Here is a 144,179-nt window from a genome sequence, read left to right on the forward strand (position 1 = left end):
TAATGATGACTTGCAGGATGATCTGTACAGTCATATGCCAGTGTGTGCAGTGGGTGCACTTGCAGGAGTACACTGGCCCCTCTGGGCACCTGAGAGTGTCCATCAGTCAGCGCGGCGATAACGTGGCGCTGTTTGTGTGTTGCTGTGACAGGAAATCGATAGTGGCCCCTTCAGAGTGACTGTTTAGCAGTCAGGACAGCGCGTGGTGCAAAGTGTGGGTCTGTTTCAGTCAATGACCCAACACAGAGGCACCCACCTCCCAACACGACCGCATATGGAAGAAGTAAGAGAGAGGACGTGCAAGCTAGACATCCATAGCAAATACCGGCCTCCCCCTGTACGCTTTCCTGGCTATGCTCACAAACAGGCCATGCAAGATTATGCTCATATGCACACAAAAAATGTGCCAGAGGGTTCAAAGGGCACTTTTGGTGTCTTGAAGAGCCTTCAGTTGAGTCTGCATGATAAATGGAACTGGATGAATAATTGATAAAGGGTGATAAACACTAGGGATGGGTAAAATAATCAATTCTGAGATCTATCAGTATCCTCTTGCGAATGATCCTGATTTAATTCATAAAACATCACAATCTGAGTTTTATGTACTTCACCCTTCGGCACCCCTGGTCAAAATGATGAATAGTTAAGTGAGTCGAAAATGAACTGATTTACAGATTAAACATTCTTTTCAACAATTTAAGCACATTTTACAGTGATAAAATGTGGAATGGTGCACCATGCAAAGTTTGGGCTCTCAAGGCAACTCTCAACAAGACCAGTGTCCTAAACGGTGCCCTATTCACTAATCCAGATCACTATATAGAGCACTGTCATGGGGAACAGAATTCAACAACAACCTGAGCGTCGGCCTTCCCCAGAGAAGCTTCAAACCAAACAACGTGATGAATTATGGAGAATCTGTGTCCGTTCTTTTACAGGCCCTACACCTGTCTATTCATACTCCTAAACCCTTTCTTCATTTTCTCCTTTCTTCTCTCTCCCCTTGTGCTGAGTTGCCCCCTGGTGTCTACTGATGCAAGTCCATTTGTGGTGGGGTGTTGGTGCCTACCCTTCGGATCAGCTTTGCCAATTTTGCTGCGCTCCTCTGAATCCCTTTGTTTTCCCCTCCTTTCTGTTTTCTCTCCCTCTCTTTCCCAATGTGTTGTGATGCCCAGTTCCGACTGTTCAGTCCCGGTACGGCCTGACCTGCCTCTCCACTACCCTCCTGCCCACTGTGATGCTGTCCTGCTCCTCACATTGATTCATCCTCACCTCAATGCATATAGGTTTACTTGCATGGACTTACTCGCATTTCACTCACATTTTCATCATTTATGGCTTGATGTCCCAATTTTTGTTCTTGTTGTTCTGTTATTTGTTGTGCTATCTGGTGTCAACCTAAGGTGGAAGGGTCCCCCTTTTGATTCTTAAATGGGTGCAACTTACAGTAGATTAGTATGTATCAGTATTAGAAGGGGTGTCCACAAACATTCGTACGTATAGTGTATGTGTGGAGAAAAAAGGGTGCAGAATATGAATCTTTTAGAAACCTGAGTTTTCCATTTGCATTTAGGGACAAGAGCATTAGTGAGGTCAGGGTGTTGGGTAATCACCACCCTACCTTATTCCTAACTCGCCAACTCATCCCAGAAGTATTGGATGGAGCACCAACCATCATTCCAGAGAACACAGTTGCACTGCTCCACAGCTCAATTGGGAATGGTGCCAGTAGGTTACAAGTAAGTTGGCAGTACTTCTCTACTGGGATTTGTACATCTGTGTCAGTATTGGGTGCAACGTAAAGTAGCTGAATGCATTCATTAGAATGGGTGTCCACATACATTTGGACATATAGTGTATGTTTGGAGACAAAATGCTGCAGAATATGAATTGGCCATTAGTGCTCTTATGTTTAGAAAAGCTATTAGTTCCCAGTATCACAAGAAAGCATCATAAGCCTCGGGCTAGGCAATCTTCAGATGGAATGATGGTAGCTAACTAGCTAATATGGCTGTCCAGAAGTCCCACCTACCCATAAAATGAAATAGCCCTGGGGCTGTGTAATAATGTTAGCTAACTAGCTTGTTCTCCAAACCAGCATGGTCCCTCTATAACACTTGCATGTTTCTTCTCTGGCATTGTTTCAAAGAACCCTTCCTAGCATCTATTTGCAAGACTAAAATCAGCAAAGGAGGCAAGCAGGAAGCAAGCCTAATTTATTATCTGCTGTCTGACCAGATAATTCCACAGAGAGGATCATATGGACGTTAAACCTCTAATGTTGGCAGTATTGCTGACGACAGGGCCTGACGCTACGCTCCATTTTCATGCGTCGCAAAATACCAAGCACATACTGCCTCCTCCTTACGCACCCCACACCGCCCTCCAATCCTTCCATTCCACACCTCCACGCTCTCCATCACACCATTCATCTTCTTAAAGATAACAACATCTGAGGAAGATCGCGCCGTCTCCCCGTTTTGAAAAACGACACAGGGATATCTGCGATAGCAGCTTGGGTTTTATGGAGCTATAAACAGAAGTGAACGGGTCCTCATATCGTCAGCACGCCAAATGCTGTTGCTGTGACCCCCCGCGCTCTTTCTGCGTGCTTGATTTAGTATTTAGAATAAGTGCTTCAGTGCTTGCCTCCACAGTTAAAGAGTAGAGTCGCTCAAGTGGGCCGGTGTTCAAACACTGCCTCCATTCCTGTACCTGCTGTTGGTGTCCATAAGTGCTTTGACTCTGACGGGTTTCATGGAAGATGGAGTACCTGACCTCGTGTTATATAAGGTCCTATTTGTGTGTCTGAACCCAGTGTCAAACTCATTACTGCAGAGGATACTGGGTTCATTTGAAGCCTGAAGCCAGAGGAACCATTCAGGCCGTGCTCAGTTGGCCGAGCTCGCTGGTCTGGAATCAGTCCCGGCACACGAGCGTTATTACCTGCAGGGCCGTAATGAACGGGGTTAACCACAGGGGGATCTGGAATCAGGCTTTGTGTGCACTCTCTTAACACCCCATGCAGGTACCAAGCACGCAGTTAATCACAGCTGATGACTTGCAGACGAGCTGAAGACTGAAAAGGAAGAGGAGAAGAATTCTCAAGGATGTTTTGATGTTGTTTGTGTGCAACTTTTTTAATTTATTTATTTTTTTCGAGTTATCATTCACCTGGAACTGTGCGCCTGCGTCACTGTATATAAATGATGAATGTATTCATGCTGTTCTAATGTCCTCCATGCCCTCCTCTGCGAGGTGCTTGCAATGCTAACGACAGCATCAAGCGCCCTGAGAGAGAGAGAGTGTGAGAGAAAGCGAGCAATTGATCAGGGATCATTATAACATACGGCTGCACCCTGACAGCCCAGCATAGCAACTTACCAACTATCTTCCACAGTTCTAAACTCTCCGAGCTATCCCGACGTCATTGTGCTTCAGACCACTGGTGCAAAATGCTTGGACCTTTGTACCATCCTGAAAGTTCGATAATCCACACAAAAGCCTGAGAAAGGCTCCTTTCATGACTCTGTGCTTTATGTTTGGCCCTCTTTCTGCTGTCAAATAAAGATGCTGACCTGGTTTAGTGGATTAGAAACCATGAAAGAAACACAAATGTCTGGTTGTTAATAACACTAGACCCCACTAGATATTTAAGTTATACATTTAAGAGCCGTTATGAGGGGGGTATTGTCACATCGCTTTTGAAATGCTGTAGAAGTTGGATTGCAGCAGAATAGCTGTTTTTATTTTTGTAAAGACTTTTCATTAACAATTAGATTTCTTTTCTTCATTTCTCTAGGTTATTTGCAGGACTGCTGGAACCCTGATAGCATGACCTGCCGTGTTTGTCTGCGTTAGCACACGGGGTAATGGCTAGGGCTGAATGTGAGATCAATTGTATGGATTGGTCTTCATACTTTTGGATGGATGAACAGCGCACAATTCGCTGTCAAGACTGAGCATTATGTTCAGATTTCCCTCACAGCCCTTCTCCATTTTCTCAGGAGTAAAGTAACCTTTATTCGCCACAGATATGTTGCATGTGCTCCCAATATTACTACGTACGTAGATCTTAGGGATGTAACAATCCAGTGTAAGACAAACGTTTGATTCAGTGCACTTTGGCAATAAACTGTATGTTTAACAGACTAGTATGTTCAACAGCCTGGCCTAGAGTAGTAGTTCTAGATTGTTAGCCCAAGACTAGCCTTAAGATCTCAATAATTTGTTTTACATATACAACTTAAATGTCCTCCAAGAACTTTTGCACAAAGATATTTTGTACATATATTACAATTCACAATGAGCTCCCGTCCACTAATGGCGCTGTTTTGACTAATGCACATAACCCAGCCTGCCATGTACTTGAAGCCAAATTAAGAAAACAGCATTAGAGCTGGTTTATGAAGAGTCTGGTCACTTCCTGTTCCCCCCAATTTATCAAAAAAATGGCTGCAGAACATTTACAAGGCTGCAAGTGAGTCCTTATTGAATGCATATGGATGTTAAACAGTTAAACCATATTTAGTGCACATTGTATGATCCTTGAAATGGTCTTTTAGTTGCATATGTATGAATTTCTGTTGAGACCATGCTGCCTAGTTAGCCCATTAGTTCACAATTACCATGTTTGTTGACGATCAGTGTGTTAGTTCCTGTTTACCACATTAGCACACAGTTACCAAATTAATTTATGGTGAGCTGAAAGCTAAATGTTAGCGGAAGCTTTCAAAATGGCCCAAACGTGATGCAGGCCCCAGATTTAGTAAGTACAGAAATTCTGTACAAACTAGTGGGGCTATTCTTTGGTAATATAGAAGTTTGGAATAACACTTTCGGACTGCCAGCTTTTCATAGGCTCTTTAAGGGATTAAACATAGGAATATGAAGGCAACTAGCTGGCTACAAAACATGGTTACAAGCTCAAATATCTGGCAAGGGGGGTGCTCCTGAGGATGTCCAAACTCTGACACATGCAACAGCTTCTTTCTTCTACTTTTGTAAGTATATTTATATCACACAAGACACAAGGAAATGTATAATAGTTTGCAGTAGAGATTTTCTTTTTTATTATTTGGCCAAGGGTGCCCAAATGTGGGTTAAAGACAAAACAAAACAAAAACACCTCCACAGACTATTTCAGCCACCCAGCTCAACTACTTCTCCTGAGCGCGCATTGAGTAGAAATGTACAAGCGCTCAATAATAATAAAGGCTTACAGCTCATGACAAGATAGGTGGAACAGACTCTGATTCACTGACCAGCAAGTTACTGCCGGCCCAGATGCAAGATAGACGGAGAGCGGCTGAAAAGCAAATCTGAAGAAGATGAAAAGAACCACAAATGCTGCCTGCTGACAGCTACAAAAATCAAACCCTGTCTATTGATTTTTTCCCCCAGCAATGATGCAGCAAGGCTGTTTCTCCACCAAACACATCGCGCTCACAGTTGGAAAGCCTATTTTTTTTCCCACCAAAAAGTCACAAAGGGCCTGTTTACACCTAGCATTAACAAGCGGTTTGATTCCGGAGAGTATCTGGATCTACTTTAAATGGATTCTGTTTACACTTGTTATTAAAAAACATCCCCAGCGTGACCAGCAGAGATCTGGTTTCACTTTCCCGCGTGAAAAGTTCTCCAGCACATACAGCAATTATGTTTAACTTCACGTAAACAGTGGTTTCTAATCAGAGCAATCCTTCTCTGGGAGACTGTGAGCAGTTTCAGTCTTGGGTACGCTACAGATCTTTTAAAGCCATAGCAGATTATTACTAGACTGGGTATCTCACACTTCCCCATTGAATTTGGTAAAATGTCTGTAACACACTAACTGACTAGGGATACTACACAACTGTTGCTAGCCCAAACCGAACATGCCCAAAATGTGTGCACCTTGTGTTATCTAGGAGGTGCAGATTTGCGCCATAATTTGCCCTGACCCAAAACAAAAAAGGGTAAAAAACATGATCATGGGTGGGAAGACAAAGTCAGCATGGTTTATTCAGACTGCAGACAGAGTTGGAGGTAAGTACACACATATATAGAATCTAGAATATATTATGATAATAATAATATATTATTATTATATTATAATATTCATATTACTATCATAGCTTCCCCAAAAATCGTTTGTTTTAAAGTGAAGGGGTGAATTCTTATCTTGAGAAACTTTAGGGCTGAATTTAAGTGCGTTTGGGGCATAGATTTCTCCAGTTTTGGCTTGTTGTTATTTGCATTTCATGGGCCTCTAAAACTAGCCACCAACTCTGTTTTCACTTTATCTATTGAAATGTGAGCAAGGGAACTACACTTTTGCTTTTTACTCCACTGTAATGAAAACGCCGCTCTCGGTGTTCTCTTTCTACAGAATTGCTCTAATGTAGCTGTGCTTTGACTGATAGGCTGGAGTCCTGTATAATGATCCATTTAGATAGCCTGCTTTTAGTTTTTACTCCAAATGCCCCACAGCCTGGTCTGAACTTTCCAAAATTTAAAACTAACAGACACAAACAGACATAGTGGACGTGCCCAACACCACAAGGCCGAATAACTGCTTATTTACCTCATTCACCACCCACAGTCATACAGAATGTAAGCATTTAGGCAAATCTTAATGTAACAGCTACAGGTGGATGAGGAAATTTGGATAAGAAGCCAGGCATAACTTAAAAGGCCTAAAACCATCACAATGTCCAGGTTGGTGAACAACAGGGTCAACACTTGATACCTTTAATTTTGTTGGTTGTCTTCTTGTGGAAGTTCAACTCCATCTTGTACAATTTCCGGTGGTGATCTTGGAGTGATCTTAACAGGACACCCACTCTTAGGGAGAGAAGCAGCAATCTGGGTTTTTCCCCAATTTGTAGATAGTTTGTCTAGCCTTTCCCAGCTTCATACATCGTTGTCTAAAAGTTGTCTCCATAGAAGCTTGGTTTGTGCAAACTTTCTTTCTGGAGAAGAACAGATTTGCCAGTAACCAACCTTTGTTTGACTTTATCCAATGAGCAAAGTAACAGTGCAACCATTCCCATTCAGATTCACTTACTTTTTCTAGCCTGCACTATGGGTGTTTACTCAATGTGCTCAATACAAGACATGAAAAGTACAACAAAGTTCTGTGTGTTGTTAGTTTCATTAGATTGTGTCTGTCTATAAATGTAACCTAGACAACCTGTCTTTACATTTCGTCAGTTATAAACATGCAATTGGTCTGTGCATGCTTTCACAAATGCCACACTCTGCAGCCCACTTTTGCTGAAGTATAGCAAAGGCCAGCCCACTGCAGACAGCTATAATGGCAAGGCAATTTGGTCCTCCACTCTGTCTAAAGTAAAGCATCATCTCCCTGGCTCTACAGCACACAGCTCAGTTTGATAGACGGAATGTGCCAGACCAAGCCCACCTACCCAGCATGAAGCGAAAGTGCCTCATCTAGCAGGGAACACTAGGGAACATGTCCAGTCTTTCTCTGGACACGCTCGTACAAATCAAAAACAAGCTCTGGTTCTCGTCTCCTCCACTGTAACCTTGCCTCGGGAACAGATGATGTGTGCTTGGATTGGCAGGGGTATGCAAAGGTGGAAACGGTCTCGCTCAGGGGTAGGCAGAATGAAACATTCTACCCATCTGGATGAGTGTAAGTTAGCAATCTAAAATACATGAGCCATACTGTTGTGTCTGTCCTGTGAGACCAGTGCTATCACAGCAAATGGTTGTACTAAGGAATGTGAGTGAACTGGGAAATACAAGATGTTTGGCTGATTTTAAAAGGACTGTATCTTGGAGAACCTAATTTTCACAAGAAATGAAAAAGTTTGATACAGTTGTTAGAAAGCTTATAACTGACACTTTCGGCCCACAGTAAATGTAGTGCATGCTAAGCCTTTGAGTTAGATGTCTTTGTTTTGGTGATGATTTAAACTGAGATGCTGGAGCTGTTGTCCTGCCACTAGCACGTGAACACTCAGGTTTGTGGATGGGGGAGTGCATGGATGTCAGTGTTTCAGGGTGCTTCCATGTCTGTGTTACCTTCTGGCTCTTTCTTTTAATTAGGCTGTTATAGTCAGACCTTCCAGAGTCATCTACCACACAGAACTAATTCTATCTCTTCACATTTTCCAAGTTAATGACTGCCAAGTTAAGATGATTTATTTGCGTTAATAAAAGGTTAACGTGTTAAAGTTTGCAATTAACTCCACTTCTAATTTAACTTTGAAAATGCTCAAAAATGGGAGGGGCACTACAGCCATGTACAGGTTTATGAGTCAGGGTGAGAAGCCAAGTGGGCTGGGCTGCTGTAGCTTATAACTAAAATTTGCTACCATATAAAAATGGTAAATATGGAGAGTGACACAGAATCAACTGGCACTTTTGCAACTGAGCAATCTTGTGAAGTTGAATATTTTTCTCCACCATCATCCCCATCTTCCAAAGGGAAGAGGTTTCTGATCAGGCAGGGTTTCCTATGCGTGAAATTACCTTACCAGATATGTCAGAGGCTCCGCAGGGAAAGATACAGTGTCAGGATTCAGGCGAAGATGACGTTAAGACGGATAACCCATTTTCACCTCCATAAACTTGCCAAAGCTCCACCCATCAAAGTGTGCATTGCAAACATCTATGCTGGCGGCTTTGGTACTGACATGCAAAACAATCCTGCATAACCACTGTCTGGCCAGTGCTGGATCAGTTTTTGGCTAGCTAAGTAACTTTAGCTATTGTAACCTAGCTAAGACTAAAAGGCTTAAACTAAGTAACTTAAGTCTTAAAACTACAGTAACTATAAATAACTAACTATACAAACACAATAAGAACTAAGAACGAACAATAATAACTAGAACAATGCAATGAGACGAGATTGGTCTGATCTAGGTTTGTCGTCTTCTCATATTTATGAGTGGGCATCATCAGGTATTGTGGGCATCATTATTGGTATATTGGAGTATCGTAATAGCTGGTAAATTTTATTATTACAGAGCGATACATTTCAGCTATCAATGTTTAAAAAATGTTTTAATTGTGTAAATACTCCTGAAAAGCATTTGATCCTGATGTTAGGATGTCATGGCTGTTGTAGGATCGGGGCAATGTGTATGTGAGGGTGGAAATACCTCTCAAACAATGCAACTACAGAATGTTAATGTACATGCATATTTACTCATTTTGCAAAAGCAAGAAATACCCTATATGTCAAAATAATCTTTCAGTTCAATATACACCTTAGGCCTACTTCAAACCCCCCAGCAAAAACATCCTGTTTCCTGTGTCCCCTGTGTCCACTCTTCAAAAAACAAATATATGGTATATTTGTATCATATGTTTTTAAGAAGTTGATCAGCACACATTTAACCAAACTTTTAACTGGTACTGTATGTATTAATTGAGCAATACATCTTTGTTGAAGATGTAAAACATCCTAGTACAAAATTAATTGATTCCATCATCAATAAAGGCAAGCAGTCAAAGCAGCCCCAAACCATGATACCGCCACCAGCATGCTCAACAGTTGGGATGAGCTTCTTATGCTGGAATGCAGCGTTTTCATTTGGTTTTTGCCAAACACAACACTTTTCATTTAAACCACAGGTTCTACACTATATGGACAAAAGTATTTGGACACCTACTCATTCATTGTTTCTTCTGAAGTCAAGAGTAACAAAAGTGTATCTTGCCTATGTTGGAGTAACTGTCTCTACTGTCCATGGAAGATGTTTTACTAGATTTTGCTGTGAGAATTTGATGCATTCAGCAACAGGAGCGTTAGTGAGGTGAGTATGTTGGATGATCACCATCCCAACTTCAACAAATACTGTATGGAGCACCATCATTCCAGAGAACACAGGAATGTTGGAATGGGGTTCTTATGTTGGAATGCAGCATTTTTGGATTTTCATCTCAATAACACTTTACAAAAAGCAAAAAGTTCACAGAGTGGAGTGGATCTTTTAGACCAGACTGAGCCAAGCATGTTAACAGCTGATGCTGAGTCCACTAAAAGTAACAAGAGAGTCATTAGGTTTCTTGTGACAGTTTGAATTCAGGTTCTATGGTATGTCATGTCTGTTTGTTAGTTGTTTGAGTGTATTATTTAGGGCCCTGCCTAGCGGTCTTGAAAGTGGATACATTCTGATTACAATGTTTTCCACCATTTCCTCATTATAGAGTGAAGAAAGGACAAAGGCTTGTTTAATTGCAACTCACTGATATTATAAATTGCTGTTGCTATCACTTGCCAAGCCCCGAAAATTTGCTTGATTTCGGCAGAAAAGGGAATGGCAGCATAAAAATGTCTCAATTTAAAGCATCAAACGGCACCATCATATTTCAGACAGAGTTTCCAGTCTTTGAGGGGCAGAGCATGCACACATCCTCACATGAAAAGACGAACAGCGTGCCTGCGGCTAAATTGGACCGCATGGTGAATGTTGATTTCCAAGTTAATATATTCATATGTTTCCCCCCCCCACCCCTCCCTTTTTATTATTTTTTCCCTCATTGCGAGCGTCAACAATGGCATTCACCATCTCATTAAAGACCTGGGTGCCTGAGGCGGGCCGATAAACAGAGGCCATTTGCATAAATATGAAACACCTCTATTTTGGAGAGGCACCGGGCTAACAAACCTCATCCACCTAGCCCAAGAAGAAAAGCGGCTTCATTGGTGTTTGATCCCGCTGTAGACAGATAGACTGCTTCCGCCAGGCAGCCTGATGTGTTAAAGGGGAGCACGTAGGATGTCTGTCAAGAAAGAACACTTGTTGATTTCCACTGATTACCTTTCTTAGATGTTTCCTCACACCGCTCAGTTAATTGGAACGCCTCTTTAAACTCGCGGACACGTAAACAAGTAAGTAACTTGCAAACTCATAAACGGTGCTTTCCTGTTTGCTGAGAGGTCTTACTGACCACCCCCCTCCAAAACCAGCTTGCAGCTTGCTACAACTTTGCTACAACATTGTTCATGTCAAAACATTCCCACTAAAAAACTCGATCTGAGATCGAGAGCTTTAGATCTGAGAACATCCACAGGTGTTTATGATCCCTTCGTCCACTGGGAGAAGATGACTCAGCACTGTGGATCTGAAAGGATATGGAGCTGGTCAAGAAGCTCTTACTGAGAAAAGCAAAGAGACAAAAAAGAACATCTATAAATCGAACTGATTGACCACCCAGAGTCCAGACCTCAACATCACTGAATGTGTTTGTGATGACTTGGACAGTGAGAATATTCCTCCTTCGAAGAGTTGTAGAAAGGTGTAGTGTAGAAAAATCTCTCTGGAAAGAAGACAAGCCAGTAGAGCAGTGGGAAGATAACTTGGAAGAAGACATACCAATGAAGTGAGTGCGATGCTCTGGGAAGTGTCCTTCTGGGGAAACTTATGAGTCCAGGCATTTATGTGGGAGTTAGTTTGACCCATGCAACCTACCTAAACATCATTGCAGACCAGGTTCACCCCTTTATGGCAGTGGCCTCTTTCAGCAGTCTGAGGAACTTGACAATGAGTTCAAGGTATTGCTCTGGTCCCAAATCTTATTGCAATCCAGCATCTGTGGAAGAGGCTGAAAGAAGACGTCTGGAATATAGGTATCAGACTGGATAATCTTTTGGGATTGGGTATTAAAGGATAAATCTGATCTTATCTTGTAACAAATTTAATCTGAAGTTGCACACCCTCATTGTTGGAAGTGTGTTTCATTGTGTGGGGACATAGAATGTTGTTATTTGAGAACGATGACCTTCTTTTAGATGCTTATTTTGAGTGAAGAGCTTCAATTAAAAATGAATACAAATATCTCATTTTAAAGCATAGTAGATTTTGAAGTAAGTCCATCAGTATCATATCAATATCAATATCAGTATTGGAAAGGAAAAAGCATCGTATCATCTCTAGATGCCAGTAATTAGCCTAGGTAGAGTTTTTCCTGCCATCAGCAGTCAGAGCCAGAGAGAGCACAATGGCCCTTGCTCTGTCTCTCTGTTTGGGTAGCTGGCTCTTTCTCTCACTTTAGTGTGGGCATCTGCTATCCGGTGCGTCAATGCTGGGTACCTGGCTCTTTCTTCTGAACATGTTGGTTGCTCGGTAATGTTGCATCAGCAGGTTGAAAAGAAGCGATGGCTGGTTGTGCATATGTTAGAGGAGGCATGTGTCAGTCCGCACCCTCCCAGTGTCTGGAACATTACAAACGATAGAGGGAGAGTACTAACGAGTTGGTTGGGTAATACATTGATTTCACTTTTGCATCAGACTATGAGAAGAGACAGGTCATATATTCTAAACATTAGCCTCTATATCGGTCTGGAACTGTGTGTGTGTGTGTGAACTTGTATTTAGCTCTATGTGAGGCTCAAATTTTCCCTGGATGAAAGGGATTATGCATTTTTGATGTTGTGACTAGTTCCCATGAGGGGAAAGTACTTCTGCTTCTTGGGGTTATGGTTAAGGTTGGGGTCGGATTAGGTTTAGCATTTAGCTACAGTAGGAAAAAAACAGTGGTTGCAACCAGTTCACATGTTTATGTGTGCATTTGTGCATGTGTGTATCCGTGTCTGACATTTCACCAGGTGGCACCACACACGTGATCCGTTTTCTCACAGCAGGAGATACCAGTCTGCTCTCTGTTTTCGTCACCCACTCTCACGCCCCATGTCTTCTGACTCTTCATCTCGGCCTCATCTTTCCGTGTGGAATGATGAAAGCTCTTTCAGAACTGAAGTCACCAGAGCCCAATTCAGTCACATTCAGTCCTGCTAACTGTACCAGAGAAGTGATCCAAAAACAACATGAATGTCACGGCAACAGGGGAAGCTGGTTTATAAGGCTTGCTGACTTTAGCAGCATGTACAAACTCACACCACCACAACCTCACAGTATGAAGAAAATAAGATGTAACTGAGGGATGTCAAATTTAGCACGGATACACGGTACACAGAAATTATGGCTTGGGTTCACATCGTGGACACGAATCAGCTTGAGCGAAGCTTGTCATGGCATGTTGCTAACCTCCTAATAGCTTACAGGTTAAGGGCAGGGGTTCTCAAATATAATAAAATACTATAAAATATAAGATAACTGTTAATAAACGGACTATTCACGAGTACATGTGCAAAGTTATACAGTGAATACACGGCAGAGATGTTCACAACTGGCAAAATACCAGTCCATGTCAAGTCTCAAGTCTTTAGGCTAGAGTCAAGTCTCAAGACAATGTAACACAAAGCATATATACAAAAGTATTTGGACACCTGCTCATTCATTTCTTCTTCCAAAATTCAGGGTACAAAAAAAAGAGTGTTTCCTGCTTTTTTTTGGAGTAACTGTCTCTACTGTGCAGGTAAGGCTTTCTACTAGATTTTGGAGCATTGCTATGAGGATTTGATTACATTCAGCAACAAGACTGTTAGTGAGGTCAAGATGTTGGATGATCACAACCTTATCCCAAAAGTATTGAATCTAGCACCAACCATCATTCCAGAAAACACAGTTCCACTACTCCACAGCTCAATGCTGGGGAGCTTTACACCCCTCTAGGCCACGCCTGGCATTGGGCATGATGCCAAGAGGATCATATTTATCTGCTCCAGAGAGTCCTGTCTCTACTGGCAATACTTCTCTACAAGGACTAGACAAGCTGGAATGACAATGGATTGGAGGTGTTTTGTGTGATGCTTGATTCAGTATGAACACCTCAACACAGCTATAAGGTGGAGATTCTCTCTTAGCACAAGTTAACGATTGTCAATAAATGGTAGAGCTAGTATCACATGAAACACTCTCTCTATGCTGCAAAGCTGTTCATCAGTCTTCGCACATACCTATAAAGTTAGTCTACGATGTATTTTATATTCGGTGAACCGTGGTATCAGTTAGGTACAGATACACATAAATGTAGCCATGTCACTTCACTGCTGCATTCTCTTCACTGGCTTCCTGTAGCTGCTGCCCGCATCAGATTCAAAACCCTGACGCTGGCCTACAAAGCCAAGAACGGACCAGCCCCTCCGTACTTGATGGCAATGGTCAAAAGCCGATCAGCAACAAGAGCTTCAAGTATGATTTGGCTCGACCCGACATCCCTTAAGATCCACAGAAGACAAGCGTCCAGGCTTTTTTCTGTCCTGGCACCAAAGTGGTGGAACGAGCTTACCCTGGGTGTCCGAACGGCAGAGTCACTCGCTGTCTTCAAACCCAGACTGAAGACCCACCTCTTCAGAGAGTACTTGGGTGAATAGCAGAGTGGTCACCTTACTGACTTGTGTTTAGTAGTGTCTAAGCTTAGAGGTATCTTTGAATTATTAGCCTATTTAAACTAGCTGAGGTTTTTCTTGGGTAAATAGCAAAGCACTTTTGTAAGTCGCTCTGGAAAAGAGTGTCTGCTAAATGCCCTAAATGTAAATGTAAACGTTACTTCACCAGTAGTTAAACCAGTTCAAATAACATGTCTTTGGTCATCCTTTCAGGTTCCCATTGCTATCTTATCAGTTTTTAAATTGCTAAGTTGTGAGAGGGGTTAAATTAAGATTTGAGTTGTGGAAGGAGACCTGTGACCTGTGGGAGTGTCTACAATGTGAGAATAATATTTTAATCGTGTTGATCTCTGTAAGCTTTTAGCCAACATCCTGTCACAGCCTCAGCAGTTGCTTACTGTCCTTCTCTCAGCTCCTGAGGCAGTGCTGGGTCCCTTCTGGCTGGTCTCCCTTTGCGCACCATCAGGCCCCTGCAACTAATCCAGAATGCAGTGGCACGGGTTGTTTTCAGTGTTTCTAAGTTCTACCATGTATCGCCTCTGCTGCTTTCTCTTCACTGGCTTCCTGTAGCTGCTGCCTGCGTCAGATTCAAAACTCTGATGCTGGCCTACAAAACCAAGGCTGGACCAGCTCCTCTGTACTTGATGGCAATGGTCAAAAGCCGATCTGCACCAAGAGACCTTAGAGCTGTAAGTATGGCTTGGCCTGACCTGCCAGGCATCCAGACTTTTTTATTTCCTGGCATCAAAGTGGTGAACAAACGCAGACTGAAGACCCACCTCTTCCGAGAGTATGGTCTCAATATTGACTTGTGTTTAGTGGTGTCTAAACTTAGAGGTATATTTGAACTCTAGTCTATTCAAACTAGCTTAAGCTTATTATTGAGTAAACAGTGAAGCACTTTTGTAAGTCGCTCTGGATAAGAGCATTTGCTAAATGCCAAAAATGTAAATGTAAATGAATAAAATAGCAGCTTTCCCATGTCCTAGCGCCCTGCTATCTCCTCAAGATGTCAATTATTTATGAAGTCTAAAGAACACTGGCGAGAAGGTATGCATGGTTTGGGTGGCATATAGTGCACAGGAAGCAAGTAGCTGCACGCTCTTGTTTGAAGGCCTCAGCAAAGTAGCAAAATGGATCGCCCAACCAGCAAATCCGAACGACACGCTCAATGTAGCATGGAATCAGTGCGAAGCGGCACACAGCAAACAGTGACATTGTCGGCACAGAGCAGTTTTGATGCTTATCATCTAATCTCCATTGAAAAAAACGTTAAGTTCTAATGCTCTGTGTACTTGATACCCTTTAAGTTTCAGTGGTGTGTGTTCCTGCTAATTATGGCGGGTGTGCTTCAGAACAGGTGTTGCGGATAAGTGGCTGCGGCTAGGCCGGTGTGTGTGTGTGTGTGTGTGAGATTGTGAGGGTTTTATGGCTCCTCGGTAAAGTGCAGCCCAATTAGCCTGTCACTCAGAGCCACGCAGTGGAATGGAGGCGTGGAAGCACCATGAGTGAAACAGCATCGGGGCAGCTCTGAGGAGAAGTCACACAGCACTTACTTTCATCTCAAATCTTTCTCAAGCTCTCTCTCTCTCTCACACACTCTCTCTCCCTCCCTCCCTCCCTCACTCCCTCCCTCTCTCTCTCTCTCTCTCTCTCTGTGAGTGTGTGGCTGGCAGTGTCATTACCTGAGGGGGGTTTAATAATTCATGAGTGAGTCGGTGAGACTTGAAGATTCCCTCGGCGTTGTCAGGGACTTTTGTTGCATGCTAACATGCTCCTCTTCGCTGTGGTACACCAGACAGTAAAGACACATGACAGACTGCTCCTTCTTCTTCTTGGATGTCTTTATAAATATTAAAAGTGTCTTCAGTGACTGAGAGGATCTCAACATTTTTGAGTGACCTATGGTGGCTGAGAGGCAGTTACAGGGGAAGCGTAGACTGCTCAACTATTCCTGAGGAAAGCTCTGGTAATTTTTTTTTTTTTAAGATGTGAACTTTTAATCTTGCTCAACTCAGAAGTGCAAGTGGAAGAGAGCACCCCTTTTAGTGTAGCAATGTCTGATCTGACGGTAAAGATAATTAGTCACAATAAGTCACAATGCATTGATTTACAGTGACCCTTCCCTTGTAACATACAAGTAGACCCAAATCATGCCAGCACAATTCCCCCCATTTAAAGAAACCACCTCAGTGTAGATATCGAGCATTCAGACCTGTACTGTGTACTCTGTACATGCACTCACCCACTGGTGGAGAACCCGGGTCAAACAAAGGATGACTCCTATCTGATCAGATAAGGTTTTCCACAGCTCTGTAGACGAGTGCTTGCAGTTCTCAAATGTGCATGCATCTTTGTAATGAAGGGTTTGTGCACTGCAGCCCATTATAATACCCTTAATCCTATTGAAACACTGGTTAGTTGAGCAGTCGTTGTGACTGAAACTCCTGCTAACCCATGTCCCAATAACGAACCATCTTTTATTTAATTTTTGAAAATAATGTATTTCTAATTTTACCCTATTTTCTACCAAATTTAAATGCCAATTACCCAATCCCTGTTCCCGTAAACATAAAAGCCAGTCACCGCCTCTTTTCAAACTAATGCTGAGGCAGTATTGCTAGGCAGCCAGCAGCCAACACCTAACAGCCTCCTGTGCTGACAAACATCACACATGGAGTGATGTGGGGAGGAAGTGCCATCAACCCACTCCTGAGAAAGCAAGGCCGATTGTGCTCTCTCAGACTCCGGCTGCTGATGGTCACTAAGACCTTCTTCTCTGGCTATCTTGACAGCAAAGGTCAGCTGGGCCTAATCAATATTTTATACATGACACAGAGCATGCAGGGATAAAACGTGACACTCATTTCTTTATCCCAGTTCCGCCAGGGCAAAAGCCTTGTACAAAAATTAATAAAGCCTAAATCAGTGGATCTCGAACTAGTCTTCAGGGACCCCTAGACTCCAGCCCAATTTGCAACAGCAAAATCTGTCTAGAGGTCTTTAAGGGCCAGTTTGAGAACCACTGGCCTGAATAGATTCTTTGTTGTTTAATCTATTTGTAGGCAGAACATTTCACTTATTATTACAAGGGCATTTTTGAGAGTTTGTGGCCCAATTTGTTTTTTTTACAAAAAACTATAAAGCAGGATGTTGTTGTTTGCTTTGCTTCATAGATCTGTTGGCAGAAAATATCTATAATATGCAGCAGGCTTTATTCTAAGGATGTAACTAAATAGAAATGATCAATAGGATCATTTAAATACTTAAGTTTTAAACCCACTCCAAACCAGGCAAGATCTCCAGAGTCACTCTGTGTTCTTTTTAAACTCCTGCACCTGTGCACCTGCGTCTGCAGCCTGTCTGCCTTCTCTGATTCTGCCTGACCTGTATCCCCTGGCCTCAGTAAATATGCTGGCAGAACCGAATAGCATATGAATTCACAAGGCTACCAGATCCAGCAAAATGTAGGAAGGGATATTTCAGTACGTTTTTGGACATAGACAGCCTTCAGTGGCTTGTGTCCAGTAGCCTGACCTAAGCATTGTATTTCTGAGCTTCAAAATAACATCATACACAAGTATTCAATACACAAATACACTCAGGAAATGTGCTTTCATTTAATTTGATTGAACATTTCCTAGCCAAGCTGCAGCTCGACAAACAAACAAATTACACTTATAAACACAGTAAGTGTTTATTTCCTCAATAAAACACTAATATTACACATACAAAAGGTTCTTTGAGCGATGACATAGAAGAACCACTTTTGATTCCATAAAGAACAATTTTTGCAATAGAGATATGATCTTTACTTCAAGAGACCTTTACTCATGCATCTCTAACATCCCTATGACAAACATATACATAATATAAAAATACAACATGGTCCTGTAATCTCTGTTCCACACAGTAAGAAATCTGGATCACTGTACAGAGCACTTTATTAAGGAACTGATTTACTGAGCCTTGTTCATTGCTGTTCAGCTGAAACACCCTAAAGAACCCCAATTTCATGGCATCAGTCTTGAGTGATGTGCAGTCTGACAAGATGTCTGGCACAATGCTAACAACTCTATTGATAAACCCCCTAAACTTCTATTTTAGAAAAGGCTTTAAAGGGGGAATATATTTCTTCAATAAACCCCCTACTTACATTTACAACAGTCCTCAAGGTGCAAGTAGTTCTGTGGAGACGTTGCCATTGTTGACCGGCAGTCGTGAATCTTCTAAACGAACACGGCAGTGCATTGTGAGCATGGTAGAGTGCATTAGATGTCCTGCAGCATTTTTAGACACTACTACTAACTGTTGGGACCATAAAATAGTGCCATATATTGTAAATATGGCACAGTTTCTGACACAATTACAGAAATTTTGAGTGCTAAACAAATACAGCAACAGATAATGGCATTGGCAATGTTACACCCCTACATTATTCCATATTATTAGAATGGAACCTGATCTAGACCAGTGTTTCCCAACCCTGGTTCTGGAATACCCCCTGCCTTGTATATGTTAGTTGTCTAACTGCTCTATCACACTGCCTTCAACTAAGGAAGGTCTTGTTAATTAGCCGATTAGCTGGATCAGGCGTGTTGGGAGCAGGGTGAACCCTTAAATGTGCCAGGCAGTGGGTCCTCCAGGACCAGGGTTGGGAACCTCTGATCCAGGGTTCTCAAACCATCCCTCAGGGGGCCCAAGACAGTCAACATTTTTGTATCCGGAGATTAGCCTGCAGCCTAAAAATGCTTAAATGCCAAGGTAAATACAGACAAATCAGTTAGAGACCCAAGTAGACCAAATAGTTTCCAGTCAGTGATCAAATCTTTGTTACACACAGGATATTTCACTAGCAGGTGACTATTTAGGTATTTTTTAGATTGCATAAAAATCTGCCAAGTAACCCATTTGTTCGAAGCTCCCTCTAGCACTAGCAATGCTCCCGACACTAGGCGGGTAAGGACTTCCAATACATGTGAAGTCAGCCACTGCCTCTTTTCAAGCTGCCATCAATGCAGCATCGCTGGCACCCCACACGCTCAGAGGAAAGTGCTGGGTCCCCATCTCCTCCACACCAGCAAATAGCTGCCTGTGCTGGCCAGCATTGCTGTAAGAGTGATGAGGGAAGAGATCACCATCTACCCACTGGAGAGAGCCTGGCCAATTGTGCTTTCATGGATTATAGCTGCTGATGGCAATGCTGATGGCTCAGGTTTAAAACAAGCTGCAGCGTAATACACTGCTGAGCCACTAGGAGCCTACAGATTTTAGGGGTGGGGTCAACTTGTAAATAAAGGGAGTGCTGGCACTTTTCTTTCCACTTCAAGCACTGCTGAAAAACGATGCCTTGAGAATTTCAATTTCACTACATCACTTGCACTAGTTGCCGTGGAATAACTGTGTATTATACACCCCGCTGAATGTAAAGACCATGAGGACTGTAGAGAGTTTCCAGGTAAGCATCCTTTAGTACACTGCAAAGGTAAAGTGTTCCATTGTAAGTAAAGCAAAGCGCCAGTCATGTGTCAAGTTCTTGTCTTTTGCCCCCTGGGAGGTTAATTCTGAGTTGTACAAAAAGCACTTAGGAGCTGTGAGTAACACAGGAAGTTCTGTTCCAAGCTGGAAAAAATAACACAGCGTCAGATCTCTCGCTTCTTACCTCTTGACACAGAGACCAGTCCAACTGCTTATTCAGCTCCCTAAAATATACGTGACGGGTGACACGAAGGACAACCACACATTTATCCAAGAAAGAAACCTAATGGATCACAATGCATCTTTTTTTCTGTATGGCGGGCCTTCACAGACATCTATCATTTATGATGAATGGGAGGCGTAAATGTGCTCGTGATGGGACCCACACAGCAGAGAATAAACACATCCCGCCGCTGACTGTTCCTCTGATCGGCGCGTGTGTGTATGTGTGTTTTACAGACGGAGCAGCAGGGTCACGGTCCTCAATCACTTCCTTCACGCACCAGTCTGATCAATAGACTGTCAGTCTCTGCCTGAGAGGGAGATTGATCATCAGGAGTCACCCAGTGCTCGTTACACTTCTCTCAGTCTTCATTACCTACACCATTAGTCTCTCTGTGCCACGCTCTCTGTCTCTCTCGTGGACACACACACGCACACACACTTCCAAAGTACATATACATATTCAGGTATTTATGCATTAAGGCGGCACAGTCTCCTTCAGTCGTTACCGTGACATCAGCGTTTGCAATACTGATATTGCAGAAGGGTGCAATACGTAAATGAGCCACTATGCAACCACTGCATGTTGTGTGGTGTGTTGTGAGCATCCTGACCAAACACACGAATCAAGCTGACCAACATAAATCATTTTGGCCAAAAATGGAGCCGGGCACTTTTTAACCATGTCACCTGAAGGATTACCTAACGTGTTTTCAATATATTGAATGTAGACGTGCCAATATTCAGTAAAAGGTACACTGTGAGAAACTACTGTACAGTTTTACAGTATCCCTATTACACATGTAAAACTGCAATTGCTCCTTTAAACCTAGCAACTGTTTGTCATCTTTAACAGCAACAACTGTAACTAAACACTTCCTATAAATAAGGATTTTTCACAAAAACCCACACAAACATGCACACAAAACAACTACAACAACAACAAAAAAAACATCCACCTTTTGAGCCATTTATAGGTGGACTTGATCTTGTGCTTTGGATCACTGTCTTGCTGCATAACCGAATTGTGCTTGATCTTCAGAGAGGACCGGATTTCCTGCTTCAGTATTTTAAGGTAGACAGCTGAATTTATGGGTTCCTTAAATTATGGCAAGTCATTCATGCCCCAAAACTGAAAAAAGCATCCTCATGTAATCACACTACCACCACCATGTTTGACTGCTGGTATGAGGTTCTTATTGTAGAATGCTATATTAGCTTTTAGCCCAAATAAAACAGGACCTCTGTCCTCAAAACATTTTTACTAAATTAACCCACCCAATTAACCCCTTACTAGGACTCCCCACATCAGTTGCAATGCTCCCGAAGCTAGGGGTTGTAGACTATAGACATGCAAAGCAGAGTTGTAAACTAAACAAAGGGTTTTTTTTCATGCTTTAGGAACAACTAAAAAGCACTTATAGGAGGTAGTCTGGTGTGAGGCATTTTTTTTAATTGCTTAGAGTTTCATTTAATTTGTGACACATTTTTTTAGCAATATTTAATTTCACTAACCTTGGACTTCTAAAAGTTATTCTTTATTGCTTTGACCTATCCAAAAAAGATGTCATCCAGGCATACGTTTTTGTTCTGACCAAAAAAATAATAATCTTGGGAGCACATTTTCAGAGCAAAACTTTTTCCTAGCACAGTTCAGCCCTACTATTCCAGCACACCCTCCACAAAACCTTGTTTTTCTCCATTCATACACACATACACCTGCCTACTTTACTCCAGGCACCCAGTCAGGGTTGCCATAATGACATACAGAGATATAGAGATAGAGAAATGAAGAGAGACAGAGAGAAATAGAGAAGGAGAAGTACACAAAAAAGCAAGTGTGCACATGTGTGAAGAAGGGAGCGAGAGACCTCTAAGAGCATGTAATAACCCGCCGCTGCTTGGCAAATAAAAGCCTCATTGGAGGTGGGTGAGGTCTTCTCCACTGAGGGGGAAATAATCCCAGCTTGCTCCCCTCATGTAATATTAAATGACTCTCCTTCTTTCCTCCCTTCCCTTCCCTTCGCTCCTCCTCAGCCCTCTCTCCTCCCTCCTCTCCTCTGTATCTGGTCCTTCAGAGGAGTTCTCCACCGCGTACCAGTCTGCTGTGCTTAGAGAGCGCAGCTAGTAATCACATGGTCTGTCTGTCTCTCTCTCTCTCTCTCTCTCTCTCTCTCTCTCTCCTTCTTAACTCTGTGTGTAATCTCCTTCTTGCATTCCCTCTCTCTCTCTCTCTCTCTCTCTCTCTCTCTCTCTCTCTCTCTCTTTCTTTGTTGCCTTCTCTCTCTGCTCTCTCTCAGTGAATGTGAGTGTGAGAGGACTTTGGGCAGTGGATACGTCAGAGGCAGAGAGCAGCAGAAGAGAGATGTGGAGCTGAGTTGACAAGCAAAGCAGCCGCTCACTTCTTGCACACTCTCTCTCTCTCTCTCTCTCTCTCTCTCTCTCTCTCTCTCTGTCTCCAGCTCGCGCTTACACTCTAACTCCGGAGCCTGCAGCATCCTCGCAGCTGGTCAGGCACTGGACCAGGCGCCTCTTCACTTTCTACGAGCCTTTTCCAAGCTTCGTTCCTTCAGTTGAGTACCTTCAGCTCTTCACTGGAGTTCTGAAACTAGAGTTGCGAACGGAGCAAGGAAGAAGAACCTAAACACAAAGCAGGAGCAGAGAAAGAGCACATGAGGTGAGGGTGTTGAGAGAGAGAGAGAGAGAGAGAGAGAGAGAGAGAGAGAGAGAAGCTTACTGTTAATGAGAGAGGCGAAAGAAGCTGAGAGGTCAGAGTTAGGCAAAAGGGAGGAAAGAGAAGGAGTCCGAAGTGTGCCGGCGAAGAGAAAGTGCTGGGGTGACGACTGTAACGGGTGTCATTCAGCAAAGAGTGAGATTGCAGGACGTAGACCGGTAACACTGACAAATATTCCGAGTGATTTCGGAGCTGTGCCGAAAGTGCAGGAGGTGAAGAGGACAGAGCAGCAGGAGAGTCCAGAGCCTTCAATTGAAGGCTCTGCAAGCGTAGACCTGGCGAACCACATGCCTATTGAGTTTGTCTGCAAGATTAAGTTCGCCGAAGGTGATGAGGCCAAGGCGGCCACGTCCAAACGAAGTGGTGCTGGAACACTGGACGAACACCTTAGTCGACCCAGAGGAGGAGGTGTGGCAGACCTGGCTGCCTTTGCCAGCTCCTCGTCCCTGCACGGCCTGGCCCAGGCACTGGGGTCGTCCAGGTCGGGGCGGGTAGGAATGAGGCAGACCCTGTGGGCGCTTGCCCTGCTGGCATCCCTGGCAGTCTTCCTGTACCAGGCATCCCGGAGCACTGCCGCCTACCTGGAGCATCCGCACCTGTCTGCCCTGGGTGAAGAGAGCCGGCGTGAGCTCACCTTCCCTGCGGTCACCCTCTGCAACGTCAACCGCTTCCGTTTCTCAGCGCTTACAGACGCAGACATCTATCATCTAGCCAACCTCACGGGACTGCCACCCAAGAGCCGTGGTGGGCACCGGCCGGGAGAGCTTCAGTACCCACCCCCGGACATGCTGGACATCTTCCGGCGCACAGGCCACCAGCTGGAGGACATGCTGAAGAGCTGCAACTTCAGTGGGCAGAATTGCTCGGTACATGACTTCAGTGTGGTGAGTATTGCACATTCCACAGATTTGCTGTGGGGGTGTGTTGTTTCTCACTGAATGGCTGGAAGGTTCTTGTTAAGTGTTGTTGGTGGACAGGTGTTTTTGTAGGTGACCACATTTACATTCGAACTTATGGCATTTAGCCGCCACTCTTATCCAGAGTCACTTACATGGTTACTAGTGTTACATAGGTGGACGAATGTAGTGTCAGGAGTCTTATTGGTGTAGCTGCATAGTCACCCAGACTGGGAATCAAATCCCAGTGTCCCACATGGAGTGCTAGCTCATGAAAAGGTAGTGCTGTTATCTGTAGCACCACACCAACCACATTATTCTTGCAGCGTGAACACCAGTGCACACTGCGTCCCTGACTGCAAAGCACTGCCTGCATCAACCATGTTACTGCCCTAGATGGAAATTGCATAAATCCCCTCCCGGTCATTAATAAGTTGGGCCACGCAATCTGAGTAATCTCAAACAGCCTGTACTGGAACATAAGCAAGGACTCACTAGCCATTTCAGTGTCAAAACAACAGCAGTGGGACTGACTGTGTTAATGTGCGCCATGCCTGAGACGCATGTTAAATACCAGGTATGAATGAGGCCTCATTATGACTAATTCCAAGAAATGTCAGATGTCATAACACTATTGGGGTGAAATGACAAAGACGATTAAAAGAAGCCTTTGTAAACGCTAATGTTGTTTTAAAGACCTAAATAAATTACATGTAGCCATAAGGGATGTAGAAAAATATCGATATATTGAAGTATCGTGATATGTTTTGCAATACTGTATTGAATTTTAATGAATAGTTTACATGTTACACATGATTAGTGGGAGACAGTGGTTCATTTTGGGTTATTTTTAAACCCCAACCACCAGATAGAAGTGTTGTACACTCTTCAGATCCCACTGTTCTGACTACAAAACAATAGACGTTCCCTTTGCTCAGATATGCATATGCATAGAACAGTGTGTTTTTATACCGTCAGTTTTCCTCAAATTTGATTAATAATAATTGCAGTATATCGGGGTATACAGAATCATAACCCCTGTATCGTGATACGTGCCATTTTGGCTGGTTCTTGTCAATACACAACCCTAGTAGCCAGACGAATGCAGCCTATTCAAAGGCACCTTCACAGATTCTGTTGATGTCAAGGAACTTTCCTGCCTGATACTGTAAAACCCTAAAAATGTATTAATTGAGTATTTTGGCTCAATTACAGTTACAGGCTCAGTGTAATGTTCTTTTTTAATGTGGCCCGCAGTCCCTGGCAGTCCCTGTTGACAAGACTGAGTATTAAGTTGGTGGGATGTTTTTGTTTTTTGTTTTTTTACTAGTGCCTCTAGGTCTCCAAGTCCCAGTTTCATCCTCTCTTTCAGAATGGTTGCAGGAACCATGACACCGTCATGAACCCACTTGCTAAATGTAGAAGTGCAAGCTACGAGAATACAGAAGCCATTAGGCACCTGCACATTTCTGCTGTCTCACTTCTGTGGCTTGAACTCTCTCGTTTCTTTCTCTTTCGGTTATATCACAGTCTGTCTCTCGTGACGGCGAATGTTATTTTGGCCACAGAACCGATGAAATATGCAGGAGATGGACAGGGGACACGATTCCTGCATTAACCAAAACAGCTAGGAAGAGAAACGCACCTCAGGCTGTCTTCGTCAAGTTATCTGCACAGCCTTGGAAACTGAAGTGCGTGATACATTTGGTGCAAATGAAGTCTCGCCTTCCATTCGGTTTAGGGGGGTTACCTTTTTGAGACCTCTAAGCAACCTACAGTGGTATCCAAGCAGACTTTTGGGACCTCCTGCAGATGGAATGAGGAGTTGATTGGTGTGCTCTTCTTCGTTTCTCAGCTGTAGGGCTTTCTAGGTAGGAGGGTCACCAGGGAAGCAAAGTAGGAGATGTAAGCTTGTTTGTGAGTTAGTGACACCTGAGTGAAGATGAGGGGATTGAAATTCCAGTATTTATAGCACAAGTGTGATGAAATTGATGCTTCAGTGAAAACACTATGATTATCTCTTAATAAACATTTGTGGGTACGTCTCTTTGTGCATGTGCACTTTCGTCTTGATGTCTTATAGCCTTGTCCAGCATCTGTTATTTTTCACACTCTTCATCCGCTCGCAGGATTATAGTGGTATGAGATTTTGTCATTCATTGTTTAGATCTGTTTGGCTGTACTGTTCAATTCAGCAGCACTCCATGAAATCTCGTCTGTGACACATTCTCCCTGTATTGTCTTATTATTCCTAAATCCCCGGCAAGACACCTGTCAGGATTAGATTTACTTGAACATGATCGGAATGGAAAGGCATTCAGCGGTTAGGTTACGGACAGCTGTTCTCTCCAGTGCACACTTCCGGGCTCTTAAAATATGAATCCTTGTGAATCTGTTTTTTTTTTTTCCTAGATACATTTGTTAGCCTTTCGTGCATTGCCTGTGGATATGTATGGTGGGCCCACAGGCTATCAGAGGCAGCAGTTTTTGTTGGAGCACTCTAGAAACAACTCAAGCTAAAGTGGCTTGCTCAAGGGCACACCAGCAGTGGGCAGAGAGAGAGAGGGACACAGCAGGGACATCAGTCACTCCCAGAGCCAAATACCTTCTGGTTTCCGGTGGAGTCCTGGCCCCGCTGAGCCATGCTGATCTAATGAATGATGAAGTGAATACATTGGGACAAGAGTGAGTCAAGACTTTTTAAAGCACATTCAGGCCTAATGCTCGGGTTGCTTATCTACACTCACCATCCACTTTATTAAAACAGCTCGCTCTTCTGTAGGTAGCAGTGGATAATATGGCTGAAAATCTATATGATGGTATGCTGCATACATGGTTTTTGTGAATCTTGTAGATCCTAAGAGGTTTTAGTGGCTATAAAAATGGGGGTCCACTGCTTTCTGAGGAGAATCCATGTTCTCCTAAAAAACAGCACAGCAGCAGTTTATGGTCAGTATTCAGGCTCACCACATACGCAGTTCACCACAGAACATGTTTTGTGAGCTGTGATGTTGGCTTTATTTCTTCAATAGCTTTCCTTAGCTTTCAAATCTTCAAAACATACAAAAGCGTACACACTGTGACCTTCAAAAAGGCTTGTATGTCTAAATGGTTATTGTTAGCAACCAAGATGTTCACCTTCCATTCAGTTTTCATCTGAAACTGATGTAGAACATATTGTAGTTGCTATGCAAGCTCAGGTGTAGTACACACACTGCACCACTACACTGCAAGTGGCAATCTTTTGTGTTCCTAGAGGTTTTGATAGGATACTTTTAACAAATATGTAAAATAACTTAAAACACACTTCACTGCTTGACATGTATTTGCATAGTTGTGAAACTACACATCAATTAACCCTATATTTCATTAGCATATTGTCACTTTCTAATGAAAAACACATGTCTCCAAAATGGTGACTTTAAGGTAGAAGGCAAAACTGTCCTGAACTCTCAATGAAAGTTAATGTAAAATAAGAGTTTATCCCAAGTCATTTAGAGCATTTCTACTGGTCCATTCATCCAGTATTATTGACACAGAGTGCAGAAGCAGCTGTAGGGTTCAAACCATGGAGAAAACTAAAAACAGACAAAAATGGAGATGCATGTTTTTTATCGGACAGCAGTGATATATCCACTCACAGGTGAAGTGAATAACATTGATCAGCTTCTTCTACACTGGCATCTGTCAAGGGGTGGATATATTAGACAGCAAGTGTTCGGTTCTTGAAGGCTATGGGTTCAAGGCAAGAAGCTTCTGAGTCATTTTAAAGGGCCATATTGTGATGGCTAGATGACTGATGGCTGATGATGACTGGGTCAGTGCATCTCCAAAACATCAGGCAGGTCTTGTGGGGATTTTCTTGGATGCAGTGGTCTGTACCTACCAAAAGGGCTCCAAGAATAGACAGCCGGTCATGGGCACCTGAGGCTCATTGATGTGATCCATAGAGGTTGAATCTCCCAACTTACAGGATCTGCAGCTGACTATTTACAACAGGACACAACAGGACACCTTCAGAGGTCTTGTGGAGTCCATGCCTCGAATGGTCAGGTCTGTTGTAGCAGCACAAGGGGGACTTTGATGTTAGAAGTATTCCTCAGTTTGTAATGTATTTAGGTGTGATGTAATATGAATGGAAGGCAAAATTCAGAAAATCTAAACAAACTTGATTCATTTTGGAAACTTCCTGTGGATGGCTGCACTGAGCAGAGGTATGTTTTGAAGGGAAAAGGGAGCGGAATTTCATGAAAAGAACACTTCTCCAACTGTTAAACATTGGGGTGGGTGATTCATCATGCTTTGGGTTTGTGTTGCAGTCAGTGATATGAGCAACATTTCATTGTTAGAGGATGAATGAACGAAATTCTGGAAGCAAACATCCCAACATCTATAAAAAAAGATAAAAAGAGGACGGACTACATCAGGAGACACAAGCTGAAGGTTTTGCCATGGCTGATTCTTTGCTTTTATAAGCTGGGCCAAAATGAAAAAAAGGATGATTGCTTTTACTGAGAAATGTTAACAAAAAATCAGGAACACATTAGGTTTACTACTAATTCAAGTAGTTTGGTGCTACATTGCCTTTTGTAACATTATATGCTGTATTTTTTATATATCATTTAGTGTGCGTGTGCAGCCCACTGAACTTCATTAGGGCTCAGTTTCGGCGGGTCACCTAATTTCACCAGTCTGCGCACATTTTAGTTCAGTTTACATCAATAAAATAAAGAAAAATAAAGGCATAAAGAGAATATGACTGTTCTGCACTGCTGCAGTTGAATAAAAAACACAACTGTCATTTTAAAACACCTTAAATTACCTGTAAAATCTGTTATCTGGCAAATCTGGTAACCCTGTGGGGACCGAACCAGTGAGTGAAACACAGTCATGATGAAAAAGCTGTTTCTGGTAGCTGTAGCGACTTAGAATTCCTGTTATATTCTAACTCTTTCATACTACCATGACTAATTCTAGCATAGCTACTATGACTGTTATAGCAGTTTGGCAATCATGGCTTTTTTAATGCTTGCCACAAGGACTGCAGAGGAATTGCAGAGCCCTTCTTTAGTTTTGGGGAGGCCAATGACCCAATTTCCCCCTGTAGTTAGTGCCTATGGATATCTCTCGTGCAGTCTGTGTGCCTCGGGAGTGTCGGTGGTCAAACTGCAGTAAGTAAATAGCACAGCTACTCATTTGCACAACTAAATATCGTTTAATAAAGGCTAAATGTTGGAAAGGCCAAACGAGTTTGCTTTTGCGTGGGCTCCAGTGGAATGGTTTATTTCAAGGGAAATCTAGTTCAGGGAACATGGGAGGGCTTGCCGATACCAGGGAGTAGAGTGATATGATACTGCTATTGATATTGCAGAGGGAGTTTTAAAAATCATTTAAGATTCGTGGAAAAGCCCTCAGTATTCAAGCCCTTATTCAGATGCAAGCCAGGTGTGCGTGTGTGTGTGTGTGTTTGTGTGTGTGTTGTTTTTGTGTGCATGTGTGCTTGCGGTAATCTGTTCGGTAAATAATGACCACGCACAACAACCTTGGAGGCAAACAAAGCAACAAGCTAACACCCCTGGAGGTCGTCAGAAACTCGAAACACGGATCGACCCCCTGCTCCCGCCGCTGTCCTTTGGCGCCATAATGATTTTTGCGTGTTTGATTTTCCACAGTGGAGCTGCATAAATTAGAGAAAGTCATGTAAAACATTAATCAAAGCTCTCCCAAGCCGGGCCAGTAATGGATGGCTCTGTCCTGTCGCTCATATCATCTGGATTAGTACTCAAACAAGTACATGTCCACTTTATGCTATAGATCTGACGTAGCAACTTCCAACAGCTGTGAGATAGCCCTAGAAATTCTCTCAAGCATTGCATTAATGATGAGCTTCTACCAGTGGCGAGCTGTGACTCTGTGACAGCTTTGGGCTGATGTCTATGCACACTTATCATGGACACGAACGTGATGACAAAATTGGGCGTTCAATGATTTCCTTGAACTGTTGTTTTTCATTCATTTCATATTTCATTCAATTGCACAAAGTGGATGGAGTAATGATAAAGGCGGACTACCTCTGAATTCTTCAGCATAACCTTAAGCCATCAGCTAGACAGTTGAACAGAACAATGGGACTTATTCCCCAAGCATTCTTAAGAATTTGAGTTCTTCAGTTTACGAGGACAGTGATTATCATTGACAATCATTACAAGAGCAGAGCTGTGGAAGATTCTGTGGTTCGAAAACACATCACTGATCGGACGTAGATGTTTTTGTTAGGACTTTTCTCAAGAACAAATTTCTTAGAAATGTTTTAGGATGATATTAGTGAATGAGGCCCAGTGACCCCAAACATACATCAAATGTGGTTGTGGGATGGATAAAGCTGGCTAACGTAAAGCTTTTGAAATGACCTCTTGACCTCAACCCTATCGAAAAAAGATGTAGTAGAGATTAAACGTCAGGTCCATGCCAGGAGCTCTACCAATGCTGCCAAGAAGAGTGGTCCAATATCCAGCCAGAAGGAACATTTAACCAAATATTAGGCGTGCTGTATGTATTACTTTAAATAGTCATTGCAAATGAGATTGAGGTAGTGTCCGAGTAATGTTCTTGTGAAGCTTGAAGGTCTGAATGTTTAGCAAATGTTCCTGAACCTTTCAAGATGGTTCAGTTATTATCATAAATGAGGATAAGGTAGTGTTCTGACTAAAGAAAACATTAAAAACAAACCAGCCATTTTTAACAGCTTAGAAGCATCCAACTCAAACCAAACCCCAACCAAAATGGAAGTTTTTTAGTATGTAATTTTGATAACTGCTTAGTGACACTGACATTATTACTAACATTACTTTGCATTGTGGGAACCTTCCCTGTGTTCGAAAGGTGTATGCATATTAGCTGATGTTGAGTTTTATCTGCACTGCCAGCACTCTATGTCACTCCCACACTCTTTCTGCCTCAGTACTGTTGCTCAAATCAGTGAGCAACCGTGACCTTTGACTGTAGTGCTGCCGTAAGTTTAGTCTGTGGTTCGCTCTACAATAGAACCATCTGCGAACCCCAGGCAACAAATCAATTAAACCACACGGTACATACACCAGCTCCAGCTAAATACAGAAGAATAGTGACTGCAGCATTGTCACAGTAGCCCGCACCATTGTTATTTACTCAGTTTTGTCTTTTCAGTCAAATTGTATAAGGCCCTCTGCGACAAGAAGGCTTTCGCTCGCAGCTTGCTGGTTAAAACAATTGGAAGGGAGCGAAGCTTCCAGGCTTTTAACTTTAACAGCAGTGAAATCTCCTTTCACCGGACGCGTTAGTCTCAGACAGCTGATGACTAATGCTGGAGTGCTACATGATGTTGGCAAACCACTCAGCCCTCTCGGAACATTCTCAACTAAATTAGCTTAGCCCTGACAAAGGCTGGATTTTATATTTATTTTTCCATTCTCTTGCAGAATCAGATGCTCTTCGCTGTTCAAGCCTAATTGGACACTTACAGTCTGATTTGCAGGCAATATTTGTGTGGATTTCGCTGTGCAAGTCGATGACGTGCGGTCTCTGTTTGTCTTTCCGGACCAGAATTTAGTTTTTTTGTTCGTTCAGATTCACATCCTTTGCGATGCTATTGATAAGAACGTTCTCAGAGTGAGTTGCCAAACTCAGAAAATCCTCATGAGTCACAGGAGATGTGCTTTTCATATAGAATGTGTTTAAATCGTACAATAATGATGAATTCACGTCTATTATCTGGGGGAAAACGGCACATCTATCTTTTCTAAACAGATTTTTCAGTGTTATTTACGAATGCTTGCACTGCACAGACAGTATAAACAGAGTATGATGTTGCAAAGCATAGTAAATATGAAGCCTAATAGCCATATATAGGTAGATAGATATAGTAGGCCTACTGTGAAAATGTAGGAGCCCACCCTTAAGGTAATTTCCATCTAAAATGGCCATTATTACAATTCTAGCAATTCCTTTGTAATTCCCATTGTACTGTCTAAGTGGCTGGATGTATAGGTTTGACCCTGTATGTATAATGTATGTGGTGATTTTAAAAAAAACCTTCCAAACTTGTGCACCAAATTCCTGTTTTTCCATGATGGGTGTATGTGGGGCAGCCTTGGCCTGAAGGTTAAAGATGCAGCCTTGTCACCAGAAGATGACCGGTTTGATCTCTGAAACCAACAGGACACGACTGAAGCGCCCTTGAGCAAAGTACCTAGTCCCCAACAGCTCCATGGATGCCGTAGCAAAAACTGCCCATCGCTCTGGACATATTTGATAAACAGACAAATAAATAGACAGGTAATTATAGAGACAGACAGACAGACACATGTAGATCTACAGATAGTAGTGAAGTAGGTCTGCAGGTAGGTTGTCAGAACGACAGATGGACTGGCAAGCAGACAGATAAATTGACATACACTATATTGCCTGCCTTTGCAAGCACATTTTTAATCCATAGGGTTTAGTATGATGTCGGGCCACCCTTTGCAGCTGTGTTTATGGGATTTATTAACAATTCTTCCAGAAGCGCATTTGTGAGGTCAGACACTGATGTTGGACGAGAAGGCCTGTCTCGCAGTCTCTGCTCTAATTCATCCCAAAGGTGTTCTATTGGGTTGAGGTCAGGACTCTGTGCTGGCCAGTGAAGTTCTTCTACAGCAAACTCGCTCATCCATGTCTTTATGGACCTTGTTTTGTGCCCTGGTGCACAGTCATGTTGGAACAGGAAGGGATCATCCCCAAACTGTTCTTGCAAAGTTGGGAGCATGAAATTGACCAAAATCTCTTGGTATTCTGAAGCATTAAGAGTTCCTTTCACTGAAACTAAGGGCTGAACCCAACTCCTGAAAAACAACCCCACACCATAATCCTCTCTCCACCAAACTTTACACAATCCAGTCAGAGAAGTACCGTTCTCCTGGCAACCGTGGCGGCGTGCTTCACACCAAGCTTGGACGCAGTTGCTCGGCCATGGAAACCCATTCCATGAAGCTCTCTACGCACAGTTCTTGAGCTAATCTGAAGGCCACATGAAGTTTGGAGGTCTGTGATTGACTCTGCAGAAAGTTGGCAACCTTTGCTGTCCCGGCAATTTACGTGGCCTACCACTTTGTGGCTGAGTTGCTGTTGTTTCCAATCGGTTGACTGTGGAATATTTAGTAGCAAGAAACTTTCACGACTGGACTTGTTGCACAGGTGGCATTCTATCACAGTACCATGCTGGAATTCACTGAGCTCCTGAGAGCGACCCATTCTTTCACAAATGTTTGTAGAAGCAGTATGCATGCCTAGGTACTTGGTTTTATACACCTGTGGCCATGGAATTGATTGGAACACCTGAATTCATTAATTTGGATGGGTGAGTGAATGAATTTTGGCAATATAGTGTATATAAAAAGACAGGTGTTTATACATACAGATAAACAGATTATCAGCCAGTCAGCTAAATAGCTGCATAACTAGATAGATGGAAGGTGGTTATACATATAGATAAATAGATAATTAGCGAGCCAGATAGATAGATAGATAGATAGATAGATGGACAGATAGATAGATAAATAGACAGACAGACAGAAAGAAAGATTGCTAGATGGACTAATTAACTGAGCTATATAGTCAGGTAGGCAGGGTGTTGATCTTGTATGAAACAAAACTTATTGACCTTGGCTTCAGTCTTTACTCTGGCTGTGTTCAATAAGAAAAATGAGTCTTCAGCAATCTGAAAAAATGTTACGTGCCCAAGACTGGTTAGAAATTAGAGCAGATTGCACCTCATAATGACAGCTGCGGGCTGAAAACAGCATCTTTTCTCTCTTGGATAGCCCTACATGGTGAAACACACACACACAGCCTTGGAATGCAGAGTGTGTTTGCACAGTGTAGAATGTTCACATGTAGCTTTTTGCAATGTCATTGCGTCTTCCATTATAAAAATTACATATGCAACTTGAGCAGATTAGGCTCTTTGGCTGGGAGACAATGGTCTAAGGCTGTTCGGCGCGCTGCGTTATATTCAATGTGTGTGTGTGTGTGTGTGTGTGTGTGTGTGTGTGTAATGTATGCTAAAGAGGAGGCAAAATTCACTGTTGCTATCGGTACAATATAAAACACCGCTCTGCGTCTTTAATGCCCAGAGCCGCTCAATAAGCCATTCAAGTGTAATGGCAGTCAACTTAAGCAAAGTCAGAAGCCCCGGGAAGTGTTTCACGCACTGTTTCTTTTCTGAGCAATGCAACACGCCTCAGCACCAGTGACCATGACTGCCGGACATGCACAGGACCGCAGGGTAGTGAGGTGTGTGGTGCATTGGAGACGAAAAAACTGATTATAATTAATTATTAAAAATTAATGTCTGATGATGTACATGCCACAACACAAATTGGTGGCATTATACTGTTGTTCTCTCTCTCCTGTCTTCCGACTGAAGATCAGCATATCTAATTAACTTAAATATAGCTTTAGATAGAGTGGGACGTCAGTTTCCCTTCACGGTTTTAAACTGAAGAACCTACAGAAGATCCTAAAGCATCTTATTATTTTCACAGCATGGAGCAAATATACATGAACCTATTTTTCTAATGCCAGGCGTGGGCTAGAGGGGTATAAAGCCCCTCTAGCAATGAGCCAATATTTCCCCAACTCACCCCAAACATACACTTACACAGTTAGAAAGAGGCAGCCCACCACCTCAAACTTAACCCCAGCATGACAGAGCTGCTGTACATCCCAGGAACAATCTTGCCATCTCCTTTGAGAGCTCACTGGTCACTCCATCTACAAAATCTCGAGGGAGTGTCATGGTGTGGTCATGGATGATCAGTTATCTTTCTCAAGTCATGTTGCAAGCGTAACTCAGTCATGCAGATTCCTTCTGTACAGCATCCGGAGAATTCAACCCTTCCTCTTTAGAGAGGCCGCCCAGGTGCTCGTTCAGTCTCTCGTCACTTCCAGACTTGACTACTGCAGCTCCCTTCTGGCTGGTCTCCCTCTGCGCACCATCAGGCCCCTGCAACTAATCCAGAATGCAGCGGCACGGGTCGTCTTCAACGTTCCTAAATCCAGCCAGGTCACTCCACTGCTGTGTTCTCTTCACTGGCTTCCTGTAGCTGCTGCCTGCATCACATTCAAAACCCTGATACTGGCCTACAAAGCCAAGAACGGACCAGCCCCTCCGTGCCTGATGGCAATGGTCAAAAGCCGATCCGCACCAAGAGCTCTTCAAGCTTCAAGTGCGGCTCGGCTCGACCCGCCATCCCTCAAAATCCACGGAAGACAAGCGTCCAGGCTTTTTTCACTTGCTGTCTTCAAACACAGACTGAAGATCCATGTCTTCCCAGAATTCTTGGGCGAATAGTAAAGTGGTGAACTTATTGACTTGTGTTTAGTAGTGTCTAAACTTAGAGGTATTTTTGAATTTTTAGCCTATTTAAACTAGCTGAGCTTATTCTTGGGTAAAGAGCAAAGCACTTTTGTAAGTCGCTCTGGATAAGAGCGTCTGCTAAATGCCTTAAATGTAAATGTAAATCCCAGTATTGGCTGGAGCATCAGCTTTCCAGAAAAAACTGTTCAACTGGGTGAGGAAGGTGATCACCCAACACCCTGACCTCACTAGTACTCTTGTGGCTGAATGCAATCAAAAGTGATACAGTGGTCAAAGAAAGGACAACCAGTGAACCGGTGACAGGGTCATGGGCACCTCATTGATGCAATCCACAGAAGCCCTTATCTCACAGCTTACAGGGCATAAAAGATCTGCTCCTGTAACGTCATGGTGCCAGATACTACAGGAGGCCTTCGGAGGTTCTGCTGTGGTGACAAAAGGAGGACCTACCAAATATTAGGCAAAATATTGTCCAACGAACGTTGGACAGTATTTCAGGTGGGAAACACAGGGCTGTTTTTATTGCAGAATGTTTGTAAGCCCTCCCATGCTACCCCATTTCCACCTAAAATGAGGTACCCATGGTGTAGATGCACTGCACTGTAAAACTAAACAAAGTGTTCTCATCTCAAAAATTCTCTCTCTCCAAGTTTTTGTCTACTTTCTCTCTCTCTCAGCACTAAGATTCATTACTAAGCTCCAGTATCACCCCTTTTACATCAGTGTGACTTCATATTTCTGTGAGTTATATATTGCTTTCCAATTTTAGTTGTTTGTGTGCGCTTTGTGTGTGTGTGTGTGTGTATGTGTGTGAGTGCTGGCTTTTATGCACCTGTTTGTGCGCGATGTGCCTGTCATTTTCAGAATGCTAATAGGAGTTTTGTTTGCTTTTGGATCGAAGGCCTGAAGTGTAAATGCCACATTTAAAAATCCTTTGACTGCTGTGTTCCCATCTATACACAAATTAGAAATGCATCGCTGGAGTCCCTGCCTAATGTGACAAGTTTCCTTTCTTGTGCTTCCCATTCCTCTCTCCGCTTCCTCTGAATATCCAACCATTGTGGGAAAGAAAAAAATGATGTATTATGTAAAACTTTCGTCTGCCCTCAACCGTTCTTACATTTCTGTCACAAAGCATTTCTCTGACTAGAACACTTTCTCTTGCACACACATGATCTGCTGGCTGATGAGTTCCGCAGTTCTGCAGCAGACAGTTTTCAAAGGGTGAATAGGGTGAAACAATGTCTGTGTTAAGACCCAATCTCTGGAGAAGAATCAGGATTCTTAAATTTCGAAGATGTTAACTGTTCTTTAAATCTCAGCTGAATGGTAACTTTTACACTGTATGAAACTTTAAAGGTTCCATAGAAGGCGTCTATTCCGTATTTTAAATTGTTCTCTAAGCATGTGACTTTATATCTCTTTGTTTCAGTGTCAGAATAAAACACACCGATTTTGATGAATTTACCTGCCGGCTTGGCAAGGTTAATTTAAAAGTGGCTGAGAAATCCAGCCTTTATTTCTGGGAAATGTAAGAATTTAAAAACTACATTATGTAGCATTTTTATCTCACAGTAGCAGCTTCAAAATCATCATGATGCTCCACTGTCTTGTCTCCACTTGTCTCTATTGATGCTACTCTGGGCCCGGCACACACAGCAGCTGCCCTATGTAACTCTGGTGAAGCACACAGGACAGCGCTCACCAGAACTGCATAATGCTGTGTAACATGCGCTGTTCAGTTGTATTTGTGTAAAATAATGTAATTTTACTCTATGGCATCCGTCCACACGCTTCTTTTACTTCCGATGCCAGTTTCATGTCTTTCAGAAGTCCAGAAATGTCCAGAAAAGTGTGTCCTTCTTGAGTGTGAATTCCGATACTGTCTCATATCTTGACTTGATTTTGTTTTTCTCTCAATTTTTTTGACAAAAGGAGAATCATTTTCTTGCATCTTTTATCATATACACTGATCACCAATCAGCTTAAGCAAGCTTAAGAATCTGAGCCACTTTGACAATGCCAAACCTCTCCAGAAAAATGTGTCCTTCTTGAGGGGTGGCTCAAAGTGGGAATTCCACTTCCTACTTTTAGGGGAGCTCAGGAGTAAGAAATCCCAATTCTCACATGATGCTGTTCTAAATTGTGTGTTCTTCTGGACCATAACAACACTTATTTTACAAGCTCGTCAATGCCCTGTTTACTAGCTAGCATAAATTATCCCCATGTTGATGTAATTGATGCCTTTACTAGTTTAATAAATCTGTGATTTTCTATGTATTTTTGGTAGGTTATATGGTTAGAAGTGGCTATAAACAAAACATATAACTATGAGCTGTCACTACCTTGTTTGCATGGCTGACTTTCGTTTAAATATTCCCTGTTCCCAACATACTAAAACATAGAAAAATACATAGAAATACGTAGAATCTGTCAGTGGCATCAACAAATCCCCTTTTGATCTACAACATTTCTTGAGAAACAGGCAGGCCAAGTCAAATGTCCTCACAGGCCTGCTTTAGGCCTTCTTGACTTTAGGCCTTAAGATTTTTCAGTCAATTTTAGCAAAACAGTGGCAGCAGCTTGGATCCAAGGCTACATACTGTGAAACACAAACAAGGTAAAATATATACTAAAATTATTATTAAAATGTATTTCTCAATGTCAAATGTCTTTGAAATTATGTCTTTATTGTAACAGTGTGCTTTACAGTGTTCACGCTATGTTCACGTCAATGAGTTCCATCATTTATAGTCCAAACTGAAGACTTAGCTCTAATGTAAATGTAGCATTAGCGTGGCGGATGGACGCTGGCAAACCTGGGAATATTAATATTTTCCAGCGGAAGAACGATGGAAAAATCAACCCTGTCTGGCACATGTAATGCAAAGTACACATTTTTGCCTCAGTATTACTGTTGCAGACAAATTGTTGGGGTCTATGACATATCTCCCACAGATCCGTGACTAATTTTCCTCTTCAAACATGCCTATTTTAACTCAAGCAGGTCTTGTTCATTGGTTAATTATATAATCAAATGTTCATAATGAAGAGTAGGAAAAAATGCAGGACGTCTACTCCTGAACCACACTCACAAAGGTGTTACAAAGGTTTCTTTGAGTTATGCTATAGAAGAACCCTTTTTGGTTGCATAAAGAACATTTCTGTAACAGACAGAGTGTGAAGGATCTCTGAATTGGAACCTTTAGAACCTTTAAAGAACCTTTACCTTAAGTAATTGCAAAGACCATAAGAGACCATAAAAGGTTCTTATAAAAAAGGCTCTTTATGGAACCAGATATGGTTCTTCTTCTATGGCCTTACTCAAAGAACCCTTGATAGCGCCTTTATTTCTAAGAGTGCGTGGCTGGGAACTACTGGTTTAGCTTCATGTGGGTGGGAATCAGTGAAGGTACCCTGATCTGGCCTTAGGTTACATCCCAGTTTTGGCTTGCCTGGAGGCTCAGTAATGATAGCACAGCTGCCTCCTCTACTTGTGTACCCACACTGAAAGCATCCCGTTGTAGCATGGAACGGGTGCCAACATAATTTCCTGCATGTGTATGTTTCTGTGGGTGGCTGAACATATCTGTACTGTGACACATCCTTAGATCGTAATTACACGAAACCTCAAATAAGTGAGCTTTCTGAAATTATAAGGATCTCACTTTTTAATTAGAAATGGCTCTCCAAAAATCAAACAGAAAACTTCTTTCAGGATAAAAAAATAAACCGGAACTCGTAGGATGTCCAACCAAATAGAACCTCAAACTTCCAGCCCAAGATAGTTGATGGAAACGCTTGAGCATAATTTCCTCTCATTTGAAAAGAATATCTGTAATTGAGGCACAGAAGTGGAGAAAGGAGCAGATTATGGAAAGAGAAGAGTCTCTCGGGGAGATGGGAAATGGTTTTGTACACATGGCCAAACACCCACTGGCTCTCTCCCACCAGCTATTCATGCGGCGAGGCTACTGTAATATCTTTGAGACATCTGTGAAAGTGCGATTCATATGAAATCTGATTCGGAGTGAGGGGGAAAGATGCGGAAGAACGCTCTAAAGGAAGACAAGGTCCATCCATCACAGATCCATCAGTGAAGTTGCATTCAGCGAAACTTCTAGGATGCTAGGCGGCAATTCGCTTCCACCAGTTAAAGATCAATTCATTAGGTGCCTGTATATTAATCAGTTAAAATACCCTCCACTTTTTTTTTCATAGCAACCATTAACAGTGATGAAAATTGAAAGTGTGGATTTTGTTATTGGGTATGTAAGTGAACTGATCAGATGCATTGATTTGGTTCTTTATTGTTGTTTTACTACCTGCCTTGTTCTAATTATTCTAAAAATGCATCAGGGTCTTGGCACCTAAGGCTCATTAATGCAATCTATGGAGGCTCCACCTCACAACCTACAGGACTTTAAAGGATCTGCAGCTAACCTCTTGGTGCCAGATACCATAGGCCGCATTCATGATGCCTGTCTGGAGAGTCCATGCATTGGTGGGTCAGATCATTTGTGGCACCACAATGGGGACCAACTCAATATTAGGCAGGTAGTATTAATGTTAATGGCTGATCTCCAAGCAATTCATTATGAACAATATGCTAATCCTCAAAACAGCCTCAATTTTTTGTTGCATGGATTCCACTAGATGTTAGATTCTGGTCCACGCTGACATGATTGAGTTATGCAATTCCTGAAGATTTTTTTAGGAACACTTTTAGGAATTTTCAGATATGGTGATGAGAAAGGCCACCGAAAAATGCAGAACTCATTGTCTGTGATGATTAAAATTATGATTCAAGCGATGATTGATTGGTACTGACAGGCCAGAAGTGTGCCAACAAATATATTCCCCACACCAGAAAGCAGGTTGGTGCCAAATGTTGAGCTTACCATCTGTGAGCTGAACAAAAATAGAGATTCATCAGACCTGCCTACGGTTTTCCAGTCTTCAGCTGTCTAGTGTTAGTGAGCTTGTGCCTACTGCAGCCTCGGCTTTCTGTACTTGACTGATAGAAGTGAAACCTGATGTGGTCTTCTGCTGTTATAGACCACCAGGCTGTGTTGCATTCTGACACCTGTCACAGTTGTATGCTGTATGTTTTTCTTTATTACACTATTCTAAGTAAACTGTGGAGACTGTTCTTCTGCAAATCTCAGGAGATTAGCAGTTCTAATAACACTGATGTGAACGTGACTGAACCTGAAGCTGCTGGCCTATATTTTCATGGTTTTATGCAGGATGATTAGATTCAGGATCACAGAATTACCTTTTAATCACAGAATTTGTGGGTTGTTCTCAGTCCCGTTGCCACAAGTGTATAAAACCAAGCACTTTGCCATGCAGTCTGCCTTTACACACATTAGTGAAAGAATGGGTGGTTCTGAAGAGCTCACTGAATTTCTTTGTGGTACTATAATAGGATGTCACCACTGCAACAAGCCAGTTGGTAAAATTTCTTGCCTCCTAGATTAACTATGAGTGGTATTATTGAACAGTGGCAGCGTTTAGGAACCACAGCAACTCAGCAATAAAGTGGAAGACCACGTAAAGCTACAGAGTGGGGTCACAGAGTGCTGAGGTACATAGTGCATAAAAGTCAGGACTGCAACCTTTACTGTGAGCTGTAAAGGTGCGCAACCCAAAAACATCAAGTGAAGCTGAAGCTGATGGGATCACAGTGCAGTAGGAGCTTGTGAAACCAGAGCTGCTAAACATAGCTAACAAAATCTCAGGTGAAACTGTAAGATACATAGTTACCTCGTTACTGAGTATCAGCATCTACAACACACATTTTAACCCCTTAACCCCTAACACTCCAAGGCTTATTACACACTAAGGTGTATTATTTAGCAACTACAGGAACTTCAGCACAAACTGGTGGGGCTGTTCTTTCGTAATAGAAGTTTGTAATAACACTTTCAGCCCTCTGGTGTGCCATAGGCTTTTTAGGGTGCTTAACTATGCAACTCTCAGTGTTGAACAGTGACTACACCCACAGTCCAATTTCAAACTGAATTTGGGTTTTGAATGTTGATTTGATTTTCATCAGTGAATTCACTTTAGTCTGCGTACCATCCCAACAGCTCATTAATATCATGTAGAAGTTAGGATTATATGGAATTACTTGGACAAATAGACAAAGGAATCTTCTTTAGGACTCTCTTCGAGTCATTTCCACCAAAATGAAGCAAACCTCAGTGTCAGACGTGTCCGAGGTGATTCTCCAAACACCCCCCCAACCCCCAACCCCCCGTCCTTCATTTCTGCTGTGGTTAAAGGAGGCGTAATGATGACAGCTGCCGGTTTGCGTTTGCTGCGACTTCAAAGCCAGAGCTGGGTATAGTAACAGGATTTAAAGATTATGTTTCTGGACCGGCGGTAAAATCGACAGGGATTTTTTTTTTTGAAGTTGCCTTGGCATGAATTCAACATCCCCCCCTTACTCAGCAACATGTAAATAGCAGGGGCATGCAGAGGCTGGAGGACGGAGAGATCAGGGGCCGAACCCTTCGCTCTGCCTCAGCATGGGCTGCCTAACGCATCACTGGCCCACATCAAAGCCAAGCTGCCTTCACTCAGCATTTTAAAAAGTCATCTAATTACTGCATTTACGGAGCTGTGTGTATGTGTGTGTGTGTGTGTGTGTGTGTGTGTGTATGTGTGTGTGTGTGTGTGTATGTGTGTTGATGATTACTCATGAAGTAGTTAAAGCTTGTTGAGAAACTAAAAATAGCTGTAAAACTAGCTCTTAAAGCAGAATTACAACCATTTCAATTATGCAATTGTGCATAGTTTAATTGTTGAGATGTAAACCAAGCCATTCAGAGAGGTTTGATGGGAAATGGTGTATTGTATACGCACAGAACTCAATGTGCACAAATGTGGATTTTTCATATATTTAATATAAGAACAGATTTTTTATCTAATATATAGCATATATAGCATGCTGAGTCATACGAATTACCCAGATGTGTGGTTCTCTTGACCCATTACTGTTGTTTTGGTGCTTTTATGCACTGTACACTTATTATTAAAAAAATGAACTATTGCTTGCAGAATGCATAACATGCACATAAGAGATGCTCAAGAATTTCTACTGATATTTAGGCTTCTTCTCAGCTGGCAGATATTCTGTCAACATGTGAAAATAAGATAAACATTATAAAACACATTTACAGACATAACAACATTTGTTTTATGTTTATGTTAATTTTAAGCTTCTAGATTCTAGTTTTTATAGATTCAAGGCTTTTGTTTGAGGGCCAGGTGATATACCCTCAGTAATGTGGATAGCACACTAAGTATGAATTACAGTACTGCAACCTTTACCATGAGCTGTAAGGGTGCTCAACCCAACAACACCTTAAAACAGCTGTACGAACATCAAAAGAAGCTGAAACTGAAACTCACAGTGTGGTGGGGGGAAATTACCCTTTAGCTCGTTATTGAGTATCAGCATCTACAACACACAACACCATAGTCCATAACCTATGCAACTCTCAGCTGCTCAATAGTGACACTCTTTTGTTTTTCAAATAGAATCAAATCTCTACTAATATTTAGGTTTCTTCTCAGCTGGTAGATATTCTGGCAACATGTGAAAATAAGGTGAACAACATTTTACAGACAAATGTACAGACACAACAACATTTAGCAAAATGCATTTTCAGAAAGTCTAGCTAGCGCAATCAAGTTTGTTTGGTTAGTTGGGTTAGCTACGTAACTCATGAGTAGCCAACTACAATAAAATTGAAACAGAAAACTTGAATACCTAATAAAAAATAAAGGTTGAGCGAATTAGCAAGCTAATGTTACCTAATCATCAATAGCTAAAGCTCAGTATAACTTTTTATGTGTAAAAAAACACTTTCATTTAATAGTAATGCAACTGCATTCACACATATCTATTATATGTGTCTATATTTGGTCTCCAGTCCACATTAAAACACTGTTTTTAACCACTGACAATGGAGCTTTTCCAAATCCCCTCTACAAGGTGGAGACTATTGGAGCTGGGTTTGTTTTGGCTGGGGGAGTGGTCTTATTTGAGAGATTATCAATGAGATCTGTTTTCTGTGATTATAATCTAGATTATTTACTTAGCAGAGTAAATAAAACATAATTATATAGGAGATTCCTATATAATTATTAGTTGTTTACTCTGCTAAGTAAAAATGCTAATTACTTGAGCACATTACCTTCTATGATTTCCCCCGACAGCCTCTTTTTGTTGCCAATTGATGACAATTCTAACTGCGAAAATGGAGCTGGAAATAGTCCCTTTACTGTGTAATTTAGTGACCTTTCTTGTTATTATTTTTGTACAATACAACAATTTCTTCACATGTCCCAGTTTGTAAAAACACCCATGGAGTTGCTCAAGGGCCCAACAATGGCAGCTAAGCAAATGTGGGTATCAAACCCACAACCTTGAGACCAGTAACCTAGCGCTCTGAGCACCAAGCCACCACTGTCCTGCCTATATAATTAGAAAGACAAGGTAAATTAGATAAATTAGATTGTATCTTTTGCAAGGAAATGCAATTTCTGTCTTGTTGGGCAGCATATGGTAAGTGAAATAAGCTCCCTTTAGGCTAATGCTTATCTGCCATGAACTGGAAGTGAGTTTGTGTTTGTTTGGATCTGGGCTATATGGGTTCATTTGGGGAAAATCCACAGACCCTTTATCCCATATGAATCAGCCAGTCAAATCCCTTACAAATTACATTACCAGAACACATCTGGTTCAACTAATCCGGCTTGGATGGGGCTTATTGGCAGGTAGAAAGTGCTTGGATCTTTATTAAGGTGGGAGTGCACAGTGATACAGAATATTCAGATGGGACTAAAATCATAGAGATAACTTGGTAATAATGATATAAGGCCATTTTCGCATGCAATACTAATGAAGTCTGGTTCCTATCACATTCCCTGTGAGAAATTCTGAAATTCTTTTTTTTAAACAGAGCATTTCACACCAAACCTCTCTGAATCACTTTGTTAACGTAGTAACCATTTAATTGTACAGAAAATTTGTGAAATTTCCCTTTAATGAGCTGCTTTTGATGGAACCCGTAGATGCTGAGTTGCGTATTATATGAAGTGATGCTGTGTAAATACTCTGGATATGAGTAGACTCTCAGCTTCTGCGCAACAGCACATTTTCCCAGTTTGACTCTTGATGACTTGTTTGCTGAAGCTTGTTCAAGCATTCGCACGTCTAAATGGAACGGACTCGTTAATCAACAGCGCCAGTTCAAGCAGATTAGATGATGACAATATTGTTGTCATTGACAATATTGTTGTCATTGACAATATTAAATTTGAGGGTTTTTTTCTACAAGTGTGTAAATGTCGTGTTGGATTTGTTTATTATACTCACCACCAAAGGCGGAAAAAATACAGGGGCCCATACCCTGTATTTTTCTTGTGTTTTATGTATTCACCTGAAGTGTTTATGGCCTTTTTGTGGATTTATTTATCAAACAAACAATAATTCATTTGTACATGATGGTTTTCCACAACTGCCTTTGTTTTTGTTACAGGGAATCTGAGGAAAATCTTTTTTAAAAATATTTTTGTTTTCTGAGGTGCTGCTAATTAATGCTGAAAACTGACCCACTGGCTGGGTTGTTACTGTGATACAGTTACTAAGCCAGAGTCTCGGCTACACAAAACTCAAATTGCTTTACAAATAGAAACCAGGAGTCAAAACTCCTTACTTGACAACAGACATTCTGACAAATTACACAGGATATGTTGGAATATTTGCTGACATATCAATTAACATGGCATTAATTTAACCTGCAGTCAATACAACAGTTTGTTTTCCGCCCTATTAGAGCTGGATTGGTTGCAGCACCTTAGGTTGTAATTCCACCATTGCTTTGAACTTAAAGTCTGTCTCTAAATATTACTGGAAGAGTCTGTTAGCCCGTTAGCTAATGTAACTGTTGACCAGGTCATTCCACACTAGAGTCATATTCTGTTCACATAGCGGCTGATGCTACACATTAACATATAAGCTTGTTAATGCAACCAGTTAGTTAAGCTTTGCCTGCACTTCACTACTTAGCACTTGTAAGAAATAACCATTAGTTTGATAACCAGCATGAATAAGCAAGAAAATCAAATGCAGTCACTTGTAGCCACAACATTAAGCGGGAGCTACATATAAAGATTGGTTAAGCTTAAAAAACGACTTAAGCCATGCTTTGAGTGAATTCACTCAAAATGCAAAGTGTTTCCTTGATCTCATTGTAGATATTGTTAGTCCTGTGATGCTAACTTGCCTTGCCCAGTTTCAGCGATTTCCCCTCTGACCACTAAGTAAATAACCCATTAGGCAGTCTGGCAGTCTTAAGTTGCGCATGACACATGTTGGCGTCCTCTGGAGTAGAATTTACACCCACTTAAAGTGCTCAGAAGTGTCATTGTCATAATCCCAATGAAATGGCCCTTCGCCATTCAGACACATTACGCCAAGCACAGGACAGTCCAGCCTGTAGCTTCCTTCAGGACCAAACGTCTGAAATGATCACCTTATTCTAACTTATTTTAACAATGTATTTTCACCAAAATAGAAACATTTCAAAAGGAAGCATGTGCTAAACCCCTTAACACTTCAAGGCTTTATTACACACTGAGGTGTATTATTCAGCAACGCAGACCCGTTTTTTTAAGTGGTTAAGAACATGTTGACCTAAGGGGACGAGTCACATTCTCGAATAATGATAGCCATGATTACAGACCTCTAAACATATCGCTGCTGTCTAATGAACATGTATCTCCATTTTTGTCCATTTTCAGTTTGCTCCATGTTTTGAAGCCTGTAGCTGCTCCGCTATACATTGTGAATTGACCAGTAGAAATGCTCTGAATGACTATTTTACATTGACTTACATTCATAGTTAATGACATTTTTGCCTTCTTCTGTAAAGTCGTCATTTTGGAGACAGGTTTTCCATTCGACAGCAGCAATATACTCTACTAATTTTATACTCCACTAAAATTGACAACCAAACCATTCAATTAGTTGGAAATCATGCAATTACCAAATAACAGTATCAGCATTAACTCTGTCAGCTTTGTTTTGTTTGTTTTAGGCAAAACATTGAGCACGGCCACACGTCTGCAGCACCATTACTCTTGTGTGTGAGTGGAGAGCAGAGTATATCTGTGTGAGGTTTTCTTTACGGAACCAAACAGGGTTCTTCTATGGCATTGCTCAATGGAGCCTTTGCAGCACCTTTATTTTCAAGAGATCCACCATTGCTTTAAACTTAAAGTCTGTCTCTAAACATTACCAGAGGAGTCTGTTAGCCTGTTAGCTAATGTTAGCTAACTGTTGACCAGGTCATCTTTTATCCTAGTGTCATATATCTAAAATATATTGATTTTTTTTTCCTTTTTTTTTATTGCTGCTACTTTACACACCCTTGGTTTAAAATTTTGACAGATAAAAGATATTGGACTTTTATTGATGTTTAACCCATTAACACAGAAAGGCTATATTTTATATTTTATATTAGATTATTTTATATTATATTATATATTTTATTTTATTATTTAGTAACTAAAGGGACTTCTGTACAAACTGGAAGGTAAAAAAAAAGAACAAATTGGCCCGCCGGTGGTCTGGCTTTGGTTTATTTGGCTAATATTAACAGGAAAGTTAATTAAAGCAGTGAATTTCTGAATGTATTATTCATCTTCATTGTTAGTTAGCAAATGCACAAAACAACCTCAAGCTAAATTTAAAAGCTGATAAGTGTTATTTGGTAATTGAGGGATTCAATTATAATCGATTATTTATTTGAATAGTTTTCAATAGAGTTTTTTAAATCCTAAAACTTGCCATGCCAGGATGCAGCACCATTAATTATCCAAACAGGACCCTCCCTCTTTCAGTTACCATGTTAAAGAGAGTTGAGGTTTTGTTATGATACTGAGGGTATGGGGATGTGAGGATTTTCTCTCTCTCCCTCCCCTCTTTCTATTTCTCTCTCTCTCTCTTTCTAAACCCCTTCATGTTTGCCCCACCCACGGCTTGGACAGAATCGCTGACATCTCTCATGACCTATGACCTCTGTGATGTCACAAGTGTCAGAGCAGTCTCATGACTGGCTGATCCCCACAGACTGTGAGGTTCCACTGTGTGTGTGCACATGTGTGTGGTTGTTGCTAAACAGCCACATTTATGCACTTTTCTCTTGGAACGAAGGCGAAGCGAACTCTGTAGTGTGATGCAGTGTTGTAGGGATGAGTCCGAACATTTTGTTGTGTTGATGCGTGCTGGAGTCAATGGATATGGTTATATGCTAATGTGCCGAGTGTACACATGCATGTGCAAGCTGGGTAGCAAAGAAGCACGAAGAGAGAAAATACAATGACAAACTGAGGGTGGTGGCACTGTAAGGTCAAGGAGAAGGAGAGAGAGAGAGAGAGAGAGAGAGAGAGAGAGAGAGAGAGAGAATTGCTCCCTCTCTCTTATGGCACAGCTTGAGATAATGTGATGTATTTGATTATTTTGCCCTCTCAAGCACTCAGAGCATATCCTGATGACAAATTTAGGCACAACTGTGTTCTAACACAGGCCCTAATTTCTTACCAGCCTCGTGTAAGATATTGCCAGTTGATCCGAGACAGCCAGTGAATCTGTTTTCAAAGGATAAACCAAATGAATTGAAAATTTCAGTGTGTTTCAGGAGGTTTTACATTCTGACAAATGTTCATTTGGCCTTTCAATGCTCCGCCCACAAATACATTCTTTAGTAACAACTGCTGCAACATTGGGCAACTTTTACCAAACACTCAGTACAGTTCATGCATGCCATATATGTTACTAAATATTTCTCTTAAACTGTAATGTGATTACTGCAAAAGGAATCTCACTACTCATAACATTACTTCTACATTAATGTATAAAAACCTGCAAAATACCAGGAATTAATGAATAGTTATTTATAAAAGATAGCCAATCATAGTGAACACCCCTTTGGGAAGTGCAGGCAATGCTTACTGTAGTCTGAGGTTTCAGCTGATGAGACTTGAAGCTAGACCCTTCGCTTGCCAAGCAATGATCAAGTGTGAGTTGGAAGAGAGCTCAGGTGGACATGGTATGTGAATTTTAATCACAGGATGGTAAAAGAAGAGGAGCATTTGTATAGGGTGTTTAATAATGGAGAGGAGGAGTTTGGGAGAAGGACTATTTCTTTTCTTTTCTTTTTACATTCATCTATCACATTTGTCTTTACCCTTCCTTTAAAAAAAGTATTTTTAAGACTGATATATACATAGTCATTTTGGAACATTTCAATGGGTCCATTTAGCATTAAATTCTGATACAATGTAAAGAACTTGAATTTAAAAATTAAGATTTTAGATATTTATCAAGAAAGGTATTACACCACAGGGTATTTTCTATTTTGACTTTAGATTAAAACAGTATTTTTAATGCTGATTTGACATCATACTGCTATGGCATCACAGAAATAAAGAAAAAAAATATATATATATAGCATAGAGAGTAATGCTATCACTCAGAATATCTAAAATGGCAGCTTTACAAAACCTTTTAATGGAAGTCATTGTGAAAAGATTTTAGTCCTTTATAGCCTCATGGGTGCAGTCATGTTTGTTTAGTTTACTTTCTTAACTTTCAATAGAATAGAATTTTGGAACATTTCTATTGGTCCATTCATCATGGAATTCTGATACGATGTGAATAACAACTGACAGATTCACAATATGTCAAATAGTCAAACAACATAAAATGGAGAAATAAGGTTTAGTCTGACATCAAGAGTGGAGAAACATGTATGCTTCAACATTGACTTCTATTGAAAGTTAAGAAGGTAAACTAAACAAACACTCTGAACTGCACTCATGGGGCTAGAGTTGGCTCATTTGCCAGTTTCTTTAACTGAACCTTACATGATGCAGACATTATAGTGTAAATGCAGTAACCACTTCATGTTATTTGTGTCTTTAAAGTGTTATTTTACACGTCATATCAGTAAAGACAGTCAGTTTCAGTAAACACAACATGATCAAATCTGTAGGTATGACCTAATGACCAATGGTCAAACTGCAGCTACGTATGTGCTAATAGATTTAGGCTGACATATATATATATATATATATATATATATATATATATATATATATATATATATATAGACTTCAGCTATGTATGTGCTAAAACACACACAAAATAAAAGTAAAAAAAAAAAAAGAATGTAAGAATGTAATACAATTACAGGAAGATGTGCCACTGACTGTTAATTCCAAACCATTTTTATTTTTAATTGCACCCTTCCTTACAGCTACAACACTCATTCATGAGTCATTCTCTATTTATACAGCTGAAGATCTTTTTGTGACTTATCTGTTTCGTTGGGATCAGCCTCTTTATGTCTCGCTCCACTGCTGTCACCTATGTAGCACTGATGTCAGCTTGAGGCAAAAGCTTCATGCCTTTTCCTTTTTTTTCTCTAATGTCAATATATTTGGCAACCAGGGGTGCAAATTTCGTGTGACAAGTGTTGTGGTAGTGGTGGTGGTGGGTGGGGGGGGGGGGGGGTCAACATCAGGAGGCAACAGCAGTTGACATCAGACAGTTTGTGTGCTTCTGTTGACAGAGTGTCTGAGGCTGAAACATACTGAAATACAATAAAAGCTCTTCTGCAGTGTACACTCCCACCTCAGACACACTCCCACCTCAAACCACAGCATATGCCACTATTAGCCGACAACTAGCACAGTACTACCAAAATACATTTCACTGATATCTGTAACATCACTCTGGTAATGATGACTAGTCCTTTGTAGTTGACTATGTTTAGTAAAGAAAAATAAATGATGTAATCCCTAGCTCACAGATCTTTAACAATGTAGAAATTAGATATTTATGATATAAAATACATAACAATAAGCAGAAAGACATTCACAAAGAATGAAGGAGGGAACTCTCTTTAAAATTTAAATGGAAAGATTTTAAAAATGTCTAGTTTTATTTAATAGAATGAAGCTTGTTTTCAGACTCTGCAAGTAAAAAAAAACAGCATTTATAGTATTCTGTTATTATGGATTTATGGTCAACAAAAGGGTTACATTTATAAACCACCAAACAAATATCGATATAGATGATATCTAAGTAAATATGTTTGCTCCTATTCGTTACACTCTAAAAAATAAAGGTGCTACAAAAGGTTCCATAATAAAATGACAATAGAGATGTGACTATTACATTGACAAAGAACCTTTGCATCAAGAGAAGGTTTATTGGGTCGTTTAAAGTTTCTTCACACTCACAAATCTTGATGACGAACATGCTTCTGTATGGAAAGAGATTCTTCTATGGCATCACTCAAAGATCCATTTATTGCACACTGAGTGTAGGACTTCACAAGCAGAACTGATGGCCTATACAGTTAATAAGAAAAGGTGGAATCTAGTAGTACATGACAACACCTCAGTATATAGAGGCTATATGCATGATGTAGAAACATCTCTCTGTGTGTTTGTAAAACTGCTAAATAGTAAAAAGTAAAAAATATGAAAATGTCATATGGTAATGTTAATGCTACACATAAACATAGTACTGGGAGGGGGGGGGGGCGTTTCTAAGCAATATTTAGTTTTCTTCATTATTTTGAGTTTCATATTTAAGCCTAAACTGAAGGTCTAGGTCTAATAGTCATGGTTCACCACTACTCATGAAGAGGAATTGAAGGGTCTGCTTCTTAAAATAGTGAAATGATTTTTTTATTTCTGGGAAGTTACACATGAGTGCTTTTTTAGCATAGACAGAAGACTGTACAATCACATAATGATGATACAGATAAAATGCAATGAAAGTAATTTAACATAAACTGCACTAAATGGGATTTCTGCTCATGCTCTGTAATGCTTGAGCATGGACAGATCAATTTTCCTCCAACCTAAAGTAAGTAAAGGAGCATCTGAGTCAGTGCGCAAGCCCGTTTCAGGAGAATAAGCAAACAAATTGTGTCAAATCGAGGATTCAGGTCTTGGCCTGTGTTCTGTCAGATGCTAATTGGTAGTAGAGCTTCCAGTCCTTTTAGAAAAGGAAATGCGAGCAGATGAGGGGCCCTACAGCTCTTTCACAGCATCTGCCTCAGAGTCCATGCGTTCTCTCTGATTCTGCCCAAGGCTACTCAGTAGTACATACTCAAAACATCCTGCTCAAGGACAGGAAAACACACACATAGACACACATACAAACAAACAGGGGGAGGGTTTTGAGCATATTAAAAATAACTGACGCATTTTCTATGCTGCTGCTGTGTGTGTGTGTGTGTGTGTGTGTGTGTGTGTGTGTGTGTGTGTGCATGTGCCGTCTGGGAATCAATGATTGTCCTTTGAGACATAAAAACCGTTTAGAGCAGATGACTGTGTGTGCATGTTTGTAGACATGTCTCCATAAAGGAGCTCAAATCATAAACTCAGTAATAGCCCATTCATATTTTTAGGTGACAGCTATGGACAGATTGGTAGCTGAATTATCATGGTCTTCGAGGCAGCTCAATTGATTTGCTGTAAACGAGCAGCTTTGAGACTTTGCTGAATGAGAGGTTACACATAGGGCTTCACAGCATCGTAATATGCTAGAAACTGAAACACCTCTGTGCTTGTTGACTGCAGTTTCACCTCAGAGTTGGGCTCAGTGTACCAAAGGCTTCAGCAGTTTATGTCCATTTATGAGGAGTGGCTGTTAGAAAAAATGCCGTGGTCACAAAAGCTTCTACAGTATATGCAGTTGTGGGCGGAAGTTTACATACAGTCATCATGAAGGTCATGGCAATATTGGGCATTTTAGCAATTTCTTAGAACTGTTCCTTTCCTGGGGCAGAATGAGTGACAACAATCTTTAATAGAAAAATCTGGTGCACAATTTTGAATTAATTAATTTATTTTTAATCAATACTGGGTCAAAATATACATTTAGCATTGCTTAAATATTCCGTAGCAAGTTCAACCTTGACCAGACAGTTTGGGTAGCCATCAACAAGCTTCTGTCAGAATTTTGGTTGGACATTGGACCACTCTTCTTGGCAGAATTGTACTTCTTGAATTTTCATTCATTTGTTTATGCACAGTTAGTAGGTAGTCTTCCTCCATTCTGTATATTCCATCCACCTGTAGCAGTTCCACTGGCAGCAAAACTGCATATAAACCCATACAGAATATTTTTGTATAATAGAAACATATGAGGAACTTTTCACACCTAGTTTTTAGAACTAGTAAAATCAGACTCTGGTTTGTTTTCATCTTTGGTCTGATTCATCTTGGCGGGTTTGAATACAGTAGGGTATACAGTGGTCTACACTAAGTTCCTTGAGAGTAGCGTGTCTGAGTCTCCTCCCAAACAAACTCTGGGGTGGTTCATTTGTTCTTTATGGTTCTTCTATGGCACTGCTTAAAGAACCCTTTGAAGCACTTTCATTTTTCAGTCTATGTTAGATGCTGGTATACACTTTATGAACAAAACTACTGAGACACCTGCTCATTTATTGTTTCTTCCAAAACCAAGGGTATTTAAAAAGAGTCTATCCTGCTTTTGTTGGAGCATTTGTTTCTACTGTCCATTGAAGGCTGTCTACTAGATTTTGGAGCATGGCTGTGAGGATTTGATTGCCATAAGTGACCATAACATTTGTGAGGTCAGGATGTTGTATTATCACCATCCCACTGTATCCCAAACTCCCCAACTCATCCCAAAAGTATTGGATGGAGCACCATCCATTATTCCAGAGAACACTGTTGCACTGCTCCACAGCTCAATGGGAGGGGCTTTATACCCCTCAAGCCCACACCTGGCATTAAGCATGGTGCCAATAGGTTTGTGTTTGTCTGCTCCAGAGATTCCTATTCTATTGGCTATACTTCTCCACAGGGACTAGACCAGCTTTGTGTGTGTGCGTGTGTACATTTGTACATCTATCTGAGCAATGGATGCAACTTAAAGTAGACAAATGCATTCCTTAGAAGGAGTGTCCACATACATTTGGACAAAAATGGAATTCTGCAACCCTGTGCCTGATATTTAAAAAATCATGCGAGAGGAAACGTGTGATGCTGATGCATTTCAGTCAACACGCTTTGCTGTAGTGACACATTTTCGCTATCAAGATTTAATATGCCACCTTATGCATTTCAAACACTGTGGAAATGCATAATAATGAATAGACTGGAAGAATGCGCTGCAGAGCTGAGAGAGACAGGACAGCGGGGGAGTCTGATGAAAGCAGGGTGGTCCACGTGAGTCAGGATGCCGACGAGACATGGAGGTCAGGAACTCAACGGGAGATCAATCAGGCTGATTATTAAAGTATGATGTGGTGCATTGATTGTCCCCAGCATGTGCTAGGAGGAGTGGGAGGGGAGAGCAAAGCTGAGCATATACCACACCGTCACCAGCTTTGAACGCACTTGAGCGGAAAGCGAAACAGGTGAATGTGAGCCTATGGGAACTTAAACAAACACACAAACACACACGGCCATGCATATACTCACACACAGGCTTCTCTGTGAGATTGACAGGCCTGATTGGCAGCTGACCAGATGCAGTAGAAGTAGGTAGAGTCCTGATTGAGCTAAACAGACTGACTGACTGCAGTGTTTAAGTACTGACTTTCAATGCTGAAAGGAATTTGTAAAATCTCTTAATTGTCTAAAACAGGGGTGTTTGTACCAGATGGATGGGGGTTGTGCAAATGCCAAAGACTGAGTTACAAAATGCATGCCTTTTTTAAAGTTTAATACTGTGAAAAAAAGAGAAAATTACAGCTTTTAACTCAGCCAAGTTTGGTGCGCGAGAACTTGACTGGCCTGATCCCAAACTCACTTGTCCATTTCTCCTTGTCTCCAAAGTTCCGCCGAAGACGGAGCATCTTCATGTGCCAAAGAATCCATTTATTCAATATTTTAAGATGTTGTTTGTTGTAGAGATATTAGGTTTGTGACTTTGGTGAAAAATGCCTATTTACCACCCTGTTATTTAACCTCAGAACAAAACACACTGATCCTTTTATGAGAGGCTGATGAAAAAAATGTTCTGTTTTTATTGGCTGGGTTGCATCACCACAACCCACAGCAACTAAACCTAGCTTAACATAGCATATTCTTTGAGACTGTAACTTTTTATAACTGTTTCCTACTCTTACTGGATCCTAGTAATGTTGCTGTGCTCTCGCAGTCCTTTCAGTGTCCAGTCAGTGAAGTGTGCAGTTAGCTAGCTAAAGAGACTGTAGTAGGTTCTGGTAGCGTTTACTTTTAGCCCAACACCCAGCTAGAACCCAGGTGGTGTCATTATCTTCCCCACAATGACATATTGCTTTCCTGTAGCCAACTGGTGCACATATACCTTAGCGGTGCTTCTCCCAGTTATCATTATCAATTTTAGTCTTTCTAGCCTTGCTTCCATATTAATAGGTGTAGCAGGGTGTATGCCAGTGGGCTGGGTGTATGTTAATTTTGGGGGTGCAAATCAAACGAGTCAAGACAGCTTTGAAAGAGAACACAGCAGTGTTTATGGTTCACAGTTCAAAGTACCAACGTATGCCAAGACAAACTACGGCTCCTTTAAAGGCCAGAATACATTGACTAAATGAACATGAACGAACACAAACAAACACGAATGTTCGGGCGGAGTGCCACAGCTGTGTTTCATTTGGTTGAATTCGACATGTTGAATCCATGCATGTTTGTGTTCGATGATGTTCGGGCAGTTGGCCATGACTTTACACAAGGAAATTCAACTCACGCTTTCCTCGTTTTAGACTGGGAGGACTTAGTTATTGACAAAAAACAAAAAAAGTACACTTCAGACCTTCCCTGGGGAGATGCAGTCCTATTATTGGTGTTTCACCATCTTATTTGAGATGAAGCTAACCTATTTAAAAGCTGGTGTTGCTGCTGTTGCTGGTACAAAAGGTGTAAAGAGGATAAACCAGCTTTGTCTTCATTTTCTAGTTTTTCTTCAGTGAATCGGAAAGTTTTAAATATCTATCAAATAAGCTCTGATACATGCACCTAGGAACGGGAATAGACTCACGAGGAGCCTCTGTGAAAACGAGAATTAGCCCAGGACCCCATGTGAATTTAATCCTGTCTGAATAGGGCTTAGAATGTCCAAGTCCTTATCATTCCTAATAATGAAGATCTGCTGTTTTTTGGGTAATGTTTGCCGGTGTCTGCCACCTGCATGTTGGGCTTTGTCCTAAAATGTTTGGTCGGTGTGGTCTGACCTTTAGGGCCCCAGCATTGAATCGTCTTCTTATAGTGGAAGGATGAAGAGAACCTCTGTGGATGTTATCAAATCTGACACAAGAGTGGAGCTTGATTTCCTCCTGTCTGAAAAAGGAAATCTTTGAATGCTATTTGTCTGATAGGGATAGCTTTGGTGGTCCACCAGGTCTTGCATGGTTGTTAGGGGTCCCTTTTTTCGTTTTTTTGGGAACTGACCTTGCTTTTCCTTTCATATTCCGTTCCCTTTTATATTCCTCATATCTAATCTCTTCAGCAGTCTCTCCTGAAAGATGACTAGCTTGTGTTAAATAGCTTGCTTGACTAGAAAGTAAATAAATACAAGGTTCGCTCTGACTTTTGCACTGACTCCAGCCCTGTAGGAGTTATATACAAAAAAAAATGTCTATTTTTCAATGGAATCAGTTCTGAGGCAGCCGGCAGGATCTGCCTGCAATGGACTTGAATCCAATCCACAGTTATAGCTAGAAATACAGAGGGAGAGAGAAGGAGAGAGAAAGAAAGAGACAGAGATACATCTCTTTCTATTGACTTGGAGGCACTCATGCGATTGGCGAACAGAACACAACTGCCTTGGAGCCCCAGTGAACATGGTATGGGTCTACCACTGCATTACATATTACATTTCCTTTGGGCATTTGAGCAGAAGGAGCAGAAGGGATAGGATAAGGTTATGTGTGTGTGTGTGTGTGTGAGCTGCCCATGTGTATGTGTGTGTCCTTTAAGCAAACCCCCGGTCATATGCGAACTACTTTTGGAAATTGCTTTTTTCTGAGAAACTGAGGGACTTGCTTGTGCATGTAGCAGTGAGTCTGTGTTTTTTACACCGCAAAGGAGACACATTCACTGAGGTAATATTCAATTTACACAGCGTGAAAGCGCACCAGAGATGCTAACGCAAGCCGAGTGTTATGCAGTCCTCAAACGTTCCCTCTGTGGAGTCAGGGAATAGGTATCTTATCACAGGAGAGGGCAGGCGCTCCTCATGGCTCATGGAAATTGTGCTTGTATTACATATAGTGGTTCTTCTGGGAGGTAGCATCTAAAGTGGAACAGTTTCAGAAGATGTAGGCTTTAGGTTACACATTGTAATTGACCTGTCCTTGCTTTGCCCACAGACGTGTTCTTTTGTAGCAAGTGTTGGACGGATGAATAAGCTTTACAGATCCAGTCAAATCCTCAATCAAATAAATGTATTAGATACATTAGATTACTGTGAGTGATCTGGAAAGAAAGCCTACTGTCTACATAGCCTGTCAACCAGGTTTAAGAAAATCAAACCAGAAAGGATTTGACTGTTCATGGTTTAGAAGGACTCTTGAAAGACATCACATTAACTTGTATGAAATGAATTAGAGTGAAGTGAAAAGCCTGGAGGGTGAGGGAGAGATTGAAAGCCTGAGGAATGGGCTATTGTGTTAAGTAAAGTGGAGCATTAATTAAAAACAAGGGAGCTCATTCAAAAACGACACGACGCCTGCGGCAGGCCTGTTGGCAGTGGCGATGTCTCCTGTGTGAGGCGAAAGCATGCACAGAAACACACGGAATCTCTCGGGACGCTCCTGCCACTCTGAATTAGCCGACACATGCTTGTTGTTCCTCTCCTTCCCAAAGCCCTGCCCCTCTCCCAGGACCCTCCTACCTTCTAGTGATGAGAGGACTGATTCAGTCCAGCGAACTGATTCCTTTGAACTATCCATTTAGATTCACTGAATGCCCAATTCATAAATCATAACAGAAGCTAGTCTACATGGAAAAAGTGAAAAGCACATTTTAGAGAGAAGTCTGTAATATGTTACAAAGGGGTACATCAGTCAACAGGGATAACGCAACATTATGCAGCATGTTTACCCTAAAATAACAGACTTGAGGGCGGGGTGGGGGGCAGATCTGGATTTTATAAAATCAAAGAATTTGGCTAGAAATAAAAATAAAAGTATACTGAAGACTTGGAATTAGGGGCATGAAATCTGCAAGATTATTACTCCCAATACATTCATGTACAAAGCAAGCATTGTAACTTCTCAGTGTTTACTGTTAGCGTTATTATTTAATACATGTATCTTCCTTTAAACACCTTTTATATAGATGCACTAAATGGACAAAACTATTGGGACATCTCCTCATTCATGGTTTGTTCCAAAATCAAGGGCATTAAAAAGAGTGTGTCTTGTTTTTGTTGGAGTAACTATCTCTACTGTCCAGGGAAGAAGGCTTTCTACTAGACTTTGGAGCATGGCTGTGAGGATTTGATTGCATTCAGCAACAAGAGCATTAGTGAAGTCAGGACATTGGATGATAATCACCCCACCTCATCCCTAACTCCCCAACTCATCCCAAAAGTACTGAATGAATTACCAACCATCATTCCAGAGAACATAGTTTCACAGCTCCACAGCTTAGTGCTGGGGGGCTTTATACCCTTCTAGCCCACACCTGGCATTAAGCATAGTGCCAATATGTTCAGGTTTATCTGCTCCTGAGGGAAAACATATATAATACATGTATGTATGTGTGTGTGTTATTGTGTATGGAAGCATATATAACCTTTATGCAGGACATTTTGATCATTTTAACCAACTAAATAACCCTCCAAATCCACATATGGATATGCTGGAACATGGAAGAAGCATGATTAATTGAAGTCTTGATTGATTGTTGAGACTCGCTTCTTGAACAGTCTTAAAATACATACATAAGAAGATAAGTTCAAAAATAATCAAAATCCTGAGTAAGACCAAACATTTTAAGATGCTCATTTTTACAATACGTTTCTAAACACAGCAACATTCAATATGCCAAAAGTCCAAATGTCCAGCTAGCTGGACACCAATGTTTTTTTTTTCTATTTTTTTCTTATTTTTTCATATTGTTAATATCATTATTTTTGCAACAATAAATGTCTAAAATATTATTATATACTACGTATCTAGATTTTAGTAATTCAGTTCTAAAGGAGAAAAACGTATGTTTTGTTCAGTCACAGGCATTCAGTGTTCTTCTCAGCAGACGTCATTTCAGGGACTTTTTTAAACAAGCTAAAAAAAAAAGGAATGTCCTTGACTGATTGACAGACAGCCATAGTGGACAAGTAACATTTAAAAGTGAGTGTGATGATGTAAAACTTTCTGGTGAGTTACAAAACCCAGACAAAAATGTCAAGTATCCTGGACGCTCGGGCTGAGAAGGTTATATCAAATACACTTTATGCTCTAAATTCTTTGAGACTAGTTTGATGTGCACTCCTTAATGGAGTCAGACTTGATATGCACAAAGCTAACTAATGCATGAAGCAGATAAAGATGCACAAGATGCAAGTCTTTATTATGCCAATCATAATCACCATTCTGACTGTTATATTTTTTGTGCTTTTTTAAAACAGTTTAATAATTATAATTATTCATATTTTCCATAAATTGCTTTAAGCGCAGTATAAATTCATGTTCTTGTATACTGTTTGTTCTGACATTGTATTACTGAGTCATTTGGAGTCTCACCATAATGTAGGCTAGATAAGCCTGGGCAGTTGGTATAATTTTTGTATAATTTTGGTGTAAGTTTGACAGTTGGTATAATTATAATGGAATGCCAGATTCCAGAGACAACTCTTGTCTCCCCTTACATGAGGTAAGCGAGGCCTGCAGTTCCTTAGATGCTTTTCTGAGTTCCTGCGCTGTGCTCTTTTCTGGGAGGATTCATCTTTGTTCCAGTTTTTTTTTTTGCATTTGGAGTCCAAGGATTTCTTTAGATCACTGCATAATGATTTGCTTGTTGAGAGCCGTAACCCTTTAGCAAGCAAACAGAACATTAAACTTTATAAAACTCTCACTGAAAGGCTCTGTTTTACTAGCGGGAGAACCACTTACCTTCCTTTGTTTTTAAACCAGCACTAAAGAGCACATTCTGAACCGAGTAGAGGCTAACGCTAATGCTAATACACACACACGCTATAGAAACCCAAATCACAGCACATTTACCCACTATAAACCAGCTATTTCTCACCAGTAGTCAGCAAATAACTACAGATATCAGTCCGGAGTGAGTACCAGTAAGATGAACACATTACGTGACTGTTGACTGCGGTGCTTTAGAGGTGCTGGGAGCTGATAGGTCAGAGAAGAAAGTCAGACTAGATTATAAGATATTAAACACACTATAAAACAGTAATTTTAAGAAAAGTCTTTATTTATTCATTTATTTAGTTAAATAAACTAAATAAATCGGTCCAGAATGTCTCATTATAGAAACTGTTACTAAAAATAAAGTGTTTTTACATCAGTATTAATCAGCAGCTCATCTTATCTAAACTGTGTGACTGTGTTATTTATATAAACACAAAGATCGGATCAGTATCGGCTGATAGTCAGCATTAAGAGACTCGGATAGAATGGGGTGGGGGGGGTAACATGATCGGGACATTCGTATAAATAATGATTCTATGAAATTAACATGTTTTAGATCTTAGAAATCATTTGGCCTTCTCTAAAGGACTAGAAAACCCAAGGTATTATACTCTTTTAAAAATAAAGATGGTACAAAAAGTTAACCATAAATAAAAAAGCGAAACCATAAATGCACCACTTTTGCCTCCATAAGAAACCATGAATAGAAGAGATGTGTGTGTGTGTGTGTGTGTGTGTGTGTGTGTGGCTGGTTTAATGAAAAGAATTGTTCCAGAAGAATGCTTCACTGATGAGTCAGACCTTGCTATTACCATCCTTACCACACTTGATGGGGCAATGCCCCCTGCTATCCAGTAAGCTGTTTTTGGACTTCTAGTGCTAGGGCTATTCATTCATTCGTATCTTAACTGGCATCCAGCAGGTTCCACTGCAGGGTCACCTTCACACAGGACCTTCAGAGTGATGACATATGACGGCTAAGTCCCCGTTGAGGCCACCTGTAAGACTCTGGAGGACACAATAACTGTCCAGTTGGGGCCGTATGGCCCACGGCCACTGAAGGCCTGATGTGTTGAGCACGGAGGTGCGCATCGTGCCATTCTGATACATGCTTAGAAGTGGTGGCAGACCCCAGCAGTGTTTACCCAGTGTTAACAAAATGACTCTGCAAGGGTGTTGCCACAGGCATAAATACAAACCTCGCATAAGTCTCCTGTCACAGGGAATTAACGTTAAATACACTTGCACACTCGCTTTTCTCCCCCTCACTCATCTTCACACCAGATTAGTTAGCAGGTTAGACTAACTCATAAAAAATGTATCACAGATGCCTTTGCGTGTCACTTAGGCGAAACACGAGGCCTCATGTTCTGGTGCACGAGAAATGCTTGTTTTATTTATGTGCACATGACACGGTACAATGATTAGTCTCTTCATACTGCACCGCTGAACTGGAGTGAAATTCATTGTGTGGGGTGATAAAAATGTCATGCTCAGGTTGGATCACGTGTCAACTGTGTTCTGCCTAGAATTAGCAATTAGTAATGGTAAAAGTAATTGTGAAATTTCCCCCCCGAAATAAAAATGACTGTATCCTATACAGGAATGTCATGCTTGCAAGATCATTTTGGCCAGCCTAAAGGTCGGAGATTTTAGTTTGCCTTATTAGACATATTTCAACACCCTTATTATATCAAATCAAATTTTACAAACAATTTGCATAAATATAAAATAATATAATCAACATTATATTCCAGATAAGACAGTTTATTTATTAATAGGATTAATATTCTACAATTCTAATTCTACTGATAAGATAATATCATTTCACATGATAGGTTTCCTTTTTTTCAGGTCAGAAAATTATATATATATATATATATATATATATATATATATATATACACTACTGCTCAAAAGTTTGGGATCACAGTGAAATTGTCTTGTATTCAATGGAAACACATTATGAAATAAAGCAAATAAACAGGACATGCAGACATTGTCAGAGTAAGAAATATTGATTTTAATGAAAATGATGACTGTGTACTTAAAATTTGGCCTTCATCAAAGAAGCCACCTTTTGCAGCAATTACAGCCTGGCAGACTCTAGGCATTCTAGCTGTCAACTTTTCGAGGTAATCTGATGTGATTTTACCCCATGCTTCCTGTAGCATCTCCCACAACATGGATTGGCTTGATGCAGTCTTCCTCCGTACCATACGGTCAAGCTGCTCCCACAACAGCTCAATAGGGTTCAGATCCAGAGACTGTGCTGGCCACTCTATTACAGTCAGAATTCCGGCCGACACAATTTGGAGGTGTGTTTGGGGTCATTATCCTGTTGTAGGATGAAATTGGCCCCAATCAAGCGCTGTCCACAGGGTATGGCATGGCGTTGCAAAATCTTGTGGTAGCCTTCTTTCTCTGAGATCCCTTCCACTCTGTATAAATCTCCTATTATACCACCTCCAAAGCATCCCCAGACCATCACGCTCCCTCCACCATGCTTGACAGATGGCATTAAGAATTGGTCATGCATCTTTTATTGGTCCTGCGCCTCACACATGTTCTTCTGTTTGATCCAAAGACCTCAAACTTGGACTCATCTGTCCTATGTCTTTTCGCTTTGGCCCATCGCAGTCTTTTCTTTTTATTGGCCAGTGTGAAGTATGGCTTTTACTTGCCAATTCTGCCATGAAGTCCAGCATCCTGCAGTCGCCTCTTGACCGCTGATGCTGATACTGGTGTTTGACGGGTTCCATTTAGTGCAGCTGTAGTTGACAGCCTGTGAGGTGTCTTTCTCTCAAACTGCACACTCTAAGATATTTATCTTCTTGCACAGTTGTGCATCGGGGCCTCCCCCTCCTTTTTCTGTTCTTGTTAGAGCCAGTTTGTGAGAATTGTTGATAATAGGACTATATGCAAAATAAAAGAGCCTCTATACAAAAATAGGCTTTAATACAAACTTTTTATTCTTTAAAAATCATCTGATACATTGTGAAATGGACAATATTGTTTGCATGAAAATGTGTTTTTCTTTCAAAAAGTGATCCTAAACTTTTGAGCGGTAGTGTATATATTTTGACAGAACAACCACCTAGCAGCACCCTTTCAACCACTTAAAATTCCATGGCAACCACTCACAATTCTACAGAAACAAGCTAGCATTCAAAGAGTAATTACTGGGTCTGTTCAGTATACTTCATTGGCATACTGAAAGGTGAAAATACATTAATTGACAAATCTATAAAAACATGTAGAAATTAATGAATGAAATTAATAAATGAATTAATTGCTCATTAATTAATTACTTACTTAGCTACCGATTAGAATTTCTTTAGGCTATAATAAAAGTCACAGATCGTAATGGGTTAAACTCATTGTAAAACCGGCCTACATTCGTTGCATGTTGTCATGTCTTGTTTTTTGGACACATACTGGAGTATATTATGTTTTATGTTTTCTTTCCTGTGGTGTTTGATGCAGTGGTGTGTGACGTGGTAGTGCTGGTCATAACAGACAGATAAATTAATGTAGTTGAGGGCAGTTCCGTTTTTCATTGGTATGGATGGAGGGTTTAATCAAACAAAAAAAATCCTGGTCTTATTTGTAATATTTGTACCAAGCTGGCCCTCTGCATGCCACCAAAAGCTCACAGCTTGCCCTGAAGGTGCCCTGACTTATGTGATAGCAGATCCTTTAAGTCTTGTCAGTAAGGAGTGTTAGCCTCTGATGATTGGACCTGTTGTTCCAACATATCCCACAGGTAAACAGCGCATGCGTATCCTACCAGCCATGTTATGTAAAAAAAAACAAAGAAGAATAAAATAACACTTCACTGGACCAGGGGACCTTCTTCCATTGCTTCTAGGTCCAAATTTCTGTTGCTCACATGTCCAGTGTAGATGCTTTTGATGGTGGAAAGAAGTTAGCCTGGGGACTCTGACAAGTCTGTAGGCACACTTCCTCATACACAGTAGGGTGTGATGCTTCCCATAAAGAAGGAATTTCTGTGGCCTGTGCAACAGTAGCTCTTGTAAGTTCAGAATATCCTTCATTGTCCCTGCATATATCGATGAGCCTTGAGCGCCCAACATTCTGTCACCAGTTTATGATTTGACCTTCCTCAGATGTCAGCAGGTACTCACTCAGTACTCATTCAGAGATGCTGACCCAGTCGTCTGGCCAACAATTTGGCCTTTGTCAAAGTCGCCTCAGGTCTCCGCACCTGCACATTTCTCTGCAAACCAACATGTGAACTTAGTCCATAAATATTTGGACAGTGACACAATGTTTATAATTTTACCTTTGCCCACCCCCTCAGTGGATTTGGAATGAAGCAGATGTTATTGTAGTGCAGATTAAAGGAATGCTACCTGATCTAAAGCATTCCACATCAACTGTCAAACATGGTGGAGGTACTGTTATTGCTTTGCATTCAATGGAACTTGGTCACTGATGTTTATTGATAATGTGACAGCTAACAGAAGTAGCATGATGAATACTGAAGTGTGTAGTACTTTACTTTCTGCTTAGATCCAGTCGAATTATGCAAACCTGACAGGACAGTGATTCACAGTACAGATAAATATTGACCCAAAGCATACAGAGGAAGCAACCTCAGAGCTTCTCAAGGCAAAGAAATGTAATGATTTTAAAGGTCAGAGTCAGTTACCTGACTTCAACCCAATTAAGCAGCTTTTTACTTACTGCAAACCGAAGACCAGAAAGGCAGAAAACGCACAAACAAGCAGCAAATGAAGGTGGCTGCAGTAAAGGCCTGGCAAAGCATTTAAAGGCAGGAAACCCAGCATTTTGTGATTCTCATGGGTTCCAGACTTCAGGAAGGCGTTGACTGCAAAGGATTTGCTTCTAAGAACAGAATATTTTTTATATTTATAGTAATGTTTATTTGTTCAATTATTTCAGTCTGTAAAAATGGGGGACTGTGTAAAAAAGTTTTAAATGGTTAGTGGAATATTTTTAAACCATTGCAGAGGTGTACAGAGGCAACCAGCTGTTCAGTTAACATCTAATGTTATTTTGCCTTTGTGCACCAACTCGATGGATTTGAAATGAAAACAAGGCAAGTCATAGGCAGTCACCTGTCCATCAAGTCAATCCATCAAATATCTGCCCTGTCAGAGCTGCCCCAGTCAACCGTAAGTGCTACTGTTGTGAAGTGGAAATGTCTAAGCATTGACACAATTGCTCGTCTTGTGGTGACCCTTCACAAACACTTTTACGACCCAAACTGCATTATGACTCAGTTCTACAGAATGGTGTGCTTTAGACTTGGGGGCAGCAGCTTGGGGGCCTGATCATATACCGCTGTATCCAGCAAACCTTAATATGCACTGTTTTAACCAACCATACAAAATTGTTCAATTAATTTGTGATAATGTCATAATATTTTGGCTTGTTGGTACTATGCTTTACTCATCAAAATCTTCCATACAATACAATAAAGAGTACAGTCACTCAAGTATTTTCCACTCCTGTTATTCCGATACTGTTTAACGTGGCAGTATGCAACCACGTTGCTTTGAGGTGCCACGAGTTACAAATAGCAAGTAGGAATGAAAAATGCATTAAAGAACACAGAGCATTACAGTGAACTTAGTCTCTCCGTAGCCCTCGGGGGAAGTCTCTCGACATTGGGAAGCTTGCAAACAACTTAACGTGCCGTCCAACGGTCCACCGGGAGATTCGTGATCTACTCTGCCTTCGGTTTTACAGGAGAACACCCCCCTCACTCCCCCCACACCCCCACACCCCCGTGCCTCATGAAGGCTGTAGAAAGTGAGATGGAGTGACAGGCAGAGAGAGACGGAGGAGGAGAGAAGGAGTGTGTGTGAGTATGTGTGTGTGTTCAGTATGCTTAAAGCTTGCTGTGGAGATATTCTCTCACCCCTGCAGGGCCCGGGGTCTAATCCCATCTGCTTCACTCTGGCTTAGCGCTGATGGGATTTAACATCTGCTGAGGTACAAACCCCGCCTCACGTGGAGGAGAGCACATCAGATAGGGCAGGCAACTTTTGACTATCTTTGGCAGGGGTTGTATAGTCAGCATAAACCCAAGGTGAAGAAGCGGTGGCAGCTCTTTTTTGTGGGGTTCCAGGTTTTTGGGCACGGATTAACCTCAGTCAAAATTACACTGCCAGTGGAAAGCCTACTCTGAACATAATTTAAGCCTATCTGTGGGAAAAAAGTCTTTGTGGATTCAGATTTCATCACGCTCATATAGTAGATGACAAATGACAATGTCAATTAATCTTTAGGTCCAAAACCAAATATCTGTCATAGTTCACTTCATTAGAAACACTTACTTTACACTTCCATTCACTGGCCACTTGTTGAGTGAGTGAAGAGTGCTCAGTCCATTGTTCTGAGAACACCGGCAACAGATTCTGCAGATTTGATTTGGCCAAATGTTCTTCCTTATTACCTGTTTGCTTCTCTCAGTAAGAGATTCCTGATCCGCTCCATGCCTTTTCAGACCCACGGCATTGAGTCAAAAGGTCCAAGGAGTTCCAAGGAGCTGCATGGTTGCTACTGATCACTCCGATCCTTCCAGTACACTCGTCATATCCACATTGAGCTCCACTAGCTCAATTACTGTATGCATTTGACAATTTACCTGAAATTCCCTCTACTGTACATGAGCTGTGTACTGTTTTCTCTACCCAGGTGATTCTAAGGATGATTTCTTTTGTATTATTATTTCAATATTAAACAATTAAACTGTCATAGAATATAAATGTTAACATGTTTCTTTGATCTTTCTTGTTTGGTAAGTAGCACAAACAGAATCGAGGGAATGGTCTTGGGAGTGTTTTCGACTATTTTCAAGGACATTTGGTATCCAGGTTTGCTTGATTCTACCTTTCAGACGTTAACTCACAACTTTTCAGAGCGTGACATCACCGATCAGTGAGCTCCCACAGCACCCTCGCCCTGTGGCTCTCTTAAATACTTGAGAATTGAGCTTATTTGGACGTGAACTAGACAGACACAGAACAGAAATCTGACACTTCTGACATGTCGTAATTTTGAAATACCGTCCTCATTTTGAGATACTGGCAACATTTTAAAATATTGTAGTATGCGGTATTACCGTTGCCAAAACGCAAAGAAAGAAAGAAAACAAAAACAGGAGAGGGAAAGAAAAAAAAACAGAAAGTAAGGTTGATGTAGTCCGTACGTGGTGGACAATTAGCCTGTTAGTTTAGGCCACAGTGAAATAGGCTAACATTTTTTAACACAAATACATTTCATTCCTCTTTTAGCCGACATTTAATCAATGCAGGCAATGTTTTAGCAGCTATTCATGCTAGCTGTCCCTGCCTCTGCTCTGAGCCAGGACAGGCAGAATAATCTTCAGGCTCTGCAGCCCTGTCTATACCCATTCCCATATCACAGCCCTACTCCCAACTCAAGAAGAAGCTGAGCGGAACTGTGTTGAATGACTTGTCAGTTGGCATAATTGCAGGGGCTTAATGTGAATTTCTATATTTACTATTTAAACAGAATCTTTACAATTCAAAATTTAAACCCCTTAACACTTCAAGGTTTATAACACACTAAGGTGTATTACTCATTAACTACATGGCCTTCTGTACAGACTGGTGTATGGGTACTTCTATGGTAATAATGAGACCTTCAGCCTGTAATACTTTCCCATACCTTGCAGACTATCATGCCTTTTATGCTGGTTTATGCTGTTTTTTGCTGGCCTAGTGTTGGTTTGGTGCATTTGAGCATTATATTTGTGACTTTAGACAATAATATAATAATGCTTTAGATAAATAAGTCTATTTTGCAGGGTTTTGTATCTTTACACAAGGAGACTAGCATGCTAACTGTAGCTAATTGTGAAGAGTATGGCTATTTAAAATAACCAACTGCTTATTGCTAAGCTATTGTCCAACCTTACTAGCGAGGTGTGTTATTTAATAATTTACCACAGAAGTATATAAGTAAGTTGCATATTACGTTTACAGGGTTTGGGGTGTTGGGGACCCAGTGCAAAATGATTTGGCCCACAATTCCTGTCAGTGTTCCTTTTACTTGAACACCAAGCCTGCTATACTGATTACTGCCCTGCACACTTTGTTTACTTATGTAATGCTGATTACAACACTTTTTCTACCTCAGAATACACCCCTGAACTTACTGTACTCTTTCATTTGCACATTTGCACCCAACCGTAATTGCTGAACTACATATTTTTTATTTATTTGTATTTATTAGTTTAGTAACATAGTTTGCACATTAATCACCCTGACTTCATGCATACATTTGTACACATGTACATCCACACATTTGTACTTTTTGTCCATGTACCCTGTCTCTTGTTTTGTCCTTTGTCCCTGCACTACTGTCCCATGTTTTACCTACTGCACCAGAGATTTCAAAGATTTTTTTTTTTTTACTTTTGGAAACTCCTTTCCCCTTTTCATGCAAGTGGATTATCGTCTATCCAATCCTCATACTTCCTAAAGGCTGTTTCAGCTGGAAATGAAATAAATCAATGGTGCTCTAAGTGTTTGTCACAGTACTGTGGGTGTTTCTATTAAAGTGCCCATTCCTTAGAGCTCTGTAATTGTCCCGGACCCACTCGAAGAAAGTGGTATGTTGCAGTAGATCTATTGCAACTGTAAAACTGCAATGGCTTTTAAACACAGACCATTCACAATATTTACAACCACGCTTTAGCAGGGGCTGGCCAATGTATGTGCTCAAGACAGGCTCCACTGTGCAGCAAGGACGTTCAGTGTGTGTGTGTGTGTATGTGTGTTACAGATTGAGACATCATAGTTCATGATGAATTTGGGCCTCCTCTCCAGTTTCACCTCTGTTTTAGAAAACATTTTCTAGGGTGATTAGATTTGTACTTACAAGGCCTCCATCACAAAAGACGAGGGCAAGGCTCGGTGTGGGTCTGTGGTCAGTGTGATATAATAAAAGTGACAGAGAGGAACGTTACATAAGTGTTTATGGCCCTGCCAGGCCAAAACTACATTGGCAGAACAGAAGAGCATTGTCTTTCTTACTGCAGAAGCACAAGGGCTCTGCATTCAGTGCCAGAGAACAGAGAGTGCTCTTGAATTGGACTGAAATTGAACTGAAGTGCAAGTGCAGGGACCAAACCTTCACGTAGGTTTATAACCCCGCTTATATAAACATGACGCCAGAGACTGCTGCCGCTTTTTCTTGGCCCATCTACTGAAATGGATAGTGTTTCATTAGTAAATGTGCGTCTGAAGTCCGCAGAGCCTTTTATGCCGTAACAAAACACACTTAAATTTCAAACAGCTCTCAGACTGGTCCTGCAAAAGATGAAAAGCAAGCAAAGTGGCCACGTTGGTGTGTTTGTGCGTAATGTAACGACGTGCCACATGTGTTTCTGCACTGCAGGTGTACACACGCTATGGAAAGTGCTACACGTTCAACGGGAACAAGACGACGGCGAAGCGGACGCGGCAGGGGGGCATGGGGAACGGCCTGGAGATGATGCTGGACATAGAACAAGATGAGTACCTTCCCATCTGGAGAGAGACCAGTGAGTGAAGCCACAAGTACTAAAGTATCAAAAAAAAGCCCTTCCCTTAGAGGAATGCCACTGATTTTTCAATGCTCTGCTCTGTTCTCGGATCAATATCATGAAACAGCTGCAAACTATGACCATAAATTAGTCATTTACTACACTACAGGTTCTTTCACACCAAGTCCAATTTAAACAGACAAAGAAATTGTAAATCAAGTTAAAAAAGCATGTATATTAACAATGTCTTTCACACCGAAAGTCTCAAACTGATGGCTTGCCACGCTGTGCTGTGTACGTTTTTCAATCCGAGCATGCTCTATTTCCTGCATTTCCTGCATAGACGCGTTAAAATCAAGCTGGCAAATGACCTCAAGTCCTGCGTTTGTCTTAACAGACATTGGCCTGTTAACACATAAATATTTGACGTTTTAAGGCAGCTGAAATTAATGTGTTAACGGGGCAAGTTTGGACACCTTAAGGCCTTTGGAAAACGATGGGGGCTCATGCTATTATTTGGCATCAAAATGCCCACCTATTGTTGACGAAGGGACTACATGTAGTCATGTGCGCCCTACGTTGTAGTCATGTAGGGTCTTCCTAGCTCTTTGTACTGATCATGTATCATATATGTAACTGTTGTGCTCGGAGCAGGAGATCATGAAATGGCCTCCAGAAACTTTTCTGAATAGCTGCAAGTGTACATTTTTAGAATATACTACAGTTCTATAGTTGCAGAATTGCAAGGGCTACCTTCGGTTTGGGTGGACTGGTGATAAACAAGCTGCTGAAATCGGTCAGCTAAAGCTTACAGCCTCTTTTGGTGGTTCATTTCACTGCTCTCTTGAGCTACTGTGTTCTCAGAAAGACTGAAACTGTGCAAGTGTGTGCAAGGAGCATTAGACTTCCCTCATGCAATAATTAGGTTTCCCCCCTCGGAACCCAATGACGTGGTAGCACCCAATTTCAAACACCTTAAGACGTCCAAACTCACCCTGTCAACACGTTAACACGCCTCAATCACCTTAAAACTTACAATATTTACGTGCTAACAGGCCAATTTCTGACGGACACAGTACTAGAGGTTATGACCCAAACAACATTCCATAACAAAGAACCGCAAACTTTAGCTTCCCTCGCTAATGAGCATTCATGTATAGGAAGGAAATTAAAGAGAGCAAAAGTAAAAAACAAAGAGTTAAAATGTTTGAGAGCTGTGGTGTTTCTCGCTCCATTTACAGAACACAGGTGGCAGAAAATGCGGCAGACTTTGTGTGAAGGTTCCACTGCACCAAAAATCACAGACGTTTTTTTGTCCAAAATAAATCGTACTTGGTGTGAGTAGGCCTTACGTATAATTTTCTCATGACTGATATTTACATTTACAGCATTCGGCTGACACTCTAATACGAGTTACGACTTACATTTGAACCCTGTTACACAGGTGTATGTAAGGTTAGGACTTGTATTGGTGTAGAGTGGTGTGTTTGCCCAGCCAGAAATCAAACCCTAGTCTGACACAGGGAAGGTGGTGTTGTTACCTGTCATGCAAATGTTGCACCAACAGCTAGTGTAGAATGAAGTTCTTCTCTTTGCATATCCAAGCTTAGAAAGTCAGGGTCAGAGCTCAGGTAGGAAGACCACCTGGAGCCTTGCTCAAAGGCCCAACAGGGGTAGCTTAGCAGATGTGGGTATTGTACTCACAACCTTGTGATTAATCACAGAGCAAGCATGTTCCCCGTATGTTTTTAAAGGTTTGAGGTTGCTTTTCAGTTGGAACTGTTCAGTCCCTGAATGTTAATATTGTCCTGGTCTCACTTTAGAATGTGTCTCTAATAACTTTGTAGTTACACATTCACGATACATGTAAGAACAATGTAGCTACAGATGATGAATCGGCTGTGTTACTACAGAAGCATTACAGTAATACAGCTTGTGTGAATACGCGTTTATCCACTTCAGTGCCATTATGCAAGCACATCTCACAGCACATATGTATAAGCACATATGAGAAAACATGCTATTACACCTGTTAAGATACACGGTGTAATCACACAATCTGTACTCTACTGTAATACATAACAGTAACATCAACAGTGAATACATCACCAGTAGTTACATCGTTGTTGCTGTGATTAGCAATGTGTAACTACACAGTTTTTAACTTCAGAAGTATAAAGGCCTGAGCGTGTTGGTTCCCGGTGGCATTGCATTGGTGCTAGATCAAAAAGAAGAGGTGGCTGAATGCACATGTGTTGGAAGAGGCATGTATCAGTCTTCAACCTCCTAGTGTCAGGAGCATTACATGTGATGGGGGGAGTACTAAGAGGTTGGTGGGATAATTGGCTAATCTAAAATTGAAGAGAAAGACTGGTTAAAAAAAACGTTGGGAAAGCGTTATTATTATTATTATTATTATTATTATTACTATTATTATAATAATTATTATTGTAAGTTGTATGTATTCTAGTCAACAACAACCACAACCCAAAGGTAGTAAATAGTGTCTGACAAACTGTGCATGACAACAGATGGTTTACAGCAGGGTTCTTCAGTTCCAATCCTAGAGGAACAGTCCAGCAGAGTCTGGTGACTTTCCTGCTCAGACACACCTACTAAACTTGGCATTATAAACAGATAAGTTGAATCTGGTGTGTTTGAGCCAGGAATTCACCAAAATGTGCTGGATCCAAGACCAGAATTGAAGAACCCTGGTCTACAGCTGCAGCTGTGCACCTTTAAAGTGAGGTAGTCTGTAAGGTAGATGAAGCTCATAAAGTGGGCACTTGTGCTACAGTGGGTGGAGAGTGTACAGAAGTCTGAATGTACAGAATGTCATCTTGAGATCACAAATATGAGTCATCGCACAGATAGATGTTCTCAGATAACGTAGCTCTCTATCCTTTTCTGCTCAGATGAGACGACCCTGGAGGCAGGGATTCGTGTTCAGATCCATAGCCAGGATGAGCCTCCCTACATTCATCAGCTGGGTTTCGGAGTTTCTCCTGGGTTCCAGACCTTTGTATCTTGCCAGGAACAGAGGGTATGAATCAGGAATGAGAACATACACTGATGAACCAAAACATTCTGACTCTGCTTAATATTCATGTCGCCGTAACAGCTCACTCTACAAGACCTTTCAAGGTGCTCTGTGGTATTTGTACGTCAGATGGTCTAGCTAAAAGCAGATCAGTCTTGTCTTTCCAGCAGATCCTACAGGTGATCTGTCCAAATGATGTAAAAGAAAACAGGAGTCATCAGGCGAGGAGACCTTCTTCCAATGCTTCAAGGTCCAGTTCTGATGCTTGTGCGGTCATTGTAGGTGCGTTTGGTTGTAGACAGTGTACAGCTGGGTGTGTTGTGATGCATTCCTCTTGGAATCACTTCTGTGGCTTGTGCCACAGCAGCCCTTCAATCAGTCCAGACATGGTGATGCATGGGATAGCCCATGTTGCTCTTACACTTCAATAAAACTTGGGTGCCCAACACCCAGTTGCTGGTTCATGGCGTATTCCTCCTTAAACCACTGTCAATAGATGTTCACAACTGCTTCCTGGGAACAGCTTGCCAGTTTTAGCATTTTCACAGATGTGCAAATGCACACACACAGCTTGTCAAGCCAATAGAATAGAACTCTCTTGAACAGATGAACCTATTGGCACCTATTGGGCTAAAGTGGTATGATGCCTCCCAGCATGGTGCTGTGGAGCAGTGGAACTGTGTTCTCTGGAATGATGGTGCTCCATCCAATACTTTTGGGATGGCGATGCTGGGGTGGTGATTATCCAACATCCTGACCTCAATGAGACTCTTGATTGCTGAATACAATCAAATCCTCACAGCAATGCTCCAAATATTTTGTAGAAAGCCTTCCCTGGACAGTAGAGACAGTTTAACTCTTTTTAATGCCATTGATTTCAGAAAAACAGTGAATGAGCAGGTGTCCCAGTACTTTTGTCAATATAGTATAGCTGTATTAGCCTCGTAGCTCCAGTGTGGAACAAAAGAACACCAGCTATGCAAAGCATTTTGTGTTGCAAGACATCTGACACACACTGCCTCCAGCACCTTCTAGGAAAGGGGAAAGCCAAAAAGGAGATATTGCTTTCACTGAAGACCTTTTCTTACAGCTCTTTCTAAGGACATTTTCAGGCCTAACGCTTTCTGTGTTTCTGTGTGTTAACGCCTTACTAGCTGTCATACCTGCCACAGCCATGGGGGAACTGCAGAGCATCTACAGAACCTGTTATCCCAGGGTATGACACCTACAGCGTGAGCGCCTGCAGACTGCACTGTGAGAGCATACAGGTCCAGAGAGAGTGCAACTGCAGGATGATCCATATGCCAGGTGTGTATCTATTATCTTGTGCACATTTTACATCTTGTAAATGTAAAAATTTTAAGAAGCACAGAAATTCGAAAATTCAGAAAAAAGATCCGAAATTCAAATTTATAAGTGATTTTGCTAGAAATTAGCTAGTCACATTTCTTTTCTGAAAAATACAATTATTTGTGTAAAAAAAACCCAATATTATAACTTAATAAACAATATTATTTTCATTTTAAGAACACTTAATTCCACTGACACACTGACATAATAGCTGACACAGCTTGTGTGAATACACTCTTATCCACTTCAGTGCCATTATGCAATTATTTCCATGTATAAGCACATATGAGAAAACATGCTCAATACAATACAAACTACACCTTAAAGCATTAGAAATATTTAGACATAAATAAAGTAATATCCTACATAAATGAAAAATAAATAAAATAAAACTACAGCTTTGAAACAGTCAACAAATCCCGGCTTGTTCATGTTAATGGACTCACTTTGCTTAGTAAGTGCAATACGCAGTACTGAAGTACTGAAATTTATGTCCATACACTGTACAATATGTCGATAATGTAATTATTGTGACAGGCCTATTTTAGTAAACACTGTAGTAAAGTATACTATTATCTTTTACTGTTTATTATTATTATTATTATTATTATTATTATTAATAATAATAATTTATTTATTATGATTTGTTTACATTTTTATCTTTTTTTATGATACGATATGATACGATATGATATGATATGAAAAATATTACTTATATATACTAGATTTAAGATATGTTTTATTTGTTAATGCATTTTTGTCCTTCTTTCAAACCAAATTGCAAAATACAACAGTCTTTAAATATATTTTTGTGGAAATAATGCTTGAAACAGGCAAAATTGCAACCGAAAAACATCCTAACAATTAATGTGGCAAATAGAACCAGCTGTGTGTGTGCATGTACACACACTTGTTTTACTACTCGTAAAGGGCATGTCTCATCTGTAAATTCACTCTTATTGACTGGCACACACTATCAACAGTTCCATCAATCATCCTCACACTTGTCAGTCAGGCCGTTCATTGGAAATGTTTTTTTTAGAGCCATTTGTGAAATGAGCTTTCCGCAGAGATGAGCCTCAATCTCCTCACCAGTCACATCTAAAGCCTATATAAGCACGGCACAACTCATTGGCGTTCGAGCTTTTAGAGTTCCCTTACCGCTTCTGTCTCTGTCATTCTTTTGCTGGCTTTTATGGTTTCTGGAAGAAGGGTCGCTGCTTTACTTGGCACACAGTGTCCAGGATGGACTGCAAATCAGATATTTGTACAATTCATTCATTCATTTATGAACTGAGAAACATACAGTATTTGTGGCATGTGTGATGCCAGCTACCACCCACAAGTGACCTGCTGCCACCTGATACACAGGTATATGACATACTACTAGGAAACCACCAGGATATGTGTTTACATTACTGTAATCTGTTTTTACACAAGAAAGGAAGGTGTTCAAGTACTTGGTATAGATATTAGTAATCGAATGCTAAGATTATTATTCGGGTAGTCATTGCATTTCATCACATGAAGAAAACTGGAGAAAAGTGACTTCATCACTGAAAATGTGTAAGAAAGCTTAACATTGGATTGCAGTGCTATTAACGTTCAATAAAGTGGGTTTGAGAAGTTTGTCAATGGTCCTGAAAAGTGTCCTACATACTAATGATAGACGAGTAGTTATTAGCACAGACAGCATTCAGGGCATCCCTTTACTTAAGCATGTGCTTACAATAAAGTTGAGTGTGGGCTGTAAGACCAGTTCTCATATATAAATGTTCAAGACACAGACCAGCAGCTTTCATTTTCCTCTAAATTCTCTAAGGAGCACCCTGGAGAGGAACGCATTGCTGGAACCAGCCTAGTCTTTAAAGGGGCGTAATTATTGAAAATGTCAGAACCAACATCATTATATTACGAGACCTTGGCATCAGGACAAGAAAGTGTCGCAAAACAGAAAGAAGTGAAGCGTGAAGTGAAATTGAAAAAGAGTTAGGATTAATATTATTTATATCACAGTACACGACAGCTCTTTTCTCCAGGGACTTGGGAAGGGAGATAGAAATACTAAGGCTATGTTCAAAGAGTCCATGATCAGAAATGCCAACAACAGAACCAGAAACAGTGACGTTCTTAAGGCCAGTAGAACACAGAACACAGTAGAAGTCCAATGTAGGACAATTTACATGGTGTTGAAGGTTGGAACAATCCAAAACAGACTTCAATAGAAATGGACACCTGTTGGGACACCTGGATAATCTCCACCCTACCTCATCCCCAACTCATCCCATCCCATACTGGATGGAGCATCAACCATTATTCCAGAGAACACAGTTTCACTCCATAGCTCAGTGCTGGGGGGCTTTATACCCCTCTAGCCCATGACTGGCATTGGGCATGGTGTCGATAGATTCATGCTTGTCTATATTTATCTACTTTAGAGAGTCCTATTGTATTGGCATAACTAACTTGAACCCAAGAATAACCTCAGCTAGTCTGAATAGGCTAAAAATTCAAAGATACCTCTAAGTTTAGACACTACTAAAAACAAATCAACAAGGTGATCACTCTATTATTCGCCCAAGTATTCTCGGAAGAGATGGGTGCTTACCAGCACAGGATAGTTATATATATACAGTGAGGGGAAAAGCATTTAGTCAGTCACCAATTGTGCAAGTTCTCTCACTTAAAAAAATGAGAGAGGCCTGTAATTGACATCATAGGTAGACCTCAACTATGAGAGACAAAATGAGAAAAAAATTCTGAAAATCATATTGTCTGATTTTTAAAGAATTTGTTTGCAAATAATGGTGGAAAATAAATATTTGGTCACTTACAAACAAGCATGATTTCTGGCTGTCACAGACCTGTAACTTCTTCTTTAAGAGACTTCTCTGTCCTCCACTCATTACCTGTATTAATGGCACCTGTTTGAACTCGTTAACAGTATAAAAGACACCTGCCCACAACCTCAAACAGTCACACTCCAAACTCCACTATAGTGAAGACCAAAGAGCTGTCGAATGACACCAGAAACAAAATTGTAGACCTGCACCAGGCTGGGAAGACTGAACCTGCAATAGGCAAGCAGCTTGGTGTGAGGAAATCTACTGTGGGAGCAATTATTAGAAAATGAGAGACCTACAAGACCACTGCTAATCTCCCTCAATCAGGGGCTCCACGCAAGATCTCAGCCCGTGGGGTCAAAATGATCACATGAACGGTGAGCAAAAATCCCAGAACCACACGGGGGGACCTAGTGAATGACCCGCAGAAAGCTGGGACCAACGTTCCAAAGGCTACCGTCAGTAACACACTATGCCACCAGGGAGACGTGTTCCGCTGCTTAAGCCAGTACATATCCGGGCGCGTCTAAGGTTTGCCAGAGAGCATTTGGATGTTCCGGAAGAGTATTGGGAGAATGTCTTATGTTCAGATGAAACCAAAGTAGAACTGTTTGGTACAAACACAACTCGTTGTGTTTGGAGGAGAGTGAATGCTGAGTTGCATCCAAAGAACACCATACCAACTGTGAAGCATGGGGGTGGCAACATCATGCTTTGGGGCTGTTTCTCTGCAAAGGGACTAGGACGACTGGTCCGCGTACATGAAAGAATGAATGGGGCCATGTATTGTGAGATTTTGAGTGCAAACCTCCGTCCATCAGCAAGGGCATTGAAGATGAAATGTGGCTGGGTCTTTCAGCATGACAATGATCCCAAGCACACTGCCAGGCAAACAAAGGAGTGGCTTCGTAAGAAGCATTTCGAGGTCCTGGAGTGGCCCAGCTAGTCTGCAGATCTCAACCCCATAGAAAACCTTTGGAGGGAGTTGAAAGTCTGTGTTGCCCGCCGACAGCCAGAAAACATCACTGCTTTAGCAGAGATCTGCATGGAGGAATGAGCCAACATACCAGCAACGGTGTGTGCCAACCTTGTGAAGACTTACAGAAAACGTTTGACCTCTGTCATTGCCAACAAAGAATATATAACAATATAACAAAGTATTGAGATTAACTTTTGTTATTGACCAAATACTTATTTTCCACCATTATTTGCAAATAAATTCTTAAAAAATCAGACAGTGTGATTTTCAGAATTTGTTTTTCTCATTTTGTCTCTCATAGTTTAGGTCTACCTATGATGTCAATTACAGGCCTCTCTCATTTTTTTAAGTGGGAGAACTTGCACAATTGGTGACTGACTAAATACTTATTTCCCCCACTGTATTTATCAGCAAGGATACAAGGTTATACTATGGATGTATGCTCTGTCTGAACAACGAAGCCTAAATGTAAGTCACCCTGAATATGATCTGCAAACTTTTGAGAATTAAAATCCTTTCTCCTGGAAATGTTTGACTGACCCTTTCTATTGGATGTTTAATTTGGACTTTTTGTGAAAGAAAATATAAGTGATGATTTTTTTTTTACCTTAGAACACCATATTTAAAGGTAAAACATCATAAACTCATTTCAGACTTGAGTTTAGTTTTGGGATCTATTCACTCTTATGTCATTTCTAAGACTGGTTTCAGTTTTTCACATTTGACATTTTTGGTAAACAAGTGACCCATTTTTAAAAACATGATATGTATGTCTGTATTTTTGCATCAAATGGCCGAAACAAACAGATATTTGTAGGAACCAACTACACAGCACTGTGCTTAGTGACGAACACTGTGATTCAGTGAACTGGAGCTTCTTCGCTTGACTTTTTTCAGTACTTTGCAGAACTAGTACATAAAACAATCTATGGTTTGAACTTATGAAACAGTCCATTGATGAGCTCTCATCTTTCTTGTCTTTTCATCCTCATATCTCCCTCTCTATCTCTCTCTTTCTCTCTCTCTCTCTCTCTCTCTCTCTCTCTCTCTCTCTCTGCAGGGAACGCGGATATCTGCACACCTGCAAAAGTGAAATGTGTTGACAGGGCTCTTGGTAAGACAGAAAGAGATTCATTTATTGTTTCCTAATTTAAGATAAGTTACCATCTTCTCATCTGCAATGCTAATAGCACATCAGCACTAACTACCTAATTATTGGTCTTAGATACACTTCTTTCTTCATCGCTGTCATATTTACCTCCACTTATTTTCATTTACAGCAGTGGTTCTCATTTCTGGAAAACCGCTGCTCTACATATTACAGTCTAACACCAGTTTACACCAAGAACGGCTTGATAATCAGGTCTTTCATTTTATGAGGTGTACTAGAAGCAAGAGGAAATGTTCAGGACAGTGGACACCCCAGAACCATAAATGGGAACTACACAGTTTTACACAGTGTTAAAAGCAAGTGCCAGCTGATTTTTTAACGTAGTGGAACTTGCACGTGTAGCTCAACATTGCTGTGCACCCTATAAAATAAAACAATGATAACATCGACTGATATAAAGGACAGCTTAAAATATGTGACTTAAATTCCATGCATTACCTGCAGTGCTCTGTAAATGGGGCAAGAAACTCCATAGCTCTTGTAAATTTCCACTCGTTCTTTTTCTCTTGTCTACTTTTGCTCTCTTTAACGTCCCTCTTTCTGATAAATGTGCCACAGAGGTTTCACCATGTCTTTGTCTCATCATCAACTGCAAAAAAGAAAAAAGAGTCTTAACTGTACTCAACTGTAGTTGTGATGCTCAGTCAAAACTGCTTAAAAATAGCCTTTTCAATATACTTTGGGATCAAACATGTTTGATGATAGCATAGTAAAAGTAAATGAATCAACATCATCTTCTACCAGGAAATGTTCCACCAGATACACCATTTGGGACACTTCATTCATTATTCATTGTTTCTACCAAAACCAAGGGCATTAAGAGTTAACAAACTTAAACAAAGAGTTTATCCTGCTTTTGTTGGAGTCACTGTCTCTACTGCATTCAGCAACAAGAGTGAGGTCATTAGTGAGGTCAGGATCTTGGATGATCACCACCTCACCTCATCCCAATTTCCCAACTCTTCCCAAAAGTTTTAGATGGAGCACCATCCATCATTCCAGAGAACACAGTTCCGCTGCCCCACAGCTAAATGCTTTAGGGGGCTTTATAGCCCTCCGATAGGTTCATATTTGTCTGCTTCAGAGAGGTCTAATCTATTGGCAGTGGATCTTTACAGCAACAGAGACAAGCTGTCAATAGGTGCAACTTAAAGTAGCTGGATGAATTCATTAAAAGGGGTGTCCACAAACATTCGGACATATAGTGTTTTATGCAAGAGGTAATTTTTGTATGATAGGGTTAGATATAGGGGAACACAACAGTACCCCATTTTCAATGATAAAACATGCAGTTCATTTTTATTTATGGCCGAGCAAATGTCTTCCCGTGTTGCTATTTGTCCTTAATGTCATAACATTTTATGAATCTGGCGTATGCCGATTTTCTTAGCACAGTGACGCGTCAAAGCATTCATACTGTGGTGAATTCTAACTGCCCAAGAAGTTGATGGGATTTCTAAGGAACTAATGTGGCTACATTGCATGAGTGTCAGATCTTTTTCGTTGTTATGTCGTCAAGCTCTGCTGCAGAAGAGCACAGGAGACTCGTGTCCGTGTGAAACCCCCTGTAACGTCACTCGCTATGGGAAAGAACTGTCAATGGTTAAAATCCCCAGCAAAGGGTCTGCACGCTATCTTTCCCGCAAGTACCACAAAACTGAGGAGTATATCAGGTGAGGTTTACACTCATATGTGTATTATATCACACAATGATGTTTGTTTTATACTCTAAATGCTAAAAGTATGAAAGCAAGCCACAATCTTTATTTTACAGATATTTTACAGATATTTGACAGTGGAAGGGATCTTTTTTTCCTTCCTCTGAAATGAGGCTTGGTGTTGGAAATTTCCTTCTTAATTTTGGGCTGGAGCAACGAGGCTAATATAGCTAACAAGTCATGGAAGGCTGGCTGTATTTCCCATGCTTCTTTCATCATTGTTCTATATTAACCTCCAGTTAACAGATCCAGTGTATAATCTTCTTCTGGTTGAGTTACATTTGAGGGAAAACTATGGGGGAAAAAAGGGAGAACTGGAACGGTTACTAATGATCCGCTACCCAGTAGAATTTAGCTCCGACTTTAATGATCCAGTTAATGAAGGCCTTCAGGGAAACCCCTGCTTTAGGTCAGTTTTAGGTCATCTCAAATATGCTTTTGGACATCTAACCTATTCCGTTTTCCCAAAATGTACAGAAATGTGCTGATGTATAACTTGAGAAATTGTTTTAGCCTCTTTTAAATTCCAACCAAAATTCCACTCACTTACGCTGACCAGTTTGAATGTTCTTACAAAAATCAGTTGAGGTTATAAGGCCTTGAGACAATGAGTGAGCAAATCATCTTCACCAAACTCATTCTTCACCAAATATCCAACTAGCATTAGCTCCTCAGGTTAGGCCCAGTTGAAATTGACCAGGTATACCAATAAGAGGGCAAGAGAGAGCTCTAATTACTAATGTTGCAAAGCCTGTCAAATAAGATGCCAACATGATGCCAAAATTCCACAGACCATCAGGCAAACATTTGCATTAGCAACCTTCCTTACTACGTCTTTACCTTATTTGTAAGTTTTTTTTGTTTTTTTTCACAAGGCCATTGTGTCTGCAAAAACAAGCATGTACGGATGCTCGCTCCCACACACAATCTCATCTTGTAGCTGGTTAATATGATAGAAAAAGCTCCATCTGTAAAAATAATTAACTGGGCATTTATCAAGACACACAGAGTAAAAAAGCTCCCTGCATGTCCATGGCACGAAAAGCTTCATTTCTCTCCTTCAGACCTTTTTTCATTATCACATCACATCCCTCTTGATTTACTTCGCTATTGTTAGTAAAACTGCAATACTGAAAATGAAAATGTTATTTCCGTTCATAAGCTAAACAAAGTAGCACTTTTTCGGCTTCTCTAAACTGAGATAATGTCACTTTGCTGTTTCCACTAATTATCTTTCTCCACTGATGTATACATACGCTCCCATACGCAACCATAACATTAGTACCACCTGCCTAATATTGAGTAGGTCCCCCTTGTGCTGCTGCTCATGACATGCACTCCACAAGACCTCTGAAGATATCCTGTGGTATTTGGCCACAGGATCCTTTAAGTCCTGTAAGTCGTGAGGTGGGGCCTTCATGAGCATCAGTAAGTCTTAGGTGCCCATGACCCTGCCACCCCTTTACTGGTTGTCTTTTCATGGACCACTTTTGGTAGGTTTTATCAAGTGGCTCAGATTCTCATGCATGTTCATTTTCCCTGCTTCCAACACATCATCTTCAAGAACTGATCGTTCATTTGTTGCCTTATATATCCATCCCTAGACAGATGCCACTGTGGATGAAGGTGATCAGAGTCTTTAATTCAACCATGCTAGTTGGCATGCAAATGTTTGGACACTCCCAGTTATATCTATATCCTAGTTATATCTATATTTAGCTATATGAGACATTTCTTTAATATTTTTGACTTTTCTTTTCATCATTTACAGTTTTAAAATGTTAAAAAAAAAGGAAATGGGCATCTGCATGGTCAGTTCTCCTTGTAACACCCTCTTTGGCAAGTATCACAGGTTGTCAATGCTTTTTGTAGCCAGTTAAGAGAGCGCCATGGCAAAACCTTTTGCTTGTGCCTCTTGAAGTAGTCAATCATGGATTTTCAGGAGTGTTTCGGATCATTATCCTGCTGTAGAGGCTGATCTCGTTTATCTTCACTCTTTTTTTTTACAGAGGATGTGATCTTTGCTTTTTTGCTATTAGCTTCATCCTTCTACCAGTTACACATTCACTATACCACTGGCTACAGCACAATCCCACCCTTTAACAGTTGGACAGGTGTTCTTTTCATTAAATTCTGCACTTTTAGATGTCCCTTGACCTCCACTATTCCTGTTAACTGCTAAAGAATCAGCTTCCCTTAAAATGCTTTGCTATCTTCTTGTAGGCTTCTCCTGCTTTATGAGCATGCGTTCAATTTGAATTTTTAGAGTTATAGGCAGACTCACATAATTATTCATGGTAACTGAGTTATTTGGTATATATAAGTGGCTTGATTCCATACTGTCAGCCGAACAAGACATTAAATGTTTCTTTTTGAAGTTACCAATGTTTTGCTCACTGTCGCTGATATTACAGAGACAACTTCCTAATACTGGACATCTACTTTGAAGCCCTGAACTATGAGACGATAGAGCAGAAGAAAGCGTATGACATAGCCGGACTACTAGGTAGGGTTCGACGGGTACATACGTTCAAGATGTTCGTATGCTGTTGTTCACAAAGCCTTCAAAGAAGCATGTTTCCAAGAAATTCCAAGAAAGCATTCCTAAGTGCATGTCAAGAGCACAGATTGAATGGCTGAAACATGTGTGCCTTGTCCTCCAGTCTCATGTAGCACTTTGCTGTTTTATTTATTTATTTATTTATTTATGTCCATGTGATGTCCAGGAGACATTGGAGGCCAGATGGGACTCTTCATTGGAGCCAGTATTCTGACAATACTGGAGATACTTGATTACATCTATGAGGTACACTGTGTCATTTCTGCATCACTCTACGGGGTGACTTAATGTGTTCTGCTGGTTCTCCACCTAGACTGGCTTGCTGTTGCTCATCTCTTGCTTTTGAGCTTCAGCATACTTAAGCAATATCAGATATCAGCATCTGCTCACAATTTCCATATCAGTGTATTCCTATTACATGTATGCCTTTATCTATTGTCTTTAACAGAAGTCGTTATGCTCATATTTGTCACTTCTCATTTCAAGGTGGTCAAATACAGAATCAAGAGACTCCTGAGACCACAAAAGAACCAGAATCAACAGAATCAGAGGAACCAGATCCAGAACCAGATCCAGAACCAGATTCAGAGAACAAAGAATCACAGAGAACAGAACATTAGGGCCCAACTAGCTACCAGCACCATCGCAACAGTCAGACTAGAGGAAGCTAAAGTCAAGGTGAGTCCAAGAATCAAGGTCAATTGATTTTATTTATGTAGGTTTAATGAAAATTCAGGTAAAGGTTTTTAACAAAACAATAAACACAATTTATAATAACTCCCAAATCAATCATGCAATCATGCAATAGGCAATCTAACTTCAAACAATTCTGTCAATGTTCGTTTCATACTAATTACATTTGTAAAATTTCTAACAAAAAGCTACACTACATGTCCAAATGTTTGTGGACACCCCTTCTAATAAATGCTTTTTATCTACCTTAAATAGCACCCATTTGTTACACAGATACGCAAATGCACACACACACAGCTTGTCCAGTCCCTATAGAGAAGTACTGCCAACAGAATTACTGGAGCAGATAAACTGTACATTGGCCCTGTGCCTAATGCCAGGCATGGGCTAGGGGGATATAAAGCCCCCCAGCATTGAGCTGTGGAGCAGTGGAACTGTGTTCTGTGGAATGATGGTGCTCCACCTTGTATTTCCAACTAATATTTTTGAGATGAGCTGGGAAGTTGGGGTTGATGTGAACATCCTAAACACTAATCACTTGTTGCTGAATGCAATCAAATCCACATAGCAGTGCTTCAAAATCTAATAGAAAGTCTTCTTCCCTGGACAATAGAGACAGCTACTCCAACAAAAGCAGGATAAACTCGTTTTAAATACTGTTGATTTGGGAAGAAACAATGAATTAGCAGGTGTCCCAATACTTATGTCCATATGAGTGTCAAAAAGACGGGAGCAAGATACTGGTGATTTCCTTCTTAACCATCTATGAATTCAACTTGTCTGTTAACAGACTGGTTTCCTTGCTGTGTTGTTGACCTCTAACTGTTCCGTCTGCCGGCCCTACAGTACCGGGGTTGTGCACCCCTACCATAGAATAATTACATTTGGTTCTCTAGAACAGTGCTCTCACAACCATCATCCTGGAGAGGAACCTTACAGCAGGTTTCGACTCCAACCCAAATCTAATACACCGCTCAGCCAGTCAAGGAATGCAGTAATTAATTGGATCAGGTGGGGTAGAATAAGGTTGTATCCAAAATCTGTGTGAAGGCAGGTCTCCAGAAACATGGTTGGAGATCACTGCTCTATAAATTCCCATCTTCTGTTTGGGTCTTTAGGCTTCTTATTGAATTGAAGGAGCTTTTATGATAACAATGTTGATCCCTGCTGTCATTTTCTGACTGTCTCCTGTGGTGTGACCTCTTTGTCGACAGGATCCTAAGGACGTGACGATGGCTCAAGCACACGGCGTTTATTCAGCTTCAATATTACCAAACCACCACAACACACTACCAGTTGTGCAGCAAGACTTTGCTTGCTAGGAGATGTTTCATCTTAGTCTTCTCACTATCGACAGTAATTTATCACTGGACTCTAGGCTCTTGGATGGAACCATGCACTCGAACTGTAGGCTACTTTTATGTCCGTCACCTATAAAAGCTACAGCCAAAGTCAAAACCGTGAGGACCGCATTCCGCTGAATGCCCCCTTTCAGAGGGTGCATGGCATGTGTCCAAGTGTGGGCCCGACTGGCTCAAACCGGCTTCACTACACATCGGCAAACAGTGGTTAATAGCATCATCCTGCATTAGCCCCAGCGGGACAAGCCCACACTGCATTCCACACACGCTGATACGCTGCACGCCAGCGTCTAGGTGTTACATCGTCCTCTCCTGACACAAGGGGCTTTATTGGGACTTTATTGACGGACCAAGAATCCATAAAAAACTTCAGCACATGACTGTGTTCACCTACTGTACCTCACAAAAGCCTCACAGTCATTTCTTATTTTTCACCTGCTGGACAGATGACAGGCAAGGACTGGTACAGTGGTGTTGCATATGAATTTTAAAGGGTCATTTTTCCTCCCTTTTTAGAAATAAAAGAGTTTGGTGTAATATGTAAACTCTGTCGGTATCAAACTGTATGATTCCCTCACTTGCCCATAAGGACCATTGATAGAAACTAAGCTGTGAACAAAGCTTGTTTTGAATTTCATGTTTTTTTTCCATACATGCATCTGTTCATCCAGCTGCAGTTTAGCTCCACCCATTTACCCATTCTGAAACAGTCCTTATAACTTGAAGTGAATTATGAAGTTCTGATAAGTGTTGTGGTTGAGCCCCGTCCATTCACACTGAAGCTATTGTTCCAGGTTAGTCCCACCACTAACACCAGGTTCACACTACACAACTTCTTGTCTTGTGAACAGGAATCTTTTAGTGGTTGTGGTTTGTACACTGCGCGACTAATCAGCGACACGGGGTCACGAATTACAAGATTCTTCACCAAGAGGAACTTGCGACAAGTCTGCCCTCTGTCTGCTCTCCAAAAACATGTTTTGGCACAAAAACACACGCGAGAACCGATGCAATGCAATACCATGTGTGACAAATGATTAGCAGCAAAAACACACCGTAGAAAAGACATGTGTATAACTTCACTGTAGCTAGTAGCTGCACTAACGTACAGTAACAACACTTTTCATACTACTGGATTTAAAGTCGGAGGCAGGTCCAGATATTAAACCTGCTAAATATTTGCCAATTTGCCTCCAACCTGAAGCTATTGTTGCTGATTTGCAAAAACAGTCTGTGACTTAAAAAATCTGGGATGAAATCATGCAGTATGAACCTGGTATTATCAGTTCAAGCACAAACACTCCATATAACTTTGGAGTAAATAGGCGGGGCTAAAGTTGCAACTCCTTATAATTTTAGCTCCACCTATTGATACAAAAGTTATTAACGTTTCCATTTAGTCCCACCCCTTTCACGCTGAAGTGCTAAGCAGCTCAAGCTGAAACACTCTACAGAACTTTGTAGTACGGCTAAAGTTACGACGCCTCATAATTCTGTCTCCGCCCATTCATGCTGAGTGTATGAACAATGCTTGAGTTCAGTCCCACCCCTTTCATGCTAAAGTACTCAAAAGCAGTCCATGCTGAAACACTCCACAGAACTTTGTAGTGAATAGGCAGGGCTAAAGTTGCAACGCCTCATAATTTTAGCTCTGCCCATTGATGCTAAGGTTATTAACAACGTTTCTGTTTAGTCCCACCCCTTTCACTCTGAAGTGCAGAGCAATCCAAGCTTAAACGGTTTCACATCAATGGGTGGAACTTTAGCCCCACCCACGAACATTAAAGTTATGTTTAGTGTTACAACTTCTGGTCAAATAGGTGGAACTAACATTATAATTAGTCATACATTTAGATCCGCCCATTCACACTTAGAACTTCTATAATGGTTTCAGCTTGGACTGCTTTTGAATTAGGCCCAAAACAGTCCGGCCTATCAAAACAGAGGACTTCACATGTATCATACATGCAGAAAGAAAGGTTGAAAAATGGTCACCTAATAAAGAATGAATGTTTTTGCTACATAAAACCACACAAATATTATAAGTTAAATATTAAAAGTTGGGTAAAAAAAATGTGTTATGAGCAGTTGTAGGGAAGCTGATGATTTCTTAGTGTACTTGCTGGAAGTTCTCACCCGCGTTGGCGGTGGCTGCTGTGCGTCTACACACTTTATATTTTATTATTTTACATTCACCCTGTTCATCTTTCTCTCACAGATCTCAGAAAAACCACATCATCCCCTACCAGAACCCTACCGACAAACGGCAGCGGTTCTTCTTCAGCTTCAGCTTCTTATGTGTTCGGTTAAATCACATTATGTTACTTTTCCATTGAGTCATGCATCTTGGAACGGAACAATAGCCTACAGTGCCTGTCTCTGAGAGCCAAGCGTGGATAACAGCTGGCAGGAGAATCCATGGGAAATCACTGTATGGTCAAAATGAAAATCTCCTCTGAATACAGCCATCACTACAGTCATCTCGATTTAAATGAAAAAGGAGACCGAAAAAAAGTTCAATGAATTCACGTTTTTGTATAACCAAGGACATGTTAAAGTCACTGACTCCATTTTCTAGAGAACACGCATTAAAATATAAATGAATAAAATGAGGGTTTTTTTGTGTCATTTGTGAAGAGCTGTGAATTCCCACCTCATTGTGAGCTATCATTATTTAAAGGGAAACTTCACACACTTTCAGAACTTCTGCATCATTCAGTCATTAAAATGTAAACAGTCATTCAGGGTCGAGCAGGTGTGTAATGCTCCATTCTAGAGTAACGTACCAAAATGTTACTCTAGAACGGAGCATTATACACCAAACGTCCAAACCGGAACCAGGAGCCCAAAACACTCAATGTCTCTAAAATGCCCCCAAAAGCTATGTTATTACATATTACATTAATTATACATAACTACATACATAACTATTGGCTGATGTCTGAAACAATGTTTTTTTTTTCCTTTAAAGATACACTATATGGACAAAAATAATGGGACACCTGCTCATTCATGAAAAAAAAAGTTGATCCTGCTTTTGTTGGAGTAACTGTCTCTACTGTCGGACAGTGGAGGAAACACCACCATTCCAGAGAACGCAGTTCTTCCACTGCTCCACAGCTCAATGCTGGGGCACGTTACATCCCTCTAACCAACGGCTGGCGTTAGGCATGGTGCCAATAGTATACATTTGCACATCTGTGTCAGCATTGAGTGCAACTTAAAGTAGCTGGATGGAATGGATTCATTATACAGGGTGTCCACAGACATTTGGACATATAGTGTGTGGTGGTAAGAACAACACAGACCCCTGATTTTGTTGCCAACTTTCACATTCAGTTCCACCAGCAGTTCACCTCACCTCCTTGCGTAGAGCTTGGGAACACAGATCACAGTAGTATGTATTGTTTCTCTGTGTTTCTTCTAAAGCTGATGTTGTTTTGAACAAGTGAATACTTATTGCTCAGTTAAACAGCTTTAAAGATTTTCCTCAGATGTCTAAGAACTGTCTTCCAAACTACCACACCTAACAACTGTGTTGTTTATCAGTAGGGGAAATCAGTTTATAGAGTTTCCACCATTTTTTACAGAAAATATGTAATACGCCATTAAAGTATAGATAGTTGGTCTTAGACCAGCATGAACACACTGTCTGCTTGGAGGAAACCGTGAGGAACTTTGCAAGAGAAGTCTTGGGAATTGTGTATTTGCCTTTACTGACACCTTGTGGCTAGTAACAGAACTCCAAAAACAAGTCACATTGGTTGAATGATGTATTTCTACTTTTTATTACAAATAAAATAATTCTTATCAAACAAACTGCCCTCCAGACTCAAAATGACCCTCTACAAATTGGGCATGCTTTTCCATGTTGAAATGATTATTATTCTTATAGTTTACAATAAAACGTCACTACCCCATATCATGTAGCTATTGAAGTCAAAGGCAGGGGAAAATGCTATGACCCATGTTCTGTGGCACTTAAGATGGGTTTGTACCAATGGAGCCTCCTTGAAAAAGACCAGTAATCAGGTTTGTGTGCTGAGGATGAATGAGATGTGTGTTGAAAAGACCAACTATTATTTCTTAGTAGTTACTTCATTGATAATGGGCCTCAAAAGTAGCTCAAGTAGTGATGTGTAGGCCAGTATGTGAGGATTGCACTATAAAGGAGCTGAATGCTGAGGTGATGCTGGGCTGCTGTGCGTTTTATTGCATTTGTGCATTGCATTTCTGACCCAACAAAAGTACAGGCTGCATTCTTGAAAAACAGTGTAAATGGATTTTATGAAGTGGTTGTGGTTTTATGGAAGAATGGTTGGTGAATAAGGTCTTATATGGTCAGCAAATCCTAATGCACAGTTACTCTGTCCTTTAAAATATTTTAAAAAAGAAAAACAGCAACATGTTTGAACACCTTATGGAGTAGAACCCCTGTTGGCTGCAAACACTGCAGCAAAAAATGCATTTAAATTTCTTGTAGTTGGAAAAAAATCTCTATTCTTCATTACAGAAGGCCTGTAGTTATGTTATCCTGCATATGGTTTGTCCGAAACACTTGTTTTCATAGCTCATCCAAGATGTTATGTAGGAAACACGGAGTTCTGTGGCAGTGTCACAGTTTTTTTCTCATGAGTGTTTAATGAAGATTGTGGAACAGTGCACCACCACCCTTCACAATTTCTCGGAAATGTGATTCATTTGTCAGTTCCTAGTTTATCTGATGACAGTCAAACATGATTTATTAATCAAGATCTGGGACTGTCGAATCAAATCTGATGTAATATCATAGTCTAAATTGCAATGAGCAAAAAATATTGCCGTGTTAAATTAGCTACAGAGGCTGTTTTTGCTCTCCCACCCACCTTTGCACAAGATGACCTGGGGAACCCTAAATAGTAACCTTATAGAAAAAATCTTAAATTAGCATCAAACACGTAGATTCTAACATTTCATTACCATAAACTTTGTATTGCACATAAAGTAGGCTACTGATTCTATAAACTGAGAATTTGGTCTTGATATTGCACAAACTGTATTGTTGTTGTTAAATAACAGTGAACACTCCCACTTAACCTTCTGTATGTACAGAGTCTGTCAGCTGTTAACACCAGCATCGTCAGTCCTAGAAAAATAAAAAGGTCCTCTCCATCCAAACAGCAGCAGTATCTACATACTGCATCCAGCGCACGCACGCACGCGCGCACACACGCGCGCACACACACACACACACACACACACACACACACACACACACACACACACACACACAAATTGTAGGTATTTGGTTTTTCAATATATACTGCACTACATAATAGAATTAATCTCATTCAGCATCAGTATGTCAGAACCACAGAGGCCATCTGGAGCCACTCCCAGCACATACACATGTATACCTTCAAATCCTCGTAAAGTATTTATGATGTGTTCGGTGCCTTTATGTTGAAGTCAAGTGAGTGAGGTTTGCACACACACACGCGCACACACTCACACACACAAATGGACAAATTCAGAGTGCTGCACTCAAAAACAGTTGTTGTAGATTCATAGATTCTATACAAGTCGGGAAATACATGGAACCATGAAGCAGTGAAGGAGGGAAGGATAATGTCTGAAAGGCACACACAGGCTATACTCCGCAGGATGCTCCCCAACTAGCGCAGAAAGCGGGAAAAGGAAGTGTGGGTGTGGGACAGGAATACATTTCTAATGTGGGTGGACTCGAGAAACACTGGAGTTATGGAAATTCAAGGATCCCAATGCTTCCACCCTTCATGAGGTCTCTGGTTTTGCTGTAAACATTTTCTTTTCGTTCCATGATTCCTCTTGCCGCTGTCAGGGTGACGAAGCAAACCATGGAGAAGCTCCTCCACTAGAACTCTTCCGAAACATTACTTTTCTCACACACACACCCTCGCACAAACTGCAGCAGTCCCTCAAATGCAGGTTTCCAACCTGCTCATCGATTGGGTGAGCAGCGGCTTGCTTAAAGAATGCCTTTCTTTACTGTTTGACGATTTGTAGAAATTTTGTAGCAGAGATTCTCGCTAGCCAAGAGCCAGTCCCAGATTCCCCGTGTCGTGAAGTCTTGCACAACAGCTCAAGTGCTGTTGCCTTGCTCTTGCTCGAACATCAGCATGGCTAGCTGGGATCGAGAGCCTATGCCCTCATGGGTGCTCTGGAGGCAGCGATGGAACATGTCTTCGCTAAGCTGTGGGTCGCAGGTCCTGTTGCGGTAGGCCTGCCGTAGAGCCGGCTCGACAGCGCGGAAGACGTGCAGGCCCGAGTATTGCACAAAAACGTCAAACATGTCCAGGCTCTCCAGCAGTTCCTCGTTCTCCTGCGCGTCGGCGGTCATTCGTGTGCGAGCAGACATGTAGTCAGCATTGTAGAAGCACGCTTCCTCAAAGTTGTAGCGGTCAAAGTGTCCCGCGTCGCGCAACAGGTCCGGGGTAGCCGGGGCAGGTCCGTCTGGGTAGGCCACGCGAGGGTCGAAGTCTTGGAAATGAATGGGGAAAAACACCTGCCAGCCACTGATTGCATTCATCCGGCAGCGGTTCAGAAACTCAGAGTTGAGCACGGTGTCAGCAGTGGCTACAAGGAAGAGAGTATCCACTGGGTGTTTCCTGGAGACAATGTCCAGGACGCGCAAGAAGCCTGGGTTCTCAGTCTTAACACTGATCCACGGTATCTTCACGTTGGGGTAGCGGCGCTCCACAGCAGTCACCTTGGATTTCACTTCCGCAAACACATCGCTGGTGCCCACCTTCTGGGCCTCGGTAGGCTCATACAAGAACAGGAATGTAAGGACGGCGTTCTCACCCAGCTCAAACAGGTTGGAGGCGCAGAAGTCCAGAAAGCGCAGTGCTATGGGGCGATTAGCGCTAGTCAAAGGAAGGACCACATGTACTCGGGTGGCCTCAGTCACATAGGGCATGGGGATGATCTCCACCTGGCTAAGAGGCCGCACGAGGTGGACGCGACGCTCAATGGCTTGCCCGTAGCCTGATTCAGTCGTGGCCTGAAGCTGCAAGTCTAGCGTGTACTCCATGCCTCGTGTCGGATCAAAACGGCGGTATCCGTTGACTAGCCGTGGAGCGCTTAGTCGTAGCATGGGCGAGTACTTCTTATTGAGTTCTGCTACAGCCACCTGGATGACGCTGGCCACATCCTCGCGGTCTGCCCCATTTACTTGGCACTTGGGGGCACCGTCGGCACAGGAGTACAGCTGCTCCTCGGTGAAGTAGTCCCAGCGCAGCACCTCGAATCGACTCTTGGGCTGAAACGGTGGCGGAATGCCGATGGGCCAAACAGCACTTCTGTTCCCGTCCACTGCCAAGTGACTAATGTTCTTTATCTCCGCCTGGGGCAAACACAAACATCTCATAATTATCAGAGTAACTAAGGCATTACTGAATATGGCCCTACTGGAACTGTTGAAATGTTGAAAATGATCATCTAGAACAGAAAAACTCAAGTCAATCAGCCAGATGGGGTTTTGTCTACAGGGTCACACAGCTACAAACTAGGCACCAACAATTGGAATAAGCCACCTGCTAAATCAGGGGTTTTGCTGATGTTCTTGTTTAACATTTTTCTGCTCACACACACCTAATTCAACTCACTTGTTAAATGCCAGTGGGTCTGAAGGTCTGTTAGAGCAGATAAATAAGCAAACTGTGCTAGAGCAAGAAGTGCTGTGCTGGACAACAGCCCTTCCAGAACCAGAATAAAAGACCCCTGTGCAATATGTTCTGTACATTTTCTACTCAAGTGTAAAAAGATACAAGAATGAGAGAGAGAGATTGAGTGACTGGGTAAGGGCATGTAAGTAAATTGAGTGTGAGGAATGTAGGAGGGAGTAAGAAAAAAAAAAAAAAAAAAAGCAGTCAGGAGTCAAGAGAGATGGAGCTTGGGACAAGGGGGGGGGGTTGGAGAGAGCTAGACTTTCTCACCTGCAGTTTCTTGATCTCCTCATATGTCTTCTGCAGCTCTTTCTCAGTGAAGTATCTGTGTAGATAATACATCTGCTCTGGGCTGCTCACTGGATGGACTGAGAGAGCATTTTGGAACTCAAGGCTCTCCTCTCCACTGAGGTCCATGCTGTTCTCCATTTTGAAGTAATTATAATGAAGCCCCTGTGACACAAAAACACACCCAAATACATATATTCATTGAAATACTGTTCAGGGCTGTGGTCAATCCTTTGGCAGAGGCATACAAAACTTTGGACACTTCTGGTCACGAGTTACTGTAAACAGTCAAGCGAATAGAAGACGATCTGATCTCATGAATCATTCTTTTTAACATTTCAATTTTACAGTGAAAAAAAGAAAAGCAAACACTGTAAAAGTTTAGGCAAGATTTGTGAGCTCTCAGATCACTTTTAGTAAAGTCTCAGAGTGCTTTTACACTTATCTTGTTTGGTCCAATTTGGTCTGAACCAGAACAAGGTGTTAAGGGCACTGTGAACCACGGCCCTGTTCAAAAATCTGGTCAACCAACAGAGGCGGTCTTGGTCCGAATCAACTCAACCATGACTCAGTTTGTTTGCAGTGTGAAAACACTTTTTTGGATGGTTCAGACTAATTGCAGAACGTTGAGGTGGGCTATCATCACCAATTAAACAAACAAACAAACAAACAAACAGAAGAAAACTAAGCACCTTTGTGCTGACATCCGACTCGTATGGACGCATCACACTACACTTGTGATTCATATTTCTGCAGTAACTGTAGATGTACCCCTATTTATAAACATTAAAAGGAATCCAAGGGCAATCTGTTATGCTCATTCTGCTGCGTGTGAACATGCACACAAAAGGAGTCAGATTCTGGCACGAGTCCCGGAAAGGCAAATTGTCGAATTGACACCACAAATGGAGTCAGACACACGCCCTTTTATGAACCAATTAATGGCAAGCGTAAGGAGACGCAGCCCATGAATGTGATAACAACGGGATGTAGCGAAGTTCTTCAGTACACTCGCTAAACTGCAGCGTGAAACCAAAACTCAGACTTGCAGGTGTGAAAACACTCAGACTTTAATAAGCTTGTTAGGACTTTGACTTCGCCACAAGCATTAGAAAAGGCAGGTGATGCAAATTTCAAAGAGTCATATTACTGACTACTCCAGCCTTGTCCCAACAGTCAGCAGCCATGGGCACCTTGGTTTTAGGTAGTTTTAGGCTGTTTCCTCCAGTTCGGAAATGTAATTAAGAAATAGCAGTAAAGAAGTACGACAGGTTGAGGTCTGGAAGACCAAGAGAGAAGTTCTTGTAAGACAGCTAGAAGGGCAAATCAATCCCCTGTTTGACTGCACCCCTGTCCTTTAGTTGCACTGTTTGTAGTAACAGCAAATGACCGTGCCCTAACAAAACCCCAATCAAACAGCATAACCTACCTATAGCATAGCATTCAACCTACCACACTTATTACGTCACAGTTTCTTTAGCACATTACCTTAAAACATTAAGAGTTTGCTTTTTCAAAAGGTATTTTGCTTCATTTGTCATGCAATGTTCATGAATGCAAAAGAAATGGTGTAAAACAAAAATAAAAAGACCTTCGTTTGATGGCAACAATCTGTTAAATTACAGGTCCTTAAGACCCAACAGACCAAATCTCGTTGTTGGTTTATGGCCGCCCCAGGCCAGTAAACCCCTGGAGATAGCAGTAATGCCACTTTAAACGTCTCGTCCTAATCACCCTAATTAACTTAACAACTCCCGGCAGGCAAGAGAGCAGGAAGTCCATTCGCTTCGGGCAGCTTCTCACCAGGAGCCGGCCAGTCAGGTATGGTAATCCAACTCACAAGCTCAGTTTTAGATCCAAAACCTCTGCAAGGGGTTGGAAACCAAAAACAAGCCGACGCTTGAGTTCGGTTCACCGAATTTGCGTCATGGTCTGTAGACTAAACAAGTTTTGAACTGTTTGGGGTAAGATCAGCTTGGCTGAAATTGAGGAGATTGACAGCTGTCCCTGCAAACAAAAGGCAGGGATTTTGCATTGGGAGAGTTCGTCTGGGATCAACAAGTTTAATAGGGCTGGGGTCTGCAAATTCAATGCGTTGACATGCAATTCCTGTGTACACCATTTTTCCCTGTTATGTAGGTCAATAACTCCATGACAACAGGGTTGGGGACAGCAAATTCAGTGTTAAAGTGCATTTTCTTTGTTTGCTGTGTTGTTGCTAGGTGGTTGCTATGGTGTTGCTAGACTGAAAAAATTATTATTTGTCTAATTCATAATTCTCTGCAAGATTTCCATGTCCCACAGTTTTGAACATGTCAACAGGGTTTCAAAGTTTGTGCACCCTTCTTGTGTCACAATGATTCAAATACTGTGGTTAACACCCACACACCTAGCAGCACCCTGGAAACTGCAAAGCAATTCCATAGCAGCCACCAAGCATACCCATAGAACCAGTCAGGATGCTGTACTGATACATAGAAACTGCCATGTTATCCACTTAGCAACAAACCAGCAACATTATTGTAACCACCTAGCGACTACTTAGGAACTTAGCAACCACCTGGTATAACCACGGAAACCACCAAGCAAAAAACAGGTTTCACCTCAGCAAACCCAGGAAACCACAAAGCAATTCCATAGCAAATATCTAGAAACAACATATAACCACTTAGGATACCACAGAAACCGCCAATTAGCCACCTAGCAAAAACACCTAAGCAACAAACCAGCAACACTATTGTAACCCTTCCATCAACTACTTAGGAAACCAGAGTAACAACCTAGCAGAAAACAGGTCTCATCTAGGTCAGGTTCTTAGCGTGGAGGGGCGGTTCTAGGAGAGGTTCTTTAACTGGTACAGAACCTTTACATTGTAGAGCTTTGTTTTTTTTTAAACATATAAAAGGTTCTTAGGGGGAACAAAATAATGGCATCACTCCCTTTTTGGCAACTTTATTTTTAAGAGCATAAGTCGAATCTAGTGCTATTTAGAGGATCCACATGCAAAGGCAGTGGAGTCAGTATAATCCTTTGAAGAACCAGCCAACACAACTCAAACTGTCAAATCCCACTTAACACACCACCCTGTAAACAGCATGCAACAAACACTCAGCGCAATGCGCCTTGTGACACGTCCAGCGCACACAAGGCTCTGACTCAATGTGTGGAAATGCAATTTGAAAGAGTTTCGCAATCCCACGGCTACGTGTTAGCTTGCGCATCTGTATCAGAAACTGGGACTGAAGCCCCAAACACGGCACACGTAGATCACCCGGATCACATATCGCTCTTAGCCCCCATATGCATCTCGACACGAAACAGGGCACCCTCTCATAGGAGGTGAAGACTCCTGGGTAATGTGGTTTCCTGCTGACACCCGAGAGCCAGAGCTGAAAAATGAAATCACTTGTGACCAACATAAACACGGCCCTCACAGGGAAACCAGCAACGTGAAAAGTTTGCTTCATCCGCACGGCTCTGCTTCTGGAGCTGGGCAGGGAGATCTATGTCAGCTTATAGGCAGTAGGCATACTCGTCCTACTCAGGTCTGTCTGATGCTACTTTAGTCATGGCTAATTCGAGTCTCATGACCAGAATGAATTGTGAGGGCGGCAGTAATTGGTTTGGCCAGAGCAGGCCCCAAAAAAAAAAAAAAAAAAAAAAAAAAGGCAAGCACTTTATTCAGCCTACACTTGCTAGCACACTCCAATTCAGTTTGCAGAGCCAACATTAAAAACACAATCTACAAAATTTAAAACGGGGTCTCAGTACAACATTTTTCATCACCAAAAAAGTATGGAGAGCCTGAATGTGCACCTTGTCTTCACATGTCAACTAGGGCTGTGTACTGGCAGGAACCAGGCAATCTGATACGCCTCATGACAGATACGATTCAATATACTGACAGATACACACAGTCATATCTGAATATTATGGCCACCCCTGGTTTGGAATGAACTCAGCCCATTAGATCAGTTCCACTTCCCATACAGGAGCACTTTGTAGTTCTATAATTACAGTTTGTAGTCCATATGTAGCCTCCTTTCACCCTGTTCCTCAACCACAGAGCAGGTAGTATTTCGGTGGTGGGTCATTTCTCAGCAGTGCAGCAACACTGACATGGTGGTGGTGCGTTAGCGTGTGTTACGCTGGTACGGGTGGATTAGATACAGCAGTGCTGCTGGAGTTTTTAAACACACGCTGGCCTAAGAATTGTCCACCAACCAGAAATATATAATCTGCTGTGCGGTAATAGATGACGGTCACCGTCTTTACGTCTACAAGGTGGACCGACTAGGTAGGTTTGACCCCATCTGTGGCCAGCGGTCCAGGACAGTATACACAGCCTTGTTGTTTCAGGGTTCCACTGAACCAGCTTTGAAGGACCTATATACTAGTCCTGACACCTTTGAATTGTTGGGGAACCATGTGACAGGGGAGTCCTAGCTAGTTAGAGGGATGAGAGTTAACAGAGTTAAGAGAGAACATTAATTGAGACCCCACTAATCAAGCCCATCCTACCTCATGTTTCTCCACACAACTGCTGCCAGCGTAATCAATGATGCAGCGCCCCAGCCACTCATCAGGCCTGACGCTCACAATGTCTGTCCGGCACTGCTCCAGGAAGGGCTGGAGCTTCAGCAGCAAGGCCCTGGATAGGAGAAACCCTGAACCGCCTTGGCAGTACCTTCCCTGGACTTCACCTCCGATGAACTCCCCTGGGCGGCCCATATACAGCTTGTGGTTCATGCTCAAGTGGTCCACCAGCGTCTTCAACCTGTCAGGCTGGGTGTAGGTGTCATCCTGGAGAAAGTAGAACCAATCGTACTCGGTAACGTGGTGCTCGAAGAGGTAGCGCAGGGTCTGGAACATGCTTGGCACCGGACGTTCTTCGCCATGGGCAACCACGAACATTCCGTGCGGGACCTTGCGGTTGCGCGTGCCGGTAAAGAAGATGAGCCGGCCGTCCAGGTGGTGGTTCAGGGTACGGTTGGCGGCCACCGCCAGCGTGCTCAAGCTGTTCTTGGAGGTCATGACTGCTACGAAGAGACGCTCATGGATGCCCAGCTCCGTGCTGGCATACTTGGCCCTGAAAGGATTCAAAGGAAAGTACCGTCATATAGAAGTTATAGAAGGCCAATACTGCTCATCTCTGAAGCAGTTAATTTAAAGGGGAGCACTTTTGGGAAAAATATAAACATACACAATATGGTAAAGTTTTGGGACACCAAAAAGAAAAAGAGATTCACAAGCTTTTGCTGAAGTAACTGTCCAGGGAAGGCTTTCTACTAGATTTCGGAGCATTGCTGTGAGAAGTGTTAGTGATGTCAGGTTGTTGGATGATCACCACCCTACCTCATCCCAAGTCAATACAGTCCATATATAGACACCAAGCTGCAAAATAGCTAGTTAAAAATTAATACATGTCATAAATACATCATGCATCTATAGTGGTGCTTTTTTGGTGGTTTTTGAACCATTTAGAATTTTAGTTCAGTTTAGTTAGAAAAAGTCTGCATACATGTGACCTAAAACTTCATCAGATTTCTCCACAAGTATCTTAACATATCTGTGAATGGCATATGTATGTGAACTTTTACAGATAATTTGAAGATGAAATTAGAGTCAGGTGTTTTCAATCAATGGGACAACAATCAAGTGTGTGCGCATGTGTGATGTTTCAAGACCATTATCACCCTCCCCAGGAGTGATCCACTAACAAAGATCACGCCAAAAGCAGTGTGTAATAGTCCACAAGGTCACTTCTAAGCAACAAAAGGCCTTGTTCAGCGTTCACCATCTGGAGAACAGTGAACAACAATGGTGTTCATGGCAGGATTGCAAGTAGAAAGCCAGAACGCTATTGGAACAATGTTTTGTGGTTGGAGGAGACCAAAATAGATATTTTTTTAAATGAAGTGTTATGTTTGGAGAAAGGAAAACACTGCATTACAGCATAAAACCTTATCCCATCTGTGAAACATGGTGGTGGTAGTTTTATGGTTTGGGTCTGTTTTGCTGCATCTGGGCCAGGGCGGCTTGCAGTCATTAAAGGAACAATGAATTCTGAATTATATCAGCAAATTCTATAGGAAAACGTTCTGTCCATGAAGAATGAAGAATGCGGGCCATGCAGCAAGACAATGACTCTAAGCACATAAGTCATTCTATCAAAGTATGGTTAAAGAAGAATTAAGGTAATGTTTTGGAATGGCCAAAGTCCTGACCTTAATCCAACACAAATGATGTGGAAGAACCTAAAGCAAGCAGTTCATGGGAGCAGGACTAGTCAACAAGCAATTGTTCACTGTACTTTTTACTTTCACAGATCTGTAACAGATCTATTGGGCCTTTAGGCCTTTATTGGGCCTTTAAGTCCCAGACTTTATTTTTGTCTCATTAGTTTGTTTTGGTGATCCTTGTCTTTTTTTCTTTTTTTTTTTTTTTAGTCTTAAAGCTACAGAAATGATAATGAAAAGGCTGGAAAATAGCTGTAAAAATTAATTTCGGTGTTTTTTGCTGCATAAACCTAGAAAAACATAATTCAGGGAAAAAATAAAGTACAAGAAAAATGTAGAGTATGGGCCCTTTAATACACATTTAAGGACCTGTAACAATCATGATGAAGCACACTGATTTGCATTTAAGGAATTTTATCTTGTTTAGACAGGTTCCACAAACAGTATTCCCACTCTTTCTACACATGAGCCTTTCCTTTTAAGCATGAGTCACATAACTAGCAAAACAACTCTTCCTCAAAGATGTCTCAGATTTCTCCTAGAGAAGTTTTCCCGCCTGATCTTGCTCAAAATGATTGTTTAAGCCCTACTGACTTGAGCTCCAGAGCCCAATATTTAGACCACATGTCGGAGGTTTCCGCTGCTAAACCCCTGAGCCATGACTGACAGCTGGCTTAATGTGACCCAATGACACCATTAGAACGCCGGTGCGTGAGAGAAACAAGGATAAGGATCATGGGGTTGTCTGCTACTGGGAGTGGGAATGGAATGGTCACGTGGTTCCCCTGCACCAGTGCTGCTTATTCAAACGGTCCCTCACAATCTCTGCACAAAGAATGCAACGTGGACGCTGGAGAAGGAGACCATAACACCTTACTCTATAGCAAGAGGCTGCGCTTTTATGAACAGGAGCATGAACGTCTCTGGAGTTAAAAGGATTTAAATGGGAATTTTGCAGATTTTTCAAAATTGGGGCGCAAGTTAATCGCATAATTCAGAGTGTTTTGGTGTGAAATGGCTCACTGTAGAGCAACCAGAGATCAGTCACACTGTGTACAGAGCGACACTGGCTCCACCATCCCTTGTACTGATTTGGAGAACACACAGTACATGCTATTAGAGTAAATATGGTTCTTTCAAAGCATGCATACCATTCAAAAACATTGTATTTGCATGGTATTGTGGGAACTGTAGTGGTTTAAGAGTATAGCTATGGTAACTGTAGTCTTGTTTGCCCCCCCTTTCACACTTGTTTCGTAATCAGTTCTTATTCTTTATTTCTCGCTGTTCTGTTTTTAAGGGAAATGGCTGAAAATAATCAAGTATTTCAGCGACTTTCTGATTTTTTATAATAGCTCATTTCAACCCGTGAAATTTTGACAGACTGAACGAGGACAATGTAAAAAAAGGTAAAGGTAAAGGTGCACGTATTTGTCACTGTACAGTGTGGACTGTACAGCGAAATGTGTCCTCCGCATTTAACCCATCTGGTAGTGAACACACACTCACACACACACATGTGTTAGGGGCAGTGAGTACACACACACACACACACACAGAGCGGTGGGCAGCCAACTCCAGCGCCCGGGGAGCAGAGAGGGTAAAGGGCCTTGCTCAAGGGCCCAACAGTGGCAGCTTGCCGAGCCCGGGAATCGAACCCACAACCCTGTTATCGATATCTCGTGTCAGTGTTGTAGAATGTGTGTGTATACACAATGTACATGCACATTACAGGCTGTATTAGCTACCACAGGGGGGACTAGATGTCACTAGATGGAACAAAGTATAACTTGCAGTAAAAAAACTCAATCCAGATTAGTTCATACAAACCAAACCATGGCTTCAGTATACTGTTACTCACCTAGGTCAAGTTTCTGTGTAACCTGGTGAAGCTTTTACACTCCCTTTCACTCTTTACACTGTGTCTCACTTATGTTAATACATATATACATGGATTTTCTTGTAGAGTACCTCAAAACGTCTCTTTTAGATTGCCTTTCAATTCTATAGCTCTGAATGACCATAATCAATGAACTATTCTTCAAAACATACTTTTCCCTAAAATAACCTAAACGTTTTTTTCCTTAAAGTGACACATTTCACATCAAACCACTTTGAAATGTTTTGTTTAAAGCTAAAAATATACATATATTTTCATTATATGCCAAACTTGTAAACTCTAGACTTGGCATTGGATTTAAGAGTGCTAAATGCTAAGTGACTAAATAAGGACTATCCCAACATCCCATAAACTTAGTTCATATATTTAATGGTGATAATTGTGTGTAGCCAAAATTGTATCACAAAACTAAGGTGAAAAGGCTTTTGTAACCATTTAATCTAATAAATTAAAATGAACTTTAGCTTTTAAACATGTTAAAAGCTTTAGATGTCTGGTTCCATTTACTACCACTGTAAAAAAAATTGCACACCAAGTTTCTCAAGAACAAAGCATCTCACACTGGCATTTTCTTCATTCCTTAGTTGTCATTTTATCCTTTAATTGTATAGGGATTTTGTCAGTGTCAGTGGAATGTCCCTTTAAAATCACAGCACAGGGGAAATGCGTGGTTTGGTGGTGCTGGTAAAAGGTTCATAAGAACTCCAGGCGCAGGGGAACAGCACAAAACAATAAAGGAGACAGACAGAGAGACAGACAGACAGACAGACAGACAGACGCACAGAGAGACAGACAGAGAACAGTCGTGGGCTCAGGCTTTGGCTGCCGGGCAGACGGGTGTGGACGAAACCAAATAAAGAACTAAACAGAACCACAAACCCGAGGTGTGGAGGACGAGGGGGAGGAGGCGCCTCGTTTTTCTAACTCACCTGAAAACTTTCTTAGGAGGACCCTGCTGGGCCGGCTTGTTGTATGGGACTATGCGAGGCTCGAAGTCTTCTCCTCCGGCGTCGCCGTGCTCCTGCGTTCCAGTGGCTATGGAGTTGGGCTTGCGGGCCCCCTTCAGACTCCCCGCCTGGGCCATTAGCAGCAGCATCCCCTCGGTAGCCCCGAAGGCGCCTCCGCTGCCGCCGCCGTCGCACGACTCTTCCACCCATGTGACGCTCAACAGGCTGAGCGTGAAGCCCAGTGAGATGCCCACGATCACCGGCCCCATGGGCCGCACCAGCGCGATCAGCATCGACAGCCTCATGCTTCGGCGAGACGCCCGAGACACGAAGCTCGTTCCCCTGCGCGTTAGACAGACTCGCTCGGCTGCCCTCTGACGTGTCACCGTCCGCGGCTCCGCCTCCCCCTTGACGCCACGCCATGTGCGCTGGCGTCTGACGAAAGTACGTTCCCGTCCTAAATCAAGCAGTGCACACTTACACTACACACTACACACAAGTTGTCGAGCGCACTATTCTCTGCTTCAAGTACTATTGGACACACGAACGCCACAGCAAAGGCCACGTTTCTGTAGACATCAACTTAACGGATTGACTGATTTATTTTATTTTATTAAAAATGCATATTTTCTACACTAACAGAAATATAATAATACATATATTAAAAACAAGGACAATTTTAAAAATATTTAAAAAACTAAATTAAAGGAACCCTTAAACTAACTTGGCAGTGAAAATCCCTTACGTAATGTCCTCATTTCCTGCAAAATGACTGAAGAAATTCTGTTTCATGTGTGTCTCTAAGTCTCTAAATTTAATGTACACTGTATATACAAAAGTATTGGGACACCTCCTCATTCATTGTTTCTTCCAAAATCATGGGTATTAAAAGAGGTTACGCTTTGTCTCTACTGTCTGTGGAAGTTCCTGGAGCATTGCTGTAAGGATTTGATTGATTTTAGCGAGAAGAGCATTAGTGAGGTTGGATGATCACCATCCCATCTTATCCCCAGCTCCCCAACTTATGTGTGGAGCACCATCCATCATTTTAACTGCTCCACAGCTCAGTTCTGGGGGCATAAATAGTTTATGTTTATCTGAGTCCTATTCTATTGGCAATCCTTTTCTACAAGGACTAGACAAGCTGTGTATGTGCATTTGCACATCTGTGTCAACAGTGAGTGTAACTTAAAGTAGCTGAATGTATTAATTATTGATGTTATAGTTATAACTTAATAATGCAAGAGCATAAAGTTAAAATTATTGTTGTGTAATTGTAAGGTACAATCTGCATAATGTTGCTTTAACAAAGTGGGATTTATCAGTTATTTCACATTTCCTGCTGGTCGGAGGGATCAAACCTGTGACCTTCTGGGCCCAAGCTCACTTCTCTAACTTTAGGCCACACCAATATAAGCGTTTTACTTACTTAAATTAAACACATGGACCCCATTTCCCACTGTAATGGCAGAGTGACCCACCTGATCTATGACCAGATCTATGGCTCAGATCTGACCCTCTGTATTTCCACAGCTCTGAAGACAGCAAACTGTTCTTGTGCCACTCCAGCCTTGTGATGTAGCTTTATCTTGAGCTGCAGCCCAATGCAAAGCAGTGAGGGGGCTGCGTTTAGTGCTGTAATTTTAGAGAAAGCGAATATAGTTGTTCGCCTGAGGAGAGGATCCAGGAAGGCAGCTGGAAAGCTTATGGTTTGCCTCAAGGCAGCACGGGGCCATCTGTCACAATGAGACGTGAATGCACCCCTGTGTGGTTTTGAGGAATTCCGCCTGAAGTGAGCACACTTTTCAAAAACACTCCAAAACATGCAGCTGAACATCACAAAGAAGTGATTCATACCGATGATGGATTGGGATTTAGTCTGCTGGCCTCTAGATAATAATATGACGGAGGACTGAAGTTGCTGATGTTAAATAGTTACATGTTAAACTACACAGTGGAAACTTTTATGACCAGGCCTTAGGCTACAGGTCGTGAGCACTGGTCATGAAAGACAGCCTTATCTTGATCAGTGACTCTGAAGGATATGTTCTTCATGTCAGTAGAATCCTTTATTTTATTCCTAACTGTATTTTACACATGTTCACTCTCTTTTTCTTTCTCTCTCTCTCTCTCACACACACACACACACACACACACGCTACTAGTCAAAGCCTGCTTCTTATTATCCAATTTTAAAATACCGCTTCAGAAACAACACAAGGAGCGGAGCTACCAATCTTCTCGTAGTCCAATGAGCAGTCTCCTTCATGTACATCCACATCACTCCCACCACACACACACACACACACACCTGGTTTGTTTTGGAAGATGCATAGTTATACATGCTGTTTTACACGCACCTTCTTAAACGGTCAAGCAAGCATCACATTGAACACACACTCTCTCTCTCTACCAGATAAGATAGTCCTAAAAATAAGAAATTAGTTGATTGGTTGTCATGGTTGCGTAATTACTTGAGTAGACTTGAGGTGGCTGACTGACCTCGCTGCACTCAACAGCATCATTATCATAATAAAAGGTCCAAAGCATGGTGGGGAGACCATTTGGCGTATTTAGCATATGACAAAGAAAAGCAGGAAGAGCCGCAACAGCTCTCGCTGTTTGTCCAGACAATGTAATCAACTTAAACCACCACAGACAAAGGGAACTGGTCCAGACATGAAGGCGACAGAACTCCATTGAATTTTCATCGAGATAATCATAGTTAGAGCTGGGGTGGTATTCTCATATTAACATCATATCCTTTACAGGAGGAGCTTAGGAGGAAGGCAGTACATATGTATATATATATATATATATATATATATATATATATATATATATATATATATATATATATATATATATATATATATATAACATCTTAGTCACTGAATTGAGGTGTTTCATTTAGTCCCATTGAAACAGCACCTAGCCATGCAGTCTGCCTTTACACACATTAGTGAAAGAATGGGTGGTTCTAAAGAGCACACTGAATTCCGGTGTGGTTCTATAATAGCATGCCACCACTGCAAGTAATAGATTGTTGAAATGTCTTCTGTCCTAGATATTCCACCATCAACTGTGAGGTGAGTGGTATTATTGAAAAGTGGAAGCTTTCAGGAACTACAGCATCTCGGCCACAAAGTGAAAGGTGGCGTAAAGTTACAGAGAGGAGTTCCAGAGTGCTGAGCTCAGCGAATAGTGCATAAAAGTTCCCAACGCTCTGCTGAGTCAATACCTGCAGAGCTTCAAACCTCATCTGCCATTAACATCATAGCAAAATCTGTACACCGGGAGCTTTATGGCATGAGTTTCCATGGCCCAGCAGCTGTATGCAAGCCTTACATCACTCAGCACAATGCCCAGCATTGGATGGAGTGGGGTAAAACCCACTGCAACTGGACACTGGAGCAGTGGAAACGTGTTACAGACATACAGCATGTCTCAAAAGTAAGGAAGCACCCATATAAAATGAAAACACAAATGGTGGTCTAATTTTAGACACAAGCTGTAGCTAAAGAGGAAACTGGTAGGCCATGTGTCCTTTAAAAAAAAAAAATTGGATCACTGATCACTGTCAGCCAAACCATTTTCTATTTAGATGGGTGATTTCTTAAGTTTAAGACACCCTTTATATATATATATATAATTATTAGCTGGCTTACTTGTAGTAGGTAGTAGGTTTGTGCATTTGAAAATGTATGTTTTTGCCGTGTTCTGTTAGCTCCATATTTAATTTTGAACTCTTAATTTTTTTTAACAAAGGAATAATAATAATAATAATAATAATAATAATAATAATTATTATTATTATTATTATTATTATTATAACAATGAAAAAAGTCAATATAGAGCTAACAAAACATGCCAAAGATATACATTCTCAAATGCACAAACCTACTACTTTGATTTAGTATGTGCTAATTCAGTACCGTTCTTCCTTATCCTTCTTTCTAAAACTTTTCTTTCCCATCGAAGCCACATCTGGTCCCTCTTCTCTCTCCTTGCCAGTGGCTGCTTTTGAAGAGTTTCAGGAGAGCGCTGTGATTAATGTGTGTGTTGTCCTGTTGCCAAAGGCAGCTTTCTGTGCAATTGTTACCGGTATTCATGTGTATGATTTGCTTTTCAGTTACACAAAATGTGTGAGATGTGCCTCCTCACACAAACATGTGGAGAACATCCAACAACATACCCTCAACTCCAGGCCCCAGGAGCTGTGCTGTGCCGAGCCATCCAATTATAACATAACAATAATACAAATTATATAAGCAAAGGTTTAAAGGTTAGTCTTCTTTCCTTATGTTGAAGTGAGAGGCACCTTTTAATGATTTGTCTTATTATCATCTTGTACATCTCATACATAGATATATGTTAGCTCTACAGAAAGTAAACCATAAATATGTGAGAATTGGTCGTTTTTGCTCCTGGACTCCATATGTAGTTAGGATGTGTAATTCCCTGTAACACCATTCTCGTAATTACAAACAAGCTAACATCTTCTCGGGATGTCTAGCTAGCAGCTAAACCTCTGTCGAAATGGGCTGACTTAGATTATGATTACAAACTAGCAAGTCGGCAACTTTGCTAACACAACTAAACACGAATCGAGCAATTACACTGGACAAGTAAGCCAGCAAGTAAGCTTTTACTGTCTAGTCTAACAGGGAAAAGGCCAGCTCGGCTTTGCTGCCTTTTATCTCTTCTAGGTCTCACCAATGAGTAAGAGCTAGTCTGAGATCTGCCCTTTTGCTTTGACCATGTTTCCTCCACCTTCGCAGCCTCCACCATGATGACTATACTGGAGCTGAGCCAACTTCTTCTTAGTGCTAGTTGAAGACCCATCGTTGTGGGTGAATGAAATGCCAGACGTTATGCAGTTCTATTGAGTTCTCTTGTACATGCTCCTCCCGAGTTCCATAGTGCAGCAGCCAGCATTCCAGGCCTGGAGTGGCAATGAAAGAGATGCCATCCTCCCTGTTACAAGTCAGTGTCTCATCGAAATGGTTTTAAAGCTGTTATTTTAAGGTAAAGTTGCTATATAATGGTGTTGTTTTTTCCCATTTCATATAGCAGCTAGTACAGACTAGCAACACATTAGCAACAGAAACTGCACATCAGATCCAAATGTGGTTTGAAGTTAGGTCAAGTGTATAACTGTGTAGTATAATAATAAAAAAAACTTTCAGATAACATTATCAGAAGATATTTGTATTGTAAAGTAGACAGTAAAACACATGTATGCTAGTGTTTGGTGGTTCTCCCATGTCTGTGTTACCTTCTGGCTCTCTTCTTTTTTTAGCCACACTCTGATAATGTTCATGTTCTCATATCACTGTCTGCCTATCTGGCCTGACACTGATAGAAGTTCCATCTCTGGGCTATCCTGTTAGCAGCCACAGACCAGCTGCTCACATTCCAGCTACTGCTACCTGCCTCAAACTAGTTGCCCACCCTCTATTACCGACTGTATTGAAGATTACATGGACTCTAACTAGAATTTTTTTCATTGCTACTATTATTATTATTGTTACCATTAACCATCATCATTACTTTCATTATTTCTACCATCACTAATACAAATAGATCAGTATACCTGAGCATGACAACAGTCTTATGTGGTGGTAAGGTAGTGTTTAATGCAGTTTAGTGCAGTAATAATTATTAGATGGTTTTGACTAGGGGACGATGGACTAGGGGACCCCTTTGTGAGTCTGGAGTTTTTTTCTGCTTTGCAAAAACTGTAAAATGTGCTATACTTTCAGGGGATTGGTTGCCTCACAGCTTTAACTGCTAAAAAAATAAACCAAGCTTTTCATTAGTTTATGCTTAAAAATAGATAGAATAGTGTTCAGAAATGCCCATTCATCCAAATGAAGGCTTTGTGAAAGCATGTGGATCGACTCCATCAGGGAAGCTCTCCCTGAGCGCTTTCTTTCAGTAGTTAGGTGGATCTGTGGGGATTATCCACTCTGACCCACTTTGAGATGACCCCATTCTACTCCCTGGCAATAATCTGTGGCTATAAGCCAGGAGTCTGTATGCGGCCAAAAACAGCAGGCTCTCCCTTTGCTTGTTACTACAGAAAGATACAGAGACATGTTTTTAATGATTTTAAGGAGAATGTAGCAGTTGTGTTATGACACTAGATGGCAGTGCCTTCACAAAATCCTGCTCAATCAAATGGCTGCTCAGCAGTTCTTTGAACAAACTTGCAGTGTTTCTCATTAAAGCTGGAGACATGTGGTTATGTAGGCTATTTTACTGGTTATGCAGGAGGGACTTGAGGTATCTCTGAAAGCTGTTTGAACATTTGTGCGAAGTGGTTTTGTTGATTGGCAATGGCAGCAATGTTTATTCTTGAAAATATTGGTCCTATCTCTTTGTATTCCAAATCTGAAGTATGAAACATGCCTGTTATTTTAGATCCTTCATGTAAACCCAGTCACCGGCCTTTTCTATAAACCCACCAGGCTTAGAGCGTGACAGAGGAACATCTACATCATCTACAGCAAGAAAACCCCCTAAAAACCCTAAAATAATCTACACATATACACATTTGGAAAATGATTGATATTTGCTATTGTGAATATTAGGAATTAGTAATGTAAAAGAACCCCCCCCCCCCCCCCCCAAATCATATTTGTAATGGGTTATTCCACAATGTCGTGTGATAACGCAACAGTGTGAAGGCAAACCAGTATGAGCAAGACAATGAAGCAATAGGCTAAAGTGTGGAGATATGATTCTTTGGTGGGATTTTTTTTTGGACATTGAGGGGAAAAATGAGTGGAGCAGAACGTAAGTGGCCCTAATCATCATGACTCAGATAACCCAGTAAAAGTCTAACAGTAAGAGCCTATGGTTGAAGGGGGGTTGCATCCTGTATCTGCCCCTGCACATCACCTCTCTTAACATGCTGGTTAACTGTAACTGTCTTTTACAGTTTACTCATTTCCATTTCCATCCGCTAGGTAGGACTCCCTCTATCACACAATGCTACCAAGCTGGGAGAGTGAAGACACATGCTTCCTTGTTATGTCAGCTAACAGATGCACGTGTTGGGTAGCATCTCACCTACCTCTTAAGGCCATCCTACCTACCCAACAAGGGCTAAGCCAATGCTCTTGTGGACTCCTCACTCCTCTTTGACATTCTCCGTAACACAGAATCATCAGATTCAAGCCATCTGCAGATCCAGAAGCCAGTAACCACCTCTTTTTAAACTGCTGCCAATGCAGCAATGCCAAAGAGAGCATGGCCAGCTGTGCACTCTCAGACTCCGGCCACTGATGCCAAGGTGGCATGGCTCAGGATTCAAACTCATGACCCCCAGGCCACAGTGGTAGCATATTATTTCACTAAGCCACTCAGAGCCTGACAAAACACATTATTCAACTACAGACATCATTTAAACTAAAGACATAAGTTACAACTATAGACATTCAAAAGGTCAACATAAATAGGCAGCTTAGTAAACCTGTTAACATTACATGTTATCAGTGTATGTGTGTGTGTGTTGGCCAGTGAGTTGGAGTTCAACCAGTCGGAGTTGTGGGAAGGGGTAGTGTTGTGACAGAGTACACTACCCCTACAGATGCTAGAGGAGTGTGAAGTCCAGACTCATAAACAGTCATCAGGCCTGTGAATGACAAGCCGGATGACTGTCTGTGAGTCTGGACTTCACACTCCTGTAGCATGTGCCTGGTGGTAGAAGAGGCTATGTTGGGGTTGTGTACTGTCCTTGATGATGTTGAGTGCCCTAATGGCCCTGGTGTGGTGAATGTCCTGTAGTGAGGGGAAGGCTGTTGGACTGTGATGGACTGTGCTGTTTTGATTACATGCTGGAGGGCCTTTCTGTCCTGACCAGTGCAGCTTCCATGCCAGACTGTTACAGAGTTGGTAAGGACACCCCAGATAACATGTCCATGTCTGGTCCATTATGGTTAGCCCAACTAGGAACCAGAAAGCTTTGTCCATGGGTTCCATGTTGACTTCTCATGTGGATGCACACCAGGGTCAGTGATGGGACCAGGAGGGGTTAAATATGGACCCAATCTGGGTTGTACACGGCACATGGGGCCTAGATGGGACCCATGTGAGATTAAGATGGGCTGTAACAATGGGGACAATTTGGGAAGCCCAACTGGGTTGTCGAATCACATGTCGAAATCCACTCAACCACCAGCTGAACACACCTAGACCACTTTCCACCCACGTGAGCCCCACATGAGCATGTTGGCTGGGACTCTCGACCATGCACCTGTAGAAGTTTTTGAGCATTTTGGCTGGCATGCCAAACTTCCATATCCTTCTAAGAAAGGGACAGACGCTGCTGGGGCGTCTTGATTAGTCGGTGTGTGTTGTAAGACCAGGTGAGATCCTCACTGATGTAAATGCTAAGGAATTTGAAGGTCTTCACCCTCTCCACCTCTGTCTCATCTATGTAGATTGGTCTTGAGCGGCTTCTCCCTCCTCTTTGGATCAACAATCATCTCTGGTCATATCTGCATTAAGGGACAGATCGTTGTCCTTTGACAAGTTTTCTTTAGAGACTTGCGGGAGAGAGGCAGGACAGCAGATCTCCAGGGAGATGACAATCGCTTTAAAGAACTCCTTTTGGCCCCTTTCATTCATTAAAGAGTATTTAACAGTACGCAGGTAAATAAAGGTATCAAGTCACTGACCCAAAGTCCAGCAGCTTGAACTGCCAAGAAGTCATTTCACTTAGCGAGAGTAACAATGGAGTCAAAAAAGAAGGAAAAGGGACCTAGCAGAGGCTGGACAGAGGTGATTGTCCAGGCCTGTAGCATTCAGCATTCAGAGAAAGCCGTCACAGAGAGTAGTGGGCCTGGGCCCAGGCATTGTTCATTCATGGCTAACAGTTTTCATCTGAATATGGGGGTTGTTTACTGTCCCTGGAATAAATGCATGGAATGTACACCACAGTTTACCAAATAATGTCACTATGCTACCACCTCCCCTCAGTGGCCGTGATCACATGACCCGCAGCAGCTTCTTCCTCCTCAAGGGCCTCACTGTTACTGGCAAGAATCTGAAAGCCCTGAGCCACATAGAGGCTTTTATTATGAGATTCCACACTGAGGCTCAGCCGGGGTGGACTGTGTCAGGCTCTCCATAGGGCCTGCTCACAGAAAAACCCCATAGGATTTGATTAAAGGATGCAGGAAAAGGTCTTCCTTCCTTCATAGCATTCTGTCATGTGATACACTCTATGTCTAAATGTTTGTGGACAACCCTTTTAATCAATGCATTCAGCTACTTCCAGTTGCACCCTTTGCTGACACAGATGTGCAAATGCACACATACACACAGCTTGTCTAGTCTCTGGACCAGATAGACATTAACCTTTTGGCACCATCCAACGTCAGGCGTGGGGTATGTAGTGGGGTATAAAACCTCCCAGCATTAGCCGTGGAGCAGTGGAACTGTTTCCTCTGGAATACTACTTTTGGGATGGTTTGAGAGTTGGGGTAAAGTGGGGTGGTGATCAACCCTACATTCTGACCTTACTAATGTTTTTGTCGCTGAATTCAATCAAATCCTCAAAGCAATGCCCTTAAATCTAGTAGAAAGCCATCTATGTACAGTAGAGACATTTACTCCAACAAAAGCAATATTTTGGAAGAAACAATGAATGAGGGTGTCCCATTACTTTTGTCCATATAGTGTATGTTTCAAATGAAATGCTGACGCTTGGCTGCATTCAAATAATTTTACCTCTCCTAGATTTTGCCTGATTTGATTTAATTATATTATATATCTCAATCATACTCAGCTTTGCTTGTTCTGACAGAAGATCAAACATTGCCACAGATGTGCAAAAGTAGTTAAAGCAGCATTATGCAGTATTATTGTTTTTGCTCCTTGGCTCCCTCTGCAGAGTGTAAATCACTTTTACACCACTGCTGTAAATACAAATTAAAAAAACATTTTGAGCTCTCCGTCATGGACAGCTGTACACATGCATTTGTTGACAAGCTGAGAGACACATAACTGGTATCTGAAGTTAAACAAAACCATGTTGAGTGACAAAGCAGAGTAACACTACAGGATTTTACACAAATAAGACAAAAAGAATACAAAATAGCACTCAGTTCTCATGAGCAGGCACACCACCAGAGATTTTGGGCCTCATAAAAAGATATTACACTAGACTCCACAACTCTAACAATTCTTTATTAATACATTGTTTGGGCCCCTGTCAGCCTAACGCCACCCCCCCCCCCCCAAACAGCACCCCTGCCTGTGAGAGGTCCCAGAGAAGAAATGACAGAGACTGATTACAAGTCAAATAAATAAAATTGCTGCATAATGTTGCTTTAATCATGAATCTGGAACTGGAGTTAAAAATATAGTAAGTTGTACCAAACGCTTCCTATTTTTCTCTGTTTAGGACGTATCATCAGTTAATTCTGATCAATGTATTTTATAAGGCTGCATCTCTAGTGCAGGGATCAATCTTTAAGAGGATAAGTGGGAAATGCATTTGGCTTAATGGTGGTTAGGCTAGTACAGAGGGTGGATGAGAAGGAACACCCAACCAAGGTCGACCTTGTGCATGTGAAGGGACAGTTCTTCAAAACATAACGGACAAACATAAGAAGACTAAATTCCAAGTCATTTTTAACATTTTATGCTCAGTCCATCCAGGAATGCAGGAGAACTCAAATGCAACAATCCTCGCAGGGTTTGCCAGCGCTTGCAATTTGGTTCAATTACCACATTATTTCTATACTAAACATGTACATTTGTACACGTTTCACATTTAGGCAAGGGACAACTAAATGTGGTGTAAGCCTACTATTTCTACCTATTTTGGACACATCATACATAATCTCAGCCTTAGACGCTCCGCCCACACTTAGACAGAGCGTCTAGGTGTCTAAGCTAAATTGCCACAACTGTCAGTAACTCGTCAGTTCCAATTGGATTCCCCTCCACACGCTTTTTCATGTCGGTCCCACCTGTTTAAGAGGTTGTACCACACCCTCATCTAATAGATCAGGACTATGAACACTTAAATAACCATTTGCATGCTTGAATGGTTCTCCATATACAAGGACATATACATATTTAAGTTCCTTTTTTGGCATTATACTTGTATAGTACATCAGAGTTGCTCTCTCTTTACACATCCCAGCTTAGAACAGCCAATGTCAGATCACAGGGTCAGCACCGCTACAACCTTAGAGAGGGTTAAGTACCTTGCTGAAGGGCTCAACAGTGGCAGCTTAGTGGACCTGGGTATCAAAACCTCAACCATGTTATCAATAGCATAGCACTCTAAACCACTGACCCACCACTGCACTAATGCATAAACAATACAATGCAAACGTTACACAAGGAGGAATACATGACACTGCTCATTAAAATGAATAGATTAAAAATCAGAGCTATTAGGGTTGTTTAGAATGTCAAAGAGCTTAATTTCGTTATTCTCAGTTGAGCTACACAGTGATTTTGAAGCTGTTATGTTAAGATAAAAATGCTACATATTGTTGCTTTAAAAGAAATATAAGATAATTTAAGAAATATATAAATATAATGAGTAGTATATATAAGAAATATAAATCTGACTTATGATCTTTAGAATTTTTCAAATACGGATTCAAATATTGTTTCAAATCTTGAGTACAGTCTTTTTCTCTCTTTCTCTGTCACAGTCACACACACACACACACTTACAAACTTCTAAACATAAAACACACCAAAGGAAACTGCATGGTCAAATTGGCCGTCTTGCACAGCTGACCTCAGAACTGAAATTCCCTCAGTGAAATTGAGTTATTTTACTCTGATTAAATTAGGCCAGATTTTCACTTGGGACTCTATCTGCGTTTGGCAAGATGCAGTCTGTTTGGACATATGTACCCAAACACATCATCCCTTATATCATGTTTGCAGATATAATCTAATAAACGTTATTAGACTCACTGATATCTAATGAAATTCGTATTTTTAGTTTCCATTGACATATAGGCCTAGGCTATTGCCTGTAATTTACTTGGAAACAGCTGCCATTATTGTGTATACCTTGGGCACCCTTGGCCAAATTACACATTCTTTCATTTTTATCAATTGAGAAGCAGTGAACAGCCTCTAGCTAATCAAACATGAAACTCTATTTCCAGCAAATCCCAAAGCACAGTAACACAGTCGTTTATCACTGTAAAAATTAATAAATAAATAAATAGATAGAAAGTTTGGACACACCCTTATTCAGTAAACACAGCCTGCAAATGCTATTTGTAGAAGCTACAAGTCTTTCAGTTATTGTGCTTTTTCAAAAACTTTAAAGAGTTTGTATCTCTTCATGAAGTCTATGGCTTAAGGTTTAAGGTGTGTATTGGATTATTAGGATCACTGTTGAAGCCGTCCTCTTGTCAAAAGTATTCACATTCATTACTCAAGTGTAGATACTAGGGCTTAAGTATCAATTTAAGCTTTTTATTCAGGTAAAAGTGTAAAAGTACTGGTTTCAAAACTACTTCAAGTATAAAAGCATTGGCAGCGCCACAGAAGTCTATAATGCACTGCCCATTAAAAATGAATGTATTTTAACATGTGTTTCATGTAGCAGAAAATATGATGAGTAGTGACTATGAGTATTGTAATGGAGCAAAAAGTCAAACTTCAGAGGCATGTGATCAATAAGCTTTATTGGAATGTAAATGTGGGGCTTGGTTGGGACATTTCACTCGAGTTCTCTTGAGTCTTACTTAAGTATAGATACATTTTCTACTTAAGTAAGGTAACAAAGTATTTGTACTTTGTTACTTGACACCTCTGGTAACAGATAGTTTGACATTTGCCTCTAGAATCTGCTGCCATTTAGTTAAATCCATTCTTCCCTCCACCCATGTAATATTACCCATACTATGTCACTGGCATCAACACAACCCCAACACAAACATAATAGTAAATCCACCCCCATGCTTCACAGTTGACAAGGTGTTCTTTTCATGAAACACTGTTCCTTTTTTCCCCCTCCAAACACATGTTTGCTAATTGTGGCCAAAGAATTTGCCTTTGGCTGATTTTGACAGCATTTGTTGACCCAGCCTAACCTTCCTGTAGATTCATGGCAGTCATTTGGGGGGTTTATAGGATACGAGCAGTTCTCTCTGAGAGTTTTCTTTGTCTTCCTCTTGACCTCTTGAACTTCCATTTTTTAATAATAGCCTGCAAACCACAAGCTGAAAATCTTCTAATAGCATTTCCCTGCCTTATGTGCATTAATTACTTTTGTTTTTAGATCTTTAGCCAGCTGTTTAGAAAAGCCCATGGTTGCTGAGTGTTAGTTCGAGGTGTGAACAGTCAGAGGGCACCCATCAGCGTATATATATTCGCAAGCACCGTTGCTATTTAAGTGACGCAGGCGTGAAAATAGACTGTTGGTGTGGTGTAAGAAAGCAATGAGCATCGTGACGCGCCTTGCACAGGGTGTATTTATAAAGCTAGAAAAAACATTACATTATCAGCATTTAGCAGACGCCCTTATTCAGAGCGACTTGTATTACAGAGGCGGGGCTAATGTAGTGTTAGAAGTCTTGCCCAAGGACTCTTATTGGTCTTCCACATGGTGTGGTAGCTCACTGGCAGGTAGTGGTGTTATCTGTTGCACCACACTAACCACACTGAGTTCAGAATTACAGTTGTTGTCGTGCCTCATTTGGTCTTGATTTGCTTATCAAGATCTGAGACCATGTCCAAAAAAACTCTTTGTAAAGCTTGGGATGTCCAACCTTTTACATTATCATATTTATGTAGGTTAAATGTTGCAAAGTCTATTTGATTACTAACATTCAAAAAAAAAAAAAAAAAAAAAAAAAAAAAAATATATATATATATATATATATATATATATATATATATATATATTATTTTTTTCTAATTTTACCCCATTTTCTGGCCAGCAACACACTGGGAGGGATCTGGAGACAACGTGCCCCTGACAGAACAAGGTCGATTGTGCTCTTTCAGACTCGGGCTGCTGATGGCAAGCAGCATGACCAGGGATTCAAACCAGCGATCCATTGAATCATAGTGGCTGGATTACTAACATTTCCTTTACAGTCCTTTACAGGTCACATTTTGTCCATTAGGGGGTGCTGTAGATGTTACCCAATTAACTGTGAGCAAAGCAAACAAAATAACAAAAAAATCAGGCAGTGAAATCTATGAGGCCTTGCTCATAGTGACAATTTCCAGGAACCCCTCTTGTATCAACGGCATCAACAGCACATTTTCTTTGCGTGTGGGCATGCCAGCATGGCCCCAGGTATGACCTAAGAATCCCCCCACAGATCTGACCACCTAAGAAGTGAAAGCCCCATAAATCAGAGAAGATCTGGGTTCCTATTCCTCTTCCGCCCTCCAGGTTCAGGATTCTTTGGAGATTTGGCATTGGGATTCGACACTCATTCCGTTGGGCTTTTCGCAGGTTCTCGCAGATTAACTCTGCTTGATAGCAACAAGACATGGATGTAGCCTGAGGGGCTAAGGGATTTGCCAAGGTCAACACGAGGGAGAGCACATTTTATGAAAAACATACCCGAAGTGACGGCGGAACATCATAACACAAAACCCCAAACACAAGACCTCATCAAGTCGAGGAAATAAAAAGAAAACACAGGCAGAGCTGTTCTTCTTGTTTTGAGTGACACGAGTGCTAAGCTCTGCTCTCCTGCTCCAAAACTAAAACCTAGTCTGTTAAGGGTTTTGGACCATGAATTATTTAATTAATACTATGATGGGAGCGTGATTTCCCACATCGCAAAGAAAATCCTCTTAAATGTACAGTACCTTAAATAACCAGCAGTGTTGCCAGGTAGTTAGTTAGACTACAGGTATGTGTACCCAAGAATGCAGTATGTTATCATACTCAACAACATGTATTTTTACAGATAAAGCACATGTCCATTTTATTAGTAAGAGTCCTAACAAAAGAATTTAATAAAATATGTTTACAGATAGTGTAAAGATGTTTACAATTATTGTACAACAAATGTTAGCTAAGTAGCTTTAAAAAGCAAATAGGCTAACAGACTCTAGATGCTAATCTTTGTTGCTTGGCTTTGAAGTTTGTATGATGTAATATGAAATATAGATTACAGTTTTGGAGTAAACTCAAATATGCACAATGCATACTTAGAAATGCTGAATTTTTAAGCGTCATGGTTGCGATGGACACTATTATTCTACAATGCAATGTGAAACGGAAAGCGAGGAGCTACCGACGTGTGGAAAAATTGGGGGAAATTCCTTCTGGTACAAAAAAGGTTAGTACATGTACTAACCTGCCAAACCCACACTATTAAGATTAGTATATAGTCTATACCTTATAGTAGTAGTATGTACTATTAAATTGGGCACAGCCTTGATAATCCTTGCTCCGGGGCTCCCCCTACAGTCAGGGAGTGGAATTCAGGCTTTGCACCACCCCTAAAATTACACATGGAGGGGGGAAGGGGGGTGGGGGAGGAGGGTTAATGTTTGGACTGGTGTACGTGGTAGTGCTGACAAAGTTTGCCTCGTGAGTACAAACTCCTGAGGACAGAAGGATGCTGTACAGTAATTTTAAAGTAGGAACAGAAGCGTGGTGCGTGATGCATTCTGGGATTTTTGGATGTGCCAAGTCCACACAAGTCATGTGCTGATGCATCCTCGATAAGATTCAGACCGTACTTGGCTAGATATGAACTTTTGAATGGAACAGGATTTGGGCTGCACACAGGAACACAAGTACAGACAAAAACGCAGACTGAGAATTGGCCATGCATTCCTGGACAAGCGAAGAAGTACAGAACAGTCATTGAAAGTGAAAGAAGCATGTAGACTGAGACAGTAGGGTGATATTACAGGATGTTACACCAATATGACTGTGTTATGCAGTTTGCGCGAGTGTTTTCCTGCCCACTGTTATACTTGCAAAGATGCTTTTCTACCTATTACAGGTCAGTGGAGTATTACAATGATTTTGAAGCTGTTATTTGCAGAGGTGTCAAGTAATGAAGTACAAATACTTACAACTTTACTTTACTGTTTTACTATTTTTCAGCCAACTTTTTACTTCTACTCCTTACATTTTAAACAAAGCCTCGTTACTCCTATTTCATTTCCATTTGTTTTCATTCAGGCTTGTCATCGTTCAAATGAAATAATAATAATAAAAAAAAAGATAAATCGCGCCACCCAGAAAGAGTGAATTTGATTGTGGTTGGATGAGAAGTATAAACATATACCATTCTGCCACCTTATTGGTTTGTAAGCGATCCATTGCACCTGCACACATGTCATGCCACACTCAGCAAGGACACAGTCTAGTATGAAGATGTCTGTGGCAGAGACTCAAGAGAACTCAGTGAAATGTCCCAACTAAGCTCCACATTTACAATCCAATTAAGCTTACTGATCACATGCCTCTGAAGTTTGACTTTTTGCAGCATTACAATTCTTATAGGCCACTACTCCTCATATTTTCCCTCCATGAAACATATGTTAATGCTCAGTAGTGCACATAGATGCTCCTTTAATAGATCTGTTATTACTAAAATGCATTCAATGGGCAGATATGCAGCTGAAACAGGCAGCCTAGTGGAGACCAACATTTTTCAACATCAAAATTTTAATATTACATTATCGTCATTATGGCTTTTAGAAAAAATGTTTTTTTGGGAGGTGGGGTAGTGCACTATAGACCCCTGTGGTGCAGCCTAAGCTTGTGGCCTTTGTTTTCCTTGCATTACTTTTACTTTTATACTTGAAGTAGTTGTGAAACCAGTACTTTTACACTGTTACTTGAGTAAAAAGCTTAAGCTGATACTTCAACTTCTATACTATAGAATATACTTAGAATATAACTTCTATACTTCTATAGTCTTTTTAAACCCTAGTATCTACACTTCTACCTGAGTAATGAAGGACAATACTTTTAACACCTTTGGTTATTTGAAGGTAAAAATGCTAAAATGTTGCTTTATATGCAATATGCTTATGAGAATATAAAATAATAAATAAGTTTTATAAATAAAAAAATAAATAACGTTTTACATATTTCTTGCTTCAAATGTCAATATTTAAGCTAGAGAAACTAGCTTTAAACACTGACATTTTTAAGTAACCCCCTGTGGAATAACATAACATAAAAATAAAATTAGCATCACTGTAGAGGTGGGATTTTTATTTCAATAAAGGATTAAAGTATATAGCTTCTGCATACAGAATATTGTATACAATAGCGTATATGAAAACTATATCTTTATTTTATGTTGCAGGCTCTGCTTGGTAGGTAAGCTAGCCACAGTTCTGTCACTTTATGCTTGAGCTACAAGAAAAGCTTCGGTTTAGATGAATCGGTTCAATCGATTTGTTGAAAAAGAACCGGTTCAGAAAACGACTCGTTCACGAGTTGAACACCGCGTCTCCAGAGTTCACTACAGTGCGAGACTCCAGCTCGTGCGCTCTGTCCACGGACAGCTCCAGGTACCGAGTGGCCGCTGGGATCGTGGCGGACACGGCGGAAAGGACGTCAAAAAGGTTGGAGCGCGCGCACGTGCAGCCGCAGCACGAGACGTTCCGCGCGTTGGAGTTTGTGGGGAGTTAAAACGAGTCAAGCTCTCCGCGCGTCCTTTCTGACCTAGACACGCGCTCTGGCCGCCTCTGGCCCGCGCGCAGATGTGTCCTGCGGCTGGTCGCAGGCCAGAGCTGGACATCATGAGCTGTGTGAGGACCGCAGGTGCGCTGGTGACGCGCGCTACTCCTGCCGTTCCGCGCCGCTGAGGGCTCGGCCAAGATGATGAAACTTAGCAGGCACGCGCTGCTCCTGCTGCTCCTCATCCTCATATGCCCGTTCAGCACTTTTCACCTGCTGAGGTGAGTTACTGTTCAGTGAGTTCAGTTATCTGTCTGTCTAGCTATTAATCCATGGGCCTGTCCATATGTCTATCTATCTGTCTGCCTGTCCACCTGTCTGCCTGCTTGTCTATCTGTCTGTCTGTCTGTTTGCCTGCCTGCCTGCCTGCCTGTCTATCTGTCTATCTATCTATCTATCTATCTATCTATCTATCTATCTGTCTGTCTGTCTCTCTGTCTGTCTACCTATCTAGATATTTATCAATCTGTCTGCTTGTCTATCTGTCTGTCTGTCTGTCTATCTGTCTAGATATCTATCAATCTGCCTGCCTGTCTATCTATCTATCTGTCTGTCTGTCTGTCTGTCTGTCTATCTTTCTATCTGCTCGTCCATTCAACTGTCCATCGGCCTGTCAGTCTATTTTTGTATGCCTGTCTATCTGTATATCTATCTGTCTCTTTGTCAGTGTATTTGCTTGTCTGTCTGTCTGTCTGTCTATTTACTTGTTTACTTATTGTGAACTGAGTACACCTCACAGTCCACGTACGAGTAGACATATCTCAGAGACAAGCTAACGCGGCTGCATTCTGCTGCAGATTAATTAGAAGGAATTTATTACCTTTACATTCAGGTTCTTCTGGAATGTGAAAAAACAGGGAACAGGTTTTACAGTGGCTTTAATACATGGCATGGTAATGGTAGGTTAATGGGAGAATGAGTCTCTCACAAAAAGAAAGCAAGAGAGTGAGAGTGGGAGCGGGTGGTTGGTGTGGCGCAACAGATAACACCACTACCTGCCAGTGAGTCTCGCCATGTGGGAGACTGGTGTTCGATTCCCGGTCTGGGTGACTATGCTGCACTAGACCAATAAGAGTCCTTGGGCAAGACTCCTAACACTACATTGGCCCACCTCTGTAATACCAGTAACCTTGTCAGTTGCTTTGGATAAGAGCGTCAGCTAAATGCCTTAAATGTAAATGAGCCTGGTTCAGTCAAATGAAAAACACCAAATCAGCAGCTCATTCTCACAGAGCTCTGACTGCATTTTGCATTGCTCTTGTACAGAATTCTAATGCTCTTGCACATTTTTGCAAATACTAAGTAAATTTGTCTACAGTTGGCCCAGAGATGCGGTCAGAGATTTTTAAAAAAGTTGATTTGTATTTCTTTCATGTTTGTAAGTGAATAAACTCACTCTGTTAACCACTGAAAGTAAAAGAGAGCCAACACCAGTCATAAACTGTCAAATATAAATATCACATAAAATGCAGTGATCTAATTTGGCTGTTATCAAACAAGCTGACAAGATTCACCGACTACACTAACTAAGTTAATTTCATATGTCTTAGAGCAACAAGTCACATTTGGTAACTTAAACAGGAAGACGGGGGTAATCATGGATATGATTACCAGTCTAATGACTATGTTACTGCTGAATGCAGTGGATGTGGCTTTTACAGAAAGGACATTACAGCAGAATCATGTCGGGGTTGGCCACATGGGTCAGGTGGACAGGTGTGTATGGATTTGTGCAGTGTGGAGGTGAAGGAAATTTACAGTAATGCTCTTTGTCCCATTTTAGTTCCCAAGAAATGGCTTTTTCCTCTTAAGTGAAATTCGTACACTGTGAAAATGGTCTGGGCTGTCAGCTTCCATTACTTCGTCCTACATCATAGTTCCAGGACAAACATAAAGACACTTCAGACATAAAACATGTCTTGGCTGATTGACTGCATTTTGCCTAAGGCAAGTGTAAAGCTTTCTCACTGCGCTCTCACTTTCGCACTAATGTCCACCCCACCAGCTGCAGTGCGATGGGCAGCCCTCTCATGATGGACGCCAACAGCATCTGCAGGAGGAGCAAGCCTCCAGGTAGCGCTCACGCTGAACTGTGCCAAACGAAGCCTGAGATCATCCAAGAAGTGGCCAAAGGAGCAAGACTGGGCATGCGCGAGTGCCAACACCAGTTCCGCCAGCACCGTTGGAACTGCACCAGCCATAGCAAGAGCCTGGGCAAAATCTTACAGCAAGGTAAGCAGCTTCACTTTCACTGCTGAGAGGTGGGATGGGGGGGGGGGGGTTACCTGCCAAGTAACCGCAAAAAAAGAAAGGAAAACACTGCAAGTCTGTGAGAGCAAACATAAAAGCAAGTGTTCCAGGAAGGCATGTATTTCCAAAACAGTGCTTATACGTATACCACTGGTAGACAGATATGGTAAAAGGAGGAGGGAGGTGGAGATGAAGGGGGGGGTATAATTAGTTTTGGAGGTCATTCAGTTTTTAGGTCCTTTGTGGTAATTAATCCAACTGTTGTGTCTTTGTCAGTGGCAGAATAATTACTTCCTGTCATATTGTATAATAAAAATATTCAGGGATTATTATTATTGTTTTGGCACTGCTCTCAAGCGCTTCCACAAAGTAGAAAAAAAAGAAAAACTGGGAGAGGTCAAAAGATGGAGCTGTCTGCAGCTGAAGAAGTGAATTCTCCTGGTAATATAATCTGCTTTAATTCCCAGAAAGAGAGTTGAGTTGGAGAGTTTTCCCAGGCTTTCTCACTGACATGTTGACCGATGCTCGGCTGTGAAGGGTCAGCTATCTTCTTAGTCAACGCTTACTCACAGCTTAGTCAGGCCTGTTTTAGTCTCAGGCGCACGCCAAATGCTCTCAAAGGAAGTCCTCTGACAGCTTACTACAAAGTCACGAGCAAGTCCCCCTTTCAAGTGTAGTTCTCCTGCAGGCCGTGAGAGGGCAGGGTTTTCCAGTGTTATTGTTTTGTGTTATTGAGGGCAGTCAGTTTAAACAGTGATCTCAGTCCATTTCAAATAAAGCAATAAGCCACAGGAGGTCACTGCAATGCAGTGATTTCACCCGAGGGGCCTTATGGAACTTCATAGAAGGCTTAATGATTACTGGGAACTGAAACATGCATGTCTGTCATTTTTAGCTCATTATAATTTAATTTAATCATTGTGTTTGTTATATGTAATCTCTGCAAGTATTGTAGTGATTTTTCATTATTTAATTTTGCTTGGAAACAAAAGGCTTTAAAAGGTCTCTAGAACATCAAACGTGTTTTTCCTTGGCATAGTTGAAAAAGAGTTAGAGTACATACTGTACACACATCCAGCCCACTAGCAAAATACCTACTCAAAGACGTTAAAATGGTAAAAGACCTGTAATTTCTACTAGGAGATCAACATTACCTGGTAAGACTCAGAAATAATTGCACTGTTAAAACTATTCTAAAATATATATGTTTTGCAAGCGTTTGCTGGTTATCTTTTTCTTTCACAAGCTAAAGAGTATATTGACAAGTGTTACTGAGCTCTGCTAAAGCATGAGTAGACTGATAAATCACTGTGCTGATCAGTTAGTATCTCAGTGTTACTGAACTCTACTAAAGCATGAGTAGACTGATAAATCACTGTGCTGATCAGTTATTTATCTCAGTGTTACTGAAATCTGCTAAAGCCTGAGTAGACTGATAAATCACTAAGCTGATCAGTTATTTATCTCAGTGTTACTGAGCTCTACTAAAGCCTGAGTAGACTGATAAGTCACTAAGCTGATCAGTTATTTATCTCAGTGTTACTGAGCTCTGCTAAAGCATGAGTAGACTGATAAATCACTGTGCTGATCAGTTATTTATCTCAGTGTTACTGAGCTCTACTAAAGCATGAGTAGACTGATAAATCACTGAGCTGATCAGTTATTTATCTCAGAGTTACTGAGCTCTGCTAAAGCCTGAGTAGACTGATAAATCACTGTGCTGATCAGTTATTTATCTCAGTGTTACTGAGCTCTACTAAAGCATGAGTAGACTGATAAATCACTGTGCTGATCAGTTATTTATCTCAGTGTTACTGAACTCTACTAAAGCATGAGTAGACTGATAAATCACTGTGCTGATCAGTTATTTATCTGTGTTACTGAGCTCTACTAAAGCATGAGTAGACTGATAAATCACTGAGCTGATCAGTTATTTATCTGTGTTACTGAGCTCTACTAAAGCATGAGTAGACTGATAAATCACTGTGCTGATCAGTTATTTATCTGTGTTACTGAGCTCTACTAAAGCCTGAGTAGACTGATAAATCACTGTGCTGATCAGTTATTTATCTCAGTGTTACTGAGCTCTGCTAAAGCCTGAGTAGACTGATAAATCACTGTGCTGATCAGTTATTTATCTCAGTGTTACTGAGCTCTACTAAAGCATGAGTAGACTGATAAATCACTGTGCTGATCAGTTATTTATCTGTGTTACTGAGCTCTACTAAAGCCTGAGTAGACTGATAAATCACTGTGCTGATCAGTTATTTATCTCAGTGTTACTGAGCTCTACTAAAGCATGAGTAGACTGATAAATCACTGTGCTGATCAGTTATTTATCTCAGTGTTACTGAGCTCTACTAAAGCATGAGTAGACTGATAAATCACTGAGCTGATCAGTTATTTATCTCAGTGTTACTGAACTCTACTAAATCATGAGTAGACTGATAAATCACTGGACTGATCAGTTATTTATCTCAGTGTTACTGACTTTTTTCAAGAAACGAGTATCCCAAAAAAGTCTAAAGAAATGAATTTTGGAGCATCATTCAACGGATATGTAAATTTGTAATGGGGCCTATTACTGCCAGAAACAGTGTGAAATAAGTAGAATGACAACAGCAGTGTTTCATCAAGATATGTTCTAATGTTTTTTAAATACTTTACTTTCTTTACTGTACTGGAATAAGCTACAGAGTAATTTAGCACAGTATATTCAGCATTCAGCCATCACTGTTGTCACTTGTTTTAAATTATTCTGCCCAACTGTGGCTAACAACTAGTGCTGTCTTGGTGTGTGTTCCAGGCTGTGAGTGTAACTCAAGTCAGGCTTTTTTACTAAAAAAATTTAAAGTAATTTGTCATCATTACAGCACTGTGTAAGTAGGGCTGTCGAGAATGTGACATGTAGAAAGAAATTCTGTCAGGAGGAATTTAGCGTGCGTAAATTTGACACCAAGAATGAGTGTTTCTTGGAGGAACCTTGATTATCACAGAGGGAAAAAGAATCCTTTGGCAGCTGAAGCTGCATTCAGGCAGGTCTAGACAAGAGAGATGTGCGAGGAATGTGTATCTTCTTAAGAGAGTTATGGCTAATAAGGTAATGCCTCAGATATTCAGGAGATGTCACAGTGATGAAAGAGGAGTTCATGGCTTGTGGAATATAAATGTGTACCCTGCAATTGTTGTACCTCCTGTTTTAACAAGTTTTGGGAACTCAACGTAGGTGGTAAAAGTGGTTTGGGTTTCCTTAGACTGCTCCAGGTGTTTTTTTTGTTTTTTTTTTTTATGTGGATGTTCAGTACGGTATTAATTTCCATTCAGCATAACAATACGTCACGCACATGATAAATGATTGGCATAATCACGTAGTACAGCATATGTTAAAGGAATAGGCTTTAGGCATAGGGCCGGTTTAATAAATCTGTGCTACAGCATGTACAAAATGTAAATGGGTATTTCTAGAATTGGGGGTACATTTTGCTCCTCCTAGATAGGGTTGGGCAGTATCCACTTTTTTCATACCGTTATACCATCTTAAAATAATACTTTGTATATATACTGTTTAGAGGGTATGCACGTGATGTCATAGGTGGCGGGAGTGAGCCATTGAGTGTCAAAAAGACCAGCTGAATGGCAGCATTAGTGTTCAGTGTTGAAGAGCAGTTGTGCGTTTGACTGTACAAACAGATTCAGCAAGAATTCTGAGCTTGAGCTAATAGCCCAGTGATGTGTCAAACTTCTTCTCTGGTTATTTTGGATATAACGATGAAGGACTTGATTTGTTTAATGGTAATAACTATTTATGACTGGCTTTTACTGGTTGTTTAAACATTTGGTTTCATAACAAAGTACACAAAGAAAAAGTGTTATATATATAAAAGAAAAAATGTTGTCAGTAAGCTTTATAATATTGGTGCTCTTTATTGCGATACCGATACTGTGTGGAAGTGCCAGCATCAGCACCAATACTGATACGGCATCGGTATCTGTGCAACACCAGTATTGGCTAATGCTAATTCAATTAAATCTGTCAAAGACCCAATGCATGTTGAAGGAGACCAAGTAAACAAACCTGCACTTCCTTTGTCAGTTCACATATACTTACTTGATAATGTATCAACCATGGCATGTGATTAGATTTTCAGCTTGATTCTACATGATATGGACATAACTGCGGACATTTTTTTGCTAACGTGTTTCTTCTTGTAACTATCCGTTGCACTTTAAAGGAAGCAGAGGTTATACATTCCAGAATGTAACTGCAACATAATTTTATGGTGGTGCCTCATCGTTTTGCTGTAAATATTATATGAAGTCCCACCACTTTATTAAAATGTGCAAAAAATGATCAATAAAAAAAATAGATTAGCATTTTCTGAAGGAAGTACATAGTGCTTGGAATGAGCAGAAAGTGTATGGGTTTGTGTGTGTGTGTGTGTGTGTTTGCATGTATGTGTGTATGGCAGATGTGTCCAAAAACCTTTGGGAATATGTGAGAGAGATAAGAGGGAGCTGCACATGTGTATGTGCATGTTTGTCAGTACGCACAAGCGTGTTTGTGTGTGTATGCACGTGTGTGAATGTGCATGCATGTTTGTGTGTGTGTGTGTGTGGTGGGTGGGGCTCACTATAATTACCATAGGATCCATGATCTTCTGCACCCTTTTGCAGATAGAGACGTAGAGTCGATGCTGTATAATGGTCCAACTGCAGCTTGTTTAGTGCTAGAACTGCAAGTGGGTGGACTGTTATACCAAGCCAGAACTCACTTGCAAAAGAGCTTAAGAGTCAAACATACAGCCTGCTTTTCTTCTCCACCAGACAAAATCACCTGCCCTGTCTCACCTCTTCTGCTTATGAGAGCAGTGTCAAAATCAACATCCCTCAAAATCAGTTTACTTCTCTACTAGCATTTGTTTTATTTTGTAAAATGCCACTTCTGCGGTAAAAGCCTTTTCAACAAATTCAAGCTCTTCTCAGGTTTAGCTGCAGTGTTTTCATACCTTTCAAATATATTGATTAATGAATATATTGAAAAGACACATTTCATATGTACATTACATGCATTTGTTGATGGTTTGCATGTGTGAGCAAATATTTAAAAACATCATAGAAATGATCATTCAATGTGTGTCATTAGATTCGCCCAAGCTGTGTTTTATTGCTAGACAGTGTTGTGTTATGAATTACTCTTTAGTGTGCAGAGTTTGCCTTATTGGTTTTGAGCTGGAGCAATAAGGCTAATATATCTTACAAGTAAGAAGTGGGAGTGTAGCCCAAATATTAAAATAGTGGCCACCATGAAGTAGGGCTGAGCGATATGGTAAAAATATTCACAATAAACAATTTATATATTTTTTCTGCATGTTAAATTAGATGAATTAGATGATGTACAGCATATTTTGAATAGAAATCACTGGACTAGGTATGGGATGTTTCAATATTGTTTCAATAGCAGGTTTTAAGAATTTGAGGATACTAATGCATTTTTTCTGCATGTCAAATTATTGCGACAAATATTTGTAGCATGAATATATATATATATATAATTGTATAATATATAATATAATTTGACATGCAGAAAAAATGCATTAGTATCCTCAAATTCTTAAAACCTGCTATTGAAACACTATTGAAACATCCCATACCTAGTTCAGTGATTTCTATTCAAAATCTGCTGTACTTCATCTAATTCAACAGGACTAATTACACTCTTTGTAATGAAATATGCTGTTGGTCAGTGTTCTTTATATATAATATTCATAATATTCTTAAAAGTACTGGCAATATTCACATTATGCTCAGAATTCCTGACGATATTCACAACATGCTCATAAGTCCCGGCGATATTCACAATATGCTCGTAAGTACTGACTATATTCATGTTAGGCTCCAAAGTACTGGCGATATTCACGATAGACTCAGAAGTACTGGCGATATTCATGATAGGCTCTTAAGTACTGACGATATTCACAATAGGCTCAAAAGTACTGACGATATTCACGATAGGCTCTTAAGGACTGATGATATATTCACGATAGGCTCAGAAGTACTGATGAAATTCACAATAGGCTCAGAAGTACTGGCAATATTTCAATATGTTCAGAAGTACTGATGATATTCACGATAGGCTCAGAAGTACTGGCAATATTTCAATATGTTCAGAAGTACTGGCGAAATTCACTGCATGCTCAAAAGTAGTGGTGATATTCACAGTATGCTCAAAAGTGCTCAGTATATCATGGTTCACGGTAACAAAATGTATCACAATATGATAAAATGTTGTCAAATTGCTCATCCCTATTTTAAGCCTGAATGTCTCACAGTATGTCTCACACTTTGTGAATCTGACATTTTGCCTGCCTCATTTACTTCTCAGATATTCGGGAGACGGCGTTTGTGAATGGAATCACGGCTGCAGGAGTGCTGCATGCAGTGACGCAGGCCTGCAGCCAGGGGGATCTGTTAGAGTGCGGCTGTGTGACCCTTAAGAGCTCTTCTGGAAGCCCCAAAGAACGAGCCTCAGAACATGTGACCAGCCCGATCCCTGCGCTCCAGGACCAGCGCTGGGAGTGGGGCGGCTGTGGGGATGATGTGGACTTCGGGTACGAGATATCTCGGCAGTTCATGGACACCCGGAGACGAAAAGGAAAGAGTGACATCAGGACTCTGATTGACCTGCACAACAACGAGGCAGGAAGGCTGGTACTGCACATTTCACTGGATATTCTTTACATATTACACATACCCTTTTTTAGATCTGCTGTTTTCCATAATTGGCCATAACTTTCATGTCTGAATGAATGTTAATTTATATTAGTTTATATTAATCAAAAACATCATTTTTGTAACAGTTTTGCAGAGGTTGTACTACTCTGGATCTTGAACTGGTTCCTTTCAGGATTCTTAGATCCTTGGTGCTATCCAGCAAACCAGCCCTCATTTGCACCAGTTTAAAACCGAGCATGTGTCATCAACAAAGAGCGCTGCACAATGTTCTGTAAACAGCAGAACAATGCACACTGTTTGAGGGTGTCACCATCACTGCTTTCTCTTTCTTGTGCCCCTTGACTCTTCCCTGGACGCTGGCACGAATTGCCCTGAAAAACCTACCATTATTACCATTATTATTACCATCTGGAAATCCATCTGGAAATGAACACTGTTGACATACTTGTTCAGCTGTACACAAACAGCTTGTATAAACTACATAGAAAAGAACTTCTAATGGGCATTCTGGAGGAGCTGCACATGGTTGTAAGGTCAACTTGTCCAATGCTGTGGAAGTGCTGTGCAGCAGTGGAAAGTATTCTCTGGTGGAGTGGTGGAGCTCCATCCAGTACTACTAGGATGAGCTGGAGTGGACTTTAAAATGCATAACTAATCATCCAACATCAGCCTGACCACACTAATGTTCTTGTGGATGAATGCAATCAAATCCTCAAAGCAATGTTGTAGAATTGCTGGAGCAACTAGCAGGGGTTTGTAGTAAAGTGGCCGTTGGGTTTATAAAGCGGTGTGGACACTTCCGATGTGATGTTGTGATGGAACTCCGCAGGTTTGTTTACTCGTACAACAAGGAAGACAAAGGTAGTGTTTTCAGGATAACGCCTGTGTTTAGGGTGCCGCACAAATTCTCAGAGATCTGCAGCCCTCTGCAGGAACTTCAAGCATCTAGCAGGTTCCACTGTTTCTCCATCAACATGGATCTGTGTGTCTTCCTTCAGGCTTTATTTAGTTTTCTTTAGTGCTCACGTTCAGGACCTGGTTGTTGTTGTTCCATTTTTTTTTATTGGCTGTGCCACTTATTTTTGTGGATGCAGCTTCACCACTGTTGTCAGACTAGGAAAGGTATCAGACTGTAATTCCGTATGAAGTCATTTTTGTACTCGCGGAGGTCTAACTAACACACTCTCTCTTAACTCTTTCTCTCCATAACGCCCTTTCTCTCTGTCTTAACTCTTTCAATCTCTCTCTATCTCACTTTTCTCTGTCCTCACTTTCTCTCTAACTCTCTCGCTCTAATTTAACTCTCTGTCTTACATTAAATCTCTCTCTATCTTACCTTAACCCCTCTCTCACTTTTTTTGCTTTCTCTCTCGAGTTATTTATATATATATATATTCCTCTCTCTTAACTTTCTAACTCTCTCTCTCCCTCCCCTTTCTCTCTGTCTCTCTTAACTCATCCTCTCTCTATAATTCTCTTTTTCTTTTATTTCCTTGACTCCCTTTAACTTTCTCTCTTTTTTACTCTGACTTTCTTTAACTCTCTGCCCCTCTGGCTGTTCTCAAATCTTCAGTCCCTCACAAAGAGTCACATCTTTCTCTCTCTCTCTTTTTCTGATGGGGGGGGGGTGCTAATTCAGATCTCAAGCTTATCGCTTTGCCATTAATAGCCGAGAGAGCACAGTTGGCCGTGCTCTCTCGGGGTGGGTAGATGATGCTCTCTCCCCTCAACGCTATTAAGCAATGTTGGCTGGCATAGCTATCTGTTGGCTGGTGCAGTGGAGCTGAGGAACCAATGCCTGTCTCAGAGCGTGTTGGCTGCCCGGCAAAAATAAGTGATGCCTGGTTTTGCATGTAAGTCTTAACTCTCCTGGTGTTGGGTGTTGGGAGCATAACTAGTGCTGGGACGAGTTACAAACAGGTGGGTTAATTGGCAGTACCTCATTGGGAGAAATAAGGGACAAATTCCAACAATTTTATTTAAAAAAATAAGTAAATAAAAAATCTTCTCACTCTCTCTCCCTTATTCACTCTCTTACCCTAACAGTCACTCTAACTTCTCTGCTCTCTGAGAGATTAGCGATATTACCCAGCATCTGTGTGTATGAGTATGTGTGTAAGAGTGTGTGAGTACTGAATAGAAGGAATCATATATAGAGATTTGCAGCATGTCCTGCCTGACTCATTATCTTTAGTAAAAAATTTGCTATGATATTAACTTTATATTTCCAAGAGTAAACTGTCTCACTGTACTCTCTATCTCTCTCTTTCTCCTGTTGTGTATATGTGTGTGTTTTGTGAATGTGGCAGGCTGTAAAGACCCACATGCGGTCCGAATGCAAATGCCACGGCCTTTCAGGCTCCTGCACCCTCCGCAGCTGCTGGAGGAAGTTGCCTCTGTTCCGGCAGGTTGGCGACCACCTAATGGAAAGCTTTCATACGGCAGTCCGTGTGATGGGCGGCAACGATGGCAAATCTCTCATTCCCCTGGAGCCGGGCATCCCGCTACCGGGCACCAACAGCCTCATCTTTTCCGACGCGTCTCCGGATTTTTGCGTGGCCAGTCGCAGGACGGGCTCAGAGGGGACAAGAGGTCGAGCGTGTAACAGCACAGAGACAGGGCAGGGTGCATGCGACTGGCTGTGCTGCAGTAAAGGCCACACGCATCTGATGCTGGAGTATGAGGAAAACTGCCAGTGTCAGTTCCAGTGGTGCTGTGTGGTGCAGTGTGAGAGGTGTACTGTGAGGAAGGAGGTCACAGTCTGCCTTTAAACTCTGCTGAATAGATTAAATTGAATATTCTGTGCCTCAGATGCTCCACCCACAGAGGTACACAGAGCGTCTGATTGGGATTATACACTAATACATGGATTTATTGGAAATCCTAACTGAGAGACCCCACATTTACAATGACAGTTACCATGCCCCCCCCTGAAGGACATTGAATGAATCCTGGCCAATGGTTCTGTCTTTCTAAGTCTACTCTCACATAATTTCTCGTGAATAAACCTTGAGATTAAAACAGCAGACTTTCAGCTCGGCTCCACCACCACGACTCAAATGTGAGTATATTGGAGGAGTATACATTCCCTGTATTGCCAGTCAGTACAGGGCCTAGAAGGGACACATTTAAGATTTAACATATTTAAGGTGGGCTGTAATGATGTGGCCCATTTAGGAAACCCAACTGGGTCCCAATAAAAACACATGTACAAACCCACTCTAGCCCAAGCCCGTTTGGAACCTACCTAGCCCACGCTTCATCCATGTAAAGCTCACATAAATATGTTGGCTGGGATGTTGGCCCCACATATGGATGCTTACCAGGGTCCCAACAGCATCGGTGATGGGAACAGGAGGGGTTAAACATGGGCCCCATCTGGAATCTACACTGAAAATTGGGCTCAGATGGGTGCCATGTGAGATGATGGTGGGTTGTAACGATGGAGCCCATTTGGGAAGCCTAACTGGGTCCCAGTAACAATACATGTGTAAACTCTCATAGAGCCAATGCCCATCTGGAACCCACCTGCAACCCACCTAGCCCACGTTCCACCCATGTGAGCCACACATGAGCATGTTGGCTGGGAAGAGTGGACCAGAGTAAAGTCCAGCACACTGTCAGATTACGCTTAAATTACATTCCCATTCATGGCATTTAGCAGATACACTTGTCCAGAGCATCTTTGTTGTCTATTCAGAAAATATCCCTAGATTCCAAAGTACCCTAGAGTTTAGGCCACTTCAACGTGTATCTGAATATTTTTTTAAATGTAGGCTTTCTCTGCATTTTCACACAAACAGGGCATTTTAGCTGACTGCAAATGTAAGATTTTCGACTATTGGCTGGGTTTACTGTAAAACACTCTATTTTATTTTCTGATTTTAAAACACACTGAGAAAAATCTTTGTGGTTAGGTTATAGCCCCCCCTGCTGGGCTGGCACGTTTGTGCCAGCATTTTAGAGCTGTTTCACATTCTTGAGTGGACAGAGACAGGGGCTAAACGTACCCTTAAAAAACATCTAGATACGTGTGAACGGGACCTCAGATACTGCTAAAACGTATGCATATTATCCAACAGCAAGATATAAACAATACACTAATCCCGCTTCCTAAATGCCGGATTCCTAAATACAGCATGAAAGGCTTGTGAGTGCTGTATATAAAGTATATAAAGTTGTAAATACAAACTACACTATGTCTGACTGCTAAATACATTATCAGTGTTGTGTGATGTGTTGTATATAAAGTGTTGTATAGTAAGTTGTAAATAAAGTGTTGTATATAAAGCATGTGGTTTGGGGCTCAGCCATAGATTACCTGTGTATTTAGCATTGTACAAGTGAAAGAAAATATATTTTATATGTTTATGTCTTGTTTTTTTTACAATAAATGTTATTCATCTGTTCACTACGACTCTCATTGGTTAATTGCAACGGCCCAATTATCCTGTAAGTGTGGGTCAGGCATAAGGCAGAGAATTTCTAGTGAGGAGAACTGCCACTTAAAAAGGGGTGCATCCCAAATGTGTACTAATTACTACTATAATTACTGTATAAAGGCTACCATAGAAAAGACATGAAGCTGTGAATGTAATATTGTCTGGGGGAAGAACAATTCTCTTGGATTTTAATTATGGAGACCTAGTCTTAAGGTTGGACTGTCATCCGTATGGCTTTACAGACTGCTATAGATCGAATAAAGTTCCAAGATACAACAGCAAGGGGACATTTTAGAAACCATGCCATATCACTGTTAACTGTTACTGCTATAAATCTATCTAGGGCAGAACATTCTAGTGCCCCCAATTCTTAAAAAAAGAGGTGGTCTTCTGATTGAGCTCTCATCCTTGTGATCTTACAGACTGTTATAGAGTATAACATTCATGATTGAAGAAGTATTACTGTAAATAATGTGAGTACAAGTTTCAAGCTAGTTGATTTATGGTTGGTATGTTTAGGTATTGTAATAGAAAAATACGTACACTTGTGGTAACATAACACTTCTGGACTTAAATATCATGTCAGTACTTGGCTTTTAACACCTTATTAATTTGAGGGAGGGGACATTTCTGAAATTAACCCAGGGTTATTATACATAAAATTATACATATAGCCACTTGTTCATTTGTTTATAATGGGTAGTTAGTTAAGTTCAAAAATGTATTTTAACTTGTCAAGGCCAAGGCCTGTTAGTGATCATGACTGACCACAGCTGGTAGCTATGTGTCCACACAAAAAGGGTTGGTTTGACGGCAGATCTAAGAAGGATGACTGTAGATTTACACAAGCCAGGAATGGTCATTTTCTGACCACATGGACATAGAAAACATTTTCTGGAAGAACTTTTTATGTTCAGATAAGACAAAGATGTTTGGAGAAGTAAAGGTGAGGCATTCAACCCCTCAAACACTGTACCAACTGTAAAGCATGGTGGTGGGAGCATCATGCTCTGGGGCTGTTTTGCTGCTAGTGGCAGTGGTGACAGTGCACAGTGTGGATGGAATAATTCTTCAGTATTACCTCAAACCATTGGCTTAACCTGGACACAGTTGGGTGTTCCAACAGGACAATGACCCCAAACACACACCAAATGTGTTTGATGGGATGGATAAAGCAGGCTAATTCTAAGTTTATGGAATGGCTTTCGCAAAGTCCTGACCTCATATATGTAGAAACCTGCCAAGAAGAGTGGTCAGAAGCTTGTTGATGGCTACCAAAAGTGTCTGGTTCAGATGCAACTGTATATGATGATGATGACTGTCAAACTTTTACTGTAAAACATCATAACATCATAACATCAACAAGTTTAACTGATGCAGTAAAAATAATGTTTATGCCAGATGTGTTTCTCTAAAACCACTGTCATGGTTGAATTATCATCCCTGTTACCTTATAAACTGATACAGAACTGAAAAGATGACGAATTTGAAAATATTGCTGTAATTAAGGTGGGACAAAGTGACCGTAAGAAGAAGACACAAAATAATGTATTTTTTTTACCATAGGTGGACTTTTCACTCTCAAGACAGTCTTATAGACTACTATAGACCTGAAATAATGACTATTGTGTAAGTACTGCTGTATAAGAGGTTAGTGGCTGTTGCTTTTAATTATTTCCTGGCTGTTGCTACACTGAGGCAATTTCCTGCAGTTTTTTTTTCAGCATTACTACAGTATAATGAACCAATTCTAGTAAAACAGACATGCGCTCGTCTGTTACCTAAGCTTGCTAACATTACTAGTCAAACTCTTTCCAGCTCGTATTTTTCAGCTGATAAACAGTCTATGTGAAGATGTAGTAAACTGATACCAAGCATGAAAAATGGTGTTGAAAGCTTGATTTCCTTCAACTTATCTCCTTGCTGCCATTCTATGGTACTGCATTGCTGTGTAATGCTAGTTACACTGCACTGGCTAGTACACCAGTGTGCATAGCATTACCAAAATAAACTATTTGTACATGATATTTTGGTAAATTTTAATATCTAGCAACATTTTTGTTAATGATATCATCGGTTAGGTGAAAGAGTAACATTACAAAATAAACGTGTGTTGGTGCACTAGCTAGAATGAGCTATCTTCATTTGATGAGGCTCGTCACTGACTTTTAATTTAATACCTATGTATTTAAAACATTTTTTACAATAAATATTGAATGAATTTTCTGTGATAAAAACAGTGTAAAAATATTTGTTGTGACACAAAATGTGATAACAAATACAGTGCTGTGATTATTGCTGTAATAACAGGTTACAGTGTTATTATTATTACTGTAATAAAAATACAGTAGTTTTATGGATACTGTAATTGAAAGTACAGTATGAATACTGTTACATTTACTACAGCAACTTCCCAGCTAATTGCTGCCATCAAGTTACTGTCCAGTTTACTGTGTCCGTTTTATAGTGTAGCATTACATATGCAATGCTGCCACCTGTTGTCGCAATACGTTTATTATCTGAAATGAACACGTCTTGAAGACGATTTTTCTGTTTCTATTTTTGCACATAAAAGAAAAGAATGACAAATGTCTATAAAATAAATTAGTGATTTTGTAATTATAATATGACATTGCATTTAACTGAATTTGACCAAATAAAACCAAGAAAAGAAACCTAAAACTAAAGTCCCTGTTTGCTTCCTAGACTAGCACAGTCCAGGCTGCACCGGGTTATCGATAACAGGGTTGTGGGTTCGATTCCCAGGCTTGGCAAGCTGCCACTGTTGGGCCCTTGAGCAAGGCCCTTTACCCTCTCTGCTCCCCGGGCGCTGGAGTTGGCTGCCCACCGCTCTGGATGTGTGTGTGTACTCACTGCCCCTAGCTCACTAGTGTGTACCTTGAAGTCTAAATGACCAGCTGTCATTCAATCGGGCGCTGTCCGCGGTGCTGAATCATTGACCTTTCTCGTTAATGTTCTCCAACATTAACAGTTAGGTAGACAGGCATTCCCCTGGCTCTACAAGACTACTGGCACAAACTGAACACTAGATGGAGCAAGTACACGGCTCTGTGAGGCAAGTGGGGCTTGTGCGTACAACCAAATCACTTAACACCTGGCCTGAAATGGCAGCAGGTGCACTTTAATTAAAGCAGCCTGATGTATCACTGTGGGGTGGTTAATCTAAAAAAAAGAAAATAAAATTTAATGCGGATGATTTGGGAACATGTTTATTAAACAAATTTAATTAAATATGTCTGTACATGATTATAATGGTTCTTCAAGCATTCTTTAGTAAAATCAGTGGTTCTTTGCCTGATCAAGTGGTTCTTCTCTATGATGAAAATGGTTCTGCAAATGTGCTTCAAAGTCAAAGAGTCCATTTATGGTTCTATATATTCTGGTACCCTTCTCAATACCACATCCTACCCACAAGCAGGAAGTATGATCAGTCTGGCCCTTGCTTAACAGTTGAATCATTATTGTTTTCATATTTTCTTCTTTTCTTTGAACCTAACAGTCTATTAGTCTATTTTAACTCCATCAGTCCACAAAACCTGCTTCCAGATGTTTCTTGTGTCTGGTCAATTCTGATGCTGCATTTTGTGGTGAGTATAGAAGAAAGGTTTTCCTCTAATGATTCTTTCATGAAGGCAATATATGTGCAGATGGTGTTGCACAGTAGAATAGTGCACCACCACTCCAGAGTCCTGATTGTCTTTTGGGGTCAGGCAGAGTTTTTTTTTTATTTGCCTTTCTAGCAATTTTACAAGCATTTCTCTCTTGAAAGTTTTCATGGTCTTCCAGACCTAAGCTTGACCTCCATCATTACTATTAACCACACATTTCTTAATTACATTACACCGTAAAAGAACTTTCAGACAGCAATTAGCTAGTACACTGCTGTAGTAAGTTTAACAGTATGCATACTGTACATTTGATTACAATACCTATAAAATGCTTAACATTTTATTACAGTAATAAAGATAGCACTGTAACCACTATTACTGCAATAATCACTGCAATGTAAGACTGTTTTTTATTATCACAGTCAATATTACTTCTTTAAAAGCATTAAAATCATTACTGCAGTAATACAGTATAAACTAAGATTGTTATCATATAATACTTTAAAATGAAGAAACACTTTTGCTCTAAATAAATTACTTATTGTATCATTATTAACATTTTAAAACATTTTAATACATTAGCATTATTATTGTTATGGCTAGCAAGAAAAACACTAGTGTCAAACTTCCCTAAATGGAGCTTGCCATTTTTCAGGCTTTTTTTTTCAATTATCAATAAAACGTTCAAAACTAATAGAAGTATAGGAAGACTGGTGATTTTGGGTAGCTAAAAAACTGGCTATTTTTCTGTGGAATTTCCTTTTAGTGCTATCTGTTATTGTGTATTGTGTATTGATTCATTGAATGTTTGTGAACACCCCTTTTAATAAATGCATTCATCTACTTTAAGTTGCACCCATTCCTGACGTAGATGTGCAAAATGCACACATGCACTTTGTCTAGTCACTGTAAAAAGGTAATGCCAATAGAATTGGGCTCTCTAGACAGATAATCATGAACCTATTGGTACCATGCTTAATGCCAGGCGTGGGCTGGAGGGGTACTGTGGAACTATGTTCTTTTGGATGATGGTTGATGCTCAATCCAGTACTTTTGGGATGAGCAGGGAATTTGGGGGTGAGGTAGGATGGAGATCATCCAACATCCTGACCTCACTAATGCTCTTGTAGCAGAATGCGATCAAATCCTTACAGCAATGCTTCAAAATCTAGTTTAAAGCAGTAAAGTAAAAGCATGTGTCCAAATACCTTTGACTATATAGTGTCAACAAATATCATAATTTTCAACACTAATTTGTTGCCATATTCCCTATCTTTAATCTGTTAATTCTATGCTCTAGATTTATAAACCAATGGTAGAACACACTGGGATCCTGTCTATATTGCTGAATCCCCCCCCCCCCCCCCCTTACTGTGCTAGATCCTAACACGCAGCCACAGCGCAAATCAAAAATAGAAAACCGAAACAGACGGTCTAACCTACAAACACGAGCTGTCGAGAAGCAGGCTGTCGGTTCTTTAACTGTCTTCGGATTGGCATAGCACCCTGTCAGGCACCGTATGGAGCGCTATGATTGGAAGGCTGTCAGGGGATCAGCCTGTTTGACAGATCTGTACCGTGTGCGTTTTTTGCCCGGCTACAAATCCCAGGTCCTGCCCCTTCCTCACGCTCTGGCGGGGGCTGCGCGCGCACCGGGGATGCAGAAGGAGTGGCGGGGCGCGCGCGCGTGAACGTTGCGCGCGCGCACACACACACACAGACGCAAGCACGCACGCGCACACACACACACACACACACACACTCGAGCGGACTGCTTTTCCACGCGCCGTATAACCTCTGGATTATTATTGTTCTTGCTTGTGTTTTGTTTTCATTTTTGTTGTTGGCTTGTTGTTTGTTTTTTTTTTTTCTCGTGCCATGGTCCCGTGAGCCGTAGATGGACGCGAACGAGGTCCGGCTGTGAAGTGGCACCCCCGTTCCCCCCACCCCGCCGGGGCAGCGCGCGCGCGACGCAAGGCGAGACGTAGCGTTGGGCGAAGAAACAGAGGGGGCCCGGTGGGTGTTGGTCGCACGAGCTGCGAAACATGGGCACGGTGCTCTCCATCTCCCCGACCTCCAGGAAAGGAGGGGTCGTGGATGAGAAGGCGGCGGAGGCCGGCCGCGGCGCGAGCGGCAAGGCAGAGAAGACCCTCAAGCGTCACTCGGTGCTCATCTCGGCCCTGACGTGGAAGCGCCTGGTGGCCGCGTCGGCTAAGAAGAAGAGCGCCAAGAAGGTGAACCCCAACCCGCCCGCGGCCCAACTCGGGAACCCCGTGGAGCAGCTGAACACCGAGAACCTCAAGAAGTCGCAATCGGGCTCCGAGCGCAAGAAGCCCGGCCCCCTGGCCGTGCCGGTCCCCACGGTCCCCGACAAGAACCTACGAGCTGGACAAGCCCCCAATGGCTCCCAGAGCGGCAAGCAGCTCCTCTCGGTGCAGCGGCAACCCAGCGGCCGCGCCGTCATCTCCCCGCGGCGAGTGGTCGTCCAGGCGTCCACCGGCGAGCTCTTGCGCTGCCTCAGCGAGTTCATGTGCCGCAGGTGCTACAAGCTCAAGGAGCTGAGCCCCAACGAGATCATCCTGTGGTTCCGCAACGTGGACCGCTCGCTGCTCATCCAGGGCTGGCAGGACCAGGGCTTCATCACCCCCGCCAATCTGGTGTTTGTCTACTTGCTGTGCCGCGAGGCCGTGACCGAGGACGTGTCCAGCGAGTACGAGCTGCAGGCCACGTTCCTCACCTGCCTGTACCTGGCCTACTCCTACATGGGCAACGAGATCTCGTACCCACTCAAGCCCTTCCTGGTGGAGACCAACAAGGAGGTGTTCTGGGAGCGATCGCTGCGCATCATCGAGCGCATGAGTGCCAAAATGCTGCGCATCAACGCCGACCCGCACTTCTTCACCGAGGTCTTCCAGGACCTCAAAAACGAGGGGGGCTCCAAGGACGCGGACGGCAAATGGACCAGCAACCTGGACCGCTAAAGGCCCTGGGCTCGCGTTTTTAATTCTCTTGAAGCGAGGGGAGGGAGAGAGAGAGGCTGAGAGGCTCTCTGTTACCTCCATCCCCTGACCACCTCCACCAACAACACCCCCACCGCCCCCTCAAACTCTCTTCTCCACACGCGTCCACCAACAGGCGGATTTGAATGTAAAGGCCGTGTAAAGGGTGACGACGTGGAAAGGTTGCTCTTCACGCCGCTTGAATGAAACGGACAGAGGTTCGCGCACTCCTCGTGGGATGGGGGGCGGTTCATGTTATCATAAATGTGTATAAGACCACCGCGTCGACCCTGTGAATGTCACGAACGAAGGGATGGGGGAGATATCTGGGGTCTATTCATAGTTTACTTAATGCATGCTTTAAGATATTCTCATTGTATCTTCATTGTGGCTTTTAAAAGAGAAAAAAACGATAGAAAAAAAAGAAGATAAAGAAGATAAACCTGCTACCTGGTGCTGGGCTACAGTGAGAGGTGTATAAAATGTTTAGCTTGTGCGTCAGTGTTCCAGATCTTTCATTTTTCAAAGTTCTGTTTTTCCTTTCGTCCGGCGTGAGAGACTGGAAAGGCCTGGGCGCAGAGGGAGCTGTCTAAGGTGCTGGCCTCCAACACACACACTGCTCACACTGGTCTCCTGTGGCGCCTGATGCTCTATATTTGAACGTTGAATGTACTATTTTCCAACGAAGCGAATTCTCTACCGTCAGAAATGTGCCAATTGTTATAGTATAAAACGTAATGTTTTATATTGTATATTTGAACAAATTATATGAATAGAAATATTCCCGGACTCTGTCCTGCTCATTTAACCTGCGTCTCGAAAGGAGGGGGTTCTTCAAAGGTTCTTTAGTACGATTGGTTTTATATTGAGAACCAGGACAATTCAAACGTCGATGATGATGTTTAATGGGTTCGTTTACATTTGAGCTAAGAGTTTCTACAATTGCCATCAGTCAAATTTACATTTCCGCAATATATTAAAGAATCTTCCAGGGTTCTTTAGTAAGGCCACACAACAAAAAAATATCTGGAAGCTTAAATGGTTCAGCTTCTGCTTCTAAATAGCAGAAATGATGGTTCCACTATTGCTAGAAGTCAAATGACCATTTGTGCAGTAATAAAGAATGTTCTAGGTTTCTTTAGTATTAGTATGGTTCTGTATAGATCCACTGGCTGCTGCAATAGTTTTGCTTGGTTCTAAATACTAATACTACGAAAAAAAACTTTTTTGTAGTGATAAATAATCTTCTAAGTTTCTTAGGTAAGAGTTGTGGGTCTATATAGAACCACTTAGTGCTTTCATAATTTTAAGCTTGGTTCTAAATAACAGATTCAAATAAATTCTCTTTACAGTAATAAAGAATCTTCTAGAGTTCTTTAATACATATAGTGTTTACATATAGAACCATGACAAATCGAAGAACCAACTAAGCATTGGAATGGTTCCTTTATCTATCATGGTTCTATATATAAACAAAGCATTTGCTAAAGAACTCGAAAAGAGTCTATATTACTGCAAAAATGGTTCTTGGTGTTGGTTCTGGTTGTAAATGGCACCAAAAAGGTTCCACTATTGTTGAAGAAGCCAAAGAAGCTTTTCTTCAATGTGACGTGGAACACATTGTTGATTTCCCTCATAAACATGGGTTCTTCAAGGGTTCTTTAGTGAAGGCAATGGTTCCATATAGAGCCAAGAACCATTTGAATGTATCAGTTGTTGTTTATGTGGTTCTGTAGTGCACCAAAATGATGTTTATTCTCTATTATTGAACACTATTTCTGTACTACATAGAACCATTAGCCCTACACCCTTCAAGAGCGTTCAGTAATATTAAAGGCAATGGTTCTACAGAGAACCACAGCATTTAAGTGCTTAAACGGTTATGAAACTCTTGTATGTAGTACTTTTTTATGGTTCTTCTCTTGTATGTGGTTCTTTTGAAGAACACTTTTAAATAGTTCTATATAGCCCCAACACTGGTTCTCTTTCACCGAGATTTTAGAGTTGTCGTGGTTTAATCCAGACCAGATCGGCTCTTCTGCTTTCCTTTTGCTGTACTGAGGCCGGCCTTATTGACAGAAAACGCAACAGCGTGGAGGGGGGCCGGGTTGCTTGGATCTTTACGTCATTCCTTGGCAGGCAGAAGGACCATGTTTGCATGATCGAGATAAACAGGCGGGTAAAGATCGTTAAAGCCCTGCGACTCAAACATTAGTCTAGTGCCTACATGCTGTAACAGCAGCTTTTGATGGGTACGTGAAACGCCTGGTGCGGTTAGAATCATCACATCCTTCCTTATAAAGGGAGCCCTTCAATAGTTCTCCAGCAAAGACACTGGCTACACATTTGAATGCTTAAATGGTTCTCTATGGGTGAAATGATGGGGAAAAGGTCCTATATACTATACTACGAGTTAAACAACCCAATTGTGTGTAGTTTAGGATACAGGATCGATAACGTATCGATAACGTTTTATGCAAACGTTCGAGCACCTCTGGTCAAATTTTCTAAAGGACAATAAGTGAGCAAAAGCTATGTGCTCTATGTGCTATTTGCACACGGCACGTGTACTATCCTTTTTTTTTTTTGGAACTTGTCAAATGAAACCAATAAACAGCAGTTCTGCTTTGCAGTGTGCAGAAGGATGTGTTCTGTAGATGTGGATGTGAACGCACAGGTCATTTGACCAGGGGTGCCCAAACTTTATATATATATATGTTTATAAACTGTATATGTGGAGGGCGAGCAAACGCAAATATAACGGGCATTAACGGGCCTAGCCATTGCTCGCTGTGAGACCGCTGACCGCGGTGCTGAAACCTCGTGTTCACAGCGAGTGCCTTCAGCTGGAAACAGCACTTCAGACCACTGGACTAATGATCAGTAGAGCGCAATCTGCCCACAGCCCAACTAACATGCTACCCCCGGGGGTCTGTTTGATTAAAAACCCAGGGGTTCGTTGTGCATTTAAAGGAGTGGGCGTTATCCCAAATATGACAGAACGCTTATTAATTAACTTCATTAATTAAAAATCCATAGCCTGCTTAGCTAGATGTTAGGCAATCTTAATAACTATGTATGCAGAACTGAATGAGTTTAAGTCAATGTAATGCTGCCATTCAATCCAATACACTGAGGATATACATAAACTAGACACTAGACAGACTGTTTACATCTACATTAAAAGTAACTGCAATTCATGTTCACATATATTCAGTATGTTGGTTCGTTCGTGAGTATCAATTTCATATACATGCTTGTATATTTTATAATTCTGCGTTTTTAATGAAATCTCGTGCTCAAAATAGACCACCTAGTTCCAGTCTTTGCTTGCACCAAGCCGGATTTATTTGACCCTATCAGTGCAGGTAGGTCTACCAGAGATGCATCCAGGCCGCGAAAAAGGAGGAAGGAGGAAGGGGAGGAGGGAGGAGGGGGGGGGGTTGCATGAGTCACCGTGAGCAGCTGCTCTGCTCTGAATCGAGAGAAGCCCCCCGAATTTGTGAATAAAGCACGTGGGTCGCGGGCTCGCGCGCCCGATTGGCTGGAATTTGGTGCAGTCTGATGGAGGTGTCATTGTGACGGAGGGCTGCGGAACCGGCCGCGTGCCTGCGCGCCTGGCCACAGGAATCCTGCGCGCTGGAGCCGCTTCGTCGCCATGGCAACGGCCAGACGAGCCAGTCAACCAGCGCGTGGGCCGTGAGAAGCGCTGCGGGACGATGCTTTGCACGGTGTGTGTGTGTGTGTGTGTGTGTGTGTGTTGGATGACGATCCATTGCTGCAGTCCAGCTGCTGTCTTGCAAAAAAAAAAAAAAGAACACAACAAGAACCAAACGATCAATGGAATACTGCATCTCTACACACACCGCTCAGTGTTGCACTGGTGGACTCGGCGTGCTTGTTGAACCCAATCAAAATGATTCAGAGCTGGTCTAAATGATGTACAGCCAGAGTAACATCAGGCAACCCTCATTTAATTATGTATTTATTTGGGTATCAAGTGCAGATGTTTATCAGAGAGGAAAGGGACATGGAACGGATCAGAACATTGTTTATTAGCCTATAGGCCATTGAGGTGACACAAGCACAAGCAAATCTGTCAGACTGCATTTGTATCTATACTGTATATCTAAAAAAAAGTACTGTATAGGTACAAATTGTGTAAATATACCCTCAAATGTACAGCCTGGCCCTTAGAAAACCTTGGTCCTTAGACCTTAATCATGTAGTCTACCTGCACAACGAGGTGCAACAGGACAATATAGGTATATGTTTTTATAAATCAACTGTTTTTAATCAGAAACATATAATAGAAACGTCTGGTGTATGGAGGCAATGTAACTGCAATGTAAAATGAAACTGGTAACTGCAAGGGAATATGGTACAGTTCTCTAACCACATACATTGACAATGTACACCTGAGGCTACCACCACCACAATGACAAGCAGAAGACCACCCTGTGACAGTTATATAACAACTATATTTGAAGGTAGAGTAAAGCACTTTTTTAAATAACAGATATCATATTAATTGCCAAAAAAACATTGTTAGTTGGTAACTGATAGTCTTACTTTTGTACAAATGATGTTTAGATATGCACACATTTGCATATTTTGAAAATGTTTATTTCCTTGTGAAGACACACTGTAGATCAGTGGTCTCCAACCCTCCTCCTGGAGAGCTACCTTCTTGGTTACAACTCCAACCCAAACCTGACACACTAATGCTATATAATGTAGCATAAATCCAGTTATGAGCAATATATATTTTTAAAAATCAGAATAGCAGTAGGGATTAACATATCGATTTACAAATACAACATATACAAATACAATAAGTCATGAATAGGAAGTCTTTTGCCTAAAAGAATAGAAAAGCTGGTTTTGAGAAAAAATATGTTCAGCCTAAGAACTGCATTAGCCAACGAGATCAAAGAGAATGTGCCCCAT

The 144,179-nt window shown here is 41.3% G+C and overlaps 4 protein-coding genes across 4 annotated transcripts; 3 read left to right on the forward strand and 1 right to left on the reverse strand.

The window, feature by feature from the left end:
• Positions 1-22,039: 22,039 nt before the first annotated feature.
• asic4b (acid-sensing (proton-gated) ion channel family member 4b) lies at positions 22,040-87,066 on the forward strand. The gene is made up of 11 exons (XM_072683716.1): positions 22,040-22,086; positions 22,411-23,566; positions 68,600-68,744; positions 71,642-71,769; positions 72,921-73,074; positions 77,999-78,052; positions 79,629-79,782; positions 82,242-82,333; positions 82,554-82,633; positions 82,874-83,065; positions 84,295-87,066. The coding sequence occupies exons 2-11, from the start codon at positions 22,691-22,693 to the stop codon at positions 84,400-84,402; spliced, it is 1,983 nt and encodes a 660-aa protein (XP_072539817.1). The 5' UTR covers positions 22,040-22,086; positions 22,411-22,690; the 3' UTR covers positions 84,403-87,066.
• A 667-nt stretch (positions 87,067-87,733) lies between these two features.
• chpfb (chondroitin polymerizing factor b) lies at positions 87,734-101,865 on the reverse strand. The gene is made up of 4 exons (XM_072683717.1): positions 101,483-101,865; positions 96,936-97,503; positions 92,397-92,579; positions 87,734-91,804 (listed from the first exon to the last, which is right to left on the reverse strand). The coding sequence occupies exons 1-4, from the start codon at positions 101,803-101,805 to the stop codon at positions 90,542-90,544; spliced, it is 2,337 nt and encodes a 778-aa protein (XP_072539818.1). The 5' UTR covers positions 101,806-101,865; the 3' UTR covers positions 87,734-90,541.
• A 17,112-nt stretch (positions 101,866-118,977) lies between these two features.
• wnt6a (wingless-type MMTV integration site family, member 6a) lies at positions 118,978-132,558 on the forward strand. The gene is made up of 4 exons (XM_072682900.1): positions 118,978-119,398; positions 121,183-121,409; positions 127,810-128,135; positions 130,469-132,558. Exons 1-4 carry the CDS (start codon positions 119,319-119,321, stop codon positions 130,928-130,930), a joined length of 1,095 nt encoding a protein of 364 aa, XP_072539001.1. The 5' UTR covers positions 118,978-119,318; the 3' UTR covers positions 130,931-132,558.
• A 5,254-nt stretch (positions 132,559-137,812) lies between these two features.
• cdk5r2a (cyclin dependent kinase 5, regulatory subunit 2a (p39)) lies at positions 137,813-140,010 on the forward strand. Its single transcript, XM_072683718.1, has one exon. It carries the CDS (start codon positions 138,276-138,278, stop codon positions 139,209-139,211), a length of 936 nt encoding a protein of 311 aa, XP_072539819.1. The 5' UTR covers positions 137,813-138,275; the 3' UTR covers positions 139,212-140,010.
• The last annotated feature ends 4,169 nt before the right edge of the window (positions 140,011-144,179 follow it).

This window comes from Salminus brasiliensis, chromosome 7 (genome assembly GCF_030463535.1).
Source record: "Salminus brasiliensis chromosome 7, fSalBra1.hap2, whole genome shotgun sequence".
Lineage (NCBI taxonomy): Eukaryota > Metazoa > Chordata > Actinopteri > Characiformes > Bryconidae > Salminus > Salminus brasiliensis.

Bases quoted from the DNA above. Each gene is read 5' to 3' on its own strand.
- wnt6a (XM_072682900.1), top strand. From the start codon at position 119,319: ATGATGAAACTTAGCAGGCACGCGCTGCTCCTGCTGCTCCTCATCCTC. The intron at 119,399-121,182 runs GTGAGTTACTGT...CCACCCCACCAG, and splicing joins AGCACTTTTCACCTGCTGAG to CTGCAGTGCGATGGGCAGCC. The intron at 128,136-130,468 runs GTACTGCACATT...TGAATGTGGCAG, and splicing joins ACAACGAGGCAGGAAGGCTG to GCTGTAAAGACCCACATGCG.
- chpfb (XM_072683717.1), bottom strand. From the start codon at position 101,805: ATGAGGCTGTCGATGCTGATCGCGCTGGTGCGGCCCATGGGGCCGGTG. The intron at 97,504-101,482 runs GTGAGTTAGAAA...GAATCCTTTCAG, and splicing joins CCTCCTAAGAAAGTTTTCAG to GGCCAAGTATGCCAGCACGG. The intron at 91,805-92,396 runs GTGAGAAAGTCT...TGTTTGCCCCAG, and splicing joins AGGAGATCAAGAAACTGCAG to GCGGAGATAAAGAACATTAG.
- cdk5r2a (XM_072683718.1), top strand. From the start codon at position 138,276: ATGGGCACGGTGCTCTCCATCTCCCCGACCTCCAGGAAAGGAGGGGTC.
- asic4b (XM_072683716.1), top strand. From the start codon at position 22,691: ATGAGAGAGGCGAAAGAAGCTGAGAGGTCAGAGTTAGGCAAAAGGGAG. The intron at 73,075-77,998 runs GTGTGTATCTAT...CTCTCTCTGCAG, and splicing joins CAGGATGATCCATATGCCAG to GGAACGCGGATATCTGCACA. The intron at 82,334-82,553 runs GTAGGGTTCGAC...TGTGATGTCCAG, and splicing joins TGACATAGCCGGACTACTAG to GAGACATTGGAGGCCAGATG.